Source organism: Heterodontus francisci, chromosome 23, assembly GCF_036365525.1.
Source record: "Heterodontus francisci isolate sHetFra1 chromosome 23, sHetFra1.hap1, whole genome shotgun sequence".
Taxonomy (NCBI): domain Eukaryota; kingdom Metazoa; phylum Chordata; class Chondrichthyes; order Heterodontiformes; family Heterodontidae; genus Heterodontus; species Heterodontus francisci.
Genome location: NC_090393.1, coordinates 55,935,130 through 56,079,308, shown reverse-complemented (window position 1 = coordinate 56,079,308; position 144,179 = coordinate 55,935,130). Strand labels below are relative to the sequence as shown.

Here is a 144,179-nt window from a genome sequence, read left to right as displayed (position 1 = left end):
GAGAAATCTCTCCATAGGGATCCTTGTGGGAGAGTGTCAGGGATGCAAAGTACATGCTTTCTTGTTGAAGATGATTTCATTTTTCTATGAACGATTTAACTAATTAAGAACTCTGTGATTTCCCTAGTATTATTTCCCTAGTACACCTTCTCTAAAATAATTTAATGCAGGCCATTCTGATGTAACTATTCAAATAGAAATAAAGAAATGCTTTTGGACACTTGTTTTCAATCGCTGTGCACAGGACACTCCCCTGCTCCACCCCATATCAGGAATGTGAATTGTGGGTCTTCTTGTTGAAGATGGCTGGGTTATAGTTGGTAAAGGCTAAAAATTGCAAAATAAGAAAACAATTTTGTGACCTCTAGAGCTTTAGTCCATAGTAAACACTCTATAAATATACGATAAAAACGTATCTATTACTGCCTTTCAAAGGTTGCCATGCAGTGGTATTGAAGGGGTTGACAAAAGTTTTTTTTGTCTATATTGTGAATCAAGTTAAATGCAGGTGTGCTGTTGGAGAGTCCACTTGCAGTTAATATAAGTGTGATGTTGTTTCACTGCAAACTTCTAATAAAATATTTTAAACTCCATCGCCATTTGCATTAGTTTTCCATTAGTTTACTTCACATTCTACACTGATTTCAGTTATTAATAAACCTCATCAGTATCTCTTTTGAATAAAGGTACACCTGTAGGGTTTAGATCACACCAAAGAACCATGACTAGATCCAACTGTGGGTAAACGGGTCACTAAGTGAATATTCACCAGGGTGGTATACAATATTTTTTCATGATGTGATATTTAGACGAATGTTTCCAGGTCAGCTTCAGCAATAATTTCGGACATAAAATCATTAAAATTATTACATATTGACTAGTTTACCGGTTGAAATATTCAGATTTCTTCAAATCCATCTAGGTGACATATCTATAAACTCCCGCCTGCTCTGAGTTAGGTGACAGAAGCCTAATTAATACTTAAATTAACTTAACAGTATTACTCTTCCTGTAGTGACTGCAAGGGAAAGGAAATACAATTATCCTTTAATTTAAGCTCCTGGATTGTATTCTAAATGTTATTTCATTGGTCTTTAAATTTCACTGCCATTTTAGCATACAAACCCTTAATTGAAGAGTTACCAGTTAAATAAATGGGTTAAGAATTCTTAAAACAGCTGAAAGAGGAATTTCAAATGGATATATTAAGCAATCCTACACTTACTGCACAGCGCAAATTCATAGCTATTTTAATTATGTCAACAATGGCAATAACAGTTTGTCAGGGAGATTTATAACGATATAGTGCATTATTGACAGAAGGCACACCATCCATTGTTTGAATGCTTCATTCCAAACAAAAGCTTTTTGCACAGGATGCAATAAATATATTTTGCTTTATCTCTTGGAAATGCGCTGATAAAATACTTTTACTGTCACTATCTCTGCATCGCCTGCATGTTTGATGGTGACTGCAGGGCATCTTCTCCAGATACTTTGGCTTTCGTTACCATCAGTAACAGTATTGCCTACTGTAAGACTGTTAAACAGGGGGTCTCACTTTCCCTCTAAGGTCCTGACCCCATACTGAGTATCAATGGCACAAAATAAACTTTGGATACAATTTCCACTTTATGTGGAACACCTTTATTAACTCACCAAGCAATGGTATATACTTACAACACCAGTTGTTCAGCAGTTCCATGTACAGAAGCTCATTGCCGGGTAGTCAGATCCGCTGAATGAATTCTTCTGCACAACTTCTTTTTTCCCCCAAAAATACACTTTATTCCCCCAAGTCACACTTCCCGGCTGCAGCAACAATGCCCTCAGAACTGGGGCTTTATATCCCTTTCTGACCCTGGTCCCTCGACATATAAGGTAATGTCTCGAATTGGGTCATCCAACTGGGTTTCAGTGCCTTATCAATCCCACGATGGCTAGGCAAGACCACCTGCAATGTGGTCATATCCTGCTCTCAGCAGGGGGAGTCTTAGGTGCATACCACCCATGGATGTGATATCTGCATCTTGATAAGGCAAGAAGGGAACCATTCACACATATGTCAAAAAGACATTGTCTATGAGAGTGATAGTAGATATGCTGTCTGATGTTCTAACAGTCCAGGCTTTCACATCAGGGGCATGTCCTGACTTGTCTGTCTGTGTGTGTATATCTGTGGGGGGTGGGGGGGGGGGGGTCCTTCTTCAATTAGACAGTCTTTTGCTTTTAAAAAAGTCCAATATGAACCTTGTCTTTTGTCAGAATTCTCCTCCCTCGTCCTGATGTCCTTCACCTCCATGTTTTTACCAGCCAGTGAGCCCCACACACTGGTCCACACCACAACTGGTTGCATTTTACTTAAGAACAGAAATGCAAGAGATATCCAAATGCCATACAAGAAGGAGCCTTGGCGAGTTGCTGCAGTACATCTTGTAGATACTTCACACTGCTGCCAATGTGTGCTGGTGGTAAAGGGAGTGAAGGCTTAAGGTGGTAGATGGGTACTGATCAAGCAGGCTGCTTTGTCTTGGATAGTATCGAGTTTTGTGAGTTTGTTCAGTTTGTTTCTACTGTGCCTACCCACTGTGTTTTTTTTCATGTTTGTGCTTGTGGCTGTTCAGTTTTCAGTCCATTAACACCCTATCTGCACTAATGCTTTGTCTTTCAGCACACCATTAACATATTGTTTGCCTTTGCTCCATGATCTTCTGGTCAGCTATTCTGTGACCTTGTGCTATTAACACCTTCTCTTTTGTTATCTCTTGCCCCACCCCCGCTTTACTTGCTTAAAATCTTTTACATTTCTTATATCTGCCAGTTATGATGAAGGGTCACTGACCTGAAACGTTAACACTGCTTCTCTCTCCAGAGATGCTGCCAGACCTGCTGAGTATTTTCAGCATTTCTTGTTTTTCTTTCGAGTTTTGTGAGTGTTGATGCAGCTGCACTCCTCGAGGCAAGTGGAGAGTATTCCATCACACTCCTGACTTGTGCCTTGTAGATGGTGGACAGGCTTTGGGGAGTCAGGAGATGAGTTATAGAATTAGAGCCCATGGGATCCAGGGCAATTTGCCAAATTGGATCTAAAATTGGCTTAGTGGTAGGAAACAGAGGGTGATGGTCGAGGGTTGTTATTGTGAGTGGAAGCCTGTGACCAGTGGTGTACCACAGGGATCGGCGTTGGGACCCTTGTTGTTTGGAGTGTACATTAATGATTTAGAGGTGAATACAGGAGGTATGATCAGTAAGTTCGCAGATGACATGAAAATTGGTGGTGTCGTAAATAGTGAGGAGGAAAGCCTTAGATTACAGGATGATATAGATGGGCTGGTAAGATGGACAGAGCTGTGGCAAATGGAATTTAATCCTGAGAAGTGTGAGGTGATGCCTTTTGGGAGGACTAACAAGGCAAGGGAATATACAATGGATGGTAGGACCTTAGGACGTACAAAGGGTCAGAGGGACCTTGGTGTACTTGTCCATTGATCACAGAAGGCAGCAGCACAGGTAGATAAGGTGGTTAGGAAGGCATATGGGATACTTGCCTTTATTAGCTGAGGCATAGAATATAAGAGCAGGGAGGTTATGATGGAGCTGTATAAAACACTAGTTAGGCCACAGGTGGAGTACTGTGTACAGTTCTGGGCACCACACTATAGGAAGGATGTGATTGCCCTGGAGAAGGTGCAGAGGCGATTCACCAGGATGTTGCCTCGATTGGAGAATTTCAGCTATGAAGAGAGACTGTAAAGGCTAGGGTTGTTTTCCTTAGAGCAGAGAATGCTGAAGGGGGACATGATTGAGGTATACATGATTGATAGGTTAGATAGGAAGAAACTTTTTCGCTTAGCAGAGGGGTCAATAACCAGGGAGCAACAATTTAAGGTAAGGGGCAGGAGGTTTAGAGGGGATTTGAGGACAACCTTTTTCACTCAGAGGGTGGTTGGAATCTGGAACGCACTGCCTGAAGAGGTGGTAGAGGCAGGAACCCTCACAACATTTAAGAAGTATTTAGATGAGCACTTGAAATGCCATAGCATACAAGGCTAGGGGCCAAGTGCTGGAAAATGGGATTAGAATAGTTAGATGCTTGATGGTCGGCACAGACACGATGGGCTGAAGGGTTGTTTCTGTGCTGTATAACTCTATGACTCTAATTCCCAGCCTCTGACCTGCTCTTGTAGCCACAGTATTTATATGGCTGGTCCAGTTAAGTTTCTGGTGAATGGTAACCTCCAGGATGTTGATGGTGGGGTATTCAGCGATGGTAATGCCATGGAATGTCAAGAGGCGACAGCGAGAGTCTCTCTTGTTTGAGATGGCCATTGCTTGGCACTTGTGTGGCACAAATCTCACTTACCACTTATCAGCACATGCCTGAATGTTGTCCAGGTCTTGCTGCATGTGGGCATGGACCGCTTCATTATCTGAAGAGTTGCGAATGGTACTGAACACTATCTAATCATAGGCGAACATCCCCACTTCTGACCTTATGTTGGAGGGAAGGCCATTGATGAAGCAGCTGAAGATGGTTGGGCCTGGGCCATTACTCAAAGGAACTCTTAGGCATTGCATACGAATTAGGGGCAGGAGTAGGCCACTCGACCCCTCGAGCCTGCGCCGCCATTCAATATGTTCATGGCTGAACTGATTACTCCACCTTACCATCTACCCTGATAACCTTTCACCCCCTTGCTTAGCAAGAATCTCTCTACCTCTGCCTTAAAAATATTCACAGACTCTCTTCTGCTGCCTTTTGAGGAAGAGAATTCCAATTCAAATTGCATGTGGCAGAGTGAGAGGAAGCATTTGATGGAAAGGAAGTGGTCACCCAGTCATGGGCATTGGGGGAAGGGCAGCAGGACATGCTGCCCAACACTTGACTGCATCTTGGTGAGAGGTGAACGTCAGTCATTGTTTACTCCCACAAGGTCCTTCGAAAGGGGTCACATGCAGGCGGCATATATGTGCCCCCATCATGAACTGCTGGACTATCATTATAGATGAGGAAGTTGAAGGCTGGGTTAGCAAGTTTGCTGATGACACGAAGGTTGCTGGAGTTGTGGATAGTGTGGAAGGCTGTTGTAGGTTGCAACGGGACATTGACAGGATGCAGAGCTGGGCTGAGATGTGGCAGATGGAGTTCAACCTGGAAAAGTGTGTTTAGAGATACAGCATTGAAACAGGCCCTTCGGCCCACCGAGTCTGTGCCGACCATCAACCACCCATTTATACTAATCCTACACTAATCCCATATTCCTACCACATCCCCACCTGTCCCTATATTTCCCTACCACCTACCTATACTAGGGGCAATTTATAATGGCCAATTCATTTTGGAAGGTCGAATTTGAGTGCGGAATACAGGCTTAAAGACAGGATTCTTGGTAGTGTGGAGGAACAGAGGGATCTTCGGGTCCATGTCCATAGATCGCTCAAAGTTGCCACCCAAGTTGATAGGGTTGTTAAGAAGGCGTATGGTGTGTTGGCTTTCATTAACAGGGGGATTGAGTTTAAGAGCCACGAGGTTATGCTGCAGCTCTATAAGGCCCTGGTTCGACCACACTTGGAATATTGTGTTCAGTTCTGGTCGCCTCATTATAGGAAGGATGTGGAAGCTTTAGAGAGGGTGCAGAGGAGATTTACCAGGATGCTGCCTGGACTGGAGGGCATGTCTTACGAAGAAAGGTTGAGGGAGCTAGGGCTTTTCTCATTGGAGCGAAGAAGGATGAGAGGTGACTTGATAGAGGGGTACAAGATGATGAGAGGCATAGATAGAGTGGATAGCCAGAGACTTTTTCCCAGGGTGGAGAGGGCTATCACCAGGGGGCATAATTTTAAGGTGATTGGAGGAAGGTTTCGGGGAGATGTCAGAGGTAGGTTCTTTACACAGAGAGTGGTGGGTGCGTGGAATGCGCTGCCAGCGGTGGTAGTAGAAGCAGATACATTAAGGGCATTTAAGCGACTCTTGGATAGGTACATGGATGATAGTAGAATGAAGGGTAGGTAGTTAGTTTGATCTTAGAGTAGGTTAAAGGTTCGGCACAACATCATGGGCCGAAGGGCCTGTACTGTGCTGTACTGTTCTATGTTCCATGTTCCATAGATGTTGGTCCTGTCCCCACTGGGAGACTAACATTGTTCATCTTTGTGTCTGCAGGAGAAGGCAGCCACAATCAGAAAGAACATGTCAAGACCAAGGTTGCGGAGTGCCTTATCTCCATGTCTTGTGCTTGATGGAGGAGGAGGCCATGAAACAGGCAGTACAGCCAGGCAGCCACTCCATAGCAGATGGTGAGACAGGTGCTCCTACCCAAGAAAGTGAGTAAGCATCTCCTGGGGTATCTGCTAGAGGCAAGCTCTGCTGCTTATGTGTTAACCACTGCATAAATGGAGCTGCACAGGAGGGGAGGGTGCAATGTTGTGCTGGGCAGCGCTTAACCCTTCAATGTCTCTGTTCTGTCATGCAGGTCAAGATAAACAACAAGATAAAAGAGTTAGGAAAACTGCGGGACAGACAGCTGCCTCTGAGGAGGAGGGGGGAACCTCAGAAGGTGCATTGTCATGTCATACCCCTGCACCCTCCACCAGTGCAGATACTCCCACGTTGGTGGGTATCCAGTTGCAGTTAGACTTGGGCACACAACCTGGTGAGAACTTTACAGATGTGCCTGAACAGCTGACAGAAGCTGTGACAGCCAAAGCCATTGGCAGTCAGAGAGCGGCTGGAGACCAGGCCCATGTTCAGCCCCAAGCTGATGATGTGCTTCTGGAGTCACCTGCAACATGGGAAATGCTGCAGCTGCAGAGAGAGGTAAAGCGACATCTGGCAGAAATGCCAGAGGTTTTGCATACCCAAGTGCAGATGATGGAGGAGTCCATCCAGGCCTTGCATGCTGCCATGTCTCTGATGGGTGCACATTTAGCTTCCTCCATTGAGAGATTGGTGAGTCTCATGGAGAAGCAGATCCAGCAGACCAATCAGTGGTTGCTAGAAATGCACACAGACCTGCACACCATCGCATTATCCATTAGCTCGAAGCAAAGTGGCAAGGCGAGTCTCTGTCAGGTCCTTGTCCTTCTCAGGTCAGTAGGGAGGTATAAGTGTGCTTTATAAGGGAGGAGTTGCAGCTGCCTCTTGCATCTGGGCACTCCTCTCAGGGTGCTCCTGGTGTAGGCAGTAGCTCCAAAGCCCCTCTGCCAGTAATGCCAGCACCCCCATCATTCCCGATGTCAGATGAGGTTCCTGCACTTATGCAGGAGGCTCTCAGTTTGCCGGAGCTCTCCAGGCCTCAGGCAGCCAGAGGACAATGGCCAAGGTCATCCAAGCCATGGGGTAGCAAGGTCAGTAGCTTGTCTCCACCTCAGCTGATAGTGCAGTGGAAGCACCACGTAGTAGCACCTGGAAAACATTTGGGGATCATGGATGAATGTTTATTCTATGTGGAAAGGGTTGCATTTGGTGTCACATGGAATAAAGAAGTATTGTCATGTCACAACATCTCCCTCCTTTCATTAATGCCTTTTGGTATGTCATTTAAACCCTGCCTCTCTGGAAGTGGGGGACCAAGCCCTGAGTGCTCAACGCTTCAGCCTTGTCACAGTGCAATGTGAACCTGGCCACAGGCACACATAGTGTGAAATGAATGAAGGTGACACCAGGGCTGCATAAAGTCAAGGCTTTATTGTAGCAGCTACCAAAGGTAGTAAGCATCATAAGAAACATGAATAGATAAGGTTATCCCTAGCTCCTTTGTGCATAACTCATGGCACCTTTCCTGCTTTTCCTGTGGGCCTTCACCTGGCACTAACTGGGCAGTATCCTCCTCAGCATCCTTATTGTCGGAGGAGGCATTACGATCCACAATATCCTCACTGGCCAACGCATCCCCTGTCTTTAGTGCCAGGATGCACAGTGCACAGCAGACCACCACAATATGCAAGACCCTCACTGGGGCATACTGAAGGGCTCCACTGGATCGATCCAGGCACTGGAATATCATATTCAGGAGACCATTGGCCTGCTCAATGGTCGTTTGGGTAGTCTCGTGGCAGGTGTTGTACCTCTCCTCTGCGTCCGTGTGTTGGTTCCTCACAGGCATAAGTAGCCATGTCCTCAGTGTGTAGCCCTCGTCTCCTCATCTCCATCCCTGAAGGCATGCGGTGGAGGGGTGGGGACAGAGAAGCTCTGGCTGAGACTGCCATCGTGGTTGCTTCCTGGGAGACATGCACAGACCTGCATGATCCATTTGCGGTTGTCACAGAGCAGTTGTACATTGAGCGGGTGGAAGCACTTCCTGTTGATGAAGGCTGCTGGCTGGTCTGTGAGAGCCTTAATGGCCACATGCATGCAGTCAGTCACACCCTGCACCTGGGGGAATCCAGCAATGGCCCCGAACTCAATGGACCTCTCAGTTTGACTGTTTGGATTGGTGCAGTAGCACACATAGTCACCTGCCCTCTTGAAAAGGGCATTGGTGACCTCCTTAATGCACTGAAGACTGTAAGACACACATTTATCTCCAGTGGATCCATGGAAAAATCTGGAGGCATAGAAGTTTAGTGCAATGGTGACATTCTGCGCCACTGGCATTGGGTGTCCAGCAGGTCCCATGGGGCTCAGGCCATCCAGCATCATCGCACACAGATCAGTGATGGCCTTCCTGGAGAGGCAAAGTCTTCTTAGACACTGGCGCTTGGACATCTGCAGGTAATTGAGCCTCAGTTGGTACAGTCTTTCTGCAGGATAAATTCTTCTGCATGCAGAAGGCTGTTGGCATGCTCCACAGCACCCTTGTCTGGCATCCCGACCCCGAGCTGGCCCTCCTGTGGATCGAACATGAACATACGAGGATACTGATGTCCTGTTCCTAATGGCTGGACCTCCCTCCCTCTCAGCTGCTCCTCCTCCTCCTCAGCAGGGGTCCCAAAGCCAGGGTGAATGAAGCCCATTGCAGGTTGCTTCTCTCAGTGTACAAGGCTTTCACAACCAATGACCCCCTTCTTCCCCTCAATTGTGCCCTCAAAGGAGATGGCACTTGCCCAATGGGACCTTGGTATGCCTCCCCCACAGTGCTGGCACCTTTGCCCCCAGTCCTCAGGCTGATTCCCAATGCTCTCCCTCCCCCACCCTCACTGGCAATTGATGCTGCCTCACCTCATGACTTGCAGCTAGAACTGATGTCCCACTTCCTTGTCACCTCCTTTAAGCAGGTGTCAAGAAAACCCCATATGCCAAATGAGGAATTTTTAATTCATCAGTGGAAAACTTACAATAAACTTTTAATGGGAAAACCACTGCAGTTAACTTAAAAAAAAAACTGGCAGCCCAGATGGTCACTACAATTTGCATGTGAAATACCTTTTCATATTCAAACGGTCTACCAGAGGTTTGAGCAGCATGGACCCAGGATAATGGCTTGTTCTAAGAGATTGAATTACCTAAAATTGCTTCATTAGCTTGGCAGTCAAGGCAATCCTAACATCTTGACTTTGAAAGACCAAGCCCTCTGCAAGTGTAAATTGGCATCCTGAGGCCTGTGAAGCCAACTCCTTAGCTTGAATTTCATTAGAAGTTTCCAGAAAACCTGAAGCAGCCATGTGACCACCTGCCCATCCTGAGGGAAGCTGTTTTTTTTTCTTTGGACAAAGAGACAAGTAGCAACTCAGACTGTACAGCAGGAAAAGGCTGAGTCCCCCCTTTCTCTCTCTCTCTCCCTCCAGATAACACAAGTTTGAAAACCATCTGTGACTGTGAATCCCTTCAAGCCTACAGATAGCTACAGACAGAGACCAGGGGAAGAGAACCACAGGTCTCCTCCAAGAAAGCTCTAAGCCTAGCGGGCCAACCACAAAGTGCACTTTGAACAGCCGAGAACTTCAAGAATACAGCTTCAGCTGGAAGACTACTGAATCATCCACTTTGCAGACTGTGCATTTAAGTTCCATTTATTCTGGACTGTAATCGAACCAACAAATCTATTTTTCCCTCTGTAACCTATTTGTGTCCATGTGTGATTGTCATGTGAATGCATGTGTGAATGTGTGGCATATTTTAAAAAAATCATTTTTAGATCAGTTTCAGATTGTTAAGTATAATAAACTCACTGCTTTCTTGTTTAAACTCAAGAAAACCTGTCCGATTGGTTCTTTCACAATCACATTAAAGGTTAAAGGTAAAAGGTAAAACATTCACTGAGCTGGTAAGCACAACCACAGATTTTAAAAAGGGAATAAACCCTGTTGTGTCAAAAGAGGAAGGACAAGAGGGAGCCTGAGACCCCTTCCTCACCTAGTCATAACAGAAATCTGGGAGCTATAGTCCAGGATCATAACCTAACGACAAACAAGAAATTGGAAGTGGGAAACCAAATTGATCCCTATCAAAATTTTAAAAACCTCAATACAGGTTTTCTTGTAGTTTTTGCTGCCAGAGTACTAGCATGTCCATATTCGACGGCAGCACCTTCCTAAGTCAGAGTGAAGTCACTCGGGACAGGTTAAATGCCCTATCTATTGAAGAGTTGAGGAATGTAGCTGGGCAGTTAGGGATCACTATCCATTCAAAACCTAGGAAATCCAAAATCCTAAGACTTGTGGCCAACCATTTTTCACTTGAACCTGAAGATTCAGAAACAGGGTCAGAGTCAGAAGCAGACAGGGTGATGTTAGCAAAAATACAATTAGAACAGAGGAGACTCAAATTAGAATTCCAGAGAGAGAGAGAATCAAAAAAGGGAAAAAGGGAAAAAGGGAAGAAAGGGAAAAAGAGCTTTCAAAGGGTCTTAAGGCAGCTAGAACTAACTAAGGGGTGACTCAATACCCTCAGTGAAAGCATGGCTAGTGAGGGAACTACCCTTAGCTCAGGGCCGTATGCTGAGCTCTTAAAATTCTCCCAGTTGATTCTAAAGTTCTATGAGGAGGATAAGGTAGCATTTCTTGTCACTTTTGAAAAGCTTGCAAGACAACTGAAATGGCCAGCTGAGAGCTGGACCCTGTTGTTACAAAGCAAGCTAACAGGAAAAGCCCATGAGGTTTATTCACTGTTGTCAGATGGAAGGTCATCAGATTATGAGATGACTAAAAATGCTATCCTGGGGGCATATGAGCTAGTACCAGGAAGCATACCACCAGAAATTCCGAACCCTCCAGAAGCAGCCTGATCAAACTTACGTTGAGTTTGAAAGCGTTAAGCAGCTTGATTTTGGCCAGTGGATAAGGGTACTTAAGGTACAGCTCACATATGAAAACCTCAGAGAAGTGATACTTCTCGAGGAATTTAAAAACTCACTTCCCCTTTCTATTAAAACCCATGTAGAGGAACAAAAGCTTCAAAGAGCCAGGCAAGCCGCAACTCTGGCTGATGAATTTACCCTTGTACACAAGTCCTTATCCCAAGGGAAACCTTTCCGTAGTCACCCCCACAAAGCCAAAAAGGATAAAAGGTGATAAGAGCCTGAACAGCTATGGGTGAGAAGGGAAAGCTGGACACACAGGGGGCCCTCCTCAGGCCAAAAAGGACAGCGCTGAGAGCAGGAATGAGACCCAGAAACCTGTGTGTTTCCACTGTAACAAGGCAGGTCACCTCTGAGCTGACTGCTGGAAATTACGGGGAAAATCTGTAGGACTAATCAGGGCACACCAGACCAGTGCAGGAGAAGGGGCCCTGAAAGCACAGCAGATCAGGCTTTGGTTTAATTGCAGCAATAGGACCCAGTAAACTTACTGCTGTGAGTGCGGGAAGATTTAACAAAATCCCTGAAAGTTGCCAGGATTTTGTTTCCCAAGGAAAAGTGACCCCATACCCCTCAAGTGGGGCAAGAAAACCCATAGTCATACTCAAGGACACCGGGGCCACCCAATCCCTTCTGTTGAGAAAAGGCATGACCTTTCCCCCAGAGGGTGCATTGAATCCTAGAGTGCTAGTGAATGGGATTGGAGGGCAGTATATGTCCATACTTTTATATGGTGCACCTGGAGTGCGACCTAGTTTTGGGACTGGTGACTGTGGTGATTGTCCCTAGTTTGCCTGTGAACGGGGTAGACCTGTTCCTGGGTAATGTTCTGGCAGGGATGAAGGTGGTAACTTCCCCGGTGGTTTTAGAGAGACTGAAAGAGGTCAGGGAGACAGAGTGGTTGCAGGAGAAGGTCCCTGGCATTTTCCCTGATTGTGAGGCAACTCGGTCCATGGCCAAACAAGCTCCATCAGAGGAGGCACAACTGGCAATGCAAACAGATGACTCTACTGTCTGTTTATCTGAAACCTTTTTTGGGAAGTTAGAGGACCGAAAGGATGGGTTAAACAGATCTTCCCTAGCTGTGGCTCAGCAACTCGGTCCAGTATTAAAGAAGTTAGCACAGACTGCCCAAAGCAAAACTGAAGCAGAGGGAATCCCAGAGTGCTACTATTTAAAGAATGAGATGCTGATGAGGAAGTGGAGACCTCCTCACAGACTTGTGGATGAAGAGTGGACAGTGGTTCACCAGATAGTAGTGCCGCCGAGGTACTGCAAAGAAATACTAAGAATGGCCCACGACCTTCCAATGGCTGGACGTGTCGGTACATGAAAAACCCAAGCCCGCATATGACAGCATTTTGATTGGCCAAAACTCCACAAAGATGTGGTGGAGTTCTGCAGAACTTGCCACAAATGCCAGAATGTGGCGAAGCCCCAACCTGCAATAAAACCTGCACCCCTAATTCCCATACCGGCTTTTGGGGAACCCCTCAGCAGAGTGCTGGTGAATTGTGTGGGACCTCTGCCGAAAACAACAGGGGACAGAAAGCCTAGGTCTGTCACACAGACAGGCAGGAAGGAGACAAAAAGGAATTGAGGAGAGGGTAGAGGAGGACCGGGGGATTTTCAACTGGAAACCCCCCTATTGTCTGGTTAGCCAACCCTGAAATATTGGGCTATGTAAATGCAGGCCGAATAGGCACCCTACAAAGGCTGCTAACAGCATTTACAGAAACCTGCAGGGAGAAGGTAAGCTCCCAAAAAGGAAAAGCAACAGTGAGGAGGCTGCTTCACCCAGTTGAAGTTTCGCAGGGGTGTGCAGCGAAAGTTGGACAGACACCTGCGAGCAGGAATGTCCCAGAGGACATGGGGCAGATACGTAAGGAGAACCTTCCACAGTAAAGAGAAAAGGGAAACAAAAATGCCCTAAAGTAAACAGCACTTGTGTGACTCACCAGAAAACTAAAAGTGAGGTCAGTGTGGATCTATCCACTGAAGAACCCAATGATCTTATCCCAAACCCCAAGCTAATCAAATCCAACAATTTCAATTCAGAATTCAGCAAGAACAAGGGCGCAGAGGAAATCTCAGAATCCTCACAGGGGTTAAAAAACAATTTATTACCCACCACCACTAAAGGGAGAAAAATTATCAAGTTACTGGAACCTGAATGGTTAAAGCCACGTGTTGCAAAAACAGCAGTTAAAGAGGGGTTAAAGCTTGTACATACAGGAGAACTTGCCTTCAACAATAATGGATATTTGCAGACCCCAAGCTTCACCAGCAACCAGATGTTTATTGAGATGCACATCCCCAGGGCATTACAAATTGATACTAGAGAAACTTTAACCCTATTTGACAACAGAAAACTCCAGAAATTATTAAATCAATATAGCTGTTGCAGATGAAGCCTGTTACAGCCAATCTAAGATTAATGAATGAATTTGAGGAGTGAGTAAGAATGAATGTGTGTTTTCTTCTTTTTCTTTTCCACCCCTTTAAATGAAATGTTCCTATCATCATATTTCATTCCACAGGGTATGGAGGTGTCAAGAAAACCTGATATGTCAAATGAGGAATTTTTAATTCATAAGAACAAAAGAACTAGGAGCAGGAGTAGGCAATTCAGCCCCTCGAGCCTGCTCCGCCATTCAATACGATCATGGCTGATCTCATCTCAGCCTCAACTCCACTTTCCTGCCTGTTCTCCATAACCCTTCAACCCATTACTAATTAAAAATCTGTCTATCTCCTCCTTAAATTTACTCAATGTCCCGGCATCCCCAGTACTCTGGAGTAGTGAATTCCACTGACTCACGACCCTTTGAGTGAAGTAATTTCTCCTCATCTCTGTTTTAAATCTGCTACCCCTTATCCTAAAACTATGACCTCTTGTTCTACATTGCCCCACCGGAGGAAACATCCTCTCTACGTCTACTTTGCCAATCCCCTTAATCATCTTAAATACCTCAATTAGTTCTCCTCTCATACTTCTAAACTCTAGACAGTAAAGGTCTAAACTGCTCAATCTCTCTTCATTAGACAAACCCCTCATCTCTGGAATCGATCTAGTGAACATCCTCTGAACTGCCTCCAAAGCAACTTCATCCCTCCTCAAGTAAGGGGATCAAAACTGTACACAACACTCCAGGTGCAGCCTCACTAATGCCTTGTACAGTTGCAGCAACACTTCCATACTTTTATACTCCATTCCTTTAGCAATAAATGCCAAAATTCCATTTGCCTTCCTTATTACCTACTGTACCTGCATACTAGTTTTCTGTGATTCATGCACGAGGACACCCAGATCCCTCTGCACCGAAGCACTCTGAAGTTTCTCTCCATTTAGATAATAATTTGCCTTTCTATTCTTCCGACCAAAATGGATAACCTCACGCCTATCCACGTTAAACTCCATTTGCCAAATGTTGGCCCATTCGCCTAACCTAACTATATCCATTTGTAAATGTCTTATTTCTTTATTGCAACTTACTATCCCACCTATTTTAGTGTCATCTCAAATTTGTCTGTAGTACCTTCTATTCCTGCATCCAAGTCATTAATATAGATTGTAAATAGTTGGGGCCCGAGGACTGAACCCTGTGGCACCCCACTAGTTACATTCTGCCAACCAGAAAAGGGCCCATTTATCCCGACTCTCTGTTTTCTGTTGGTTAGCTAATCCTCTATCCAAGCTAACAAATTGCCCCTAACCCCATGTGATCTTACCTTGTGTATTAACCTTTTGTGTGGCACCTTATCAAATGCCTTCTGGAAGTCCAAATAAACCACATCTACAGGATCCCCATTATTCACTTTACTTGTTTCATCTTCGAAGAACTCTAGCAAAACAGTCAGCCATGATATACCCTTCATAAAACCATGCTGACTCTGATGGATTGTGTTTTGACTTTCTAAATATCCTGTTATTACTTCCTTAATAATGGATTCTAACAATTTCCCAATGACAGATGTTAAACTAACTGGTCTATAGTTTCCTACTTTCTGCCTCCCCCCTTTTTTGAATAAGGTCGTTATATTAGCATTTTTCCAATCCACTGGAACTTTTCCCGCATCCAGGGAATTTTGGAATTTTATAACCAATGGATCCACTATCTCCGCTGCCAATTCATCAGTTGAAAACTTACATTAAACTTTTAATGGGAAAACAAAGTGATTCTTGACAATGCAGTCAAGAGCTGATGTCATCAGACTGCGCCAATCTGCACACATGCGCAGACAGGCTCCTGCTTTCTGTGCATGAGCTGCGTTCCGCATTGCCAGGACTGGTTGGCACATGCGCAGATGATATCATTGTGTAACATAGCGAGAGAGCGGGGGGTGGGGGAAGCGGGGAGAGAGCGGGGGTGGGGGAAGTGGGGCCAGGCCGGCCGAAGACCTTAGTGGTGGTGGGTGCGGTCTCCTCCTTCGCCTCCCCCCCCCGCACTCTCTCCCTCCCCGGTCCGTTCACTCTGTCCCTCCCCGGCCCACTCACTCCCTCCCTCCGCTGTCTGCTCGCTCCCTGTTTCCCCGCCCGCTCACGCTGTCCTTCCCCGGCCCTCTGGCTATTGTGTGCTGCCATGTGTTTACCTTGACTTTGTGTGATTATTTGAGCAGCGTCATCTTTACTCCTGGCAGCTGCCTGAACGTCACAGACTATGACGTTTTAGTGGCTCAGGCTGCATTTGCGCATGTGCCACTGCAGCGCCACCCAGTGGTTGCGGTGTCAGCAAATGCAGCCAACGTTAGTCTCTCTCCCTCTCTATTTCGATTTGGAAACAACACAACTTCCTCTGAGCGTGCTATTTCTTAATTATTCCCGCCATTTTACTACACAAACAATTTCATGCTGAATAATTATTCAGCAATTAATCCTGAATTGGGGGGTGGGCAAAAGGTGTATCACATGACTGCCTTACTCATTTCCGGATTCAACAGTGAACTTTTAATGTTTTGCTTGATATTTACATGTTTGCTACATTAAGTGAGTAAGAACTTAAGAAGATTGGAGCGTAGAAAAGACAATTGTGGAAACTGATAGCGTATTTTTACACCCGATTTTAACTCACTCATGTTCATCTACGCAGAGTTAAAATCGGACCCACTGTACAGAGTGTTGAGAGAGTTTGCGGGTAGCTGGCAGGGTAGAGAACGTGTTCAGCGAGGGGGTTAGAGTGAGAAAACTTGGTGAGACAAAGGGCTGAATTTTATGGGAAGGTTGGGGATGGGAACGTAGGCAGGTGGGGGGAGGGCATAAAATTGGGACAGAAGAGTGAGTTAAAATCGGGTGTAAAAATACGCTATCAGTTTCCACATTTGTCTTTTCTACGCTCCAATCTTCTCAAGTTCTTACTCACTTAATGTAGCAAACATGTAAATATCAAGCAAAACATTAAAAGTTCACTGTTGAATCCGGAAATGAGTAAGGCAGTCATGTGATACACCTTTTGCCCACCCACCCCCAATTCAGGATTAATTGCTGAATAATTATTCAGTGTGAAATTGTTTGTGTAGTAAAATGGCGGGAATAATTAAGAAATAGCACGCAAGTTGTGTTGTTTCCAAATCGAAATAGAGAGGGAGAGAGACTAACGTTTGGACGGTCCCTGGTAATCCTCTATGACGAGACATTGGCGGGGTCTGTGAGCTGACCATGCTCTTACTCTCTCCGCCCAGTCGGTCAAGCCAGACAGAAAGTGAGTGGCCAGTAATGAAAGTATATAAAGAATGTTTATTTAAAAAAATAAAAGAGAGAATTTACCCAGATATATCTCAATATAATAAAAAACATAAATATTACTGGTGTTAGTTGTGGGGATATTGTATTAAATAAGAATTTACAAGAAAATCTGAGCAACTTTGTAGTCTTTTAGTGGTATGATATACATTTGCCAGCTGCAGAAATAAGTGATGTAAATGGAAGTATATCATGGCTTTTTCACAGACACACTCTTAGGTGCCTCAACATACATTCGTTTAGACACAGTCGGAATGGATTGTGAATACAATCATTTATTCGGAATTAGCATTGTTACACTGAAATATCCATTTTAACACGGAATTGTGACTATAAATTGTTTATAGGTTCAATAGCAGTACACGTCGGACATATTTACCAACAGAACCATGAATATAGAAGTATATTTAGATCAGCATTGTTAAATGTATGCAGTTAAATGCGGAACTGAGAATAGGGCCTGATTCAGATTTCGCATTGCTACAATGCAGAGCATTTACACAACAGGTGGGCAAGAGTAATTTGCAACAAAGTTCCGGAGATAATGCAAGTAGAAAACTCTTGTTCAGGACTGTAATGTGCAGGGAAGACCATGAAATGGAGCGGAGCAGAATTCCCGCCGGGCAGACAATACTTTACAAGGGAAAATCGAATCGATTTACCTCCAACTTTCGAAAAACTTACAATATGCAAGGCACAGATGACATACTGTGTACATACTGATATATAAAAATACATACATGCAAAGCACACCCTTCAAAAAGATGCAAACAGTCCTCAATAAGAAGACTACGCACAACACACCACTGACATTCCTTTATAAAAGAATAGCTCGGGTCGCACCGGCTACATATTACGATAGCAGCACAACCACCGAGTTAGCTGTCAGTTTAGGTATGACATTAGTCACCTACAAATATTGCAGAATACGCCATACACTGGACGTCATAATTTAAAATCGAATAATTAATATATTAAAAGAATGCCCATCTACTTCAACGAAGAGTTATTAATGACATTTCTTCCATTGTGGAATACTATTTCACACCAGAGCACAGCCCCAGCGTTTAATGCCGTGTAACTTTCTCTTCCTTGCTTCTAGCAAAGGTCCACAGGTGGTTCAGCTCTACCAGGGTCTCCAGAGTGCTGTGAGGCTGGTTTTAACTTCTTGCTTGGTGCCTGGTTGACAGGTGGGATGGTGCATAGGAGCAACAGAGTAACACAGGCTCTTGGGGGGCTCCTGAGCTCTGTGCAAATGGTTCACCAGTTTATTCTGAACGTCGGTCTTGCTTTCCGGGGCGAACGTGAAATGCTGAATCTCCTGCAGACAGCGCGAATATCCTTCCTTAAAATTTTGAGTGAGGCTCTTACTGTAGGTCACTGCAGATGGAAACAAACAGGGTGGTTTAGATGGACATTATTGAAGAATGACAATAACTGTCAGAATACTCCGTTTATCGACAGTCAAACGAACATAAAGGCAAATACCTGTGAACATGCGCTGACTATGAAGTCTCAGGTAATTCACGGTCATCTCCAAGATGTCAGCTTTCTCCATTTTCATGTTAGGCTCTTGATTCTGAAACTCTTCCCTCAGTAAAGCTTTGAGTTGGCCAATGCTGCTGTTTATGCGGTCTCGGCGCTTTTTCTCTATAATTGGCTTCATCAACTGAAAAAAAAGGAAAAAATAACAATTTTAATATACAGAGCGCAGAAATTCACTAATTCAGAAACTCGAAGCCTTCTTTTTAAAAAGCGAAGTGACTTACTTTGTATTTTTCCTTTCGTGTGATTTTTTCCTTAGAATATTCCTTTGAGATAACGCCAGAGGTTTTAGAAGCCATTCTTTCGGACTATACTGCCAGGAACGCCGCAGGTAGTCGTGGGACTCGATCCGGCTGGAGCGATTCTGCTGAGGGAAGCGGGACCTGCTCTTCTATTTATACATCCTCTTGTCCAGAAGAGAGCGTGTGCCTGTTTTTCTTGATGTTTCCCACACTCGGCAGCCAATCATAACCGACAGATCGACAACAGCAGAAGCTTTTCTTTCTAAATGCTGAATTAAGGGCTGTTTTCAACCTTTTGTCTATGACCGTCTCTGAGGACCATCTGGACGGCACGTATGACACAGTAAGTCAGAGGAAATTACTCTCATCTGAGGTTATAGGACCCTGGGAAAGATCCTCCCGTCATTGTTACACAGGGAATTCTATGACAGAAAGTATGCCTGTTCCTACACCGCTGCTTCATTTTAAAATAATCTCTCCCCTTTTACTTTGAAGAAAAAGGACCTGTGTGATCACAGATGTTGTCATGCAGAGGAGTGTCCACTTCAGTCGTACTGACTCATACAGTTAATCGCTCATTTCTAATCATCGACCTGTGTAATTATATTCTTCTTCAAGAAACGAGGTTTCAGGTGAATGTGATTTAAATGAGTACATTTTCCCATTCAAATATAAACATATTCCTAGCATTTACAGCTCCCCCTTCTTATTGCAATTATTATCCTGCATCATAATGTGTCGCAATGGCTCAGAAATACAATCAGTGTGCATGCTTGCTTAGGTCCACCATACATTATTATTAACACTAGGCCAACTATGACTTACTCAATTTATTATTTTCAAAGTTAATGTTAATGGACAGCTTGAATAGCCTCTGAACATTTCAGAATGAAAGAAATTGTGTCGTGTAGTCGTTTTTTTTTCTGAACGCAAAAGTGGCGGAATAATTTTTAAAAGAATTTCTTGGGGGTAAGATTGATAACCGGATCACAGCCAAACACGGCGAATCATTGTACCGTGTGTCGTTTCGTTACTGCTTTGTTTGTTATTATAGTTGGAATTTATTTTTTTGCAGTTTTATATTGATGGAGGTGAAGAACATTATTGTTTTAATGTCAGGTATGAACTGTCAGCATCATGCACTCATGGATCAGCTACAGCAGAGTAAAGATTCCTCACTGTGATACAATCTAAACCTCAGAATAGCGCCGCTTCTGCACCAGTAAGACATTTTTCGTTTCCCAATACACCCACCTGTAGCACCATCAAGTAGCATTGTCAATATAGTGCAGAGTTCGAGGCAGTCGCCCATGCCCACTGTTAACTCAATTGAGACTGGACAAATACATACTTTAAAAAATCAAAACAAAAAGATAAAGGAGGTGATCATGCCATGAGCTGTATTGTCACCCAATTTCCAAAAATGCTAGACCAGAGTCTAAGGCATTGCCCGTAGTCCCTCATTGCTGCACTTTAGAAACAGGTTGTAACAACATAACTGTATGGAGATAACATTGATTTGAAATGTCCAACTATGTACAAATATTTCAATATTGTGCTATATTGTTAGAGTTCATGCATTACAGTATCTATATATTGAATCAGAGGGAAACATTTAAGTGAAAACGCTGTACCTAATAGCTAATATTTACTTAATCTATGTGTGTGTGTGTGTGTATAAATGTATATGTATATCTGTGAATGTATGCGTTTGTGTGTGTACAAATGTATATGCGTGTGTGTGACAGCTATAGAAAGATAGATGTTCTATTTAAACGTGCGATTCTGTAGGTGCAACATTCTGTTAGTGTTTCAGATCCATTTCACCAACTGTTCGGTGTTTAATGCCCGAATAAATGAAGTGAGCCAAGTCTCTGCTGAAAAGCACCAGCTGCACGCGTCCTCTTTGTTTCTTAACACGTGGGAAAGAGGCAATTCCAACTATCTCAGCGCTGCCCAAAATATCAGGGATTAGATCAATCCACTGTGCGCTCAGCCTGTTCGTCTCACTCAGTACATAGAAACCACCTGCACAACTCAAAGTTTATGTGCAAGTTAAAAACTGACGTCAGTTATTTACCTGCATTAAAATCCGAATTTTGCGTAAATTACGTACCAGCGCTGATCATATTTTTGATGTACCTAAGGCATTGGGAACTATAACACAGTAAATTCTCGAAGTTATAGTTACGTGGCTGCATTTTCTCATGAGGATCACCACGCCAGTACGTGTGGGTGGAGACTTCTCACTTATTTCAGTATCCCGTTTCTTCCCTTAGTTTCTTGAATTAAATGAATAAATGAGAAGAAGCTCTAATGAAAGGCCATCGACCTAAAACGTTAAATCTGTTTCTCTCTGCACAGATACTGCCTGACCCGCCGAGCATTTCCAGCATTTTCTGTTTTTATTTCAGATTTCCAGCACCCGCAGTGTTTTCCTTTTGTAAATGAAAAGATTGTTGTGATAATCCGACGCTGCTGGGATTGGACAAAAAAATGATACTCGAGGGACAGCTGCTGAATGTAGCAGGTGGAATTCTCAAAACATCAGGGAAGTGGACACAACATCGGTTTCTGGCAGGGAAGAGTAAAAGGGCTAGAATCAGAATCGATCCTTTGACTGACACTTAATCTTTGCAGAAGAATACAGCGAGTTGTTGCAAAGAATTCTGATCTCCAGTCCTGGATATTGACAGAATTAGCTAATTGAAATCTGCATGAGTCCAGGCACAGAGATCCAAACTGCAGCCAAGAGCTTATAATTATGTCTTTAAATTAGCAGCTAATAAATGTATGGCAAGAAGGCTAGACGCGCTACCTCGGGTAATAAAAGTCAAAGTGCCAGAAATATCACTAATATTAGACGGTCGCTGCTTTAATATTTCTGTTCTAAATGCTGACTGGCGTGACATATGCTCATGCATGTTATTTTGAACAGAATGAAGGAATCGAAGGCGCATGCGCTGCGTTGCAGGCCAATTAGTCCATTTGCTTTGTGGTAGGTCAGGCTAGTGACCGCTACTAAACTCTCCTTTCTTCTGGACACGTGGGAAACTTCAGCAACCTCTGCATGCATTCTGGAGCCTAAGCTTGCTTCTCAAACAGCGTTAGATAATAGCATCCCCAACACCCTCCCTGTTTACTGGTATCACACGCTTTAATAAGCATTAGCCAGTACATTCAGAGAGCTGCTGGGCATGTAAAATTGCAGTTCAATGGAGACTTTGATTTTATTTCAGGGACCAAAGCAATTCAGGTTATGAAGCCTTATGTCCCAGTGATATACACGCAGGTGGTGTGGGACAGCGAACAGGCAGCGGTTCTAGAAAATAGATTTTGTTTTAGCAGATTTGGGCAATTTTCTAAAATAATCTACGAAAAGGTTTGGCATATTTATATTCGGCCGTACAGAGGTTTCAATATAAGTTCATATTTATACAAGGCTATAAATAAGCAGGGGCTTTCTATATATTACATATATACGTTTTATACAGATACAATGCTTTGTAACTTAAAGTTTTATCCATATGTAATTCCATAAATATACCGGGTTTACAAATATGATTTTTTATGTATGCAAGTTTTACACAACATACACACACGCATATAGTTTAGTCATATGTTCGTTTTAAAATGTGCAGTTTATACAAATATGTAAGTTTGATGTTTTATAATATATAAGTTTTATATATATACAGATTTTATGTATATGCAGATTTTATATGTTTAATGAAGTACTTGTCTTATTTATATGTAGATTTTATACATGTGAGGTATTGTCCAAAAAGAGATTTACACAAGTACAGGCTTCGTACTTATGCAAGTTTCATCAACTTATTAGTTTTATACATATCCCAACTTCAATGTGGCTTTTCACAGATACGAGTTCCATATATAAAATGGTTCCATTTCTCGAATGCATTATAAATATACTGCTTGGAAAATATGCAACTTTTACATATGTTAATATTTCATGTATAAAATGTTTTTTTTTTATAATCATCTTAAGCAACTGTAGGTTTTACACATATCCACGTCTTGGGTATAATCTCATGCCGTTTTATTAAAGTTTATAAATATTCAGATTTCCGAAGTAGATTGGTTTTATACAAATGAAAGATTTAGCCATATACAGGTTTGTACATATACGGTGTTTTTAAAAAAAAATATAGATTTTACACATCCTCTCCAGCTGGAGGGTACAGAATCTACGCAGACACTCCAGTGTAGAGTAGAGGGAGGGCAATGTTATTGACAGTGCCCTCGTTGGAACAAGACATTAAAACTAAGCTCCGCCTATTTGTTCTGGTGATTTATAACAATCCTCTGACACCATTCAAAGTAGATTATGGGAATTCCTCCGTGTTCCGGCCAGCATTTATACCTCACACAACACCAGCTAAACAGATTATGTGAACATTCATCTCATTTGCTCGTCGTTGAAATGTTCTCTGGGCAATTGACTGGGGCTTTTATATGAAAACTGTAGCTGCACTCCAAAAGTAACTAATTGGTTGTAAAATGCACTGGGACGCCTTGAACACATGAAAGGCGCTATATGAATATACACTATGTTATATGCAGGTGTTGTAGATACATGGGTGTTATACCCAGGGATCGGCACCAACTTGTTGCACCACGGACATTTGACAAAGTTACTGGACTCAGTCTCAGACATCGGGGCAATTAATCTGTATGTAAAGTGTGTAGCCAACTCAATGCCACCAGAACACAGTACGATTTAAAACACATTTCTCCCTATAAATAAAGTAGCTAAGCATAAAAACATTAATGGAGAGCAGCACAACTGTATTAGCTAGCTAGCAAGCAAAGCAATATGCAATGCAAATGCGAATTACTTTGTTGACAGAATAGAGCGAGCTACACCATGTGCCTACTGTTGCATTAGCATGTAGCCAGCGAGCTAAACTATTACACAATAGAAGCCAGGACTGAGAAGTAACTTTATGCCATTCAACCAGTAAAATAGCAAATAATCTTCCACACAGGAAAAAGTGAATAGCTAGCCATCCTAGTTAGCTAGCAAACTAATAATAATAAATTCAACTCACTTTAATGTTTCGAATGTACCTCACCTCCATAACTACATCAAACTCCTTTGTGCTCATTGTTGCAGACAAGCATCAACTCAACAGTTCTCACGGCAATTTCTTGTGGATGTTATAACTATGTTTAAGTGGCTGAATCCATGTTTGGAGTAATATGCATCATGGCTCAGTGTCAGTGAAAGAAGTGATAGCCTTGCCAGTGTAGGGCATGAGCCTGCGGAGTCTCACTTAGGTTCGGAGCCGTACTCTAGACATAACAAGAATGAGTGACTCAACACCAAATAATGTGTTAAAATAGTAATTTTATTGAGTAATAATTAAGTAATTATTAAACAATTATTAATGATAAAAAGGAAAGAAAGATAACTTTATTAAAAAGAAAGGAAGGAAAAGAGTATGGAAAGACAAAAAAACTTATAGCACACTGCTATAATCCCAAATTAGTCTGTTCATGACAGCTCCCTAAAATGGTAGCATTCCCCTTTGGTACATACATCACCAAGTCTCCGGAGAACCTTGCATGGGGGTGGATTCTCCGATTAGTCACTCTGTCAATGTCTCTTCCTCCGTCGTCTTCACTGGATGACTAGTCCACTCCGGCTGCAACTCCGAATATTGGATGCTGTGCCCCTTTAAGTCCAACTTCGGGACAAAATGATTACTGACAACGCAGCCGGCAGCTTATGTCATCCGACTGTGCCAATCTGTGCACACGCGCTGCGTTCCACAGTGCCAGGTCTGGTTGGCGCATGCGCAGATGATGTCATCGCGTAATGCGGGCAGATGGTGGGGGGATCTGGGCCGGAGAGAGCAGGGGTGGGGGGAGGGGGGAGAGGGGAGCAGGGGTGGGGGGAGAGAGCAAGGGTCGTGGTGGGGGGAGTGGGGGCTGGGGAGCGGGTAGAGAGCAGGTGTGGGGAGAGCCCGGCCGAAGATCATGCTGGTGGTGGCTGTGCTCTTCTCCTTCCCCCCGCCGCCCGCTCCCGAACCCCACCACCAGCCTGCTCTCTCACCCCCCCCCCCCCCTCGACCCGCTCACAACCCCCCGCTCGCTTGCCACACCCCAGACCGCTGGCTCACCTGCTCGCTCACTCCTCTCCCCGGCCCGCTTGTTCCCTCCCCTCCCTGGCCCCTCCCCAGCCCGCTCGCTCCCTCCCCTTCCTCCCCTCCCCTCCCCTCCCTCCCCCTCCTCCCCAGCCCACTCACTTCCTCTCCTCCGGCCATTGTGTGCTGCCATGTGTTTAGGTTGCCATTGTGTGATTATTTGAGCAGCGCCATCTTTAATCCTGGCAGCTGCCTGACATCACAGATTGCGACGTTTTCATGGCACAGGCTGCATTTGCACATGCACCATAGCAGCGCCACCGAATGGTGGCATTGTCAGCAAACGCAGCCTAAAAACAGCGCAGGAACTCGAGGTGTGACATCACAGAAAAGTCATAAGTTGATTGGCTGGTGAGGATTTTGCTATTTTGCTCATTTATCTTTCAAAACTCAGGTAACTTATCAGTAATTGAAAGGTTTTATTAGTAAAGTTTACTAGTCGTAATAAAGCATATTGGAAGTAGTAGGGTTTATTAATGATAAGTTAATTAAGTAAAAAATAAATTAATTATCACATAATAAAAAGGCAGGTGATGTGTTGCGACTGCATGATGTGGGAGCTCCTAGACGTCAGTGAGACCTAGGGCAAACACATCTGCAATAAGTGCCTGTACTGCAGGAACTTCAACGCAGAGTTTATGAGCTGGAGGCCATGCTGCAGACACTGTGACACATCAGGGAGGGGAATGTTACCTGGACACTTTGTACCAGGAGGCAGTCACATCCTTTAGATGAGGATCTTCTGATTTGGCCCATGGTCAGGGACAGGAGGGTGTGACTGTAAGTGAGGCAGGTATGGGGACCCAAAATGTAGAAGTGGAGGAGCCACAGCCTTTGCAATTGTCTAACAAGTTTGAGGTTCTTGCGACTTGTATGGAAGAAAGTGGGGGCTGCAAGGTGGATGAGCGAACTGACCATGGAATCATGGTACAGGAAGCCATTCAAGTGGGGAAGTTAATAGGAATGTAGAGGTAGTAGGTGATAGCATAGACATGGGGATAGACACAGTTTACTGCAGTGAAGAACGAGAGTCTGGACAGCTGTGCTGCCTGCCCGGTTCAAGGGTTTGGTGCATCTTCTGTGGGCTGGTGAGGAACTTGCAGTGGGTGGGGGAGGATCCAGTGGTCGTGATCCATGTAGGTACCAATGACATGGGTCGAACTAGGAAAGATTTTCTGCTGAGGGCATCTGAGCAGCTAGAGTCTAAATTAAAAAGCAGAACCTCAAAGGTAATAATCTCTGGATTATTGCCTGAGCCACAAGCAAATTGGCATAGGGTAAATAAAATTAGAGAGTTAGGCACATGGCTCAAAGGTTGGTGTGGAAATCAGGTTTTCATTCATGGGGCACTGGCACCAGTACTGGGGAAAGTGGGAGCTACAGTGTTAGAATGGTATTCACCTGAAATGTGCTGGGACCAGTGTTCTGGCAGGTCATATAACGTGAGCGGTAGAAAGGGCTTTAAGCTAAATAGTTGGGGTGAGGGATCATGATTGAGAAGATGTGATAATTAATGACAGCAGGCAAGACAAGAGAGCAGGGTATCAGGCTATCAACATCCGAGGGGCTACCATTGACCAGAAACTGAACTAGAGTATCCAAATAAATACCGTGGCTACAAGAGCAGGTCAGAGGCTAGGAATCCTGCAGCGAGTAACTAATCTCCTGACTCCCCAAAGCCTGTCCGCCATCTACAAGGCACAAGTCAGGAGTCTGATGGAATACTCTCCACTTGCCTGGATGGGTGCAGCTCCAACAACACTCAAGAAGCTCAACGCCATCCAGGACAAAGCAGCCCGCTTGATTGGCACCCCATCTACAAACATTCACTCCCTCCACCACCGATGCACAGTGGCAGCAGTGTGTACCATCTACAAGATGCACTGCAGCAACGCCCCAACGCTCCTTAGACAGCACCTTCCAAACCCACGACCTCTACCAACTAGAAGGACAAGGGCAGCAAATACATGGGAACACCACCACCTGAAAGTTCCCCTCCAAGTCACACACCATCCTGACTTGGAACTATATCACCATTCCTTCACTGTCGCTGGGTCAAAATCCTGGAACTCCCTTCCTAACAGCACTGTGGGTGTACCTACCTCACATGGACTGCAGCCGTTCAAGAAGGCAGCTCACCACCACCTTCTCAAGGGCAATTAGGGATAGGCAATAAATGCTGGCCTGGCCAGCGATGCCCACATCCCATGCATGAATTAAAACAAAAGGGAAATGATGATCAGAGTGTGACAGGAAAGGATAGAGTGTACAAATGTAAGAGTTGTTTCAGTCGCTGTGAGGCAACTATGGAGTGACCTCTCCATGGCGCATGCCTGGGCGAATTTATGGAGGTTGAGAGTTGCCCAGTCGTCAAAACCCCCCTCTCGGCCTTTCTGGTGGGGTCCAAAGGAGTGCAGAGCACGACGTTTGGCACCGGTATGGCTGCAGGAACTGCCGGAAACATGCCAAAGGTGACACATGACCGCCTACGGGGTTCCGCTCCGGATTATCTGTTAGGGTTTACTCCCTTAGCCTTGGTCTCTCTCGAGACGCCCGCAAGGCAGTGGGGTTGTTAGGGTCCCTACACAGGTGTAGGATGATGCCGGTGGGAGGAGGGGATGCGAGGGGGAGGGGTGGAGGGAGGGGGGTGCGAGGGGGAGCTGGGAAGGGGGCTGTAAGGGGGTGGGGGGGTGCAGGGGAATGGGGTGCGGGGGGAAGATGGTGTGAGGGGGGTGTTGGGATGCAGTTGTGAAGGGGTGAGGAGAGGGTGGAGCAGGGTTAGGGGACGGGGTGGGGGGTGGGGAAGGGGGGGAAGGGGGGGGAAAGCGGGTGCAGGTAATAAGCCTCAGTGCCCACCATCGACGTCCGGAAAGCGCATCCACGTCCTTCGGGAGGTGAAGCATCTTTTGGCAGACTTACAAAGGTGATTATATACGTTAAGGGTTTTTTAATGTGGTTTATATAAAGGCATACCGCATTGCCCACAGTACGCTGCAGATGCTCTCCGAGCCATCTCCTGCGGGCGCTTTGAAGTTGCAGCCGAGGAGCAGTTCGTGGATTTTGTGGGTGTTCGGGGCACCTTTTCTCAAACATAAGAGTACACCATTGGATAAGAGTACAGATTACAAAAATAGTAAAAAGACAGAACTGAAGGCTCTGTATCTGAGTGCACGTAGCATTTGTAACAAAGCATATAAATTGACAGTGCAAATATTGATAAATACGTGTGATCTGATAGCCACTACAGAGATATGGCTGCAAGATGTTAAAGACTGGGACCTGAATATTGAAGGGTACATGACATTTAGGAAGAACAGGAAGCTAGGAAAAGGTGGAGGGGTAGCTCTGTTAATTAAGGATGACATTGGTATGATAGAAAGAGATGACCTTAGTTCAGGAGATCAAGATGTAGAATCAGTTTGGGTAGAAATGAGAAATAGTAAAGATAAGAAGTCAGTTGTGGGAGTGGTTTATAGACCTCCAGCAGTAACCATGCTGTAGGATGGGGTATACAGGATGAAATAATGGAGGCTTGTGAGAAAGGTACAATGATAATCATGGGTGATTTTAACCTACAAATAGATTGGATGAATCAGATGTGCAAAGATAGCCTGGATGATGAGTTCATAGAGTGTTTTTGGGACAGTTTCTTGGAGCAGCACATTCTAGAGACAACCAGAGAGCAGGCTATACTAGATCTGGTACTGTGCAATGAAACAGGATTAATTAATGACCTCATAGTGAAGGTGCCCCTAGGTAACAGTGATTATAATATGATCAAATTTCACATTCAGTTTGAGGGAGAGAAGGGAAAATCTAATACTAGTGTTTTAAACTTAAATAAGGGCAATTATGAAGGCAGAGCTGGTTAAAGTAAATTGGCAATTTAGGTTAAGGGATAAGTCAGTAAAGATGCAGTGGCAGACATTTAAGGAGATATTTCAGAATATTCAGAAAAGATACATTCCAGAGAGAAGGAAAGACTCTAAGGGAAGGATGCTCCATTCGTAGCTAACTAAGGAAGTTAAAGATAGTATCAAATTGAAAGAGAAAGCATATAATTCTGTGAAGATGAGTGGCAGTCAGAAGACTGGGCAGCATATAGAGAACAGCAAAGAATGACTAAAAGGTTAATAAGGAGGGAAAAATTGGAGTATGAGAGAAAGATGGCTAGAAATATAAAAATAGGTAGAGTTTCTACAGGTATTTCAAAAGGAAAAGAATAAGTAAAGTGATTGTTGGTCCTCTGGAGAGTGAGTCTAGGGAATAAATAAGGAAAAACAAGGAGACGGCAGATGAATTGAACAGATATTCTGCATCGGTCTTCATTGTAGAGGATACAAATAACATCTCAGAAATAATTGTGAATCAGGAGGTGAGAGAGGGAGGAACTTAAAACAATTACAATCACCAGGGAAAGGGTACTGAAAAAGCTATTAGAACTAAAAGCTGACAAGTCCCCAGGTCCTGGTGGATGTCATCCTAGGGTCTTAAAAGAAGTGGCTGCTGAGATAGTAGATGTAAACATTTTAATTTTCCAAAATTCCTTAGATTCTGGAAAGGTCCCATCAGGTTAGAAGGTAGCAAATGTGGCACCTCTATTCAAGAGGAGGGAGACAGAAAACAGGAAAAGACAGGCTAGTTAGCTTAACATCTGTCATAGGAAAATGCTAGAATCTATTATTAAGGAGGTTATAGCAGGGCACCGCTATGTAATCAGGCAGAGTCAACATGGTTTTATCAAAGGGAAATCATATTTGATTCATTTATTGGAATTCTTTGAGGAAGTAACAAACAACGTGGATAAAGGGGGAACCTGTGGATGTGCTATACTTAGATTTCCAGAAGGCATTTGACAAAGTGCCACATCAAAGATTTCTAAGCAAAATAAGAGCTCATGGCATTGGGGGTAACATGTTAGCATGAATAGAGAATTGATTAGCTAACAGAAACAAAGTGTAGGCATAAATGGGTCATTTTCGGGTTGGCAAGATGTAATGAGTGGAGTGCCACAGGGATCAGTGCTGGGGCCTCAACTATTTACAATTTTTATCAATGACGTGGATGAAGAGGCCAAATGTATGGTTGCTAAATTTGCTGATGAAACAAAGATAGGTAGGAAAGTAAGTTGTGAAGAGGACATAAGGAGTCTGCAAAGGGATATAGATAGGTTAAGTGAGTGGGCAAAAATTTGGCAAATGAGTATAATGTGGGAAAATGTGAACATATCCACCTTGGCAGGAAGAATAGTAATGCAGTATATTATTTAAATGGAGAGATATTGCAGAACTCTGAGGTACAGAGGGATCTGGGTTTCCTGTTACATTAATCACAAAGGGTTGATATGCAGATACAGCAAGTGATTAGGAGGGCAAATGGAATGTTGTTGTTTATTGCAAGGGGAATGGAATATAAAAGTAGGGATGTTTTGCAATAGTTGTACAGGGTATTGGTGAGAGCACATCTGGAGTGCTGTGTGCAATTTTGGTCTCCTTTAAGAAAGGATATAAATGTGTTAGAGGCAATTCAGAGAAGGTTCACTCGACTGATATCTGGATGGGGGCGGGGGAAGGTGGGGGGAGACGGCATTCTCTTATGAAGAAAGGTTGGACAGGTTGGGTCCGTATCCATTGGAGTTTAGAAGAATGAGAGATATTGAAACATGTAAGATCCTGAGGGGACTTGACAGGGTGGATGTGGAAAGGATGTTTCCCCTTGTGGCAGAGATTAGAACTAAGGGTAGGCACACAGTTTAAAAATATGGGGTTGCCCATTTAAATGAGATGAGGAGAAACTTTTTCTCTCAGAGGTTTGCGAGTCTTCAGAACTCTCTTCCCTGGAGAGGGTGGAGGCAGGGTCGTTGAATATTTTTAAGGCAGAGTTAGATAAATTCTTGAATAACAAGGATGTCAAAGGGTATTGGGGGTAGGCGGGAAAGTGGAGTTGAGGCCGCAATCAGATCAGCCATGATCTTACTAAATGGTAGGGAAGGGTCGAAGGGGTCGAATGGCCTACTCCTGCTCCTAATTCGTATCTTCATATGTCTTCCACACAGATAGGTATGACTGGTTCAGCATCTTTAGCCACAAGGCTTGGCAATGTCTCACACAGTGCTGGACGAATAAATTTCCATAACGATCTTTCTAGCATGTTGAAACGTGGGCTAGCATTACAGATGCCCCGTCTGATGTAAATCCCACAAATCCCTCTAGGGTCCTTGTTTTGGTCATTTTTCAAAGAACCAAAGAGGGCTGCACTCAGATTTCCTGCATTCCAACGTACAGCTATTTCAATTACACTCAAAAGCTTGGAGTGAATTCCCCCTTTGTCTACATTCACAAAATGATGGTAAATAATAAGCTGACTCTTGTCACCGTGGTCAGTGCCCTCATCATACATTAAGTTTACAACGGGAGCATCTACTGCTGCTTGAACTGTTTCACTGTAAAGGTTGCCACCAAAATCTTCAGTGTTTCTTGCCACAGTTCTTGCACTGCAGTGCAGTCTTTGAAAAGGAGCAGAGTTTGGATCAATTTTTTTTTAGTGATTTCACTGAAGACAACATCTGCTGAAAATGACAGTTTGGCTTTTGATAAACTGTAGGCAGGCAAAGATCATTCTGTGCATCTTTGAGATCCTTGGTTATACCTGTAGTGGTTTTAATGTGCTGGAATTGTCTCTCTAATTCTGTCTTTCTGGGTTCCCAAACTCTTCTCAGCACTTGGGGCTTTTGACCTAAACAAAGAGTGATATAGAAACCCAAACTGTTATTTTACTTGTTTTTTTTAAATCAAACCTCCCATTATTCCTAAAGTGAGGATTTAGCTTGTCTATACAGCACAGTAAAAAAGAAATTACCCTTCTCGTAGCCCCAATACTTATTAATTCTGATTATATGTTCATGTTATTTTGCCCACCTTGACTGAATCATGAGAAGATACTTAAATGGAGCAGCCTAAATAGCACAGACCGTTTCTTATAAATATTGCTCATGTTGCTGGCATTATCTTCTGATACTTGTCGTAGATCCCTGGGTAATTGTGCTCTCCAGGCTTAATTCCTCATCTGAAGGATCATCTTGCTGACGTTGCAGATTCTTTGTGGGCTCTAACTTTTCTGGTTGCTGTTAAGTGGATATATAACTTCAGATATAACCAGTGGCTGGATCAAATAATGAACAATGGAAACAGATGTGAGAACTAGTGCAATTGGCGGATGAACCGGATAGAGTGAAGAGGGATGCTTGATGCTTTTAATAGTGCAACAGAATGCATGTAATAGAACAGGTATTACAATGGAAACTCGGCACAGAATACACCATAGAACTTCATTCAATGATAGATAAGAGCATATATCTGAGAATAGTAGAATTGGTATGTTGATTCATATTCAACCAAATGCATGTGTTCTACATAGAATATACAACATAAGAACAGGCCATTCTGCCCAACTCGAGCCTCCTCTCATCCTTCCTCATCTAACTCATTTAATCATGATAACCCTCTGTTCCCTTCTCCCTCATATGGTTATCTAGCTTCCTCTTAAATGCATCTATACTATTCTCCTCGACCACTCCCTGTAGGAGTGAGTTCCACAATTTCAAGAAGTTCCTCTTGAATTCACTATTTATTTATTTTTGGTGACAATCATATTTATAGCCTCAGTTCTGTGTCTATCAAAAAGTTCATAATTATAAAGGCCTCTATTTTTGTAAGAGAAATGAGACCCAGGCTGATCATTCCTTTCAAAAAACATACTTTATTCATAAAAATTGTGGAAGTACATTACTTAAAAGTTCAAATTTGACATTACATAAAGTGCAATACCGATCAGTTTCTTCCAGTACAGTACGAGATACACTTCCCATTACAGGTTGCACTGACGATGTACATTCCATGTCAAACATTCTCTGATGCATAGAGCCTGAGGGGTTTTACACGGGTTCCAGCCCCTTGGTATACTATGGTGGGAGGGCCTTACAGAGTGGCCTATCCCCATTGAGCCTTTGCAATGCTTGCCCCTAGCTTTAGTGCGACCAGCAAGGTTTGGGCAGGTCAAAGAGTGCCTTTCACTGAGTTGATTGTCCTCCAATGCAAGTGCTGTCTGGCATGGACTTGATGGGTTGAATTAACTCCTTTTAGAGATACAACACTACAGAAACAGGCCCTTTGGCCCACCGAGTCTATGCCGACCAACAACCACCCATTTATACTAATCCTACTTTAACCCCATATTCCCTACCACATCCCTACCTTTCTCCTACCACCTACCTACACTAGGGGCAATTTACAATGGTCAATTTACCGATCAACCTGCAAGACTTTGGCTGTGGGAGGAAACCAGAGCACCCGGCGGAAACCCACGGGAGAACTTGCAAACTCCGCACAGGCAGTACCTAGAATTGAACCTGGGTCGCTGGAGCTGTGAGGCTGTGTTGCTAACCACTGCGCCACTGTGCCGCCCAAGTGCCGTTACAACTCATTTGATGTTTATCTCAGTGTGCGTCCCTGAGAACAGCCCATAGAACACTGAGTCCTGTGTTGCCGAGCTGCTCAGGATGAACCTCGACAAAATCCACTGCATCTCTTTCCAAACCTGCTTTGCAAAGACACATTCCAAAAGAAGGTGGGTGACGGTCTCTTCCTCACCGCAGCTGCTTTGAGAGCAGCATGCAAAGCGGGTGTGACTCCTGGTGTGCAGGAAGGATCTGGCAGGGAGGGCTCTTCTCAACACCAGCCAAGCTACCTCTTGGAAGTTCCGGTGATGAGGCGTTCTTCCAAATGTGTTTCACAGTCTGCTCAGGGAACCATCTGACAGGATCCATCATCTTCTTTTCCTGCAGGGCCTTGAGGACGATACGTGTGGACCACTGCCCAATGGACTTGTTGTCGAAGGTATTTTTTCACACAAACCTTTCCATGAGGGGCAGGTAATACGGCATGGTCCAACCGAAGGAGCATTCCCCAGCATCATGGCCAGACCCATCCTTCGTAACACTGGGACTGATAGAACGTCAACATGTAGTGACATTCAGTGTTTGTGTACCGAGGGTCTACGCACAGCTTGATGCAGCCGGCTGCATATAAATGAGGGTAACATTGAGTATGATTTTTCCCCATTCATCTAGAGGTTTGAACATCGTGTCCCTTCGGGCACGGTCCATTTTCAATCTCCAGATAAAGCAGATGATGCCTCGGGCGAGTCCCAGGGCACAGGAGTGGGGTATGGGTCAGACTTGTGCCATGTAGAGCAACACTGAGAGTGTCTCGCATCTGATGACTAGGTTCTTACCCGCAGTGGAGAGGGAGCGCTGCTCCCACGTGCCCAGTTTATGTTTCAACATGGCTGCTTGCTCCTTTCAGTTTTTGGTACACTCCCTGGCCGCACCGAACCATATCCCCAGCACCTTCAAGTAGTCTGACCTGATGGTGAAGGGGACAAAGGGTCGGTTGGCCCAGTTCCCAAAGAACATGGTTTTTCACTTGCCAAGATTTACTTTGGCTCCCAAGGCTTGTTTGAACTGGTTGCAGATGCTCATCAGCCTGCAAACTGACAGAAAATCCCAGCAGAAGCAACGTCATTCATGTACAGGGAGACTTTGACCTGAGTGCCTTAGCTGCCTGGGATTGTCAACCCTCTTATGCCCGCATACTTCCTAATGGACACGGCAGCAGCTTCAATACAGCAAAAAAACAAGACAGGGGAAAAAGGACAGCCCTGCCTGACTCCAGATTTGATCAGAAAACTTTCCGATCCCACCAATTCACTGAAACTGCATGACTGATGTTTGTGTAGAGCAGTTTGATCCAATTGAAGATTCCCTCCCCAAACTCCATCTTGGAGAGCACCTCCATCATGTAGGTGTGCGATATTCTGTCAAAGGCTTTCTCCTGGTCCAAGCTGATGAGGCAGGTTTTCACCCTCCTGTCCCATACAAAGGAAATCATATCCCTGAGTAGCACAAGGCTATCAGAGATCTTCCGGCCGGGTACAATGCAGGTCTGATTGGGGTGAATCACTAACTCCAAAGTAGACTTGACCAGATTGGTGATGAACTTGGACTGAATTTTGTAGTCCACATTAAGCAGTGAAATGGGTTACCAATTTTTGATTTCCTCACTCTCCCCCTCCTGTTTATAGATAAGGGTGATGATGCCTTTCCTCATGGATTCTGACTTGCTGCCCGCCTGAAGCATACTCTCATACACTTCCAGCAGGTCTGGGCCGATCCAGTCCCACAGAGCCGAATAAAACTCGGCCGGTGAGCCGTCACGTCTGGGAGTTTTACTCGTCTCGAGGGACCTGACGGCCTTTGTCAGCTCATCCAGAGTTAGCAGTTTATCCAGACTCTCCTGTGTTCTGTTATCTAAGACCTCCGTGATAGAGGACAGGAAGAACTGGGAGGCCGTGCTCTCTGTGGGCTTCGTGTCGTACAGCCGGCATAAAAGGATTTGCTGATGCTTAATATGTCAGACTGTGATGACGTTACCAAACAGTATTCGTCCTTCAGGCTGCTGATCACAGAGCTCTCTCTTTGTACCTTTTGGAAGAAGAAACGCGAGCACATCTCATCCTGCTCCACAAAGCGGACTCTGGACTGGAAGATGATCTTGGAGGCCTCTGCATCAAAGAGTGAGGCCTGCTGGCTCTTCACTTCTTGGAGACCCTCCTTGACATCAACTCCCATCGACTGCAGCAGGAGCAGATTCTGCATGCTTTTCTGGAGTCGGGATGTTTTCCCCTGTCTGTCACCCTCTGAACACCTTTGAGGATGAAGAACCTCTTGATGCTCGCCTTGATCGCTTCCCACTGGTCTGTCGGGGAGTCAAGGTGGGGTTTCACTGTTCTCCAACCTCTGCAATCCCTTATGAGTTCCTCAATGTTTTCTAGGGTCTGCTGTTTCACATTCAACTTCCATGTTCCCCTGCCAACCCTCTGGTCATCCTGTAAGTGACAGTGGGCCAGTAGTAGGCAGCGGTCAGAGAAGAACATGGGTTTGATGTCAGTGGATCTGACTGTGAGCGTTTGGGACACAAACAGAAAGACAATCCTGGAATGGACGGACCCATCTGGTCTTGGTTGGCCAACTGTATCTATGCTGCGCACCATCTGCAGGATTGCTGAAGGCGTCGTGTAGCTTGGCGACTATCACCGTTTCCATCAGGAATCTGGACGTGGCGTCCATTTGACTGTTGACCCTGCTGGATCGTCCAGCCGCATCAATTATGTAGTTGAATTCACCGCCTAGAATGATCCGCCGGATGTTGCCAGCAGCAGTGGGAGCTGCTGGAGGATGGTCAGCCGCTCACTGTTTTGAGCAGGGGTGTACAGATTGATTAACTGGAGCGGATCATTTTTGTACATTACGTCTGCTACGAGGAGGTGACTGCCCACCACCTCCTTAACTTCGGAGATTGTGACGTTGCCTCCCCACAGTAGAATACCAAGGCCAGAGAAACAGGAATCCTTTTGCCCTGACCAGATTGATGGCCCGTGGGACCACCATTGCGAACATTGCCTGTGAGTGCTGAGGTGTGATATCCTGCACTCCTGCAGAAACAGCAGGTCGGCTTTGATCTTGGCATGGTGGAGGGAAGGTAGCTGGTCTCCTTACCAGCAGCCACGTTCACCGTTCCTTCCTCGTGCCCTTCCTTGATTCTCGCTGCCTGTGTGTAACTGAGGCAGTGTTTCAGACAGGTCTTGTAGAGGTCGCCTGTCCCACCACATAGGTTGCAGCACTAACTCTGCTTGCACTCCTTTGTCTGGTGGCCTTCCTGCTTGCAGTTCCTGCACAGCACTGTGCTGCAGTTGGCCACCACATGACCACATTTGCCACAGGTGCGACAAACTCTGGACAGTCCCACATAGACCGAGTAGCCTGGTCTTCCACAGATAGCGAAGCTGGAGGGAACATAGAGGATGGCTCGTTGGTATCCACCTTCATGGAGTCATAGAGTCATTTACAACACAGGAGGTCATTCGGCCCATCGAGTCAATGCTGGCAAGGTCACCTTGACCTGCCGTTTGCTGTTCCAAATCACGAACGAGTCCTTGACCTCAGTGTTGTTCCTGGCCACCTCGACATTACCTGGTGAGGAAAGTGAGCAATGCACCACAGGAATATGGGTGTTGTAGAGATGGATGATCGCCACCCAGTTCTGTTGCGGTGGCAGTATAAACAGCGGCTCCACCATGAGGATTGACAACGGCACCTGGTTTCCCTCTTTCCTTGAATGTCTTCAGGAATTCCATGCGTCCCACCACATTCTCAAACATCACATCAAAATACCCGCTGCTGGAGAAATCCTGCAGATGGAAGGTGCCCGCAGATTCAAATCCACAGCATTCAAAAAGGACTCGTTCAATGAAGAAAGTCACTGGTGCACCTTCATCACTGTTTTTTTACTATCACCCTAACATTGTTACACATCCCTTTTTCCTGGAACTTTTGTGTTTTTTTTTAACCACTGCTTAAAGTCTTCACAGGACAGCACTAAGGCCTGAGCCAGCAAGAAAACTATCACCACCATAGGAGAGCTCCAACACCAACAGAGTGAAAGGCCGAAGTCAACGCTGAAAACCCCCAGGCTGTCCATTTTTTTCCAAAAAATATATTCATAAAATAAAAAAAAAATACAATTCAAAACAATTCAAATTGGACATTTCAGAAAGTGCAATAGAGATCAGATTCATTCAATACAGAACATGAGGTGCCTCACAACCCTTGACATTCCATTTTATACATAATATACATTGGCAAAAAACATTCTCTGGTGTATACAGCCCGAGGGGTTTCACACGGGTTCCAGCCCCTTGGTTCACTATGGCAGGAGGACCTTACACAGTGGCCTCTCCCCATTGAGCCTTTGCGGCGGCTGCCCCAAGCATTAGTGCGTCCCTCAGCACATAGTCCTGGGCCTTGGAATGTGCCAGTCTGCAACATTGGTCGTGGACAACTCTTTGCACTGGAAGACCAGCAAGTTTCAGGCAGTCCAAAGAGCATTTTTCACCGAGTTGATGGTCCTCCAGCAGCGGTTGATGTTTATCTTGTTGTGAGTCCCTGGGAACAGCCTGTAGAACAGGTTCCTATGTTACCAAGCTGCTTGGGATGAACCTTGGCAAAAACCATTGCATCTCTTTCCAGACCTGCTTTGCAAAGGCATATGCCAGAAGGAGGTGAGCGACAGTCTCTTCTCCACTGCAGCCACCTCCAGGGCAGCGTGTGGAGGTGGTGAGACTCCAGGCACGCAGGAAGGATCTGATGGGGAGGCCCTTCTCACCACCAGTCAAGCTACGTCTTGGTTCTTGTTTGAAAGTTCTGGTGATGAGGCATTCTGCTTGGGGAACCATCCAACAGGATCCACCATCTACTTTCCCCGCAGGGCCTCAAAGACTTTATGTGTGGACTACTGCCTGATGGACTTGTGGTCAAAGGAGATTTTCTGCATAAACTTTTCATGAGGGACAGGTGAAATGGAACAGTCCAACTGAATGGAGCATTCCACAACAAAGTGACCAGACCCATCCTTCGCAACACCAGGGACAGATAGAACCTCAGCACATAGTGACACATGGCGTTTACATACTGGGGTTCTATGCACAGCTTGATGCAGCTGCTCACAAAAGTGGCCATCAGGATGAGGGCGATGTTGGGGATGTTTTTCCCCCTTTGTCTAGACCCCAGGCTGTTCGTCCTTTCCTGCTAGGTATGACCCTGCAGTTCTGGTATTATCCTTGTGATTTTTTTTGCATGCTCTCCAGTGCCTCTATATGCTTTTCATAATGTGGTGACCAGAATTGTACTGAGTACTCCAAGCGTGGTCTAACCAAGGAACAATAGAAATTTAGCATAACTCCTCGAATTATCAATTCTATCCCTCAAGAAATAAACCCTAGGAGCTGAATTTTATTCGCTGGCGGCGCCCTTTCAACTCAGCATGGCGCCCGCATTTAGCGCAGTATTACGTGAGGGGGCTCATTAGAATCATGGTGCCGAGCCGCCCACCCCACACTACGTGGTGAGAGGCAGGACATTTGGCGCAGTGAGAGAGTTTTTGACAGTTGTTCAGCAGGTGTTGGGGCCCTACTTTAAGCGCCCAGCACCTGCTTCCTGACAGCTGACAAAGAAATACTTACCTGACTGCTGAATCGTGGGGTTACTGTCAATCTGGCAGCAAAGCAGAAAGTGCTGCAGAAATCCAGCAGGTCAGGCAGCATCTGTGGAGAACGAAGCAGAGTTAACTTGTCCAAGTTCACAGACATGAAAGTTAACTCTGCTTCTCTCTCCACAGATGCTGCCTGACTTGCTGTGTTACCCCAGCACTTTCCGCTTTGCTGCCACATACTAACCCTGCTGTGTCCCAGTGTCCTGTGGAGTTGCGATCCTCTTCTCCCACTCAAATGTAACACTCCTTCTTGTAGGTGTGCTGCACCTGGGTGAATAATCTTAATTTTGCACATTCCAGGACGTGAGACTTAAATAGATCATAAAAGGTATTACAGAGGTTTACAGGGAACACACTGTCCCAAATGGGATTGCACAGGTGTCACAGCAATGTAAATATGCCTTTCACAAATGTTCCTCACAAACATGTGTGTCCTTTTCACTGTGTGAATGATGTGTGCCAGCATGTAGCGCCAATGTCACATCCCTTTTCACCGTTGGCCTTTCAGAAGAGCCAATGTATGCAATAACATCATTGCCATGCCACCATTACACATGAGCATCTCCATGGATGCAGTGACAGCGACATTGGCTCAGTCAGCTGCTGCCTCTAATGGTTTACACAGGAATGCTGCAGATGTGGACTGGTGCACAGCAGGTGAGCGAGGGTGATGTGTGGCTTGCAGAGCTCATGTCGGTTCCTATGGAGCAGACAGCCTTTGTCTGATACGCCACTGCCGTACATCCCGACCTCACTGCTAGCCCTGCGTGCAGAGCCTGGGTGCCATCTGCCCTCCCATGTGTCTTTCATGTTGTAGGTCCGCAGTGTCCTCATAGTCTGAGGAGAAATCCTGTTGACATCTCTCCTCATCATGCCAGGTCTGGTCCCTATTCGCTGTTGAGTTGTGCAGAGCAGCAAAGAAAGGAGCTGGCCTTTTTGGCCCGTAGTACAGGGCATCACTCTATCCATACAGGCATTGGAGGCGCTCTTTCAGCATGCCGATCTCCTGCTCAATGGTGGCTCTTGTAGCTCAGTGGCTGGCGTCGTATCTCTCCTCTGCAGCAATGGTGGGGTCTCTCAATGGTGTCGTGAGCCATGTCTGCAAAGGATAGCCCTTATCTCCAAGAAGCCGCCTCTCCAACTGAGCCAGTTTAGTGAACAGTGGTGGCAGTTGGTACTGGTGCAAGACCCAGGTGTATTGGCAACTGCCTGAGAAGCTGTCACACATTTGAAACAAGCATCTGCGGTGATCACATACCAGCTTCACCTAGATTGAGAGGGCTCCTTTAATGTGACGTCTGCAGGTAGTAGCCTGGCAGGAGGCCCGATGGCAACATGAGTGCAATCTATAAACATTACAACCTATGGTTCTCAAAGCGGACATACTCACAGGTCATCCGGTGCAGGGTATTGGTGGCTTCCCTGATGCAGCGGTGCACTGCTGACTGTGTGAGCCCACAAAGGTCTCTGGTGGGCCCCTAAAAAGATGCAGAGGCATCAGGCTTGAGAACCACTGCCACTATGAGGAACAAAGGCATGGAATGTCTACCAGAGCCCATGGACTGCAGGTCGTCCTTGAGCAGGGCACAGAGACATGTAACCACCCTCTCCACATGCGCAATTGCCTCTGACACTGGTGCTCTGACATCTGATGGCATGTCATGTGGGGCATGTAGATGCATGGCAAATGTAATGGCGAGCTCCCCGACTGCTCACGACTGGGGACCTCTACGTGGATCACACCTGCCTGTTGGTATTGCCTCTGGCGCATACAGATCCTCACATGCAGAGGAGCACACAATGTAGGATGAGCCATACCTATTTCCATGTGATAAATAAAGTTGAACCCTTCATGTATTCAAAAGTTCCTAACAGGGCATGGACTGGTGTTGATGGGTACATCAGTTGCTTTCCTGGATCAACTAGGTGGCTTGCCATGGCATTACCCATCTTGGCCAACACTCAGAGTGGCACAGCATGACCACATCAAGATCCTACCAGCTGAATCAATTGCCCCCACCATCCATATAAGCTTAATGCTCCTGCCCTTTCTGGCACCCTCCCCGCATACAGGGTGCCTAGAGTGCCATTTCCCCCTCACAAACACAGAACGTACACTGTTAATGGAGGGATGGTACACGATACCTCCCTTCATGCCAGAACAGCTTTCCCTCCAGTAATCCCAGACCCCCTCCTTTTTAGAATGCAGAGTGAGATCCCTGTGTATCCCCTCTTTCCCTCATCCCTTTAGGAATGCAGAGTTAGACCCCTGAATATCCTCCCTCCCTCCTCCTTTCCGTAATGCAGAGTGAGACGCCTGAATAACATAACTTACCTTCGCTGGCGACAACTTCTGCCTCTGAGGACCCGCTGGCTTTGCAAATCGTGAACGGGACGGCATGTGATGGCCGCCTGTTCAGTGAAAAATACGGAAATGTCAGTGGAGAGGCTGAATAATCAGCAACGGTAAGTACTCTTTACTATATGCTAATTGTGGTGCCGTTGCCGTGTGGCGGCGGGGGGGGCGGGGGGGGGGGATGCTGTACCGAGGTCCTGCTGCTGCCGGTAATATGCGGTGGGCCCGTCTCGACATTGTGGGTCGTGGCGGGCCTCTCCCTGTCGCATTTTACCGGCCCCCATGCCGCGGCGAAGAGGGGCCGATAAAATTCAGCCGCTTGTGCTTTGTTTGTCTCTTTATGACTTTATTCACCCATGTCACAAATTTTACCAATTTGTCTATTTGTATTTACAGATCCTTTTGACAGTTCTGTGACTGAATTAGTTTTAGAAACGAATTTAAAATAACAATGTAGTTTATAATCTGAACTGGGGATTGAACGAAAATCTTGACCAGTACCACACAGCAGAGATCATCATTACTGGGCTATTTGCACTGATCTAGTTGTAGCTACTCCACAAAGGAAAGAATGAGAGTCCAGAAGGTTGTGTTTCCTTCTCAATGCCAGGGTTCAGGACATCTGCTCAGGGCTGGAGAGGGGGAGGATCCAGTCGTCATGGTCCATGTCGATACCAATGACATAGGCAGGACAAGGAAGGAGGTTCTGCATAGTCAGTATGAGTAGTTAGGCACCAAATTAAGATGCAGAATCTCAAAGATAATAATCTCTGGATTATTACCTGAGCCACATGCAAATTGGCATAGGGCAAATAAGATTAGAGAAATGAATGCATGGCTCAAAGACTGGTGTGGTAGAAGTGGATTCCAGTTTGTGGGATGCTGGCACCAGTATTGGGGAAAGTGGGGGCTGTACCATTGGGATGGTCAACACCTGATCCATGCTGGCACTGGTGTTTTAGTGAGCTGCATAACTAGGGAAGTAGAGAGAGTTTGAAACTAAATAGTGGGGGCAAGGGATCAAATTTGGGAAGATGTGGTAAATCAAAGGGTAGAGACAAATCAAGAGAGAAAGGTAATAATCTGGGAAATGATAAGCAGACCCTGACAGGAAGGGATAGAGAGTACAAATCTTAGAGTAAATCAGCAGTCAAGGCTAGATGTTGCAAAAATAATAAAAGGACAAAACTAAAGGCTCTGTATCTGAATGCACGTAACATTCAAAACAAACAGATGAACTGATAGTGCAAATAGAAATAAATAAGTATGATTTGATAGCCATGACAAAGATATGATTGCAAAGGATCTGGGTGTCCAAGTGCATGAATCGGAAAAGGATTGTATGCAGATTCAGCAAGTAATTAGGAAAGCTGATAGAATGTTATTATTTATTGTGAGGGGAATTGAAGACAAAAGTAGAGAGATTATGCTTCAGTTATACAGGGCATTGATGAGATCACACTTGGAGTACTGCGTACAGTATTGGTCACCTTATTTAAGGAGGTAAATGCGTTGGAAGCAGTTCAGAGAAGGTTTACTAGAATAATAGCTGGAAAGGGTGGGTTGTTTTATGAGAAAAGGTTGGACAGGCTAGGCTTGTATCTGCTGGAGTTTAGAAGAGTCATAGAGAAATACAGCATGGAAACAGGCCCTTTGGCCCACCGGGTCTGTGCCGACCAACAACCACCCATTTATACTAATCCTACCTTAATCCCGTATTCCTTACCCACCATTCTCCTACCATCTACCTACACTAGGGGCAATTTACAATGGCCAATTTACCTATCAACCTGCAAGTCTTTGGCTGTGGGAGGAAACCAGAGCACCCGGCAGAAACCCACACGGTCACAGGGTTAACTTGCAAACTCCACACAGGCAGTACCCAGAACCAAATCCGGACCACTGGAGCTGTGGGGCTGTGGTGCTAACCACTGCGCCACTGTGTAAGAGGGGACTTGATTGAAACAATAGGATCCTTAACAGTCTTGACAGGGTGGATGTAGAAAAGATGTTTCCCCTTGTGGGAGAATCTAGAACTAATGGTCACTGTTTAAAAATAAGGAGTCGCCCATTTAAGACAGAATTTTTTTCTCTCAGAGGGTGGTAAGTCCTCAAAAAACAGTGGAAGCAGAGTCTTTAAATATTTTAAAGGCAGAGGTAGATAAATTCTTGATAAACAAGGGGGTGAAAGGTTATTAGGGGTGGGCAGGAATGTGGAATCGAGGTTACAATCAGATCAGCCATGTTGAATGGCGGAGCAGACTTGAGGAGCTGAGTGACCTACTCCTGCTCTTAATTCGTATATTCATACTTAACAGAAATTTGACAGCAAACTTCATAGCCTTACATTAGCGCTTGTCCTCAAACTCATGGATAGAAAATATCTTGCTCTGTGGGAAAACCTATTAACAATCTTCACTCCCAAGAATTTTAATATAATCAACAAGTAGAATCTCAGCTCAAAACCTAAAATGTATTTGCTGTTCACTGAAAGTTCTAGCTTACTTTGTGCCAGAAATGTATTTTGATATCCTAAAATTATTTTCACTGTGATTGTTTATAACCCCTACATACTCCATACTATTACGCTATTAAAGACTTCACGGGCTTACGTAGGCTTCTGTCATAAAGTGAAGATTTTTTCTCTGTTAACTGCATGTGACTGGAAGCCTTCTCCCCCTTACATCGTACCCTAGCTCTTAGAAAACATATAACTAAGCGGAGAGCACCATCCGGTGGCCAGCTAATGCAAAGACTTGCGAAAATAATTAATGAAAACAGCAAGTGCTGGAAATATACAGTCGGTCTGCAGCATCTGTAGAGAGAGAAACAAAGTTAACGTTTCAGGTTTGTGACCTTTCATCACAACCAATTACAAAAGAAAAAAGCTCACAAACGTCCTTCCCTTACACTTGAATCCAGTTTCAATGCCATGTGAAGTGTCCTAGTACGTTTCTCAATTGGAAATTTGAAATGGGCTTTGCCGGGACATCACGACAGCAACTGAATAATCAATACAATAACGCGTTGCGCAATGACAAATATATTCCTGTTTGATTTTCTCTATCATAATTTAAGAAACAGAACTTACATTAAAAATGTAAACGAGAACTTGCTTTCACATAATTTATTTATTGATACAGCACTGAAACAGGCCCTTCGACCCACCGAGTCTGTGCCAACCAACAACCACCCATTTATACTAACCCTACAGTAATCTTATATTCCCTACCACCTACCTACACCAGGGGCAATTTACAATGGCCAATTTACCTATCAACCTGCAAGTCTTTGGCTGTGGGAGGAAACCGGAGCACCCGGCGAAAACCCACGCGGTCACAGGGAGAACTTGCAAACTCTGCACAGGCAGTACCCAGAATCGAGGCTGCGGTGCTAACCACTGCGCCACTGTGCTGCACAATTCTGATAAAGGGTCATGGACCTGAAACATTTGCCTGGATTTTACGACCGCCTCCACGTGCCACCGGCCAATCAGTGGGCTGGCAGCTCTCAGTCCCAGGAGCACCACTTGGAACAGTGGTCACTGCTGGGACTGCACCCAGCCACAGCAGCAAGAGGGACACTGGCCCCTGAACAAAGGTAGGTTTGTGGGTCCTTGCTGGGGACAATAGACCAGGACCTGGTGAGTCAAGGGGGGATCAGTTGGGGGGGGGGCAGGGGGACTTTATTTCAGTGAGGGCAGTTGGGCCATCGGGGGGCCCTCCGTGGGGTACAGGGCTGCCGATCAGGAGGGCACCCCCAGCCAGCCAGCCTCCTGGGGGATCTGAGGTGCCCAGCGGCCACTGGTAAAATACCAGTGGCAGCAGAAGGAAGCCCTTAAGTGGCAGTTAATTGGCCACTTAAGGGCCTTGATTAGCCTGGGGCAGGCAGGCCCGTTTCTCGCCACTGCCAGCCCTTGCAAAATTGCTGCAGGGGCAGGAAGGCATCGGGAACGTCAACCCCCCCACCCTCACCACCACCCGCCTCCAACTCCTGCGGGAGGGGGTGTAAAACCTCAGCCAATAACTTTCTTTCTCTTTTCACAAATGCTGCCAGACCTGCTGAGCATTTCCAGTACTTCCTGTTTTTATTTCAGATTTCCAGTATCGCCAATATCTTGCTCTTGCATGATTATTTATACTTGCTGGAGATAGTCACTTGAAATTTCCATGTGCATGTCCCCCATCTGCCATTATCAGGCACCAATGTTTTGACAGAAGATCTGAAGATCCTCCATGGAACCTCTATAATCCAGACTGACAGTTCAGTGAAGTGCTGAGGAGGACATTTGTAATGGGATCTTATACCCAGGCACCCTCTACCTGGGGATGAGGTTGAAGGATCTTCTATGGAAAATGATTAGGGAATTCTGTGCTGTCTAGACCATCATTCATTCCTAAGTAAACACTGTCAGAGCAGAGGAACTGATCATTCATCTCTGGAAGATATATGAACTAGGAAACTGCCTGGAGGGTGAGTATATTGGATATAAATAAACAGTGTTTCATGTGGAAATTCTCAACAGCTTTCTTTGTTATTTTCTCACAATGTTTGTGTTGGTTCTTCCCTCTTTCAGATCTTGAGACACACATAGAATTATAAAATTTACAGCATGGAAGGTTAGTCCAATAGGCCCATCATATCTGCGCCAACTGACAAGCAGCCATCCAGCCTAATCCCACTTTCCAGCTCTTGGTCCATAACCTTCAAGTGTATATCCGAGTACTTCTTAAATGTTATGAGGGTTTTTGTTTCTACCACACTTGCAGGCAGTGAGTTCCAGATCCCCGCCTCCCTCTGTGTGAAAACAATTCTCGTCAAACCCCCTCTATACCTCATAACTTTTACCCTAAATCTATGCCTCCTGGTCATGGACCCCTCAACCAAGGGGAAAAGGGCCTTCCTATCTATTCTATCTAGACCCCTCATAATTTGATACACTTCAATTAGGTCTCCCCTCAGCCTTTTCAGTTCCAAGGAAATTAACCCTAGCCTATCAAATTTTTCTTCATAACTTAAATTATCCAGTCCTGGCAACATCCTCATAAATATCCTCTGTACCCTCTCTAGTGCAATCACATCTTTCCTATAGTGCAGTGACCAGAACTGCATGCAGTACTCTGGCTGTGGCCTAACTCGTGTTTTGTACAGTTCCAGCATATCCTCCCAGCTCTTATAGTTTTTGCCTTGGCCAATAAAGGCATATATCCCCTATGCCTTCTTGACCACCTTATCTACCTGTCCAGCCACCTTCAGGGCTCTGTGGATATGCAATCCAAGTTTTCTCTGTTCCTCTACACTTCATCCGTATCCTATCATTTATTGTATATTCCTTTGCCTTGTTAGCCTTTCCCAAATGTATTACCTCACACTTTGCCAGATTGCACTCCATTTGCCACTGTTCCACCCACCTGACTAGTTCAAATATATCTTCCTGCAGTCTACAGATTTCATCTTCAGTATCAACCATGCTGAAGGCCTGCTTGGGTCTGCAAAAAAAAAAACCCGACCCGAGCCCGACATAACCATGATAAGGTCCCGCATGGGAGATTGGTTAAGAAGGTAAGAGTCCATAGGATCCAGGGTAGTTTGGCAAATTGGATCCTAAATTGGCTTAGTGGAAGGAGGCAGAGGGTAATGGTCGAGGGCTGTTTTTGCGAATGGAGGCCTGTGATCAGTGGGGCACCGCAGGGATCAGTGCTGGGATCCTTACTGTTTGTAGAGTACATTAATGATTTAGATGTGAATATAGGGGGTATGATCAGTAAGTTTGCAGACGACACAAAAATTGGTGGTTTCATAAATAGTGAGGAGGAAAACCTTAGATTACAGGACGATATAGTTGGGCTGGTAAGATGGATGGAGCAGTGGCAGATGGAGTTTAATCCTGAGAAGTGTGAGGTGATGCACTTTGGGAGGACTAACAAGGCAAGGGAATATACAATGGATGGTAGGACCCTAGGAAGTATAGAGGGTCAGAGGGACCTTGGGGTGCTTGTCCATTGATCACTGAAGGCAGCAGCACCGGTAGATAAGGTGGTTAGGAAGGCATATGGGATACTTGCCTTTATTAGGCAAGGCATAGAATATAAGAGAAGGGAGGTTATGTTAGAGCTGTATAAAATGCTAGTTAGACCACAGCTGGAGTACTGTATCTCCACACTATAGAAAGGATGTGATTGCACTGTGGAGGGTGCAGAGGAGATTCACCAGGATGTTGCCTGGGCTGGAGCATTTCAGCTATGAAGAGAGACTGGATAGGCTAGGGTTGTTTTCCTTGGAGCAGAGAAGGCTGAGGGGGGACCTGATTGTGGTATACAAAATTATGAGGGGCATAGATAGGGTAGATAGGAAGAAACCTTTTCCCTTAGCAGAGGGATCAATAACCAGGGGGCATAGATTTAGGGTAAGGGGCAGGAGGTTTAGAGGAGAGTTGAGGAAAAACTTTTTCACCCAGAGGGCGGTTGGAATCTGAAACACACTGCCTGAAGGGGTGGTAGAGGCAGGAACCCTCACAACATTTAAGAAGTATTTAGATGAGCACTTGAGACGCCATTGCACACAAGTGCGGGAAAAAGGGATTAGATTGGATGGGTGCTTAATGGTTGGCGCAGGCACATTGGGCTGAAGGGCCTGTTTCTGTGCTGTTAAATGCTATGACTCTATAACTCTATGACTCTAACCACATCTGACCTGAGCCCAACCTGGCCCCGAGTCCTTCCATTTTTTCCTGCGCCCAACCCGACCCGACCCGACCCGACCATCAGTTAACTTACCTTCCGTTTTTCACTTTGTTGCTGATCTGCACAAGCTTAAAATAACTGTAACAAAACCACGTTTCCAATCCAAAAAATAAATTAACAGTGGAGCCACTTAGAGCGTGTCTGACCTGGCCTGACCCGAGCCCGAATCCCGGACCCGGAAGTGCAACCCGACCCGACCCGAACCCAACACATGTCATTGGTTCCCGTTGGGTTCAGGTCGGATAGCCGGCTTTTAAACCACGCAGCCAATTTTGTCTGGAAACTTTTTAATCATATCCCCCTACATTCAAGTCTAAATTGTTGATATATGCCATTAAAAGCAAGAGACCTGGTACTGAGCCCTGGAGAACCCCACTGGGAACAGCCTTCCAGTCACGAAAACACTCATCAACCATTACCCTTTGCTTCCTACCAATTTTGGATTCAACTTTGCCTTGGATCCCATGGGCTTTTACTTTCGTGACCAGTCTGCCATGTGGAACCTTATCAAAAGCTGTGCTAAGATCCATATAGACGACATCAAATGCACAACCCTCATCGACCTTCCTTGTTAACTCCTCAAAAATTCAATCATATTAGATTAACTCGACCTTCCCTTAACAATTCTGTGCTGAATGTTTTTGATTAATCTGTGCCTTTCGAAATGAAGATTGATCCTGTCCCTCAGAATTTTTTCAATAATTTTCTCACGACCAAGGTTAGGCTGACTGGCATGTAATTACTCAATCTATCACTTCTCCCTTTTTAAACAATAGTACAATGTTAGCTGTCCTCCAGTCCTCTGGCACCACACCTGTAGCCAGAGAGGATTGGAAAATGATGGTCAGAGCCTCCGCTGTTTCTTTTCTTGCTTCCTTTAAAAGCCTAGGATACATTCCATCCGGGCCTGGGGATTTATCCACTTTCAAAAATGTTAAACCCCTTAATACTTTCTCTCTCACTATGTTACTTTTGTCTAATATTTCACACACCTCCTCCCTGATTGCAATGTCTGTATCATCCATCTCTTTTGTGAAAACAGGCACAAAGTATTCATTAAGAACCATACCAACATCCTCCGCCTCCACACACAAATTACCCTTATGGTCCCTAATAGGCCCTACTCTTTCTTTTGTTATCCTCTTGCTGTTTATGTATTTATAAAAAATCTTTGGGTTTTCCTTGATTTTACTTGCCAATATTTTCTCTTTGATTTCCTAATTTCCTTTTTAATTTCACCCCCACACTTATTATACTCCTGTAGGTTTTCTGCAGTTTTGTGCCCTTGATATCTATGATACCTTCCTTTTTTTCTTTATCCTTTCCTTTAAGCCCCTGACATCCAGGGGACTCTGGATTTGTTAGTTCCATCCATTTCTTTAAGGGATAAAACCTGCTCAGAACCTTCACTATCTCTTCCTTGAATGCCTCCAACTGATCTAGCAACCCCTTTCAAAACTAGTTGAAACCCTCCCCGATGGCACCAGCAAAACCCCCTGTAAGGATATTGGTCGCAGTCCTGTTTAGGTCCAAACTGTCCAGCTTGTACAGCTCCCATCTCCCGCAGAAATGGTCCCAATGCCTCAGGAATCTAAAGCCCTCCCTGCTGCACCATCGCTTCAGCCATCAGCTATTTTTCTATTTCTGTACTCACTAGCATGTGGCATCGGGAGAAATCCAGAGATTGCTACCTTTGAGGATCTGCTTTTCAATTTCTCTCCTAGCTCCCTAAACTCTGCCTTCTCTGTTTACAAATCCAAGGGTCCAGTATGCTTTTGTAATCAACTCCTCAACTTGTCTTGCAACCTTCAAAGATTTGTGTATGTACAACCCCAGGTTTCTCTGTTCCAGTACCCTCTTTAAAACTGTACCATTTAGTTTATATTTCTTTTCCTCATTATTCCTACCAAAATGCATCAGTTCACACTTCCCTGTGTTAAATTTCATATACCATATATCTGGCCATTTCACTAGTCTGTCTCTATCCTCCTGAAGTCCGTTATTATCGTCCTCACTTTTTACTACATTTTCCAGTTTTGTGCCATCTGTAGTCTTTGAAATTATGGCACGTGTACCCAAATACATTAATATAGATTAAAAAGAGCAGCGGTCCTAATAGCAACTCCTGCAAGATGCCATTATATACTTCCCTCTGGTCTGAAAAGCAACTGGTATCCACTATTCACTACTTTCTGTCTTTTAGCCATTTTGTATCAATTATGCCACTGTCCCTTTTATCCCATTGGCTTCAATTTTACTAACATGTCTATTATGTGGCGCTTTATCAAACACCTTGTGAAAGTCCAAATACACATCAAAGCACTATCCTCATCTAACCTTCCATTATTTCATTGCATTTAGTTCTTGCATTCTGAATGCAGAGATGTCCCACCTGCTTTGTTCAACACTGCATACAGTTTCTCATGATAAGAAGAATGAGATGTTCTCCAATATTGTTTGAGTACTGGCTGTGCACAAACGTTTCACAAAACAAACTGTTCTGGAATTATATGTGGTCCTCTCTTCAAGAAAAAGCTGCATGAAATATCCAGGGGAACACTAATCATTGGTGGCATTGGGAAATTGAGGCCAATACATAGCTATCTGATTCACAATAATGCATTGCCCCATATCGGTTCTTCCATTTAAAGGCCATTAACTGTCCAAAATATAAAAGGTGCAGTGATCCACCTATCTATGTAATGATATATTTTGGTGTAGTACCTGTTTCTGTTGGAGTGCTTACTCCTTCATAGCTTAAAACTATGGAGTGATGATTGTTGCACTCACAGTTTCAGAAACTTCCCTTTATAGGACCGGAACCAGGTTCTTGTGAGAATTTCTGCCTGCAATTCTCAACTGTCCTCTTCTTCCTTTCACCCTTCCTTCATAGGGACGTTGAATTGTTATAGGAAAAAAGTCCAAGGCCCATCTAGTTTGTTTTGCACCATCTGTAAGAATATGGGTTTTTTGAGAGTATTTTGAGGGAGTTGAAGTTGAATGAGTTGAATGACCCTGAGCTTTTCTCTAAAGCAGACTGTCTTGGATTTTCTGTTGACTGCAGAGCAAGTACAGCATCAGAAGTAGCCTTGTTATTGCAAAAACACCCTTATTTTTCAAAAAAAAGGAGAGAAATAAAAGGAGTCGCAGAGCTGACCACAGTTTTATTTCATCTCTTTTTTGTCTGTGGGAATGTGCAATCTTTTGTGAGCCATTGAAACATAACCAAATATAAATCCTCTTTACTAATTTTCAGTGTTAAGCTTTGCTAGGTTGCAGCTTAATATAAAGATGCTAGTTTATAATTTTATTAATTTAACCCATTTAGCTTTTGTTGAAATTAGTGAAACGTGTGTTGAAATCTAGATTTTAATTACAGTTAGAATGTACTGATCTCAAGGTCCTGGGCTGTGTTATCACCATGGAAACAAGCACAGAAAATATTTGTGCTCAGGCTGAACATCAGCTAAGAAAGACCCAAGACCTGTGCCTGGACACAGAACTTGCTATGCCTATGATTGGATGCCTTTCTCCACAGGTCTGGTTTTTGGGGTATATCCTAGTGGGTTTGGGCAATTCTCAGTGTAGAAGGGACAGGATGGACAGCAATCTGGATGGTTGCAGACATATATGTGAGTAGGAAGAATGAGGAATGGGCCACACTCTCGATACAAATGACAATGTACAGGGTGTTGGTGAGGCCACACCTGGAGTACTACATACGGTTTTGGTCCCTGTATTTAAGGAAAGATATACTAGCATTGGAGGCAGATCAGAAAAGATTCACTAGGCTGATTCCTGGGATGAAGGAGTTGTCTTATCAAGAACGGCTAAACCGGTTAGGCCTTTATTCATTGGAGTTTAGAAGAATGAGAGGTGATCTTATTGAAACATATAAGATTTTAAGGGGGCTTGACAGGTTAGATGTTGAGAATATGTTTCCACTGGTGGGGGAATCTCGAACTAGGGGACATAGTTACAGAATAAGGGGGTACACATTTAAAACTGAGATGTGAATGAATTTCTTCTCTCAGAGGGTGGTGAATCTCTGGAAGTCTCTACCTCAGAGAGTTGTGGAGGCTAGGTCATTAAATGTATTTAAGGAGGAGGTAGATAGATTTTTGAAATCTCGGGGTGTCGAGGGTTATGCGGAGCAGGCCCGAAAGAGGAGTTGAGGCCTGGGACAGATCAGTCATGATCTTATTGAATGGTTGGGCAGGCTTGAGGGGCTGAATGGCCAACTCCTGCTCCTATTTCTTATGTTCTTATGTAATAACATAATTCTCGATCGTACTTTGTAAACTGCTGCTCAAATACTGAGTGTATTAAGTCTTACTTATGCTTAAATAAAATCATAACTGTTACCAATATGGAGTCAGCTTCGAACTATTGAACAGTCAGACTAAAGGGACTTGAAACTTTTTCTTACATGTCATGGTAGTTGCATGATACAACAATTATGGAGTTGGTGACTCGTTATGGCAATCCCTATCAGTTAGTCTATAACACACCCAGGTGTCCGGCAAGGAAAACTATCAGTAGCAGAAAGCTTTGGGGATTATTGACCCAAAGTCATGTATTTTTTCCAAGCATGTTACATTTGCCAAGTCTCAAATTACTCATATACTGTCTTAAAGGAGAAGAGGGAGATGGCTAAGAGGAAGACATTAGGTGATGAATTTCAGAATGTGGGGCTTTGTAACTGAAGCCATTGCCACCAATCAGTGAGTTGGGGAGGGGTGATACAACACAATATGCCAGAGGCAGAGGAATGAAGGAACGAAAAAGTTGGGGATGAATGTAGAAGTTAGGGGGGCGGTGGGGTTGGTGGGGGAAGAGTGGTGAGCCCAAGAAAGATTTAAATATAAGGGCAATAATTTTAAATATAGGACATTGGAAGTTGTAGAGCCAATGTTGGTCAGCAAGGACAGAAGCAGCAGAGTTTTGATTGAGTTGGAGTTTACAGCGGTGGGATAATATGAGCCTGTTAAGAAAGCATTGAAATAGTTGAGTATAGAAATGCCAAAAGCATGAATGAAGGTTTCAATGGCAAGCAGATGAGGTGGGCAGAAGTAGACGATGTTAAAGGGATAAAAGTTTGCAGTGTTCATGTGGATGGAATTTGAGTTGGAAGTTGAGCTCAATGTCAAATAAGCTGGGAGATTGTGAACAGTCTAGTTCTGACTGAGACAGTGGGTGGGAGGGAGATGGATACGGTGACAGGGATATGGAGTTTGTGATGGCGGTGATGGCAGCAGCTTCAGTTCTACCAATGTTTAACTGGAGGTTATTGCAGCTCACCAAAGACTCAGAAAGCAGTCTGACAATACCTAGGCAGTGGAGGGGGTTCAGAGACATCTTGAGAGGTAGAGGTGTATGTCATCAGAACATGTGATACATTCAAACGTGAACTAGTGCAAGGTTAATAGGATTAACTATATTTGATACATTTAAAGGGAAGCTAGATCATGGAGCGGCTGCATGACATCCTTCTGGGGGAGGGTGAACAGCCAGAGGTTGTGGTCCACTTTAGTACTGTCAGGCAAGTCTCCCACCTGTCAAGAATGAAGAAAATTTATTTTGCCACATGAACATTGATTTTAAATTGCTGATAGTGAAGAAGGAACTTGCTTTAAAAACAATTTGAGAGTTTGGCTGGAGAGAGACATTAGCATATCAACAGACAAGTACTTCAAAGGACAAAGGAGCTATTCCCTGCTCCAATTTAATCCACAATGGACTTTTGATTACCAGACGTTGCAGCATTCCAGGTTAACTACCAAGATGTCCAAATACACAAACAGACATGGTAGGGCCAGTTTGGTCACATGATTGCCTGATGGAGTTTTTTGAATTTGAACTTCCAACAGGGATTTTAAACTCAGAAGGCTGTTAGCTCCTGGATTGAGAACACCTCTCTCCTGTCTGCTCTCATCTCACTCTCACCAGCATTGGAAACCATTGAAGACATATGAACACCAAGAGAGAAAAGTCTCCTATAGTGAACAAGGTTTAAAAAGAATACAGGGCCCCAATGAAAAGCAAGAACTGTCTACAATCAAGGACTCTACGACGAGCTGGAAACAAAGAAACAGTAACAAGAAACACCCTTTAGAGACTGCCTCAAACCTGTCCATTTTATTTTTCTTCTGCTCTTTTCTGTCCCTATTTGCATGTGTGTATCGCATGTGCATGCTAGCGTGGGTGGGTTGTATATCCGTAGGCACTAACCATATTAGAGATTACGTTTGAGGTTTAATACATTTCACTTTTCTTCTTTAAACCTAAAGATAACCTGGTGTGCTCATTTCTTTGCCTTATAATTGGAAAGCTGTGAACAAGGATTCACAAAGGGGGAGCTCAAAACACAGTGTGTTTAAAAATTAAACCCTATTACAAGAAGAACAGGTGAAGACAGTAAATGACCCCTAGACACCTTTCTCACCTGGTTGTAACAGTCCCAATGACATAGGTAGGAAGAGGGATGAGGTCCTGAAAGCAGATTTTAGGGAGTTAGGAAGGACATTAAAAAGCAGGACCTCCAAAGCAGTAATCTCAGGATTACTCCCAGTGCAGCATGCTAGTGACAGTAGGAATAGGAGGATTGATTGGTTGAACACGTGACTGGAGAACTGATGTAGGAGGGAGTGCATCAGATTTCTGATGCATTGGGACCAGTTGTGGGGCAGGTGGGACCTGTACAAGATAATTGGGTTACATCTTAACAGGACCGGAACTAATATCCTCGCAGGGAGATTTGCTGGTGCTGTTGGGGAGGGTTTAAACTAGCATGTCGGGGGAATGGGAGCCTGAGGGTAGCTCAAATTGGAAGGAAGTAAAGCTGGTAACAGGAGATAGAAAAGTAGCAAGTGACATTAGAAGGCAGGCGAAACAAAGGCGAGCATCAACTAGGCTTAGAATGCAGAATGTCAAGAAGACAAGGATAAGGGTAGTCTACCTGAATGTACGTAGCATTGACAACAAGGTAGATGATTTAAAGGCCCAAATAGAGGTAAATGGGTACGATCTAATTGCCATAATGGAAACGTGGCTACAGGCTGACCAAAACTGGGAACTGAATATTCAAGGATTTTCGACATTTAGGAAGGACAGGCAAAAAGGAAAACAAGGTGGTGTTGCACTGATAATAAGGGATGGGATCAGTACATTAGTAAGGGAGGATCTCAGATCGGAAGAACAAAATGTGGACTCTGTTTGGGTGAAGTTAAGAAACAGCAAGGGGCAGCAAACATTGGTAGGAGTTGTTTATAGACCACCAAACAGTGGTGGTAGTGTGGGGCATGGTATTAATCAGGAGATTAGAGAAGCATGTAGCATGGGTAATACAGTAATCATGGGTGACTTCAATCTGCATAAAGACTGGGTAAACCTAATGAGCACTAATTCTGTGGAGGATGAGTTTCTGGAGTGTGTTCGAGATGGTTTTCTAGAGCAGTATTTTGAGGAACCGACTAGAGAACAGTCTATTTTAGATCTAGTATTATGTAATGAGAAAGGGCTAATTAATAATCTTATTCTAAAAGAACCTTTAGGGACAAGTGACCACGATAAGTTAGAATTTTACATTATGTTTGAAAATGAGGTAGTTCAATCTGAAGCCAGTGTGTTAAATTTGAACAATGGAACTTATGAAGGTATGAGGGGAAAATTGGCTGAGGTGGATTGGGAAAATACATTAAAAGGTATGACGGTACATAGGCAATGAATAGTCTTTAAAGAAATATTACATAGTTTACAGCAACTATACATTCCTTCAAGGCACAAAAACCCCAAAAGTAAACGCAGTCAACTGTGGATAGCAAAGGAAGGTAAGGATTGTATAAGATTCAAAGAAAAGGCCTATAAAGTTTCCAGAAATAGTAGTAAACCTGAGGACTGGGAGGATTTTAGAATACAGCAAAGGAGGATGAGGAAACTGATAAAAAAAATGGACAATAGAATATGAATGTAAGCTCGCAAAAAATATAAAAACGGACTGTAAAACGTTTTACAGGTACGTAAAAAGGAACCATTTGACTAAGACAAATGTGGGTCCATTACAGGCAGAGTCAGAAGAATTTAGAATGGGGAATAGAGAAATGGCAGAGAGGCTAAATGATTACTTTGTGTCTGTTTTCACTGAGGAAGATACAAAAAATCTCCCAGAATTAGAGATCCAAGGGATTAGGGGGAATGAGGAATTGAAGGAAATTAGTATTAATAAGAACATTGTATTGGAGAAATTATGGTCAATAAGTCCCCAGGAGCTGATATTCTGCATCCCAGACTGTTGAAAGAGTTAGCTATGGAGATAGGCGATGCATTGATGATCATCTTCCAAAATTCTACAGATTCTGCAGTGGTTCCTGCAGATTGGAAGGTTGCAAATGTCACCCCACTATTTAAGAAGGGAGGGAGAGAGAAAACAGTAAATTAAAGACCTGCTAGCCTTACATTAGTCATTGGGAAAATGCTAGAATCTATTCTAAAGGATGTGATAAATGGACACTTGGATAATAATGATCTGATTGGGCATAGTCAACATGGATTTATGAATGGGAAATCATGTTTGACAAACCTGTTGGAGTTTTTTGAGGAAGTTACTATCAGAATTGATAAAGGGGAGTTGGTGGGCATGGTATACTTGGATTTTCAGAAGGCTTTTGATAAAGTCCCCCACAGGAGGTTGGTTAGAAAATTAAAGCATCTGGGATAGGAGGTAATATACTGGCATGGATTAAGGATTGGTTAACAGGCAGAAAGCAGAGAGTAGGAATAAATGGTCATTCTCACATTGGCAGGCTGTGATGTTTGGAGGGATCAGTGCTTTGGCCCCAGCTGTTCACAACATCTAACAATTATTTGGATGTCGGGACCAAATGTAGAATCTCTAAGTTTGCGGATGACACAAAACTAGGTGGGAATGTGTGTTGTGAAGAAGATGCAAAGCGGCTTCAAGGGGATTCTGACAGTGGGTGGGCAAGATGGAATATAATGTGGAAAAATGAGATGTTATCCACTTTGGTAGGAGGAATTGATGTGCAGAGTATTTCTTAAATGGTAAGAGATTAGACACTGACACGGAACACAAAAGTCCGAGTGTTTCAAGCCTGTGTCCTCAGTATCTTGCTCTATGGCAGTGAGGCCTGGACAATGTATATCAGCCAAGAGCGACGTCTCAACTCATTTCATCTTCGCTGCCTCCGGAGAATCCTTGGCATCGGGTGGCAGGACAGTATCTTCAACGCAGAAGTCCTCGAGGCAGCCAACATACCCTACTGAGCCAGTGGCGCTTGAGATGGCTTGGCCATGTGAGCCGCATGGAAGATGGCAGGATCCCCAAAGACACATTGTACAGCGATCTTGTCACTGGTATCAGACCCACCGGCCGTCTATGTCTCCGCTTTAAAGATATCTACAAACGCGACATGAAGTCCTGTGACATTGACCACAAGTTGTGGGAGTCAGTTGCCAGTGATTATCAGAGCTGGCCATAAAGGCGGGGCTAAAGAGTGGTGAGTCGAAGAGACTTAGCAGTTGGCAGGAAAAAAGACAGAAGTGCAAGGAGAGAGCCAACTATGTAACAGCCCTGACAACCAATTTTATCTGCAGCACCTGTGGAAGAGTCTGTCACTCTAGAATTGGCCTTTATAGCCACTCCAGGCGCTGCTCCACAAACCACTGACCACATCTAGACACTTACCCATTGTCTCTCGAGACAAGGAGGCCAAAGAAGAAGAGATTAGAAAGTGTAAATGTACAAAAGTACCTGGGTGTCCTTGTCCATGAGTCACTGAAAGTTAACATGCAGGTGCAGCAAGCAATTAGGAAGGCTAATGGTATGTTAGTCTTTTTTGCAAGAGGATTTGAGCACAGGAGCAGTGAAGTCTTGCTTCAATTATATAGAATATTAGCTAGACCGCACTTGGAGTACTGTGTGCAGTTTTGATCCCCTTACCTTAGGAAGGATATTATTGCCGTAGAGGGAGTGCAACAAAGGTTCACTAGACTTGTTCCTGGGATGGCAGGACTGTCCTATGAAGAGACATTGGGAAAACTGAGCCTGTATTCTCTAGAGTTTCAAAGAATGAGCGGTGATCTCATTGAGACCTACTAAATAGTTAAAGGGATAGACAGGGTAGATGCAGCTAAGATGTTTCCCCTGGTTGGGTAGTCCAGAACCAGGGGACACAATTTCAAAATAAGGGGGAAACCACTTAGGACAGAGATGAGAAGAAATTTCTTTACTCAGAGGGTTGTGAACCTTTGGAATTCTCTACCCCAGAGGGCTGTGAAAGCTCAGTCATTGAGTATGTTTAAAGCAGAGATTGACAGATTTCTAAATTCGAATGACTTAAGGGGATATGAGGATAGTGTGGGAAAAAGGCATTGAAGTGGATGATCAGCCATGATCATATTGAATGGTGGGGCAGACTCGATGGGCTGAATGGCCTACTCCTGTTCCTATGTTCCTATAAACACATGAGGGTGAAACGAATAAAAGGATATGTTGATGGGGTTAGCAAGGCAAATATTATGGCTCAGATTTTGTCGTCAGCAGTGAAAGACTGGTGCATATTGCTGACCTTGAAGAAAACTGCCCACAAATATTTAATAGTATCAATGTCCCATGTTCCGACATTACTTTCTTTCTGGCACAATCTGTTCAGGAACAGTGAAGTCACCAAGCAGGCTGAGCAGCCAATCAGATTGAAGAATTCTCACAGACAAGGGACCAGTAAGTATAAAACACTGATTATCATTAACATTTTAATCATTTTACCATTTTACAGAGAGTGAAATAACAATTGAGACATACACATGGGATAAAGGTAGAAACTGAAATGTCATAAACTTTTAAACATATTATTTTAAAGATCTATGGAATTTTAATCATGGAGGGAATGATAGAATTATTAAATTAGTTTTTCAGTGCTAAAGAGTTTGGTCAGTGGTAATTATGACTTTGTACACCACTAAAACTCAGTTACACTTCATTAAACAAGGTTTAACTTTTTCAATTGTGTTCTAAGCTACAATAGTGCATAAAAAGTTGAATTTCACCTCAAAGCAGTGATTTCTAATAATTGTATCTGTGAGGACTGCAACACCGCATTCTGTGGAGGGGCGGGGTATCACTGACAGCAACCTCCAGATGCTAGAAGTTGCTGTTAGTTTTGCACAGAAATGATGGCCAGTGCTGACATTTTCACTGCATTACAATTGCAAATTCTGGGCCTATGCCATTGTTTAAGAAGGATGAATCAGTAAAATATGGACCAATCTTGGGTAAACGTCAAAGGTAGATTTTCAATGGCATTGGGGTACAAGTTACTTGTCAAAACCTCCTGATTTTCATTTCCATTAATTTCAATGGCAATGAACATTGGAGAGTTTCACACATTAATCATGTACCCCAGCGACAAGTTGAAAATCTACCCCTAGAGTTCTTAATAGAGAATGAAAGTAAGTGGACACAGAGTTGTATAGACTAATCAGAGGCATTCAGCATGGATTCATCAAAGAGGGGACGTGTTTCTCTAAATGAAGAGAATTTTCTGAGGAAATCACAGGATATATGGCTAAAAAGTATGGGGTGGATGTAGTATAAAATGGATTTTGAAAGATCTTAATTAAGGTAAATAAATTGTTAACCTTATTACAATTACACTGCTCAATATCATTTTGAAATATCTTAGAGAAATATTATATACAATGACTTCAATGTGAGTTAGTTACTTAAAGTAATCTTGATAAATTGTTGATTAAATATATATCAGGATGTGTTTATTGTATATAAAATGGCAACGAATGGCTTCCTACTCTCAGTTTCCCATTTATAATAGATTACAATATTAAGCAAGATACAATTCAGTGAAAGAAAATATGGCACTGTTTTCAAACAAGTGCTGTTTGGCTAGATGTGTGCATGGAACATACAGGCACGACCAAATCGTTTGATTCAAAGCATGTTTCGGAGACCATGATTATTGGGTTAATTGCCACACTATAAGCAATCGAACATTTTATGTTTAGTACTCAGTCGAGGCTTTGTTTTGCAAATTCCTTTGACTGCTCATCTTCATGGTGTTTTCTCACAAATATATTTATACTCCCTGGTGCAATAATTATCGTTCCATTGGCCTTTAGCGATAAGATGAGCGCAATGTTCACCTTTCTGATGATTATCTGGCTGACCAGGTTTCCAGAAGCTAAAGACAAAAACAAAATAGATACACAGAACATAGGTATAATCTAACAATTGGAAGCAGGCATCCAAAAAAACCCCCAATAGATCTGGGTGCATTTGTCAGCATGGAAAATCTTACCAAAATACTGCTTAAACAATTTTTCCTACTTAGAGGTAGAATTTCCATGGAGCCAGTCCCATTTTCCACCATAATTCCATCATGCCACTAAATATTCAATGAGGTTGCTGTGTAGAGAGCCTCAGTTTGAAACAGGCTGGAGCTTCATGAATATGCTCAAATGGCCCCAGAAGAGTTCGTGATTGCACCATTTCCAGATCTTTGCGTCCATCACGTCTTGTACCCCTAACTCCACTCCTCCTACAAATGCTCTGTAGACATTGGGCCAAGTAGCTGATCACAAGTATTGTATTTAAGTAGGTTTTAGGATTTATTGCAAATGTCTGCTATTGTGTGATCCCCCTCCCCTCCGCCCCATATAAAGGGGATTTAGTCACATGATTTTCTATCTATAGTTTTAATTGGAACCCTAGTCTATTGCAACATGGGAGTTCTTTTTGGATTCCCAGTTTATTTGGTTGAGGAGGCTGTCAGCTTACTGGTTGTGTTACTGGACTAGTAAACCAGCGACTTAAACTAATAATCTAGACATAAAAACAGAAAATGCTGGAAACACTCAGCAGTTCTGACAGCATCTCATTAAAATCACAGACCTGAAATAATAACTGTTTTTCTCTCTCCACACAGAGATGTCACTAGACTAGTAATCCAGATCCCAGGCTAATGCTTTGGGGGCATGGGTTCGAATTCCACCATGGCAGATGGTGAAATTTGAATTCAAATAATAAATCTGGAATTAAAATCTAGTCTAATGGTGACCATGAAACCATTGTCAATTGTAAAAATCCATCTGGTTCACTAATGTCCTTTAGAGAAGGAAATCTGCTGTCCTTACCTGGTCTGGCCTACATGTGACTCCAGACCCACAGCAATGTGGTTGACTCTTAAATGCCCTCTGAAACGGCGTGGCAAGCAATTCAGTTCAAGGGCAATTAGGGATGGGCAATAAATGCTGGCCTAGTCAGCGATGCCCACATCCCACAAACAAATAAAAAATAGATGTTGCCAGACCTGCTGTGTTTTCCAGCATCTTCTGTTTTTATTTCAGATTTCCTGCATCCACAGTATTTTGCTTTTGTAAGAATCCAGAGATGTGAGTTGAAATCCCAGCATGGCAGTTTCTGAAGTTTCATTCAGTTAATTTAGAATAAATAGCTAATATCAGTATTTGTGACTATGAAGCTACCAATTTGTTGTAAAAACTCCACTGGTTCATTAATGTCCTTTAGGGAAGGAAATCTGTCATCCTTACCGGTCTGGCCTATGTGTAACTCTAGTCTCACAGCAATGGGGTTGACTCTTAACTGCCCTCTGAAATGCCTAGCAAGCCACAAAGTTGCATCAAATCGCAACAATAAAGTAGGATAAGAACATAACTGGACAGGTCACCTAGCATCAACCTAGGCATCAGATTCAGACGTGACAAATGTGCACCTAGGCCAGTCAGCCCTGCTGAATCCTCCTCACTAACTGCGTTGCACCAACATTTTCAGTACACATTCAGGTGCTAGAGTCTCCGAGATGGCCAAGATCAGGTATAGAGCTGAAAGGCTGGTTCAACCCACGTTTAGCACAAAACATAATGTTGGTAAAGAAGTTGAAGCCTGTGCTAGGAACTGTCACCCGGTGGCTAACTAAGGAGCTGATTGTCACTCAAAATACCTGCTAAGCCCTCATTAAAGAAGCTGCATGGCATTTGATGGCTAGTGTTTGTCCTAACGCCCTCTCCTAAAAGTGACTTGGGAGTAAACATGGGCATTTATGTGGATTTCAGCCACCAATTAAAGGGATACTTACCTTTCATGTTTATTTGCTGTTGGATCTGAAAAGAGAACTTTGAAACACATTGGGAGACTTTCTGGAGCAGTTTACCAGGACTCCACAAAGACCTAAGCAACATTTATTCTGACATTTTTTGAGGACTTCTCCCAAAAAGTGTAGGTGCAGTGTTAATCCATCTTAGAGTCATAGAGTCATAGAATTGTACAGCACGGAAACAGGCCATTCAGCCCACCGTGTCCGTGTGGCCATCAAGCACCTATCTGTTCTAATCCCATTTTCCAGCACTTGGCCCATAGGCTTGTATGCAATGGCATTTCAAGTGGTCATCTAGATACTTCTGAAATGTTGTGAGGGTTCTTGTCTCTACCACTCCTTCAGGCAGTGTGTTCCAGATTCCAACCACCCTCTGGGTGAAAAATGTTTTCCTCAAATCCTCTCTAAACCTCCTGCCCTTTACCTTAAATCTATGCCCCCTGGTTATTGACACCTCTGCGAAGGGAAAAAGTTTCTTCCTATCTACCCTATCTAAGCCCCTCATAATTTTGTATACCTCTATCAGGTTCCCCCTCAGCCTTCTCTGCTCTAAGGAAAACAACCCTAGCCTATCCTCTTCATAGCTGAAATGCTCCAGCCCAGACAACATCCTGGTGAATCTCTTCTGCACCCTCTTCAGTGCAATCACATCTTTCCTATAGTGTGGCAACCAGAACTGTACACAGTACTCCAGCTCTGGCCTCACTAGCATTTTATACAGCTCCATCATGACCTCCCTGCTCTTATATTCTATGCCTTGGCTAATAAAGGCAAGTATCCCACATTTCTTCCTAACCACCTTATCTACCAGTGCTGCTGCCTTCAGTGATCAATGGACAAGTACCCCAAGGTCCCTCTGACCCTCTGTACTTCCTAGGCTCCTACCACCCATTATATATTCCCTTGCCTTGTTTCTTTTGGGCCTCCTTATCTCGAGAGACAATGGATATGCGCCTGGAGGTGGTCAGTGGTTTGTGAAGCAGCGCCTGGAGTGGCTATAAAGGCCAATTCTGGAGTGACAGGCTCTTCCACAGGTGCTGCAGAGAAATTTGTTTGTCGGGGCTGTTGCACAGTTGGCTCTCCCCTTGCGCCTCTGTCTTTTTTCCTGCCAACTACTAAGTCTCTTCGACTCGCCACAATTTAGCCCTGTCTTTATGGCTGCCCGCCAGCTCTGGCGAATGCTGGCAACTGACTCCCACGACTTGTGATCAATGTCACACGATTTCATGTCGCGTTTGCAGACGTCTTTATAACGGAGACATGGACGGCCGGTGGGTCTGATACCAGTGGCGAGCTCGCTGTACAATGTGTCTTTGGGGATCCTGCCATCTTCCATGCGGCTCACATGGCCAAGCCATCTCAAGCGCCGCTGACTCAGTAGTGTGTATAAGCTGGGGGTGTTGGCCGCTTCAAGGACTTCTGTGTTGGAGATATAGTCCTGCCACCTGATGCCAAGTATTCTCCGAAGGCAGCGAAGATGGAATGAATTGAGACGTCGCTCTTGGCTGGCATACGTTGTCCAGGCCTCGCTGCCGTAGAGCAAGGTACTGAGGACACAGGCCTGATACACTCGGACTTTTGTGTTCCGTGTCAGTGCGCCATTTTCCCACACTCTCTTGGCCAGTCTGGACATAGCAGTGGAAGCCTTACCCATGCGCTTGTTGATTTCTGCATCTAGAGACAGGTTACTGGTGATAGTTGAGCCTAGGTAGGTGAACTCTTGAACCACTTCCAGAGCGTGGTCGCCAATATTGATGGATGGAGCATTTCTGACATCCTGCCCCATGATGTTCGTTTTCTTGAGGCTGATGGTTAGGCCAAATTCATTGCAGGCAGACGCAAACCTGTCGATGAGACTCTGCAGGCATTCTTCAGTGTGAGATGTTAAAGCAGCATCGTCAGCAAAGAGGAGTTCTCTGATGAGGACTTTCCGTACTTTGGACTTCGCTCTTAGACGGGCAAGGTTGAACAACCTGCCCCCTGATCTTGTGTGGAGGAAAATTCCTTCTTCAGAGGATTTGAACGCATGTGAAAGCAGCAGGGAGAAGAAAATCCCAAAAAGTGTGGGTGCGAGAACACAGCCCTGTTTCACACCACTCAGGATAGGAAAGGGCTCTGTTGCCTTGTTAGTCCTCCCAAAATACATCACCTCACACTTCTCAGGATTAAATTCCATTTGCCACTGCTCCGCCCATCTATATCATCCTGTAATCTAAGGCTTTCCTGCTCACTATTTACAACACCACAAATGTTCGTGTCATTGGACATCTTATAGGAATCACAAGGAGAAAGGGAATGCTTGGTCCTGGGCATCTTACTAGGCATCTCCCTTGGTCTGGATGAGGATTGGGAGGAAGTCATGAGGCCAGGCAGAGCAGCTGCTGCAGGAAAGAGGGGGAGGAGGGCAAGGAGGGGGAGGAAGGTGAGGAGGGTGACTTGGTGCTCTTGCCCCTTATGGATACAGGACATCCTTCCTCTGCACCTCCATTACCAGGACCTCCAGTGCCACGTCTGAAAACCTGTGTGGTCTCTCCCTCAGTTTGTGAGCCATCCTGAAACCTGCTGCTGTGTGCTAACAAGCATACTGCACATCTGCAGTGGGAGTGGGTTCAAGGAATCCAGATAAACTGCTCCATGAAAATTGGGACTAGGAAGCACTTGAGTGCCAAACCTACACATGTATGGTTTGGCACCCTAGGCAAGTTCAAATTATGGTACTCAATAATTTAGGGCTAAAATTGTGTACAAAGGCCAAACTTTCAAACAGGTGTGTCTGAAAGCACAGTATCCATTGAGCACCAGTTTTCACCCTTTGGCTAAAATAAATCCCTGGTGCTGTCTAGACCATAATTTTCTTGTCCATTAAACTGAATGAGAGGAAATCACAGGCTATCAAGCACACTAGTCGCACCCCCTGACCATTTGTCCAAAAGTTAATAACTCGTTAAAAGTGGAGCAGTCTGTTGTGGGCAGGATGTATTTACTTACCTTGTAGAGCTTGAATAGCTTGTATCATCAACCCAACACCACTCGCCTTCTTTGATCAAGTCAGTGAGTCCAATCCAATAAAACTGGGATTCTGCTCGATTAGCAAGGAAATCCTGTGATGTAATTGGATGTATGTTTGATTACAACGTGTACAAGATTACCCAATAAAGAATGACAATAAATGAAAGGTAGAGATTTGTTTTCGGTGGGAGCACAAAAGGGGCAGTATCACATCAGCTGGTTATATGCCCTTATCTTCAGTTCCATTGACTTGCATTGACTAAATATTTTATTAAATATGAATCATGGTAAATGGTGATAACCCAAATGCAGCTGCACCTTATGTGCTATTGTCAAATAATGTCAAAAGGTTGATTGTTTTAGCCAGAGATTAAATGAATCCTTAGTGCTTCCTTTGTTTTTGTGTCCAATTTTCTTCCTTTCTTACTTAAAGAATTGATGTTTTCTGTGGCTCACGGGTCCACTACTTTTCAGTACTAGACCTAATTGACCCTTCAATATGAGAACTTATAGGGTCAATGCTGGCAGTCAACACAGACCAAACCCCTCCTATTTCACCCATGCATCCACAGATGCATATTCCGACAAGAATTATTTCCACTAGTCTAATGTGAAATAGGACAAAGGCAGGGATGCAAAACAGACAGAATCACATTTTCCACCTATTATACCACACGCCTGATGTTCAGCTCTATTGAAGTCAATGAGAAACAACAGGGGAGATGTTGGGCAGTGTAGAACCCATTTATTTTGCACTATATGACTTACTAATGCTCAAAATTGAGGTCCAACATGCATGTGTACATATGCTGATGGGAATTGCCCTGGACAGCATCTTGGTAAAAGGGGTTACGCACATGCTGTTTATGACCACTGGTGGCATGCAGAGCTGGCAGATTATGATGACAGTATGTATGAATGCTGATTTGATGCCAGTACTGCCATGTTCGAATGTCATGGCCCACCCTATATTACCTTCACATCAAACACCCTCCCCAGCAAACTCCACCTGTCTGTTTTTAAAATTCTCAATAACACTGAATAAATGTTTTGAAATTATCCGTTCAGTTGTCATACAAAATTATTTGAAAAAAATCTAAACAGTACCTACCAGCAGTGAAATTCAACAGTTCAGCTCATTAAATAGTATTGACACATCTTGGTAAATTGGGTGCACTGCACAAACACACTGCATTCCGCCAACAGAGGCACAGCTCTGGGAGAAGGCGTCCAGTGCATTGATATAGCTCTGGCCTTCAAGGAACCACTTCAATGAAGGCATTAAGATACTATTCTTATTAACGTGGGCATGTTCACCGCTATTGAGGGTCGCAACAACACTGCAACTTCCGCCAATTCTTGTGCCAAAAACTAGAGTTTGTGGTGTGCCTCAATGGACTCTGGAGGAGCGTACGCTGATAGTCCCATTGGGCTGCTCTGTAAAGCAGCAGGAACGTGCAATTTGACTATTTGGGCTGATTGTCCACAAGTTACCCTGATTTTCATGCAGATTGATTTGGAACTGGTGTCAGCAAGCACCGAGCCTGCTTGGGACCCCATCCACATCTGGAAGCGCCATTGAATCACAGAATCACAGAAGTAGAAGGAGACCATTCGGCCCATCATGTCTGCACTGGCTCTCCTAATGAGCATTTCACCTAGTGCCACTCCCCCACCTTCTCCCCAAAACCCTGCACATTCTTCCTTTTCATATAACTGTCTAATTCCCTCTTGAATGCTTCAATTGAACCTGCCTCCACCACACTCTCAGGCAGTGCATTCCAGACCTCAACCACTCTCTGCATGAAAAAGTTTTTCCTCATGTCACTTTTGCTTCTTTTACCAATTGCTTTAAATCTGTGCCCTCTCATTCTCGATCCTTTCACGAGTGGGAACAGTTTCTCTCCATCTACTCTGTCCAGAGCCCTCAGGATTTTGAATATCTCTATCAAATCTCCTCCTCTTCTCCAACAAAAGCAGTCCCAGCTTCTCCAATCTATCTTCATAACTGGAGTTCCTCATCCCTGGAACCATTCTGGTGAATCTTTTCTGCACTCTATAACGCTTTCATATCCTTCCTAAAGTGACTGGATGCAATACACCAGCTGAGGCCGAACTAGCGTCTTATACAAGTTCAACATAATCTCCTTGCTCTAGTACTCTATGCCCCTATTAATAAGCCCATGATACTGTATGCTTTATTAACCATTATTAAAGGAACATAGCACTTCTATTTAACTTTTACTTGCCGCCTTTGCTTGATTCCAGCTTTCAAAATGCCAACACAACATTTAAAAAATCCTTCAAAACAAAATAGAAATGGGTAATGTTTGGGTATGAGAGAAAGATACTGGCTAATAAAATCAGAGGGAAATTCAGTGATGTTTGGGAGTGGGAGATAGGAAGAATCTGAAATTATTTTGGCAATCTTGAACGAGTGATACTGCCTTTTAAATCTGGATAAAGGTGCTCTTGGAACAATCCCTATGACCTTAAATTTCCATGGAGAAATTAAACATTTACCAACCAGTCTCGAAAAAGCCAGAGCCGCTATGATTGATGACGTTTTACTTCCCTGCCTTCCAGCAAAGCTATTAGAATAATTGCTGACTGGACGACAAAGCGCTTTACATCCACGCAGATGTGTTTGTTCGAAATTCAAAGTTCTAGCGTGTTGTGGTACCTCAGCAGCCAAATACTTGAAACATACAATACAAATTATGAAAATGATGCCTGGAAGTTACTGAAAACTGGTGGATAGGAAATTACCGCAGGGTCCAATTATTATAAGTAAACATAATTTCGAAACAACTTGTTTGTTGCTTGGTAACAATTCTGTTGTTTGGCCTTATAGTGAAGAAGTTATTGTTGTCCCATTTCGACTGAATCTGCTCTGGTCTGATTGCCGTAATTTTGTTAAGAGTCTTGCACTAAATCGCGATTATTAATCATTTGCTCAAATCCAATACTGCGCCATTCGTCTCATCTATTTTCATATTGAGGTGTTAAAGTCTGCCAGCAGTAATTGCGGCAGCGCTTCTTTTTAAAATAAAGGGCTTATTAGAACCATCAATAAACCCTCCACTGCAACAGCTAGTGCCATACCATAACCAATTTACCCATCTTTTAATGTACCTATAAAGCAACATTTTAAACTTCTACAAAAAAGCCATGCATAATCGCACTGCAAGAATCTGCAGCAGGTTCGAAGATGGTTTTCTGTAACGAATTAAATTTTATTGCTACAAATATCACACTTCTCCAGGTTATTAGAAAACTGTTTAAAAGTATTTAAAAGATAATAAGTGTTCAAAAGTATTTAAAATCATAAAACACTCACCTGCTTTTGAGCTGAAGAATGACCTCAAGGGGCATGTCTTCAACTCGTGACATCATTAAGGGGCAGAGCTTCACCAACATTGCACCACACTGCCACACCTGACAGATCATAGAATCATAGAAAGTTTAAGGCACAGAAAGAGGCCACTTGGCCCATCGTGTCTGTGCCGGCCGAAAAATAATCCACCTATTCTAATCCCACCTTCCAGCATTTGGTCCATAGCCCTGCAGTTTACAGCACTTGAGGTACATATTCAGACTCCTTTTGAATGAGTTGAGGGCCTCTACCTCAACTACCCTTTCAGGCAGTGAGTTCCAGACCATCACCATCCTCTCCCCTCTAATTTTTCTACCAATCACTTTAAATCTATGCCCCCTGCTCACTGACCTCTCTGGTAAGGTGAATAGACCCTTAATCTCCACTCTATCCAGGCCCCTCAACATTTTGTACATTTCAATCAGATCTCCCCTCAGCCTTCTCTGTTCCAAGCAGAACAACCCCAGCCTATCCAATCTTTCCTCATAGCTGCATTTTTCCAGTCCTGGCAACATCCTCGTAAATCTCCTTTGTACCCTCTCTCGTGCAATTACACCCTTTCTGGAATGAGGTGACCAGAACTGCATACAGTACACAAGTTGTGGCCTAACCAATGAGTTATACAGTTTGTAGGGGGAAAATTGTGGCTGATGCAGCTAAATAGATATACACATACATACAAGATGAAAGTATAGCCACATATTGTTACAAAATGGAGCATTTACCTAATTCACTGTGGGATCAATTAAAGAATGGTACTGCTAGCCTAACCAAGGAGAGCCCCTCATATCAGTGCATAAGACACCTCATTCCTGTCTAATTGCGAACTGCACTAAGCAATTACGAATGCAGGCCTGATAAAGGTAGAAGACTCAAGGATAGTTGATAAGGGGGTCTGGTAAACATCCTGAGATGGTCAGGGGCATACCCACAACCACATGATGCATAATTAGAAATTTTATTGGTAATGAATATAATGTAGGTAATCAATAACTGTTATGATTGGATTGTGTCCAGCAGCGATGGGCTGAGTAACTGTATATCTGTTGTGGATTTTCCTTTGCTCAGTGGAGAGGCGCATGGTGAGCCCAGCGTCTTGCTCCCCACTGCTGTAAACCGATAAACCATTTGATGATTGGAACAGACCTGAGAATTGAGTGGTTCATTTAGTTATCCCACTCTAACATAGTTCCAGCATAACCTCCCTGCTCTTGTATTCTACACCTCGACTAATAAAGGAAATGATTCCATTTGCCTTCCTATCCACCGTATCGACCTGTTCTTTCCACAATTGGCCCCTGCTGCAGCGGGAAGTGGAATTTCTCGCTGCAGCCAATGAACCAGTATTTCTCTGTGCAGTCAACACGCCACCGCCGCTTCGCCACTGACTTCAAAATCTGGGCCGTTGTGAAATATATTTTTATTACATTTTGTTTCAAATCATAGTTGGACAATAGAAATTTTAGTTACCAAGAACAAATGGCTGCCAAAACGCTTTCGCAGAAAACAATTTAAGCGTTTTTTGCAGAACATACAAAACAGCACAGTCTAGTGGCATAGTACGTCATCGTAACAGCTCAGAGTTGACGGGCTGAATTTTATCCGGGTGTCACACTCCACAGCGGCGCCCTTTGAACTCGGTGGGCTGCAGCAGAGATCCATTTAAATAGCGTGTAGGGGCGGCATCTGCATCCCGGCATCCGGTGCCACCGTGTAGGCACTGGCGCCATTTTTAAAGGGCTTTAAGCCCTGATAATTGCTTTAAATTTTTAAACAGGCAGCAGTATTACATTTTTAATAAACAATGAGACATATGTGGATGGCCCTTCCCTAACTCCCTAATGGTCATTTAAATGCTCGAAATGACCAACACATTCCCTTTTCCCTACCCAAACTTTACCCCTAAATGTATAAACATTTGGCCTATAACCCCTGGCCATCATCCCCACATCCAATAAAAATTGATTTCCCCACTCCTTCATTTATTTATATATATATTTCTTCAAATGTTCAACTTTGCAATTAATATATGGAAAATAAAATCACCTTAGAATAATATTTAAGTTTTCAAAATATTTAAAACGTAACTTACTTTATAACAGGAGCATATTTAGTTCCTGCTGTGAGATCTGGGTGCAGATGTGAGTTTTAAGTCCCTTCCAAATTTGCTCTTCAGGCAAGAAAGCCCTGTTATTTGAGGTGAATATCACTATCAAGCTTTCAAGGCCAACTCAAATAAAGACTACATACTGAAGGAAGAGAAGAGAGACGAACAGGGCTACCATGGTGCGAAGGAGGGGAACTAATGTGGAGGGGGATGAATGTATTTTTCGGTATGGGGTATTTTGTGTATTTGCCTTTTCCTTATGGAGGAATATGAATTTGATCATATGTGAGGTCTGGCATTTTTATGTCGGGACGCGTCTCCTATTTTTGTCCGAGGAGAGGTTACATTTCTGTGTAATCTTGTGCAGTCCACTCATTAGAGTCATAGTAATTATAGCACAGAAAGAGGCCATTTGGGCCTTCAAGTCCATGTCAGCTTTCTATAGAGCAATCCAGTCAGTGCCATTCCCCTGCTCGATCCCCATAGCCCTGAAAGCTTATTTCCCTCAATTGGTCATCCAATTTTCTTTTGAAATCGTTCATCATCTCTGCTTCCACCACCCTCTTAGGCAGCAAGATTCAGGTTATCACCACTCGCTGAGTAAAAAAAGTTCTTCTTTACATCTCCTTTGCATCTTTTGCCCAAAAACTTAAATCTCAGTCCCTTAGTCCTTGTATCATCAGCTAATGGGAACAGCTTTTTCTTTGTCTATCTGTCAGACTCTTGTATCTATCAAATCTCCCCACAATCTCCTTTGCTGTAAGGAGAACAACCATACTGTCTCCAACCTAACCTTGTAGCTAAAATACCTCATCCCTGGAACCATTCTGGTAAATCTCCTCTGACCTTCTCAAGTACCCTCAAATCCTTCCTAAAGTATGGTGACCAGAATTGGATGCAATACTCCTGTTGGGGCCTAACCAGAGCTTTATAAAGAATCAACATAACTTTCCTGCTTTTGTGCTCAGTGCCTCTATTTATGAAACCCAAGATCCCAAATGCTTTGCTAACTACTCTCTCAATATATCTTACCATCTTCAAAGATCTATGCGCATGAACGCCAAGCCTCCTCTATCCTTCCACACGCTTTCGAAATGTACCATTTAGTATATATTGCCTCTCCCTATCCCTTTTGCCAAAATGCATCACTTCACAATTCTCTGTATTAAGTTCCATCTGCCACATGTCTGCCCACTCTGCTAGCTTATCCATGTCCTGTTGCAGTTGTTACGACTGAGGCAGGAGGAGTGCACTGTCTTTCTCTAGTTCCACTTCTCCAGTTCCACTTCTCCACAAGTCACAACATATACTTAAATGTTTACCCAGTTACTGATACGGACAATTATAGGCTATTTTTATTTCAGAATAAAATACTCCAACCAGGTTTAGAGTCATAGAGAGATACAACACTGAAGCAGGCCCTTCGGCCCACCAAGTCTGTGCTGACCAACAACCACCCCTTTGTACTAATCCTACATTAATCCAATATTCCCTACCACATCCCCACCCTTCTCCTACCACCTACCTACACTAGCGGCAATTTACAATGGCCAATTTACCTATCAACCTGAAAGTCTTTGGCTGTGGGAGGAAACTAGAGCACCCAGCAGAAACCCACACGGTCACAGGGAGAACTTGCAAACTCTGCACAGGCAGTACCCAGAACTGAACCCGGGTCGCTGGAGCTGTGAGGCTGCAGTGCTAACCACTGCGCCACCCTAGTTTCTTTAAGAAACAACAAAATTATCAGTTTATTATAAACAATACGTATTCAGCAAAGATACAAAGCATTAAGACACAGATTGAAATATAAAAGTTCCCTTCTAACTTAGCCCAACACACACACACACACACACACACACACACACACACACACACACACACACACACACACACACACACACACACACACACACACACACACACACACACACACACACACACACACACACACACACACACACCCTGACTGGTTAAAGAATAAAAAAGAGGTTTTCTCTGCAGATATCGCTTTACAAAAAAGGACAAAGAACCTTTGGCCAAATACGTGTTAATTCTTTAAGGAAAAGAAGATATGGAATGATATCAGTTGCCCCTTTATTTTGGCATTCCAAATACACATAGATGACTGTCACAGGGATCTTTTTGGAGCAGTTCTCTTTCAGGACACTTTGAGGGTTAGTCTGGCAGGCTTTCCAGGAGGAATGTGTCATCAGTGGTTTCAGCTATCACACTGGGTTTACATGGTTTCTCAGCGAGTTGGAGAAAAGATGAACTGGTGTCTTCTCCCTTAGCAGGCTGACCCCCAAATGACACAACAATATCCAAATCAAAACCAACTCTTGACCACCATAAATCTTGACTTGCCACTTCTCTAACAACTCCCCCTAGTCACTAAGGCTCCTGTTATTTATTTAACTGAAGACATGTGACTTCTAGTAAGTGTTTAAACCAAGTCCCAAAATCCTTCCAGTGACTTTAAAAAAAAACAAAGTCCAACATCAACGGAATCTCTTCAGTCCTACAAATGAATCTATTTCCACAATTCTAAAACACGAGTCCTCAAAAAATATTTTTAAAATGGAAGCACTTTCATAACACAGTCGATTTGTACCATCCTTAATGTCTGCCACATCTCCAAGTTTGGTATTATCAGCAAAGTTTGAAATTTTACTCTGTATTCCAAAATCCTAGAAAAACAGTGAAACTAGCACTGAACCTTGGGGAACACCACTGTATATCATCCTCCCGTCTGAAAACTAATTTACTGCCACTCACTGTTTTCTGTCCATAAGCCATTTTTAAAAAATCCAAGCTTACACTGGCGCTCCTATTCTATGAGCTCAAACTGTTAACCAGCCTTTTACATGTTACTTTGTCAAACGCTTTCTTAAAATCCATATAATGAATGGCCATTGATTTCCCTTCATCAGCCTTCTCTCTTACATCATCAAAAAATTCAATTAGATTAGTTAAGCATGATCTGTCTTTTACAAATCTGTGCTGGCTCTCCTTGATTAACTCAAACCTGTCTAAGTGCCTGTTGATTTTTTGTGTCGAATTATTGTTTCTAAAACTTTGTCCACCACTCATGTTAAACTGACCAGCCTGTTGTTACTAGGAATGTCCTTATATTCTTTCTTAAATAAGGGTGTCACATTTGCGACTCTCCAATCCTCTGGCACCCCCCCTATATCTCAGAAAGATTAGAAGATTATGGCAAGCCCTTCTGCTATCTTTGCCCCCACTTCCTTTAGCACCCTGGGATGCAAGCCATCTGGACGAGGCAACCTATCCACTCAAGCATAGCCAGCCTTTCCAGTACATCCTGCCCATCAATTTTCATCCTATCCATTACCTTTACTATCTCTGCTTCCACTGATATACTACTTTAGTTTGTTCCTTGCTCTTCTCCACAATTAATCTAAACCTGATGATATGATGATCAGTCTTACCCAAGTGTTCCCCCACTGACACTTTGTCCACTTGGCCCACCTCATTCCCCAGCATCAGATCCAGCAATGCCTCCTTCCTAGTTGGACTGAGAACATACTGGCCAAGGAAGGTCCCCTGAAGACATTTCAGAAATCCATCCCTCTTTACCCTTTACTTTCACATTTTCTCAATCAATATTTGGGTAATTAAAGTCCCCCAATATCACCTGTAGTTCTTGCACATCTCTGTGATTTCCCTGCAGATTTGCTAGTCTATCTCTCTCTCTCATGATTTGGAGGCCTGTAGAATACCCCTAGTAGTGTGATCATCCCTGTTTGCTTCTCAACTCTAACCAAATAGATTCTGTCTTTGCCCCCTCAAGGACATCCTCTCTTTCAATACTACAATGTCTTCCCTAATCAGTACTGCCATCCCACCTCCCTTTTTTCCTTAATACAAAAGCAAAATACTGTTGATGTTGGATATCTGAAATAAAAACAGAAAAGTGCTGGGAATACTCAGCAGGTCTGGCAGCATTTGTGGAGAAAGAAACAGTAAATATTTCAGGTCAATAACCTCTCATCAGAACTATGAAAAGTTAAAAATGTAATAGGGCTTAAGCAAGTGAAAGGGCGGGGGGGGTGGTGGGTGGGCGGGGTAAGAGAGAGTGGGAAGAAGGACATAAGGGAATGTCTGTGGTAGGGTGGAGGGCAGAGAGCTTAAATGACAAAACGTTTCATAGTGAAAAGCGAAATGGAATGGTAATGGTTCAAGCAGAGAAACAAAAAGGTGTCCATAGGAGGTGCAAATGGCAATGTAGGGGAGACCATATAGTGAGCAGTATATATAATATACTAAATTGAAAGAAATACAAGTAAATCTCTGTTTCACCTGGAGGGTTTGGGGCCCCAGACAGTGGAAAGGGAGGAGGTAAATGGACTGCTGTTGCATCTATTAGCTGTGTGGGGATATTATGGTTAGAAGATGCAACACCTACCCATTTACCTCTTCCTTTCTCACCGTCTGAGACCCTAAACACTCCTTCCAAGTATAACAGCGATTTACTTGTATTTGCTGCTCACTATGTGGTCTCCTCTATATTAGGGAGACCAAACACTGACTGGGTGACTGCTTTGTGGAACACCTCTGTTCAGTCTGTAAGCGTGACCCCGATCTCCCAGACGCCTGCCATTATAATTTTCTATCTTGCTCCCACTCTGACCTTTTCTGTCCTTGGCCTGCTGCAGTGTTCTGAATGCAAGCTCAAGGAACAACGCCTCATCATTCAACTGGATACTTTACAGCCTGCTGGACGTAACAGTGAATTCAGCAATTGTAGATCACAACCTCTGCTCCCATTTTGTTTTGTGTTTTTTTTTGCTGGTTTGGTTTTTGCTCTTGTTCCTTTCTTAATTCCTTAGTATGGCTGCAATCCTGCCATTCCCACCTCAAGACATATCTTTCGTTTCTTTACTTGTCCCATTACCACTCCCTTTGGCTTTTCACCATGAAACCTTTTGTCATTTAATCTCTTCTCATATCACAGACCTCACTTTTGCTCTTCTTCCCACCATCCCCCCTTTCACTTGCTCAAACCCCATTACATTTCTAGCTTTACTCAGTTCTGATGAAAGGTTATCGATCTGAAACATTAACTTTGTTTCTCTCACCACAGATGCTGCTAGGCCTATTGACTATTTCCTGCATTTTCTATTTCTATTCCTTTTTATCCTTCCCTATCTTTTCTGAACACTTTGCATCCTTGACTATTAAGTGCCAAGTCCTCACCATTTTTAAGTCACATTTCCCTTCTTGCCACTACATCATATTCCCACAGGACTATTTGTGCTTGTAGCTCACCAACCTTACCGCTACCTTTGATGTGTGAAACCATCCTTCTGCTTGTACAAACTGGGGATCTTTGACACTCAATAGCAAAACAGACCTATGACTGCACTGTTGGTGTTCTTTGTGTAACTAATTTCTGCAGTACAATTTACTCATAGAAGCACATGTTTTGGCTTCCTAAATAACTATTAGAATTACAAAGATGTATTTCTCTCTGGAATTATGAGAATATATTATTTCAAGATATTTGAATGTAGCATTTATTTACTTTGATCAGAGAAAATGACTAAATACTCAAAATATATGCGTAATAAAGCAACTAAGAACAATTATCCCATCAAAGAATTTGAAGTTCACAAATATAGTTCCAAGAGCATTCTCAAAACCAGAAGCGAAAAACTTCTCCCCAGCAGAATGATAGGTAAAACGTTAAGTGAAAATCTCTGTAGAATTATGTTCAGATGGTACATGGAAATAGTATTAAGGAGAATACGTAGCATACCTGTTCAATTCTATTGTTAATCACAACGAGATTCGATTGGTTTGATTGGCAAGCTCGTCTTGCATTTTCAAAGTTGACCTTAACCAGCGAAAAAAAATAGCATTTCCCAGCAAATATCATCCAGTTTTCCGGGCAGTGATTCCCAGCTGTAAAACCAATCATTACATTTGTTAATATTAATAATAATCCTCGATGATTTTATTGGAAACTGGGATTAGATTGTAAGGGTACTTGATGGTCGGCGCAGGCGCGTTGGGCCGAAGGGCCTGTTTCTGTGCTGTAAAACTCTGACTAATTAGTTTTAGTTTAGTTTAGAGATACAGCACTGAAACAGGCCCTTCGGCCCACCGAGTCTGTGCCGACCATCAACCACCCATTTATACTAATCCTACACTAATCCTATAACCCTACCACATCCCCACCTGTCCCTATATTCTCCTACCACCTACCTATACTTGGGGCAATTTATAATGGCCCATTTACCTATCAACCTGCAAGTCTTTTGGCTGTGGGAGGAAACCGGAGCACCCGGCGAAAACCCACGCAGATACAGGGAGAACTTGCAAACTCCACACAGGCAGTACCCAGAATGGAACCTGGGTGGCTGGAGCTGTGAGGCTGCGGTGCTAACCACTGATCCACTGTGCTGCCCACCATAATAATGTTGTGCTTTATTCTGTTAATTTCATCCTCTTTAATCTCCTACACAGGCAATTTTATTGCGATTTATACTTTCATATACCTCTTTCATTTGATAACTATATATTCTATTCCAATAGGCATCTCTGTATTCTTATTATATTTGCCTCTTTCATACAGTTCTGAATCTCGCTTAGCAAACTTTAGAACCAGCTGACCAGGACTTCTCCTCTGCATATATTTCATGTGGTACTTTCCAAGTAACTGAGGAAGAAAGAGCTTCATCTCCTGGGCAGAAAAATTCTACTTGCTGCTCAAATTTAGGCACTGGGGAATTATTCTGATAGGCTGTATACTGCAGGAGGTAGGAACAAGAAGTCGGTGCATCAATGAGTGCGGATAAATGATAAGGAACCTCATCAAGATTTCCTCTGGTCGGTACTGCTAGAAAATTCACGAGTGTCTTCTATTCAGAACACTTAAGTTTACTGAGATATACAAGCTAGAGGAATTCCTGATGAACACATTTACTAAATTGTTTCAGATTACGATTTTTATGGAGAGCATCTCTTCCCCCCAGTTCCTTCATTGTGAAATTTCTTAAATTTCCAACTAAGCCCCACACCATTCTCTGAAAGTTTGAGTAAGCAGGGAAAATATTAACAATCTTATCGTGGATTATGTTCGTCGAGTTGAGTTTCGTTTGCACTTAAATTCCCAGAATTATCGAGACTTCATCGGAAACCTCGGAGAAACGGCATAAACAACTAAAAACGTCAGCTTATGCCGCTTTTCCAGAGTTTCTGGTGAAGTTGATGTGAGGCATCAGAAATAGGCCACATACGGGGCTGAATGTTTTAAAGGTTGCGGGAGCAGGTGCGAGCTCGATTTGCAGATGATTTCTCGAAGGTCGACTTTGAGTCCCGTCGCCTCTGGAACACAAAGCCATTTTTAAAGGGATGCTGGGAGATCGGAAAGGGCAACCCCACACGCCTCCAATTAAGTGCCTGTTGAGCTCATTGTGGAGCTCATAAATAGACTTGTCAGCAGCTGTTTGGGATTTTTAAAGGTAGGGAACAGGAAGCCCGCCATGTGTGAAACTGGGCTGACTAAAATAATGCTGAAGAACAAAATGAAGCTCAGCTGCCCTAGAAGTGCAACAGAGCTGCCATTGCTGCAGCTGTGACATTTGCTTTTCTTAGTGATGAGTGGCAGGAATCTGGAGAGGGGCACGAGTCTGCTGGCATCAGTTGAGCACCTGGGGTTGGCAGGACAGCTCTGGTGAATGAACAATGCCCAACTGATCGAGTTCAGTTGGGAACAGGCTACTCTGACATTGGACAGAGCAGCCAGGATGAGCTTCAGCAGATGGGATCTCCTGGACAACAGGAGGCCAGAGGAGCACAGCAAGGGGCTGCAAGGGGAAGAAGGCACTAGCAAAGACATCAAGCCTACTGCCCAGCAGTCAGCCACCTGCAAATGATGGAGCACCAGTGCTGTAGGAGACTGCACCTATCAAGGCATATGGTCTTGGACCTTTGTGATCTGATCCACAATGAACCGAGGCCTCGCAACCCCATGGCAGTCCTTTACCTGCAGCCATCACCCTGAATCTCTATGCAACTAGGTCATTCCAGGGATCAGCTGCAGACCTAGGTGGCATCTCACAGTCAGCAGCTCGGTACACCATCAGGCAGGTCATGGATGGCATGTTCTAGAGGGCAGGGGATTACATCTACTTTGATACAGATGGGCCTGTGCAGGCACAGAGGAAACTGGGTTTCACCTCCATCGTTGGATCCCTCCAAGTGCAGGGCATCATCGATTGAGCCCATGTGGCTATCAAGGCACCCTGTGACCAGCCAGTGAGCTCCATCAACAGGAAGGGCTTCCACTCCCTCAACGTGCAACTAGTCTGCAACCACAACAAGAGCTTCCTCAATGTTTGTGCTCACTTTCCTGGCAGCTGCCATAACCCCTTCTTCCTCTGCCAGTCCATGATGCCTCGAAGCTTCACTCCATCCCCCACAGTGTGTTGGGGAACAAAGGAAATTCCTTGAAGAGATGTTAACTTACCCCTCTATGAGAGCCCCGGACAGAGGCACAGAGGAAAAACAACCAATGCCACCTGCTCAGCAGGCCAGCCATTGAGGAGGCCAGCCATTGAGGAGGCCATCAGGTTTGTGAAGGTGCAATTCTGGTGCTTAGATCAGTCGGATGGTGCCCTCCAGTACCTTCCTGCAATGGTCTCGATCATTGTGATGGTCTGCTGTGCTCTCCATTACATGGCCCTCCAGAGAAGTGTGCACCTTGAGTACAGTGAGGCCCTGGAAGGAGACAGCTCATTGGGGGAGGAGTAGGAGATAAGAGAGGAGTAGGAAAAGGGGGCAGTGGTGGTAACACTGAACAGAGAGTTGTTCCTGCTGTATGACAATGTAGTCTCCTTTTGCCACCCTCTGGGAAGAGGACCTTCCTCCTCTCTCTCACGGCCTCCAGCATTAGATTCAGGTCAGCATCGATGAAGTGAGGATCCGCCCTGCCCCAAGTGCCAGTCCTGCAGTTCCCCCATGACATCTCACTTCCCTCTGGTGCTGTGGAAGGCAGATCACTCCCTCAGGACAACAAGCAGTCTCAGTGATGGCTGCCGTGGAAGTCCAGATGAGTCCCACCCTTGATCTGAGTCACCTGTGTGCCCAACCCCACTGGATCTAAGTGGACAGGCATTCCATCTCCATCAATTAAGGCCTCACGCACTTGAAAATCTCAATCTGAATCAGTTTCCCACCAGAGGCAGGTTTCTGACCCAGAACCAGACTCATCTTGTTTCCCTCCTCTGTAACAAAAACCCAGCCCAAGTTCTTTTGAATCAACATGACGGTAATGATAGATTCCATATTTTCCTCAATAATTCACAAATGACTATTCCCTATACAAAACCAGATCCCATTCGCTATCTTGGTGAAAAGTCATGCCTCAATGATAGAAAATGCTCAATTCATAACTTACTACGTGTAAGCAGCTTTGCTCTTTGGATCTGTGCTCACAATTCGGTTAAGGTACCAAGTTAAATTCACCTTGTCGCTTCACATTTTTGTACTTTGATGATTGGAAACTATATTTTCATCTTATCATATAGATTTGATTTTATTTTCAAAATAGCCAAACCATTGACGATTGGAGTAGGATTCTCAGAGTGATGTCAATCAATAGCAGTTTGTGCCACGTTGTGGTTGGATCACTTTCACAAGGATCATTCATACTATGGCATCAAGTAAAGGGTAATGATGAAGTAAAAATAGTCACACATCACATTATGCTAAGAAGCTGTTATTCAAATGCATTCTTTCCTTTCTTTTATCTTTTAACACTGAAAAATACTCAATTTTGATAAGGCCTTCATGTTTGACCCTTGTGAGTGTAGCAACAAATGTTTTATGCATAATTTAAATATGTCATGTCATTTAACAGTTTATACAAATATATCAACGTGATTGCCAGGGCTAAAGTGGTCAAGTGTTAATACAGAAACCCTGAAACAATCGTGTGTAATATTAAAGCGTAAATCACCACCTGAAATTCGTCCCTCCCTTAATTCAGCAAAGATGATAGGAGAGAAATTGGGCTATGTCACGCCCATTTATGAGGAATCATGCAGCTTCCTATTCTTGAAAATGGGGTAGCAAATGTGCGCGCACACTTCCAACAGAAAGTGTACCAGACACCATCTTAGTAAATGGGCTTGTGTGAGCACAACTAGTGAGAGCAAGCAGAGAAAGAAAATCATGGCGTCAGTGTGCAATTCTGATTTGACACCAGCACTGCCATTTTCAAATGTTATGTTCCAACTACGCCCCGTCTTTAACCTCGGACAGCTAATGATAATGTTAAATACCACGCTCCTCCCACAGTATTTAAAGGGACCATGAACTACTTACAGAATAGTTGCTGGATAATTTCTTCTGGCTTCTGCTGTAATTGCATGTGTTTTTAGAGTTTCCAACACTTGCTTAAACGTTGATTAGTCTCCAGGGAGTGGTCTGTCTGGTGTTGAAGTACTTTTTAAATTTAAAACTTGTGCTGAAACAAGGTGCTTCCAGAAATGGGTGACCTGGTAGGCCTTCCTCTTGGAATTGAGCATGACAAGGAGAATGAAGAAAGGTCACGCAGAGCAGGATGAAGGGAGGAGGGCTCACAAGTTGTGGTCATATATGCCAAGGGTCTTTAGGGAACTTACCTCAACTCCCATGATGAACTTTATCACTTCACAAAACAGGTCATCACTGAAATGTGCCAACTTCTGTAGCAACGACTATAATCTCAAAATAGGGCACGGATGCATTGCCTGTGGTTGTCAAGGTGATTGTGGCACTAAACCTTTATGCATCTGGCTTCTTCCAGGCTGCTGCTGAAGATACAAGCTACATCTCGCAGTTTGCAGTACACTGCTGCATAAGGGAGGCCACTGGTTCGCTCTATAAAACAAGAACAGTTTCACCTCATTCTCTCGTCATAGAGACAAGCAGTTGCAGAGTTCACAAGGGCTTGCTTGAATTGCAGGCTTCCCCATGGTGCACGATGCTATTGATGGCATGCACATTGCCTGCTTTGCCCTTCATGTGAACTCAGCATTTTCATAATCCAAAATGGTTTCCTTCCTCAATGTGTAGCTGGTGTGCAACCAAATGCTATCCACTGATGACATGGCTCATGACTCCAGTCTGGAACTCAGGCATGGGCATGGCTCCAATGACAGCCATGTTGACATAAGGAACATCATAGAGCATACCATTGACATTTTCAAGCAATGCTTCTGCAGCGTGGACCACACTGGAGGACCCCAGTACTCAGCTGTATAGTTATCAAGATTTGTGGTGGTATGCTGCATAGCACAACCTGGCCATTATAAGTAAACAGCCACTGCCACCACATATCAGGATAGAAGCCGGAGAGGAAGAGGAAGACGAGGAGAAAGTGAAGGAGGAGGTAGAGGAGGAGGAATTATAACAGAGAGTGGAAGAACAGGAAGGGTGGCTAAAACATATCTGGGATCTAAGTGATCAAATAATTAATGAGCAAACCAGTAACCTCAACCACACCTCCCCATTCACCAACAGCTCCATGCTTCTTACCTTTCCTCTGTCAGTGACCAGCACATCATCCTCTTTCTGACAACACATAAATAAAGACCATCAGAAATACACATTCCTATCCAAATTTATAAATTCAATATGGACATAATGCATACAAAAATAAATTAATCCCCATTATACATTCTCTTGGTGTCTGTCTTCCATGTGTTGTTGCCTTTCCTTTTGCTCCTACCAGGTGCTACCAGGTGGAAGGCTGCTGACCTACAATTGAGGAGATTGCAGATGGACTTGGAAGCCCACCTCGAGCAGCTTTTGATCTAGAAGACCCAGCTTCAGACTGCAGCATCTCAGCCTGGGCTGCATCAGTCTGAGCTGGCTGGCTGACAGCAAGGGCAGAGTGGCAATTGTGGCAGCTGGAATGCTGTTATGCTAAGAGAAGAAAGCAGCTTTGTGCTCCCTGAAGCCACTACCACGCTCTCGGAGTGGCACCTTATCAATTCTGCTGATCTGTTGCGGAACAGATTGCTAGACTGCTGTGATACCCCGAAAGCCCCTTTGAGTAGTGGCATACGGAGCCATGATGGCACTGTTTGAGCTTGCAAGACAACAGCCTTCCAGTACAGCACTCAGACCGTCTGTGCTGCAATGGAATTTGTGACATTAGCTTTCAGCTGCTACATCATGGCAGGTTTCACAGATGTGCTGATGGAGGTGACCACCTATTCCAGCTGGGAAAGCAGGGGCACCAAGCTCCGTACATAAGCTTATACCATGTTTGTGCTGCACTCTTCCATGCTCCTTGACATTGAGTGTAGGCTTTCTGACAGCTTTACCAGTGCACCAAGCATTTGGTTATGTATACCCATCGACCTTCTTCTGTAGCCTGGCCCATTGAAATCCTGATCTGACTCCGCTGCTGAAGAACTAGTGTGTGGCCTTGCCCTCCAGTGAGCTGGTATCTGCTTTATTGTTCTCCTGCCCCCTACCACCTCACCACCAGCTCCTGCACACTTGTGCCCAGTGTCTCACCGTGTGCAAATTCCTTTTCTATTTCAGCCTCTAAAAGTTACAGAATGCCAGTCTATAAGACAGTAGGTACGAGTGTAAGATTGAGTCAAGGTGTCTCTTCCTCTTCACTGTCTTCTCCCTCTTCCTTCACTGACGAGGAAGGCTCTAGTTATTGGGAATCTGAAATAATAAATGAACATGGGGTGGGTTGTGGTGAGGGAAGAGGAGAAAATAAGAAGTGTATGCTTACACCATCTGTAGCTTCTAAGTCAGAAAGATTGAGGGATGAGGGAGAATTGGGAAGAGAGAAGGAGGATTAGATGTGCAGATACCCTCATCATTAATTGCTTCAGTACCTCTCGTGGCCATGGCTTCAGCTATGCCCCTCCCCATGACAGACAATACTGTCTCCTGCATGGGGTTTAAGATATACAGGCATGCTTATCCTCCTCGATTTCTTTGCTGCTGTCTGCTGTTATGCATTGCCTTCTCCTGCAATAAAGAAGGAAATGTATCAGTGAGTCTACTGCAATATGTTTGGTTGATGTGGCTGTCATGGTTGAATAGTGTGTCTAATTTGTGATTTGTGGTTGTGAGGTAAAATGGTACAAAGCATGTGAGGGTGAAGTAAAGACATATGAATTGCACAGGGTGCAGATTCAGCTTTCAATGACTATCACCACTTCATGCAGTCACAGTGTATCTCCCCTTTAAGAAGTACAGATTGCCTTTAAGGATTGCCAGCACTCTCGATATTGTGCCGACTGCTGCCGCGTGCAGCCGATGAACACCACTGCTAGTGCTGGCTGCAAGAAGCAGTCAATGGGTACGGCTTAGTTGCGTAGTGCATTCATTACTTACGTCCGTTTTGCAGGGTTAGCCAGCTCCCCTTTTAACTCCAATACATTGGAGAAATTAAACATGACCGGGATGCAAAACAGGTCGAATCTCTTCTGGCACCCGTTACACAAGACGACTGTATTTTGTCCTACTGAACTCAATTAAACTGAATACCCGACTGTCAGTATTACAGCCGACTAATGCGGCACTCCCCGCACCGCCACCTTTGATACCGGACCCTTGCCAAATTTCAATATTGGAAATGTGTTCAAATATATATGGTGCTTTCGGCAGTACCTGTTTATTACCAACAAACAGGCATAAAAACTAAAGTTCACTTTTGTCCATTGTTTCAGCCTGAAAAAACCCAAATCCTTTCACTTCAAAGGACACAGCCTTGGGCCTGGAAACAGACCGGCACTTCTATGGAGAACAGACTGAATATATTCACAGAATAATTGGATTAACATCTTTGCTGCCACAGTAGCGGGTGAGGAGGGCGAATTTCAGCTGACGGCGTTAACGTTGGCGTGCTGGTATCCCACAGTGTACTTTCAGGCCCAGTTTTGTGAGTAGGCAATAAACTACTGTTGCCTTACCTTGTTTCTGCAAAGTCTGCCTGAGCCTTGAAAGTGATTCTTCCAGCTTCTGAACTTCGTCAGATATTGTTGTGACTAAATACAAAGAAACATTAATGCGCTGTCAATAGTTGGATAATATGATACAAATTTCTCCTTTAGAAGGATGTAAATTTTTGCCGATGACAATTGACCCATGTCTTTCTATTTATTTCCTGCACAGGTTCTAGCAAACTAGCCGGCAGGGCAACGTTTAAACTGACCGGCATCATCAAATGACACATTCCGGCACACGTGGAACATGAAGGAAAGTAGTTGAGTTGACGTTGCCTCCTTTTGGATAAAAAAGTAACACTTCTATTAATCTGAAATAAGTCAACATCAACATATTGAGCAAATGTAACGGTATATAAAGCTCAAATTCACGTCACGAGGTGATGGTCTGCAATCGAGAACAGTGCATGCTATTATTGATGGTGCCGCTTCAGAATAGTTGCTATTTTCCTGTTACCTTCCCGCAGCATCCCATAAATGTCAATTGAAGATCATTAATGTTTAGTCTAGTTTTTATTCTTTGAATGCAACACCACAACTGTCTCAGTGATCTGCAAGAACGCATGTGCCGGAAGAAAAAAGTTATGCAGATTTCAGGCAATCTTGCTGCACATTTCCTAGTTAATTTGCTCATGCTCATCAATTTGCTTCTCGAAAGAAATCTGTCTTATATAATTACAAATATTATATCGACATGTATGTATTACTTATGAGTTCCCTATTTAAAAGTTTTCTTCACTGGGTAATAGTAAAATTGGTGCTTCAGACGTGTTCGGTGGCAAGACTTTAGGGCAATGTTCTGTAGTACTATCAAGTTCCGTTGGATATACATCCAATATGAAGTCATAAAAATGCGACAAAGCTTCCGTACCTAGGTATCACAGGAAGAGAACGCTCGATGACACTTAGGCGAAATGGAGGTCTGCACAAATCTCTGTTCTCAGACTGCCCTTTGAAAGCTGTTTTAAACCGAGGATGTATTCCGAAAAAAACACCACTAAATAATTAGTCACACAGCCACGGTTAAGTCACCTAAATTTTTGAGCATAATGTGGTAATTTAAATTAATACAAATCCCCGTTAATATTGATATGTGGCTCCATTTTCAACTATATGACTTAATTCTCCCTTATACGCAACACATTTGAAGATACAAAATTCATTAATTAATTCTTTCCAAAATAGAAGAACAGTTTGATCAGCAGTGATACTTCCTCATTATTAAGTCAACACAATTATTTTGCGTCTTTCATGTTTAATTGTTGATATAGTTATTCCTGTTCCGGTTAGCACGGTCCATAAGAAAGTTAAAGGTCGCCTCTTTTACCTAAAGCAGCTTACACACCAATTTTGTTTCTTACCATTTTGTTTCACGCTCTGGAGTTCGGATAAAAGAGAAGCTTTGAGATCCTTTACGGAATCAGCGTTTTGTTTCTGGAAGTTAGTAATCTGGGAATCTAGAAATAAAGAATATTTGACGAAAACGTATCACAACACTTTCATTGCTTAGATTAAAGCAGCGAACATCGCCTCCAGATGTTTGATCATTGGTACAGAACGGAGAGAATTCCCCTCTGTCATTCTGATTCAGGACATTGTACTTCTAAGTATCATTGTTTTTTTACTGTTCCGCCTGCGCAGGGCAATATTGAGAGGGAAATTCAGGCCAATGCAACTGGAATTTCCTTAAAGTTCTCCCGAACTTCTGCCACAACCTCAACGGAACATCAACGAACCTTCACAGAAAGGGGAAAATGGCTAAAAAGCGGAGGGGCAGATTTTACATCGGTAGAGAGCTGAAAGCAACAGAACGTATCGGGAGGAACAGAGCGGCAAACACTAGACAAAGGGAAACATCTCAAATAGTGACGCCATGGTCAGCTAAGAGTGCGCAGAGGCTCAGGTAAGTTACAGGTAAGTATTTCGTTTATTTGTCCGGGTTTTTAGCTGTTAGTGTAATTATTTAATGTATTGGTCACTGCTTTTTGATGGTTAATGTAACCATTTAATTTATTGGCTCGTGTTTGCCGTGATTTTTTAGTGCTTTGAGTTTTAGGGTCTTAGTCTTAGCTTAATAGTGAAACAGGCATAGGCACCATGTTGCACCAGGACATTTGACAACATTATTGACTCAGAGACGGACATGGGGGCAATTAAGCTGGAGATAAAGTGTATAGCCAACTTAATGCCATAAAAACACAGTCCGATTTAAAAAACATTTCTTTCGATAAATAAAGTAGCTAAGCATACAAACATGAATGGAGAGCAGCACGACTGTATTAGCTAGCGAGCAAACAAAATAGTATGCAATGCCAATGTGAATTACTTTTGCTGACAGAATACAGCTAGATACACCACGCCACAGGGTTGTAGATGGACCTTATCGGATGATCTCAATGGATTCACATTGTGTCAGGATTGAAAATTCACCCAATAAACTATAAAACTCAAGGCGAGGATTGTTAATGTCGTCATTGAGGTGAGGCAGTAGGAAAGTCAGCAATAGGAAGACCATTTCTGACACTTCTGTTGACATCTTGTGATGGTCTCTGTTTGTGCAACGTCTCCACCTGCTTGTAATATGAATCTGAAGACAGAGCAACAACAAAAGGGAAGTGATCTCCAAATCAGGAGAATTTTATAGGGTGAAGCAGACGATACTTCAGAACAGTACTGTAAAACAGATAAGCAGAGTGGAACAGGAAGGGACAGAGAGATTAACAGCAGGTAGCCAAGACTAGTTTATTCATCTCGACAGACTGTGAAGCCAGGTCCTGTATTCTGAAATACAGAAACAACAGCATCTTCATGGACAAAATGTCATTTGCTCACCAAAGCGAGTAATAAAATTAAATAAACACAATTCCAAATAAACAGCGCCCTTCAGTTCCTCCAATAAAGTGATTCTATGAAATTCACTCATGTCTATATCTCAGTCTATCACTATTGATTCTGATTCAGCTCTGGCAAGATAATTATAAACAAAAATCTTTTCTGCAAAAGGTTGAGTGATTGTTATTACATGTATTATTCAGTTACAAAATGTTTAATCACTATCTGTAAGGTTGTACTCCAGACTAACCAATTTATGTCCAAGCCAAATCTATTACCTGTTAACAAAAGTGCACTTTTTAAAGCAATGTAATTATATGCTACAGACAATTTTCAAGTGACATTGGCCACTCAGGTTATCTGCCCTCAAACTGGATAGTAAATAATGCACATTGCAGTTACCGATCTTTGACATACTTAGAAAACTCGTCCTTTAATTCAAATCGCAGCCAAAAAAAAGTTAAGGGTCATTGAAATATAATACATTTTTACTATGTCTTCCCTGACATTTTTTGAACCTGCAAATACAGCATAGATTTCGTTAAGGAATCGTAGACAGTTCATCACAGATTAAGGTTTATAAAAACTATCCATTATACTGTATTTACTAACTATTTTATATGGGTCAGCAGTATCCTCCTTTTGCTAATATCACTCAGCCTCATACACCGTACTGTTGTATTCATGAGGAACTAATAGTGCCAACTTTTGGAGATTCCTTAGATTTTCCTGCCCGTTTTCCCCTCAATAACAAGTTCTGTAACAATGTGATTCCTCCCACAGCCAAAAGACTTGCAGGTTGATAGGTGAATTGGCCATTATAAATTGCCACTAGTATAGGTAGGTGGTAGGGGAATATAGGGACAGGTGAGGATGTGGTAGGAATATGGGATTAGTGTAGGATTAGTATAATATGGGTGGTTAATGGTCGGCACAGACTCGGTGGGCCGAAGGGCCTGTTTCAGTGCTGTATCTCTAAATCAAATCAAATCAAATGGATAGTAGCAGAATTGCGACATTTAAATAGAGGTGAAAGTCCAGCAACCGTCGACATGTCACTGGGCTTGTGCTCCAAGTGAAAGTAATGTGTGCCAGAGCACAGAAATCGAGACATTCCCTAAGTGACATGTGCCATTTTAAAATGGGTTTACATAACACAAACCTTTAAAGGCTTGAAGTAGGGGTGTCCAGCCTTTTCACGTGGGGGCTACATTACAATTTTTGTCTTAAATAGGGGGCCAGTAAAACAATTTTGAAAAGATAATGGCATTAACATTTGTTTTATTAATCAAAACAACAACATATGTGCATTTTTGTGAAGAAAATGCTGGAAATGACTCATTTGGGCAGCTTTCTTCGAGTGAAGGGACTGAAGGCTCAATCCGCCATCAAGTGAGAAAGCGGTCCACGGTCACGGCAGGAGTCAGGTTGCTCGTGGTCATGGAGTGAGGGGCTGAGCAGGTGGAGTGGCTAGCTGACCACGCCAGATTGGGTGTGGCCATCTGAGTAAGATGATTTTAATACACTTCCTCCAAAGATGCACCAGTTTCTGAGCTGTACATCCGTCTCTCCCTTTTCATGTTCCTCTTCTTGCTACTCTTCATTTCGCACTGTTGCAAATGGCCTTTATGATCCTCTGACGACATAGCTCTTCCTGCATATTGTTAAATTATGTAGAATACAGTGGTTCTAAAGGAGGAAGAGCTACAGCTGCAAGCGGCTGCAGGATGGAGGCAGCAGCACATAAAGGGCTGTTGCTCCTTTCAATTATCGGTGATTGTGCTGTCTGGTTGCTGGAAAGAACGTGATGTGTCGCTAAATACCAAGCGCTAGAATTGCTCCCTGTGATGAAATGCTGAATATGTTGCTGACAGAGCTGCAACAGTGGAACGTGTATATTTTGAGGGTAAAGAGGATCTCTGCTCTCGGAGGCAACGTGAAGCAAGCAAGAAAGGGATAGTAAAGGGACCACTTGTGGTCTCTAGCGGTAGGTCATGATGGTAAACAATGACTTTATTCTGTAGCCAATAAAACACTGCACAGTATGTTTGACCACAGTTGGACAACTGACATAATACCCTTGTACACATGCTCAGTGAAAGACCTGTGAGTCAGCGATTTCTCTACCAGTTTCTAAGCTGTGCATCCGTCTCTCCCTTTTCATGTTCCTCTTCTTGCTACTTTTCATTTCGCACTGTTGCAAATGGCCTTTATGATCCTCTGACGAAATAGTTCTTCCTGCATATTGTTAAATTATGTAGAATACAGTGGTTCTAATTGTTATCAACATTGTTGGATTCTAGAATAGTTTCTCACTTGCTTCAAAAATGGTATATGGGAAGTTTGCAAACTAGCATGTGCTTACACCTTCCTGGCTCCATAGCATAAGATGAATAACGTTCTTCCACTTTTTTTCATTTTAACACCTTGTGTGATGTCCGAAGTATAGCCACAGAGCACTAGGAGCAAATCATATACTTCTTTGACCATTTCCACAAAAGTGTTTAGTTAATTCATGGATAAGTGATGGCTGTCTCCACCCGCCTCCCTATCTCCCTGATCTCCATTCCCCAATCTCCCTCTCTTCTTCTGAACCTTATCCCGCGTCACCCATCCATTCTTTTCCACCCCATTCACCGAACCCCCACCCCTCAACCCCCCCCCCCCCACCCCCGTCTCCCTCTCTCGCCTATCCCTCGACGTTCTGTGTCACCTTATGCACCCATCCCTTGAACAACAGTCTCCATCTCTCCCCAACCCCGCATCCTCAATTCACAGCTCCGCAATCTCGCGCTTCCTACCGGATTGCAAAACCCTTTCTCCACATCCCCTATAAATGATAACATTCTCGTAGCTTTCTTAATTACTTGCTGTACCTGCATACTAATCTTTTTGCGATTCAGGCACTAGGATACCCATATCCCGCTGCATCTCAGAGTTTTGCAATCTCTGACCAAATAGATAATATGTGTATTTTTTATTCTTGCTGACAAAATGGACAATTTCACATTTTCCCACATTATACTCTATTTGACAGATCTTTGCGCATTTACTTAACCTATCTATATCCCTTTGTAGCCTTCTTATGTCCTCCTCACAGCTTACTTTCCTACCTATCTTTGTATCGTCAGCAAATTTAGCAACCATACCTTCGGTCCCTTCATCCAAGTCATTTCTAGTTCTCTGATCATTATTCATTTATTAATTGTAAAAGGTTGAGGCCCCAGCATTGATCCTTGAGGCACACAACTCATTACATCATGCAAACCAGGACATGACCCCCCCCCCCCCCCCCCCCCGCCATGTTAGTTTAAACCCTCTCCAGTAGCACCAACAAATCACCCTGCAAACACATTGATCTCGGTTTTGTTCAGGTGCAACTCCTCTGGCTTGTATAGCTCCCATCTCCCCCAGATCTGGTCCCAATGTCCCATTAATCTAAATCTCTCCCTCCTGCTCCATCTTTTCAGCAATGTATTCATCTTCTCTGTCCTCTGATTTCTATGCTCACTCATGCGTGGCTCATGGAATAATCCGGAGATTAAAACCTTTGAATTTGCTAGCTAGTTTCTCTCCTAGCTCCCTGAAATCTGCCTGCAGGACCTCATCCCTCTTTCTACCTCTGTAGTTGGCACTGATACAGACCACGACAGCTGACTGTTCACCACCCCCCACCCCCCTCAGTGTCCTCTGCAGCTGCTCAGTGACATCCTTGATCTTGGCACCAGGGAGGTAACATCCTATCCTCAATTCACGTCTGCAGCCGCAGAAACGCTTGTCTATGCACCTAACCATAGAATCTCCTATCACTATTGCTTTCCCAATCTTCCTGCTGCTGCTCTGTACAGCTGAGCCAGCGTGGTGCCTTGGGCTTGGTTGAGGCTGCACTCCCCAGAGGAACCATCATTCTCACCAATATTTAGATACTGGATACAAACTTGACTGAGGGATAGAAAGCAGACAGCAGTGGTGAATGGTTGTTTTTCAGGCTGGAGGGATGTATACAGTGTTCTATCCCAGGGGTCAGTATTATCACCATTAATCTTTCTGATAGATAATGATGACCTGTAGATGACACAAAACTCCAAAATGTAGTAAACAATGAGGAGGATAGTATTAGACCTCAGGAAGAAATTGGCAGAGTAGTGAAATGGGATGACACATGGCAAATGAGATTTAGTACAGAGGAATGTGAAGTGATGCGTTTTGGTATAAAGAATGAGGAGAGGCAATATAAACTAAATAATACAATTTTAACGGGGTGCAGGAAAAGAAAAACCTAGGGTTTGTGTATACAAATCTTGAAGGTGACAATTCAAGTCCAAAATGCTACTGAAAAAGCTTATGGGGTCGTTGGACTTATTATTACTGGCATGGCGAAGAAAAGCAAAAAGGTTGTATTAAAACTCAGCTGATGTATTGTCAAGGGTGCAGATGAGATTTACTGGAATGGTGCCACGGATGAGTGACTTCAGTTATGTGGAGAGACTGGAGAAGCTGAGTTTTTCTCCTTGGAATCGAAAAGTTTAAGAGGGGATTTGATAGAGGTGATCAAAATCATGAACAGTTTTGATGGAATAAATAAGGACAAACTATTTGTAGTGACAGAAGGATGGGTAACCAGGGGACACAGAGCTAAGGCAATTAGCAAAAGAACCAGGTGACTTGCAGAAACATTTTATTACTTAACGAGTTGCTGTGACCTGGAATATATTGCTTGAAAGTGTGGCGGAAGCAAATTCAGTCATAACTTTCAACAGGTTATTGGATATTTCAACAGAAAAATGCAGGGCTATAGAGAATGAATGGGAGTGGGAGGGTGGGGGTGGGGGGGGCGGTGGTGGAAGTGGCGGGTTGCGTGAGACTAGTGGTCTAGTTGCACCAGTGCGCCGACAGAGGCACGATGAGTCGATTGGACCTCGTTCTCTGCTATATCATTTTAGAAAGCTAAAATTCCATGTTACGTGCTGCATTACATAGAACATTTACAAAATATCCATTGACAACTTCAATGTGAAGAAATAGTTTCAAAATGTTTATATGGGAATTGAAATGAAAATTCCGTGCAGTTGAGAACCACCTTCTAATTCGTTAATTTAGCCGTAAACTGTGTCATGCAAGCCCCCACCTGCCAAGCATGAGACACATTAATTTCGCCCGATGGACATTAAACTTCAAATAGTTGGTGGGAAGAAAAGATGGCCTATTACAAGGAATTGCCAGGCCTCTGGCCGGAAAGACATTTTTGCATACCAAGCAGACAGTGTTGGAACAAAGGAACCAGTCCCTGCTCCCATTCAATACACAGAAGGGATGTGCTCAGACCAGTTTAGTCACATGACTAACTGGCTGTTGCAGAGTTTTGAACTGAGAGGTTTAAATGAAGAAAACAGCATTTGAAGTCAGAAAGCGCCTGGCTCCTGGATTGAAGACATCTCTCTCCTGTCTGCCCCCATCTCTTTCTCATCAGCTTTGGAATCCATTGAAGACACATGAACCCCAACAGAGAAAAGTGTCATACAGTGAACAAGGTTTAAGAAGAATACTGGGCCCAATGAAAAGTAAGAATTACCTACAAGCAAGGACTCTACAGTGAGCTCGAAGAACCATAATAAGTTCTTCAGATATTGCCTCAAGCCTCTCCACTTTATCGTTCTTCTGCTCTTTTCTATCTCTATTTTCATGTGTGTATCACATATGCATGCTGACTTGGGAGAGCATCGTGTATCCGTAGGCGTCAACCGAATTAGAGTTTAAGTTTAAGTTTTAATAAATTTCACCTTTCTTCTTTAAACCGAAGAAAACCTGTTTGTGCTCATTTATTTACCTTATAATTGGAAAGCAGTGAATAAGGCTTCACCAAGGGGGAGTTCAAAACACAGTGTGTTTAAAAATAAAACCCTGTTAGAGTAAGACCAGGCGAAGACTGAAAGGGACCCCTAGACACCTTTCTGACGTGGTTGTAATACTTGAAAGAGTAACACAAAGTAGACTTCTTGTTCTATTCACTGTGTGATTTAAATGACAGTTTGCACGAGAAAAGTCTTTTGAAGTTATTCATTCCAAGTGGAAACACAACAAAATCAATTTATGATTAGTGAAGCGATGTTAAAGAATATATAAATATTAGCTTCTTAATCCTCACAAAAATAATTTTAAGAACGAAAGACGGATCAACAACATAACGATTTTCGAGACTTTCTGGTGCCTTCTGTTCAACTGGAGTAAAATGCATTGAATTTCCTTGAGATTTGAAACTCCAAGTGTAGTATCTGGAAAATAACTGTTCTGCTCTTTATACTATGGTGGCTGTTTTCTTACCAGAATTCGGAAATTTGCCAGTTCCAATGTTGTTTCCGACTGAATCCCGTTGTTCTTTAATATGAACGGATACCTTTACGTCTGCGAATTAAATTGAATTTTCAAAATTAATAAACAAAACCTGCTCAAAGCATTCCGAATGAATAGACAATTGATTGCCATGTGTTCTATACACAGGATAGACTGTAGCAGAGTGGAAGGTGGGAGCTGGAATACTGTCATCCTGAGAGAAAATAGTAGGTTGTTCTTCCACGGAACCCGGAATGATGCACTGCAGCAACACATAAAGACATCCAAATCCCTGACCTCTGCCATCAACATGGACAAGGATAGCAGATATATGGGGGCAACATCACTTCCAAGTCACACACTACTCCTGGCTTTGAAATATTTCACTTTCTTTCATCCTTGCTGGGATATAATCCTGGTACTTCCTACCTAACAGCACGGTTGGTGTACCATCACCACACCACCTCTAGTGGTTCAAAAAGACAGCTAACCACCATCTTCTCAAGGGCATTTAGGTTTGGGCAATAAATGCTGGATTTGCCAGTGATGCGCGCATGCCATGAATAAAGAAAGCTCAAACTGCTGCCATCATAGCTTTGGATACCACCGTTCTAAGTGACTTCAGGGTATCACTGCAGTCCATCAATCTGCTCTCTAATGGATCAGTAGGATTGCAGAGGCACCACTCCGGGCTCCATTGAAGAACAACCTACTATTTTCTGTCAGGATGACAGCATTCCTGCTCCCACCTTCCACTCTGCTAGTACCTTTGGTGTATTTAGTGTTATCTGCCAGCCAGCCCGCCCAGACTGTTGCAGCCCATGTCGAGATGGGACAGTCTGAGGCCAGAACAGCTCGAAGTCATCCACAAGGCTATCTGCAGTCTTCTATGCTCAGGTTCTACAACTTTCCATCAGCCATGCTGCAGTGAGTGGGAAACACTTCGTAGGAGCACGAGGATAAGCAAAGGCACATGGGAGACAGATGCTAAGGAAATAGACAGGGTGATTAGTTTATTTCATACATCATATTTTGTACATTATGATTGAAAGTATAAAATTAGATTGGAATGTGTATTTTTGGTGTTTTTTTATTTCTGTGTTGCCAGAAAGAGGGTGATGTGATGGCTATAGGAATAGTGATATAGGAAAGGTGGGAGTGGGAGACTGTTGGTGATCAGGAGATCCGGTGAAGGTTACTGGTATCACCCAGTAGCCAGCCTTTGCCGTGCCATGGTGGGCCAAATATGGTGGTACTGTGGACTGCTGCAGAATGAAAGAATCATGAAGGCTGCTGGATAACAAGAGTTCACCTGCACGATGCCCTTCCTAAGGTCAGATACCAACTATGCACTGAAGAAGAGAAAGATCTTTCAATTATTCTCAGGATCTTAGAAGAAGTGGCTGCCGAGATAGTAGAAGCTTTGGTTACAAAATTCCTTAGATTTTGAAGGATCCCAGCAGATTGGAAAATAGCAAATGTAACACCTTTATTCAAGAAAGGAGGAAGCCAGAAAGGAAGAAACTGTAGGCCAGGTGGCCTAACATCTGTCATAGAGAAATTACTAGAATCTATTGTTAAGGAGGTTATAGCAGGATACTTAGATACTTAGATACTAATGTGATCAGACGGCGTCAACATGGTTTTCTGATAGGGAAATCATGTTAAACTAATTTATTAGGGCTCTTTTAGAATTAACAAGCAAAGTGGATAAAGGGGAACCTGTAGATGTGGTGTACTTAGATTTCCAAAAGACATTTGATAGGGTGACACATCAAAGTTTACTACATCAGATAAGAGCACATGGTGTAGGGGGTAACATGAATAAAGGACTGGTTAGCTAACAGGAAGCAGAGAGTAGGGATAAATGGGTCATTTTTGGGTTGGCAAGCTGTAACTAGTGGAGTGCCACAGGCATAAGTGCTGGGGCCTCATCTATTCACAATTTTTATCTATGACTTGGATGCAGGATATGATCGCTAAATTTGCTGATGACACCAAGATAGGAAGGAAAGTAAGTTGTCAAGGAGAGATAAAGAGTCTACAAAGGGATATAGATAAGTTAAGTGAGTGAGTAAAAATTTGGGAGATGGAATATAATGTGGGAAAATGTGAACTTGTCTACTTTGGCAGGAAGAATAGAACGTCTGCACACTATTTAAATAGAGAGATTGCAGAACTGGGTGGTACAGTGGGATCAGGGCGTACTGGGTACATGAATCACAAAATATTAGTATGTAGCTACAACAAGTGATTAGGAAGGCAAATGAAATGTTGGCATTTATTGCAAGGGGAATCGAGTATAAAAGTAGAAAATAAAAGCAAAACACTGCAGATTCTGGAAACCTGAAATAAAAACAAAAAATGCTGGAAATACTCAGCAGGTCTGGCAGCATCTATGGAGAGAGAAGCGGAGTTAACGTTTCAGATCTGTGGCCTTTCATTAGTTCTGATGTGAAGTCGCAGACCTGAATCGTTAACTCTGTTTCATTCCACATATGCTGCCAGACCTGCTGAGTATTTCCAGCAATTTTTGTTTTTATTATAAAAGTAGGGACGTTTTAGTCTCCTTATTTGAAAAAAAGTTTATAATTACGTTAGAAGTCGTTGAGAAGGCTCACTCGACTAATTCCGGGGATGAAGGGCTTATCTTATGAAGAAAGGTTGAACAGGTTGGGCCTATACTCATTGAAATTGTTGAGTTCACATGAGTCATATGCAAGTTAATGTGTATGCTGCCAATGGCACCATGCACCATGGGGAGGCCTGTGGTCCATCCAAGCCTTGTACTCGCTCTGCCTGCCTGTCTCAGGAAAGAGGGAATGTGATTAAGCTGATTCTCTGTGGATAGAATGCCTCAGTAATGCCCCTTGCCTTACAGTGCTAAATGTGAGATGTTGCAGGTATCTCCAGCAACAGATTGGATGGAGCCAGATGCATAAAAGTTAAGATCTAGTCACCTTGACAGGCACAGGTGCCAGACTTCAGCCAATTCAATTCACTTCACGTGATATCAAGAAACGACTGAAGGCACTGGACACTGGAAAGGCTATGGGCCCTGACAATATTCCAACAATAGAACTGAAGACCTGCGCTCCAGAACTTGCTGCGCTCCTAGCCAAGCTGTGCCAGTACAGCTACAACACTGACATCTACCCTGCAATGTGGAAAATTGCCCAGGTATGTCCTGTACACAAAAAGCAGGACAAGTCCAACCTGGCCAATTACCACCCCATCTGCCTACTATCAATCATCAGTAAAGTAATGGAAGGTGTCATCAACAGTGCTATCAAGCGGCACTTGCTTAGCAATAACCTGCTCAGTGACTCTCAATTTGGGTTCTGCCACTCAGCTCCTTACCTCATTACAGCCTTGGTTCAAACATGGTAAAAGAGCTGAACTCAAGAGGTGAGGTGAGATGCCCTTGACATCAAGGCAGCATTTGATCGAGTATGGCATCAAGGAGCCCTAAAAAAACTGAAGTTAATGGGAGTCGGGGGAAAACTCTCCGCTGGTTGGAGTCATACCTAACACAAAGGAAGATGGTTGTGGTTGTTGGCGGTCAATCATCTGAGTTACTGTTTTTCCTGCCAAGCTTTGATTCCAATTTATCTGGGTGAGATCCATTCTTACCCCATTGAAGTTGGCTTCCCCAAGTTAATTATTCTTGCTCTTGATTGTTCCTTGTTCTTTTATACAGCCAACCTAAACCTCATGATACAATGATCACTGTCCCATAAATGTTCCCCTACTGATACTGAATCCAGCTGGCCCACATAATTCCCAAGAACCAGGTCTAGCAGTGCTTCCTTTTTCGCTGGACTGGAAACATACTGCTGTCGAAAATTCGCCTTAACACACTCTAGCAACTTCTGCCCCCCCACCCCCCTGCCCTTTTCTCTACTACTATCCCAGTCTATATTCAGATAATTAAAGTCCTCCATTATAACGTCTTTATAATTCCTGCGCCTCTCTGTATTTCCTTGCAAATTTGACCCTCTACATCTTTCCCACTAGTTGCCTATAGACAACACCGAGTAATGTATTTGCAACTTTTTGTTCCTCATGATTCCTTTAATTAATGCTAGTGTGAAGTCCTTCATTTCTTTTTGCATTCCTGAATTTTGCGGTTGGGGGGTGGGGGGTGGGGTGGTGGTGGTGGGGGGTTGGTGAGGGATGGTGTTGCGGGGAGAGCAGTAGAAAACTGTCGGTATTCACCATCATTACTTTCTGAAACTGACCGCATCTTCGGCATACACAGATTAGGAGGGAAATCTTGAGGTTGTGGTCAGCCACATGGTGCTTCACCACCTGCTGCGCTGTGGATACCCCCTCCTGCCAACACACACAGATCAGGCAATCATTGAAATCAGTAAGAATGTCGACTTTCCTGCTCCAACCGTCGGGTTCGGGTCGGGTAGCAGGCCTTTACTGTCAACAACTCCTTCCATCACTTTGCTGATGATCGAGAATAGACTGATAGGGCGGTAATTGGCCAGGTTGGATTTGCCCTGCTTTTAGATGACAGCATTGTAGCTATACTGAAACTAGTTGTAGCACAAGTCTTCAGCACTGTTGCCGGAATGTTGTCAGGGCCCATAGCCTTTGCAGTATCTAGTGGCTTCAGCCATTTCTTGATATCACGTGGAGTGACTCGGATTGGCTGAAGACTGACATCTATGATGCTGGGGTCCTCAGGAGCAGGCCACGATGGATCATCCACTCAGCACTTCTGGCTGAAGATGATTGCAAGTGCTTCAGTCTTGTCTTGTGCACTGATATTCTGGGTTCCCCCATTATTGAGGATGGAGCTATTTGTGGAGCCTCCTCCTCCTTTTAGTTGTTTAATTGTCCACCACCATTCACGCCTGGATAGTGACAGGACTGCAGATCTTAGATGTGATCTGTTGGTTGTGGGATCATTTTGTGCTGCCTATCGCATGCTGCTTCCACTGTTTATCATGCAATTAGTCCTGTGTTGTCGCATCACCAGACTGGCATCTCATTTTTAGGTATACCTGGTGCTACCCCTGGCATACTCTCCTGCACACTTCATTGAACCTGAGATCTATATAGATCTATAAATGCACAGTCATGTAAAGTTGAAACCTTGTTGACCAGGAGACAGAACAACAGAGTCTTTGATCGACAAAGCGTTTATTGTTGCCTGTCAGCAACCGTGCCTACCATCTAAGAAGGGCTGCAACTGGGCATAGGTTATTTTAGAAATAAGAGTGCAACTCCACTGTAAGGATTTCACTCATTGTAGAAGACATTTCTTTTGTCGGTAGGTACATTTGTGGAATCCATGAAATGACAGCTAACCAAGGCAAGATTTTGGAACTCATGCCAGCAGTCTGTTCTTGATACCATATGCATTTCTTCTAGTAACTGCTTGTAAGACAGAATGCCCTTCATAATGAGTGTTGGATGAATTATATATCCTAAAATTCCACGAATAAGAAGTGACACAAATCAAGTAGCAATTCTCCATACAGCAATCTGACATTTCCGTGACCAGAAGGGAAGAACAGAGCGAATGATCACAGACACACACTTAATGGGTGTGATTAAGAACACCATTGCAAGTGGAGGGAGACACATATATAGATCATGCAATGAATGCATAAAATGTGTGTCATATATGTATATATTGTTCCATTATCTGTAAAGAGTTATGAACTAAATAGCTAGGAACTAGTTGTTATGTGTAAGTGTTCCAGTAGAGGGCCACATTCACAGCTGCACTGGGGAGTCATGTTATATGTAACAGGTTCTACAGCACAAAGCATGGTGTTGAAATAAACAGACTGACTCCAGCCTTTTCCTGATCTGAATGGTTGTGTGAATTTTTTTCTCTGGGAACTGTCACATCCAGACATTTCATGCAATTCTATGGTTCCTATGTCTAACATGTTTTCAAACCCATCGCTATCTTCCAGGGTATGGATGTTTTGGTTTCTTTCACTATTCCTTCACCCTGTTATTCTGCCTCTGATGATTCATCTACCACCTTCTTGCCTTGTTCTACACATCTTTTCCCAGTGATTGGTCTTTCCGCAAACTCTGCAGATTGATCCGTATGCGAGACATTTCCTTCTATTTATCAATTCTTGTGGTTGTCCACAGCTCCTGCACGTCTTTCTCTCTGTTTGGTGTACATTTTTTAGCTGTTGTTTCACTGAATCGACCTTGCTGCCTGTCTCTTGGCTTAACTGAAGGCTAGCCATTTGGGAGGTCAGAGTCTTCATTTGTCTGCTCATGGCTTCATGTGCTCTGGCACGGTCTACAGCCTGCGATATTGTGAGTTTTTCCTGTCCGATTAGAGCTTTCTGTACTTCAGGATATGCAGAACCCCAAATGAGCTGATCTATCAGCTGTTCATCTGTGTCCTTAAATTTACATTTTCTGGCTGCATTTTTCAATCACTGCAAAATTGTCAATAGGCCCACCTAGTTCCTGTTTGAGGCCTTGAAATTCATATTGGTATATCCGATTATTTGATTTTGGCTGGAGATGGGTGTTGAATCTTTCAAAAATGTTGTCTGGGTTTCTGCTATCCTCTTCGCTTAGGTCACAGCTGTTAAATAAATTTAATCCTTTATCTCCAGCCCACAGAAGGATATAGCTGACCCTCTCCTCTTCACTAGTGCCTTTTAGAAAACTATTGAATGCCAAATTGCACTTTTGTTTAAACTTCTCAAATGCCTGTACGACATCATCAGCTCCCCAATTTGTGATGGACTGTAGCAGTGCATTCATTCCTGTCCTGTATGACATTTTGATCTTTTTTTTAGAGTTTTCACATGAGTCACTCAGTTTTTCTGTCTCTCTCTCTCTCTCTGTCTCTGGCACTAATTTGGGTCACTTTTCTCAATCTGATGCTTTTAAAAATGTTGTAGGTTTACTCACAATCGCTGCCACCATGTTTTGTCTTTATTTTGTTTCTGGTTCCCAGATGTTGGAAAGAATCGCAGTTTAATTTTGGAAAAGGCTGGAGTCAGTCCGTTTATTTCAACCATCATGCTTTGTGCTGTAGAACCTGATTCTTGTGTTACATATAACATGACTCCCCAGTGCAGCGTGAATGTGGCCCCCTACTGGAACACTTACACCTAACAACTAGTTCTTAGCTAATTAGTTCCTAACACTTTACAGATAGCATAACAATACAATCATATATAACAATTTGTTAACATTTCTGGCACAAACGCGATGGACCGAATGGCCTCCTGTGCGGGAAATGTCCCATGTTTCTATACCTCTTTTACCTGCATAATCTTTCCACACGTCTTTCTGAACAGAAATAGAACAATACATTTCGATTATGGGGACAATGACGAAGTTACAAAAGAAGCAGCGCACGCTTGACTAAGGCCGGAATATATCGTATCCTGTAACCAGAAAGGTGAACAAACATAAGACGATTTTTAAAAATGGACGGTCCATTGTTCTCAACAGTGAATGGGCGGACGTGGTATGAATAAGTTCTCAAACTGGGGATCCGTATAGACTTCCCAGGGAGTCCATGAAATAATGTGAACGCGACGATATGCTGTGATGTCGTGGGTTGGGTGCACGCTGTTGGCCGTCCTAGTTGCTGACGGTGTCTCGACAGCGTGTCAGCGATATTCTGGTGCAGACCGACCGGTAACTAGCAGCAGGAGAGGAATAAACCCTGAAACACCCAGCAACTGTGCAGTGAGTAGGCGGGCGGTGGAGGTTTCCACCTGAAACACTGTCAGTTTTTCCAACAGGAATCATAAACCTAATCCCAATCCAGGAAGAGTCAGGAGGTGTCGTGCGGTGAAACATTCAACAGGCATCTAGCTGAACCTATAAAGTTTCCTTTCAGCTAAAAGGAAGGTGACATTCTTCACATCACCGAACAAAATTTTATTCAAGTCCCCTGAACTGATGACCTTTCCATTCAGAAATGTAAATGTGCACGATGTCTACGTTTATGATTTAGATGGCAGGTCCGTGCTTAACCTACCGCGCCACCCCACCTCCACCCGCCCCCCCCACCCCACCACCACCCCATCCCCCCCCCCCCCACCCCCCGCCCCCCAAAAAAAGTTTGAGGACCAAAAGAGACATAGTTTATTTTGGATTCGGAGATTCACTGATCTGACAATTGTTGTGAAGTGATTTTCACCAACCTCACATTCTTTACACTCCGTAACATGCGATGGCAGCCGGTCATAGGCAGACTTCACTTCTGCTTTGCTTTTCGGCTCCTTAAACCTAATTTCCAGCCAAATTTCTGCATATCGGGTCCGCAAGTCACTTTCTGTAACCAGAATTTGCAACGTGGAGAAGCCGACTGGCACCTGGATAATCTCTGTGTAAAAATAGTCCAGTGGGCAGAATTTTGTAAATGGGTGCGTCAAGCGGGAAGGGACGGGATATAAGGAAACCTTCGATTATGGCTTGATGCTAACTAGGGTTGCGGAGATTCACTCTAGAGATAATGTAAGAGTTTTTTCAGATAACACTTTGTGACTCGTCTGCAGGTATTCAACAACGAGTGTCTTTCTGCCTGCATTTACGATGCCTCAAAATTCACACTTGCTTAAAAATTATGTTATTCAGATGTAAAAACATCACAGTGCTTTCAACTGTTAAGCCATTCAATCCCTCATGTTACCTGAAACTTGTCCTTTCTCCTAGGTCATGCGCAGTTTTGCACAGCATCTTTCCTTAATGCTCTCTGGACTGACAAAAAGTGTTGAGAATTTACACTTACTTCTGTCCTGACGGCACCTTTGTAAGGCTCCCACACTCATGCCAGAACTAAGGTATTATCCAAACACATCTAAAGTACAATGGTGCATTTCGCAAAGGTACTAGTGGTAGGGTGAAGCACCTATGAATGCAGCAATAAAATATAAAAATAAAACAATCATAAGACCCCCCCCCCCCCGCCCCCCCGCCCCCCACCGTCAATCCCGCCACCCCCAACATCTATCCAGTCCTGAGGTGAACAAACGTTGGGGCATTTATCTCACAATTTACTAAAAGGTGCGGACACAGTTTGGACTCACGCGTAAAAGAAGTGATTACGTGCGCAAGCGGTTGTTGGGGCTGTTGAATTGTACAACAGTATTGGTTGTCATGCTGGGCCCCCACCTGCCAAGAATGAGGCGCACTAATTTTCTCATAAGCATTGGTTTTAAACTAAAAGCAAAATACTGCAGATGCTGTAAATCTGAAATAAAAACAAAAAATTGCTGGAAATACTCAGCAGGTCTGGCAGCATCTGTGGGGAGAAGCAGAGTTAACGTTTCAGGTCATTTCAGAAAGGTTCTGATGAAAGGTCACTGACCTGAAACGTTAACATTGATTTTAAACTGTTACTGGAGTAAGAAAAGACTTGTTAAACAGATCACCGTGGCTGGAAAAGATATTTTCATATTAACAGCTAGTAATTGGAAGGACATTACCTGACACATTCAACCCACAGGTTGATTACCAGGTATTGTGTGTAAGAGGAGCATTCCAGGCCTTGCTAAGATGATACAATCCACAGAGCCAAGACATGGTCAGACCAGTTAGTCACATGGCCAACCTGCTTGGCAACCTAAGATTTTCTGATTTGTACAAATAGTTTGAACTGAGAAGATATGTTTGCTCCTAGACTGAGAAGATCTGTCCTTACTGCTCCCATAAACCTCTGAATCCACTGAAGACACATGAACCCCAAGAGTGAAAAGTCTCCTGCAGCGAACAGGTTTGAAGAAGAATACTGGGCCCCAACAAAAAGCAAAATCTACCTATAATCAAGGACTCTACAGTGAGCTTGAAGAACCGTAACAAAAACTATTCAGATATTGCCTCAAACTTTTCCACTTTATTTTTCTTCTGCTCTTTTCTGTCTCTATTTGCATGTGTGCATCACGTATGCAAGCTAGCATGGGTGCATCTTATATCTTAAGTGTCAACCGAATTAGAGTTTAAGTTCAAGTTTAATAAATTTCAACTTTTCTTCTTTGAACCTAAGAAAGCCTGTTTGTTCTGGTTTATTTGCCTCATAATTGGAAAAGGGTGCACAGGGATTCACCAAATGGGAGCTAAAAACACGATGTGTCTAAAATTAAACCCTGTTCAGTAAGACCAGGTGAAGGCTGAAAGGGATCCCTAGACCTTTTTCTCACCAGGTCGTAACGAGGTAGAAATTGGTCTGGTGTTGTAGCGCCAAACGGGCGGTATGGTAACGGCCGCCTGTCATACATGTTCTATTTGCGTGAAAGGAACTGAATATTGGGTGGGGAGCCTAATAGTTAACTTATCTTTAAGGTAATCATAAATTAATTAAAAAAAAAGAAAATATGGTGATCTGAAGCTATTGTGATCCAAATGAAGGTCTAATTTGAAAGACAACTGTAGTAGGTACAATTGGTGCACAGGCATGAGTCACACCGAGGAATTTCTATCGGTTCAGCTAAGGTCTACAGAGATGTTCTGAAGATCCAGTAATGTAACAGCACATATATGTATCGGAGTATCAATACTTACATGTAACAATGACCATTCCTGTCACAAATCCTAAGCAACAAAGGCACAACGTAAGAACAATCCAAATATTTTTGTCCCTTTTCCTTGGTTTTGTCAATCGAGCCCAGTTGAACCCTGTTAGAATATATAAATGACAATAGAAAAAGCGAACTTGAACAATGAAAGACTAAAGCAACATAGCAGTGTTTCCAAACTTAAAAATCCGTACAGCACGTTTTAATAGTGTTAGTTACCTTCGTCGACCATTACAGAGTCCTCATTATCAGATATGTTTAAACTGTGAAAGGTGTTTGTATGAGCTCTTGTGCCCTTGGTACTTGATTGATTCATGTTCGCAACTGGAACGGCTGAACCTGCCTATTTTCAATGAGGTGAAATCAACTGTTCTGTGTAAGTATATCTTTTGTTTGCTGTCTTAGCGATTTTCACGCGGCGATTTTGCTGAGTGTTGAGTCTCGTGATTTACAGTTGCTTTGAAGGGGGGTGGGGAAGCAACCTTTACAATATGACACTGAATGGATCTGAAACTGTGTGAGTGTAACCAATACAAGTGCACTTAAAAAGACCAAAGCTACTGACCCGAATTAACGGTCTGCGGACCTCGCACTACCACTGTGGGCAAGGTCATGACTGAGTTCTAGGCGCCGTCGCGCTGGAAACCACTTCTGTTTTTTTTTCAGTAACCCGAGGCAAATCTGACGACTCACTGACCTTATTTACATTGTCCCTGATGCAGCGTTGGGTATGCCCTACATTGGGAAGTTAACACGGCGCGGAGACATGCCAGTAATTCGGTTTTGCAAAAGCTTAGTTTATAACGGTTTTCAAAATCAGATTCAGATACATCCAAAGTATTAAAACATGTACATTGCACTCTCACCTCAGCCCCACTCCTAATGGCACAAGGTTGAGTTGATTACAACTTGCTCCGCTCACTTGCAGTACAAGGCCAAGGATTGCTTTCGATTTTCAACGTTTATGATTTCCAAGATTTTCTCATTGAGAATAATGTTGTGAAAGATTGCTCAACATTAAACCATATACAGCCATTTCAGCATGACACCCCCACATTTAGCGGGACAGTTTTTAACGACTCCTTGCGCCATGACACATTGTTGGGATGAAGTAGAGGGAGTTGTGTGTTCCTCCTGACTGTCCTTGATGGTGACTTGTGGCGACAGCGTCTAAATGAACGACTTCACGCCCAATATTGACATCTTGTAGTATGCTGATTAAAATATTTAATTCTTCGACCCCCACTCAAAGCAGCCCATTATGAAATATTCTACATATTTTAGCATGCTGCTGCAGTAGGTTTTGGTGGAAAATTAGCTTTGCAAAATAACAAAAAAATAAACTAGGTTTTGCAGCTTGAAATATAGCGGGAGGTTATTGTCAGCAAGATAAACTTAGCGCTTATTTTGAGCTTTCAAATGACTTGTAATTCGAATATTATAATTGTTCCCACATATAGTGGCACATGGGTGGCACAGTGGCGCAGTGGTTAGCACCGCAGTCTCACAGCTCCAGCGACCCGGGTTCAATTCTGGGTACTGCCTGTGTGGAGTTTGCAAGTTCTCCCTGTTCTTCCTCCGGGTGCTCCGGTTTCCTCTCACAAGCCAAAAAGACTTGGTAGGTAAATTGGCTATTATAAATTGACCCTAGTATAGGTAGGTGGTAGGGAAATATAGGGATAGGTGGGGATGTGGTAGGAATATGGGATTCGTGTAGGATTAGTATAAATGGGTTGTTGATGGTCGGCACAGACTCGGTGGGCCGAAGGGCCTGTTTCAGTGCTGTATCTCTAAACTAAACTAAAATATAGTAAACGATATAGTATTAAAAGATGGCATCGAACTCATTGGGCTATTTCGGCTTGCGTTGAACTAGTTCTCACAGCGAAGTATTGCCAGAAACTTAAAGCGGAGTATTGCCAGAAAAGGCGTCTTTAACCAAAAAGTGTCCGCTGTCTTACATTTGCACAATGCCAGTTTCTCCCGTGAGTTCACTGTCATCCTAAATAGTTAATTTAAACATGGTGCTCAGTCTACTTGCGTCTCACTGTAACTAACCTTACAAAAATAGTTCTACTGAAAATGGCTAACAAGGTTAAACCAGAAATAAATCAATCGTCAACACACCCCAACCCACCAAATCCCGCCTCCCGCCTCTGCCTGCGGAGCAAACTTCTTCACTTTACTCTTATCTGCTCTCACACTCATTTGTTCACTTGCGGAATATGTGTTCCTGTTTGAGCTCACTTAATGCACAGTTGGTGGTGGATACTCAACTACATGCTCACTGCAGTGGGTTGATTCACATCCTGATTCAACTGCCTGTTAGGTAGCCTCCTCTGGCTTATAGATAACACGTTAGGAACATTAGGAGTAGGAGTAGGCCATTCGGCTCCTCGAGGCTGCTCCACCATTCAACTAGATCATGGCTGATCTTCTACCTCAACGCCATTTTCCCGCACTATCTCCACATGTCTTGATATCTTTAGTATCTATAAATCTATCGATCTCCGCCTTGAATATACTCAACGACTTTGCACCTACTTTTCCTTAAATACAACGTTTCTACTTACTACAATGCTGTATTATTTACTGCAATACTATTGTACACTGAATGAAACTTATACTTGAACGGCTGGTAAAGGAAGTTGCCTGAACTCAAGTGTGTTAGGAAAATGGGAATAGCCGTAGGCAATTCAGCTGCTCAAGCCTGGTCTGTCGTTCAATGAGGTTATGGCTGATCTGCATCCTAACCCCATTTACCCACTTTAACTCCATATCCTTAATACCTTATTATATCATCAAATTATAACATTGCCACGACCATCTGCCATACCAGTAACTCATAGCACCATTGGTACATAAGAAGAGGAGTCGACCATTTAGGCCCTGAAGCCTGTCTGCCGTTCAAAAAGATCATGTCTGATCTGTGACCTAACTCCACATACCTGCCTTTCTCTCGCATCCCTTCATACCTTTGTTTAACAAAAATCTATCAATCTCAGTTTTAAAATAACAATTAATCTAGCATCAGTTGTTATTTGTGGAAGAGAATTCCAAACTTCTACATCCCTTTGCATTTAGAGGTGTTTCTTAATTTAACTCCTGCAAGATCTGGCTCTAATTTTTAGTTTATGCCCCTTAGTCCTAGACTTTCAAACCAGTGTAAATAGTTTCTCTCTATCGACCCTATCTCTTCACCTTAATATCTTTAAAACTTTGATCAAATCACCTGATAACCATCTAAATTCCAGGGAATACAACCCTAGTTTGTTTAATCTCTTGTAGCTTAAACCCTTGGACTCTAGGTATCATGATGATGGTGATGATGTAGCTTAAACTCTTGGAGCTCAGGTATCATTCTAGTCAATCTACGCTGCACACTGTCTAAGGCCAATATATCCTTCCTAAGGTGTGGCGTCCTGAACTGCTGACAGTACTCCAGGTGTGTCTAACCAGGGCTTTGTAAAGTTGAAGCATTACTTTTACTTCTTGTATCCTATTTAACTAGATACAAAGTGCAGCATTCTACTAGTCGTTTCGATAATTTTACATGCCTGTTCATGACATTTTAATGATCTATGTACCTGCTCCCCAAAGCATCTTTGAGTCTCTAATGTTTCTAGTTTTCCTGCGTTACAACGGTCATGTAAAAACTACTTCATTGGCTCTAAAAGGCTTTGGGGCCTGGGGGCAATGGGGGGGAGGGGGAGGGACGGTGGGGGCGGTTGCACTCATGTTTTCATGAAAGGTACTGTATAAATGTAAGGCTTTTTCTTTTCACCATTTAGAAAGTTCCCTGTTGTATCCTTTATAGGTCCAAAATGGATGACCTAACATTTGCTTGCACTGAAATTCATTTGCCATTTTTTGCCCATTCACTTAATCTAAGAATACCTGTTTATAATTTTATGCTGTCATTTACATTGCTTACCACCTATCTTTGTGTCATCAGCAAATTTGGATATACGGCTACCTAAGTCATTAATAAATATGGTGAATAGTTGAGGCCCCAAGACAGATACACAGATCCTTGCAGGACACCACATCTCCCAGTCTGCCAATTAGCGAACCTGCTCATTGTCCCTGCTCTCTGACAAATATTAAAAAACAAAGAAGTTGCATCAAACTTACATAGAACCCTGGTTCGACCACACTTGGAGTACTGGGAACAGTTTTGATCTACATATTATAAAAAGGAAATAGCGGCACTGGAGAAGGTACACAAATTCAGATGAATGGCACAGATGGATGCAAGGGGAAAATAGATAAGCACATGAGGGAGAAAGGAATAGAAAAAAATATTGATGGCTCAAGTGCAGCATAAACATAACATAGACCTGTTGGGCTTTTTGGGCAGAATAGCCTATTTCTGTTCTTTAAATATGTTGTAATAATTTGTCATAGACATGCTACGCTTAGAGCAATACCTATAGCATAATGATACCACCAAATATTTAACTCTGGTTTGACACCTCTGTGCAGCTAGTTGAGTTAATATCGCAATAATTAATTAAGCATTGATTTTGAAAATGGTGCTTTATGTTTTAGAACTAACGATTCGATTTATTATGTGGAAAACACAGAAGGAAATGCATGTTAAAAGAATGATTGGAAATGATGGCGGTATTCTGCAGTGTTAGCCTAGTGGCCATGTGAGCCGCATGGAAGATGGCAGGATCCCCAAGGACGTATTGTACAGTAAGCTTGTCACTGGTATCAGACCCTACGGCCCTCCATGTCTCTGCTTTAAAGACGTTTGCAAACGCAGCATGAAGTCTTGCGACATTGACCACAAGTCGTGGGAGCCAATTGCCAGCGATCGCCAGAGCTGGCAGACAGCGAAAATGTCGGGGCTGAAGAGAGGCGAGTCGAAGAGACTCCGTAGTTGTCAGGAAAAGAGACAGCAGTGTAAAGAGAGAGTCAAATGTGTAACAGCCCCGACGCCCAACTATACCTGCAGCGCCCGTGGAAGAATCTGTCACTCTAGAATTGGCTTTTCTAGCCACTCCAGGCACTGCACCACAGACCACTGGGCGTTTACCCATGGTGTCTCAGACAAGGAGGCCAAAAGGAAGGAAAGGAAGAAAGGAAGGAATTCTGCAGTGACCGCAAACAGAAATTGTTGTTATATTTCTTTTCCAGAAGGTGGCGCTGATACACAGTGAAATAAGGTACTGAGGCGCTAATACCACAAAAATTTCTTCCGATGCATAATAACCCATTTAAAATTTACAACGTTGACAGATTGGTCTACAAGAAGAAACGCATCATTACATTTAAAAGCAAGAGATGATATTTTCTGCCAGCAGCAAGATCCTGTAAAATACATCTCACTGAGAAAGTATAGCGAAGATGGAGGTAATAAATGGGGGGAGATTTTGAAAGAACTTTTCACTGTTGCATCAACTTTTCCACATATACTCGCTAGTTGAATTGTACATCAGAGATCGCATTACAAGCAAATGTGCTGGTCAGTACAAAATGCTTGCAACTCTTAAAAACAATGGCAAAATCACCCAGCTAATTTTTATGAGATTTTAATAAATTTGTCCTCTCAAAAGCATCGTTAACACATGATTTTCCACCGCATATTAAACACTGTTCTACGCCCAAAGAGAAACACAATCAAGACCTGGCTAAAATAATTTTGGAATTTTGGGCACAAATGAGTTTTCTTTTATTCATTCGTAGGCTGTGAGCATCACTGGTGCAGCCAGCATTTATTTTCCACCCATAATTGCTCTTTAGAATGCAGTGTTCGATGGATCAGGGTTTGATCGTATCAGTCTGCTCACTCACTGTTTTCACTGTGTTTGATTGCTTAAGCCTCTTGATGGAGCTGCAGTGTGAAAGTGAAACTAAGACAGAGACTGCTAGAAGCTTCCATAGAGTACTGTCTGCCTCAAGACAAGTACTGAAATCCTTTTAACTTTTAAGTTAATGTGTTGTACATAATCCAGTTGGTTATTTAACACCAGTGTGATATCTGCATTGCTCTGAGTTAAACCAGATATTACAAACAAAATTCAGTAACCCAGTGGAAACATAACATAAAGGTGGTGCTGAAGATGACTCAACAAAATCTAATGTTACCAGTTCCAGAATTTTTCCTTCTGACACCAGGAAATCCTTCTTTGTGCTGGGAAGCAATGGATTTCGGGGCTCAAGATGTACTTGCTCTCTACGGGGATGGACAGTCCAGATATAGCAGTAAATCATAAGAAAGCAATACTCGTACATTGTTTTGGAGCAGAAGGCCAGTGTGTCTTCGAGCAGCTCACAGAAGATATGTCTACATTTGATACGGCAGTGAGTGCTCTCAGAAAATATTTCAGGCCAAAGAAAATGTGATGATAGAGCAATATGCATTCCGCCAGAGATCCCAGGGACATGACGAGTCCATTAAACAATATGTGACAGCATTGCAGCAATTGGCATCTGCATGCAAATTTGGCACATTAACCAATGAACTAATTCATGACCAATTAATTGAAAAGACTTCAATTCCACGAATTAGGGAACGTCTTCTCATGGAAGATAATGATTTAACCTTGGAAAAATCCATAACCTTAGCAGTCCAGATCGAATTTGCCATGTTACATTCGAAGAGGTTACACACACATGCACCCTTAGACTCAAGGTTGCAGACAAAGCTTGCCCAACCAGTTTCCGTGCAAGGGTTGAGGACAGGAAATCTTCAGCAACCTCATCAAAATGTGCCCCATCATGGTCTGTTAACTGCAAAACTGCCCAAATTGTGGAAATCCTCATCAAGTCACAATGCCATGTCCCGGTTGAGGAAAAAAATCTAACTCATGTTCAAAGTGAAACTAGGTTGTCAAAGGAAAAGACTTCATCAGTTTAACACGTAGGGGAGTCTCTTCCTGAGAATGAGGTGCAACACATATATTCCAGCGCAGAAAGTAAAGCACCAGGTCACTTTAAGGAGTGCTCAGTCGAGATCGCAGGCATCTCAGTGACACTTCTGATTGATGTTGGCATGAAAGTATCTATTTTGAGTGACAAACTCTACCATAAGTATTTTTCACAATTCTCTCTCACTCCTGCAACAGACTCTCTTCAAGCTTATCACTATCATTCCAGTTTCAGGGATGATCACAGTTCCAGTACGCTTCAAAAACGTCACCCTAGACAGCTTCACTTTTTATGTAATTAAGACCAAAGATTTATTGGGGTAAATCTTTTCGATACACTTGGATTCAAGCTTGAAGACCCACAGGAGCGCACATTAATGGGATTGACAATGCAGAGTATGCATGCCAGTATCCTTCCTTATTTACTGGATTTGGGGAGATCAAAGGGTACTGTTATGCTCCTCGCGTTGATACATCAATTCGACCAGTTGCACAAAGTTTGAGATGGCTGCCATTTGCAATCCGTGCTGAAGTGTCACAGGGACTGAAATGACTAGAAGCAGATGGCATCATTGAATGAATCGACTCATCGCCGTGGATATCAAATCTATTCATTGCGCGACAAAAAAATGGTGAACTTCGGCGATGCATTGACCTAAAGGCAGTCAACAAAGCTATCATACCAGACAAGTGACCACTTCCTACAATTCAAGAACTGTCAACATCATTTCATGATTCTACAGTCTTCACAAAGCTTGATATGCGACAGAGTTATCTCCAGATACCACTAGCAGAACAAAACCGATATCTTACCGCCTTTGTTACTCATGAAGGTGTGTTTCAGTACTGAAGAATGCCATATGGACTAAATTCAGCACCTAGCGCATTCCAAGAGATAGTTTCTTCAGTCTTGTCGGATGTTGAAAGGATGCTCAACCTACTTGAGGATGTCGTTGTCCAAGGTCGGGACAAAGCTGAACATGATCAACAAACATAAAAGCAAAATACTGCAGATGCTGGAAATCTGAAATAAAAACAAGAAATGCCGGAAATACTCAGCAGGTCTGGCAGCATCTGTGGAAAGAGAAGCAGAGTTAACGTTTCAGGTCAGTAACCCTTCATCAGAACTGGCAGAGGCCAGAAATGCAATAGGGTTTAAGCAAATAAAGCGGGGTTGGGGCAAGACGTAACAAAGGAGAAGGTGTTGCTAGGACAAGGTCACAGAGAATAACTGACCAGAAGACCATGGAGCAAAGGCAAACAGTATGTTAATGGTGTGGTGAAAGACAAAGTGTTAGTACAGAGAGGGTGTTAATTGACAGAAAACTGAACAGCCTGGCCACAAGCACAAACATGAAAAAAACAGTGGGTAGGCACAGTAGAAACAAACAAAACAAACTAAAATAAAATAAACACATAATAAAAGAAAAAAGAAAAAATAACTCAAAATAAAAATAAAAAGGGTGGCCCATCATGCTCTGAAATTATTGAACTCAATGTTCGGTCTGGCAGGCTGTAGTGTGCCTAATCAGTAAATGAGTTGCTGTTCCTCGAGCTTGCATTGATGTTCACTGAAACACTGCAGCAATCCCAGGACAGAGATGTGGGCATGAGAGCAGGGGGGAGTGTTGAAATGGCCAGCAACCGAAGCTCAGGGTCATGCTTTTGGACTGAGTGGAGGTGTTCCGCAAAGTGGTCACCTAATCTGTGTTTGGTCTCCCCAATGTAGAGGAGACCACATTGCGAGCAGCAAATATAGTATACTACATTGAAAGTACAAGTAAATCGCTGCTTCACCTGAAAGGAGTGTTTGGGGCCTTGGATAGCGAGGAGAGAGGAGGTAAATGGGCAGGTATTACACCTCCTGCTATTGCAGAGGAAGGTGCTGTGGGAAGGGGACGAGGTGGTGGGGGTACTGGAGGGTGTTGTGGAGGAAATGATCCCTTCGGACTGCAACAATTATCAGCAGTGCTCACTCAGCTTGTAAAACACAATTTGATTCTCAAGGACAAATGCATATTTGCGGCACCTGAGATTGACTTTCTATGTTACAGAGTGACAGCAGCTTGAGTAAAGCCTACACACAAAGTCAAAGTCCTTCATGCACTTCCAACACCGTCTAATGTGAAGGAATTGGCATTGTTTCTAGGTACTACCAACTTCTATCATAAATTCTTTCCTAATTATGCAAAGATTGCGTAGCCTCTTCGGAAGCTACTTCATAAAGAGGTTCAATGGGAATGCACTGTCACACAGCAATCAACATTTGAAATGTTAAAGGCAAAGATAGCATCTCCACCAGTCCTCATGCATTTCTGCCCACATGCAGAAATGTATGTCATGACAGATGCGTTGGGAACTGCAACTGGCGCTGTAGTCTCACAGTCCATTGATGGATGTGAATGACCAATAGCTTATGCATCACGCCAATTACCAGACACTGAATGTAAACATTCTACTGGACAGCAGGAAGCACTAGCCTGTCTCTGTGCATGTGAATATTGGCAAATATATCGTTTCGGTAGAAAGTTTACTCTTTGCATTGATCACCAAGCGTTGACTACATTGTTAGCTACGTCAGGATCAGATCATCGACCTCTACGCATCTACAGATGGTCAGGTCATCTGCGGTGGAGTACCTTGGGGTTCATGCAACTGAGCAGCGAATATGCTTAGCCATAATACTGTCGCAGATAGTGTTAGCGACAGCAAAGCAACTTGTGATATTAAAGACTACATGATCACAGTGATTTCGTGCGTGACCACGATTCTGGTCACACGAGAGGAGTCGGAGACAGTCAGCAGCAGGTGATGTACTGCAGCAAGTAAGTCAATACCTCAAATCTGAGTGGCCTCGTGACAAAGGGGAAGAACGGATCCTGTTTTACAGAGTACACAATGGACTCGCATTATTTGGCAATAACTGCATTGCACGTGGCACTCGGGTAGTTATCCCAAAGGCACTACAGCAACATGTATTGCACCTTGCCCATGAGGGACATTCAGGTGTTAAGATGAAACAATGATCTCGTGAAGCAGTCTGGTGGCCAGGAAAACATCGCTGTATAGGAGAGTTCATTAGGAATTGCATAGCTTGTGCACTCAGTGAAAAATCTGTTCAACCATGTCCTGCGCCTGTAAAACCGACCCCATGGCCAACAAAACCATGGTAACAGTATCAAGTTGATATTTTTGGAGAAGTGCAAGCAGCCCCAAGGAATCGACAATTTTTGCTTGTTGTTCACGATTTCCAAAGCAAATGGCCGGAAATTGCGACAAGTTCCATTGCAATCATGTCAGTCATCGACATTCTGGACAAGTTAATAACAAAATGGGGTTTGCCGGAGACTATCAGTACAGACGATGGACCACAGCTTGTTGCAAGTCAATTCACGGAATTCCTAGCCAGTTACAGAATCAATCACCAGCTGATGTCATACTACAACCCACAGTCGAATGGGTGGCATTGAACAGCTCAACAGGGTGATAAAGGAGAGTCTGAAATCTAGTATGTCAGAGGGGTGAACATTCAAACAGTCCATTCACGTCATCTTACTCTGCACATACCGATCCACCCCACACTCTCTGACCGGCAAGACACCAGCAGAACCTATGATAGGTTGTAACTTTCGCATGCCACTGACCATTCTTAAGTCACCACTACCAGTTAACAAGGATGTCAGAGCGAAAGCAGATGGAATCGCAAAGCCACAAGATAAAACAAAAGCATATTTTGACAAATGTACAGGCGCAAGGGAACCACAACTTAAAGTTGGAGATTGTGTTTGAATCAAACGGCCGAATCGCGACCACGAAATTGCTTCATCAGTATCAGGTCCAAAGCAGATGAAATGTCTGTTAGGTACCAATGCTTATCTGTTGGATGACAACAGCAAGTGGAATGCGAGACGTTTGATAGGGAGCAGACCAGAATATATTGAGGACAGTTGTCATGAGGATACATTTCATTTTCCTATGAATGATGTTGATAATCTGCCTCACCAAGCTGATCAAACAGATCCACAACCTCAAATTCGTAGATCTAATTGAAGACCAAAGAGACCTTCCTATCTCAAAGACTATTTCTGTACTTGGAGAAAACAGACAAGTTGAACACTAAGAAATAACTTGATGTATAGATGTTTGTTGTTTAGAATACTTTAATTTAAAATAATGTCTTTAGTCAAAAAGAGGGAAAATGTAGTGTTTGATGGATCAGGGTTTGATCATATCAGTCTGCCCACTAACTGTGTTCACTGTGTTTGATTGATTAAGCCTCTGGTGGAGCAGCAGTGTGAAAGTGAAACTAAGACAGAGACTGCTAGAAGCTTCCATAGAATACTGTCTGCCTCAAGACATGTACTGAAATCCTGTAAGAACTTTTAACTCAATGTGTTGTAAATAAACCAGTTGGTTATTTAACACCATTGTGATATCTGCATTGCTCAGAGTTAAATCAGATATTACAAACTAAACCCAGTAACCCAGCGTAAACATAACAGAGAAAGTGGTGGTGAACCATCCCATTGAACTGCTGCAGTCTTTGTCATATAGGTACATCCACAGTGCTGTTAGAGAGGGAGTTCCAGGATTTTGACCAAGTGACAGTGAAGGAACAGCGATATTGTTCCCAGTCAGGATGGCGTGTGACTTGGAGGGGAATTTGCAGGTGGTGGTGCTCCTATACACCTGCTGCCCTTGTTCTTGTAGGTTGTAGCGGTCACGGATTTGGAGGTGCTACTGAAGGAGCCTTTGTGAGTTGTTGCGGTGCACCTTGTAGATAATGCGCACTGCTGCGGCTGTGTACATGTGGTGGAGGGAGTGAACGTTTAAGGTCGTGGATGGGGTACTAATCAACTAGGATGCTTTGTCCTGGTTTTGTCAAGCTTCTTGAGTGTTGTTGGAGCTGCACACATCCAGGCAAGTGGGGAGCATTCCAGCACACTCTTACTTGTACCTTGTCGCTGGTGCACAGGCTTTGGTGAGTCAGGGGGCGAGTTACTCGCCACAGCACTCCCAGCCTTTGATCTGCTCTTTTAGCCACAGTATCTATATGGCCTGTCCAGTTAGTTTTTGGTCAATGGTAAACTCCAGGATGTTGTTCGTGGGGGATTCAGCGATGATAATGCAATTGAATGTCAAGGGAGATGGTTAGACTCTCTCTTGTTGGAGATGGTTATTTCCTGGCACTTGTGTGGCACAAATGCTACTACCACTTATCAACTCAAGCCAGTATGTTGCCAAAGGTCTTGCTCCATGTGGGCATGGACTGCTTCATTATCTGAGGGATTACCAATGGGACTGAACACTGTGCAATCATCAGTGAGCATCCTTACTTTTGACCTTATGACGGAAGGAAGATCATTGATGAAGGAGCTGAATATGCTTGGCACTAGACCGACGCGCGTTGGTACCACTTGCTCAAATGTTCTTCATTTGTCGTGGCCATACCGGTCCCTTTGTCCGAACGGATCGCTGCCCATAATAATGGCGCCGTCCACAGTTACGGTGAGAGTTTCTTGCAATTCCTTATGACGGGAAAATCTCTTCAAATTTCTACCAGATTTTCAGCTTTGCAGACAGCAGTAGTCATCTGAAACAGGCACAAATCAGCGCCTCCAGGAAACATTGAACACGTTCTCACTTTTTGTTACCAAAGAATGCCATTTTAAACTCGTTTGTAGAAATAGAAGTGGCTCTTTAGCTGTTATAATGGAGGAATTAGAAGTGGACAAGAGAAGGGCGGGGTGGAGAATGAAGTAACACAAGCCGAGACAACACCCCACAAGCAAGCACGTCGCCTAGAGAGCGTACAGGCCTCGACTGACACTCCAGGAGCTGCCTGAGGAGTTGACTGTGCGACGGCTGCACTTTACAAAGGAGGCCATCGGCTGACTGCGTTACTTGCTTTGAGATGACTTAAAGTTCCAGTTCGCATACAGTTACAGCGGAGCCTTCAATCTAGAAAGGAAGGTGACCATGGTCTTCAACTATTAGGGGTCTCGATCCTTCCAGTAATCCATGGGGATCCCGTGAAGAATTAGTGCATGTATCAGGTAACAGATACCCTGTTCTGTAGGGCTCGGAGGATCATATAATTTGGAATGTTTCCAGTGCAGCAAAGGCTGAGGTTACAAAGTTTCTACAGGAGTGTTGGGTATGACCAACGGCCAGGTGCTCTGTGATGCCCGGCTGCACATCTTGCATGTGAACGCGTACCATGCGGATTCCTGTTACCATGTATTCATTGTGTGCAACTCGGTCATAAGAACTTAAGAATATAAGAAATAGGAGCAGGAATAGACTGCATGACTGGGCGAGCTAGCTCCGCCATTCAATACAATGATAGCTGTTCTTCAGATTCAACTCCATTTTCTTGCCCTGTCCCCATATTCCTCCGTGATTCCTTGAGATACCAAAAATCTGTTCAACTCAGTCTTGAATATACTCAAAAATAGAACATTCACAACTCTCTGGAGTAGACAATACCAAAAATTCACAACACTCTGGGTGAAGAAATGTCTCTTTATCTCAATCCTAAAGGATCACTTCTTATCCTGAGGCTGTGCCCCGGTGTTCTAGTTTCCACAACCAGGGAAAACAACCTTTCAGCATTTACCCTGTCAGGCCCCTTCAGAATCGTGTCCGTTTCAAAGCGATCGCCTCTCATTCTTCTAAACTCAGGAGTATAGGCCCAATTAACTTAGCCCCTCATCATAGGACAACCCTCTCATCCTAGGAACCAATCTAGTCCATTTTGGCTGTACCACCTCCGATGCAAGTACATCCTTGGTTAAATATGGAGAGCAAAATTGTGCATAGTACTCCAGATGTGATCTTACCAAAGCCCTGTACAATTGTGGCAAGACTTCCTTATTCTTTTACTGCAATCCCCTTGCAATAAAGGCAGCATGCCATTTGTCTTCCTAATTTCTTGCTGTATGGTAACTTTTTGTGTTCCTTGTATGAGCACACCAAGTCTCTCTGAACACCAACATTTAGAAATTCCATGCCTTTAAAAAATATTCTGCTCCTCTATACTTCCTACCAAAGTGAATAACCTCCCACTTCCCTACATTATATTCCATCTGACACCTTGTTACCTAATCATTTAACCTGTCTATATCTGTCTGCACCCTCTTTACATCCTCCTCACAGCTTACATTCCTACCTAGCTTTGTATCGTCAATAATGTTGAATACATTACTCTCGATCTCCTCGTCTAATTCATTAATTTGGATTGTAAAGAGCTAAGGCCCCAGCATTGATTCTTGCAGTACTCCGCTAGTTACATCATATGAGTGCTTAGGGATGGTTGCCTAGTGGAAGGATGGGTGAATGGTGACAAGGTTTATCCCCTGCTGCCATGGCTGCTGATGCCTTTTTGCAACCCACAGACTGAAGCAGAAGACAGCTTCAATCAGATCCATGTATCCATCAGGCAGATCGTTGAGAGGACCAACAGAGTGCTGAAAAGCCACTTCCGGTGCTTGGACAGGTTTGAGGGTGTCCTCCAATACTCCCCAGAGCGTGTAGCTAAGATAATTGTCATGTGCCACAGCCTTCAACTTTGCCATGGTTGAAGGCCTGGAGCTTGATAAGCAGAGGAAGTAGAAGATCCTGTGCTGTGAGCCGGAGCCAAGATTACGTAGCGGCAATTCAGAAGGCATTGTTTCGAGAGTGCAGGAAGTTCAGAGCTCATCTTGTGGGTGCAGCACTTTACCCAATGAACATCCCACAGAAGCCACAACCAGAAGAGTCAGACACTATTTTAGTGCAAAAATGTTTCATAACTTTAAATGAAAATTGTTACAAATAAATACAAATGTCTGAAAAAAATAAACTGCACCCAGAAATTTCACACAAATTGACATAAAAGACCACGAGAAATATATTATAATTACAACATTATTGCAATGTGGAAGCCTCTTCAGAAATTTGAATAACTATAAGAGTAAAGCTCTAATCAATAATAATAAGCTTTACAAACCATTGGAATCTTAGGCTCAATCAACTTAAACTTTAGAATAAAAGTAGAAAATGCTGGAAATACTCAGCAAGTCTGGCACCATTTGTGGAGGGAGAAACAGAGGTAATGTTTCAGGTCGATGCTCTTTTATCAGAAACTTTAGAAATGCTTTACAACTTTTGTCAACTTCCACCCAAGAGCGGAGGTGTATGTCTTTGGATTTCTATCAATCATTCATCTAGCAGAAGGATGGATGCAACCTGCCTGGGAAAACCAGTGTCTGATTTTTCCATCTCTTTCAGAAGCTGTTCCTCCTCTATCACCCTCACCCTTACCCTGAAAGGATAGCGAAGATGATTCTCGACGGGCGAGAGTAACAGGGTAGTTGTTATGGGGGACTTTAACTTTCCAAATATCGACTGGAAATACTATAGTTCGGGTACTTTAGATGGGTCAGTTTTTGTCCAGTGTGTGCAGGAGGGTTTTCTGACACAGTATGTAGACAGGCCAACCAGGGGCGATGCCACATTGGATTTGGTACTGGGAAATGAACCCGGCCAGGTGTTAGATTTAGATGTAGGTGAGCACTTTGGTGATAGTGATCACAATTCGGTTAGGTTTACCTTAGCGATGGGCAGGGACAGGTATATACCGCAGGGCAAAAATTATAGCTGGGGGAAAGGAAATTATGATGCGATTAGGCAAGATTTAGGATGCGTAGGATGGGAACAATCGAAATGTGGAGCTTATTCAAGGAGCAGCTACTGCGTGTCCTTGATAAGTATGTACCTGTGAGGCAGGGAGGAAGTTGTCGAGCGAGGGAGCCGTGGTTTACTAAAGAAGTTGAAGCGCTTGTCAAGAGGAAGAAGAAGGCTTATGTTAGAATGAGACGTAAAGGCTCAGTTAGGGCACTTGAGAGTTACAAGCTAGCCAGGAAGGATCTAAAGGGAGAGCTAAGAAGAGCAAGGAGAGGACACGAGAAGTCATTGGCGGATAGGATCAGGGAAAACCCTAAGGCTTTCTATAGGTATATCAGGAATAAAAGAATGACTAGAGTTAGATTAGGGCCAATCAAGGATAGTAGTGGGAAGTTGTGTGTGGAATCAGAGGAGATAGGGGAAGTGTTAAATGAATATTTTGCGTCAGTATTTACAGTAGAGAAAGAAAATGTTGTTGAGGAGAATACTGAGATTCAGGCTACTAGGCTAGATGGGATTGAGGTTCACAAGGAGGAGGTGTTATCAATTTTGGAAAGTGTGAAAATAGATAAGTCCCCTGGGCCGGATGGGATTTACCCTAGGATTCTCTGGGAAGCTAGGGAGGAGATTGCAGAGCCGTTGTCCTTGATCTTTATGTCATCATTGTCGACAGGAATAGTGCCGGAAGACTGGAGGATAGCAAATGTTGTCCCCTTGTTCAAGAAGGGGAGTAGAGACAGCCCTGGTAATTATAGACCTGTGAGCCTTACTTCGGATGTGGGTAAAATGTTGGAAAAGTTATAAGAGACAGGATTTATAACCATCTTGAAAAGAATAAGTTCATTAGCGATAGTCAGCACGGTTTTGTGACGGGTAGGTCGTGCCTCACAAACCTTATTGAGTTTTTCGAGAAGGTGACCAAACAGGTGGATGAGGGTAAAGCAGTGGATGTGGTGTATATGGATTTCAGTAAGGCGTTTGATAAGGTTCCGCATGGTAGGCTATTGCAGAAAATACGGAAGTATGGGGTTGAAGGTGATTTAGAGCTTTGGATCAGAAATTGGCTAGCTGAAAGAAGACAGAGGGTGGTGGTTGATGGTAAATGTTCATCCTGGAGTTTAGTTACTAGTGGTGTACCGCAAGGATCTGTTTTGGGGCCACTGCTGTTTGTCATTTTTATAAATGACCTGGAAGAGGGTGTAGAAGGGTGGGTTAGTAAATTTTCAGATGACACTGAGGTTGGTGGAGTTGTGGATAGTGCCGAAGGATGTTGTAGGGTACAGAGGGACATAGATAGGCTGCAGAGCTGGGCTGAGAGGTGGCAAATGGAGTTTAATGCGGAAAAGTGCGAGGTGATTCACTTTGGAAGGAGTAACAGGAATGCAGAGTACTGGGCTAATGGGAAGATTCTTGGTAGTGTAGATGAACAGAGAGATCTTGGTGTCCAGGTGCATAAATCCCTGAAGGTTGCTACCCAGGTTAATAGGGCTGTTAAGAAGGCATATGGTGTGTTAACTTTTATTAGTAGGGGGATCGAGTTTCGGAGACACGAGGTCATGCTGCAGCTGTACAAAACTCTGGTGAGACCGCACCTGGAGTATTGCGTGCAGTTCTGGTCACCGCATTATAGGAAGGATGTGGAAGCTATGGAAATGGTGCAGAGGAGATTTACTAGGATGTTGCCTGGTATGGAGGGAAGGTCTTACGAGGAAAGGCTGAGGGACTTGAGGTTGTTTTCGTTGGAGAGAAGGAGGAGGAGAGGTGACTTAATAGAGACATATAAGATAATCAGAGGGTTAGATAGGGTGGATAGTGAGCGTCTTTTTCCTCAGATGGTGATGGTAAACACGAGGGGACATAGCTTCAAGTTGAGGGGTGATAGATATAGGACAGATGTGAGAGGTAGTTTCTTTACTCAGAGAGTAGTAAGGGCGTGGAACGCCCTGCCTGCAGCAGTAGTAGATTCGCCAACTTTAAGGGCATTTAAGTGGTCATTGGATAGACATATGGATGAAAATGGAATAGTGTAGGTCAGATGGTTTCACAGGTCGGCGCAACATCGAGGGCCGAAGGGCCTGTACTGCGCTGTAATGTTCTAATTCTACTTCTAATTCTTACTCCTTCTTCATCTCCTAATTGCCCCACTGCTTCTTAAGGACTGCATTCTAGCGTCTTGGCCGACCTGTGCGGAGAAATTAAGTTTTAGAATAGTTGTCCTTCCCATTTCTGAAAGACCGCAATTGTTGACAACGCGATCGGTAGGTTGCGCTGTTTTGGCACATGCGCAAATACAGCATGTGCCACGAAAACGTCACAGCTTGGGACTGTAGCAGCTGCCAGGACTAAAGATGGCGCTGCTCAAAGAATCACAGAGATGAAACCTGACAAACACGTGGCAGAATACAATGGCCGGAGTGAGAGAGTGGAGCGGGCCGGGGAGATCAGCGCGGGGGCCGGGGAGATCAGCGCGGGGGCCGGGGAGAGCAGCGCGGGGGCCGGGGAGATCAGCGCGGGGGCCGGGGAGAGCAGCGCGGGGGCCGGGGGCAGCAGCGCGGGGGCCGGGGAGAGCAGCGTGGGGAGACCAGCGGTAGCGGTGCCGGGGGGCGAGGGGGGGGAAGGGAGAGGGGGGAGAAAGAGGGAGAGGGGGAGGGGGAGAGAAAGAGGGAGAGGGGGAGAGAAAGAGGGAGAGGGGGAGAGAAAGAGGGAGAGGGAGGGGTAAGGAAGGGGGAGGGAGAGAGCTGGGGGAGAGGGAGGAAGGGGAGGGAGTGGGGGGGGGGGGGGGGGGGGTGAGCAGCGGAACGGAAGAGGAGCGCCTTTTTCTGTGCATGCGCCATAAACACAGCAAAAGACTTACTGGCCAGTCCCTGGACCCGGTGACACCAAGGTCTTCGCACGCTCGCTCCCCGCGGCTCTCTCCGGCCTCTCGCTTCCAGGCAATGCTCATCATTAGTTTCTGTTAGGTATGTAAGTTTACTCTTCCACTTTTTCCCGCCTACTCAAGAGTAAGTTCCATTCGCTCATAGATACCTCGCCCATGTAGCCACGATTGAAGTGAGGCACATGTTGGCGGGTCAGTTGAATCGCAGTGAGCCTCACAGCCCAGCCGTTTCCTCAAAACACTTGCATTGGCATTGCAGAAGGAAATTCCAGATGTCGACCAGGAACGTGGGAACTTGGACAAACCCTAGAAAACCCAATTGAAGACCTGCCTCAGTTCCTACTGAGAACAGCCAACTCAACAAAAATAGGGAATGAACCTCTGAGATTGTTGTTCACTGTCTACAGTCTTCTAGCCATCAAAATAGCCTCCATGTATCTTTGTACAATGGTCAATGTCATGCTCAGTAAAGACATGTCCTATTCATAACTTTAAACATGGACTATATTCAACATAGTATCTTCTGGAACTGAATTTTTCTTTTGTTTTATAAGAACCACAATGGACATTAAAAGTGGACATGGGCTGCAAAGATAGTCACCGAAGGTCAGCGGACCGTCGGCCGGTATGTTCAAAAAACTGACTCACTGTCTTGAATGTACTAAGAGGTGTCATCAATGCCCATCTTGAAACCATCAGGCGTGTTCCTGAATTGAATGGGTTTCTCCTGAAACAAAGAAGGTGATTGTCTTAACCCTCCTTAGACCGATGAGCAGTATGGGACTAATGAACCTAGACCCCCACCATATTTATAAAAAGAACTGTGAGAAGTCACATGGGTGAGGAAGCCGTGTTGGTATCCTTTTAAAAAATCTTTTAAAATACAGACTGCAGAAAAAAGCAGCAAGCAGACAAGGCAGTACCATTGTGCTTTAAAAGAACAGAAGACTAACATCTTAAGATCTCCAAGCCTGTTCTTTTTCATGTCCACCAGTACAGAAAACCAACCTCCCTAGTAATAAGACTACCATCAACTAACTTTCTGACCTGCTGAAAATCCACCTCTTCGAGAGAAACCTGCCAAGACTTTGATATACGTCTCCGGCTATTGAAGTCACCGAACTACACTTGAGGAGTGAAAATGCCTTCTTCACTGGACCCACAATGCATGCCTTTTCCCCAAGACGAGCCAAACCATGTAGCTTAAGAACAATTCCTTTGTTCGAAATTTGTAAAAGTATACTATCCTTTTAACAGCTTTCTTTCTCGAATGTGTGTGTGAGTGGTGCATGAGCGACATAGCATTCGACTTTTGGGTTGAACGTGTGAATAAAAATCATCCTTTTTATTTAAACCCACAAAAGGCATGCCGTTGGTTATTCAAGTTGGCCATACACTCAGGGGTTAAGAAACACACACATCTTCCTTGTCAAAAACACACTGATTACTGACAGTAAAGGGAAAACAACTGGGGTCTCAGATCTGTCCGTCACATCATACAATTGTGTATTTGGCAATTCATCAATGAAGACGACCAATAGAATTGAATGGAGCATGATTCGTTCTTCATATACCTCACTACTGATGTTACGATTAATACCAGCAGCCGATTACATGTTTATTGTTTAACGAAATGGCCGAATGTCCAATAATTTGCACTGGTAGCTTCACTTCATTATTTTAACATTGCCCGAAATGACCTGTACTCCCTTTCATCTGAAGCAGTGGTTCATACTTTCAATGGTAATGCCCCTGATAGCAGATTGAGGAGCAAGCGGGTACATGAGAATACAATATCTAATGGCTGTGTGCGCCTCAGCCATGACAAAGCATGCAATTAATGCAACGCATGCGAGTTGCTCGGAGTTTTCTGGAAAAATAACTCCCAATAAGGACAGCCATTGGATCTCGTTGACGCTTTCGCAACATTCAGAAGCACCAACGCAAAGGCGGCATGGACCAGAGCTAGTTATGAATTAAAGTTAAAAGAAAATAGTTATTGCATTAAATCAAAATATAAATGTAATGCCCTCCATCTCTAACATAAGGTATGAAGGAGGCCATAAATCAGACCGAAGCGGACGGAGAGATATGCGATTGGGAGCGGGGTGCAAGGGAAGCAGAGGCGACAGAGATAAAAACGGGATAGAGAGATGGGATGAAGAAATGGGAGAACAGTGGGAACAAAACAACGGCGGCATCAAGGACAGAGAGAGCGTCATGTAGGAGAAATAAAAGAAAGACTGGCATTACCGGCATGGATCTCACGAGTAGCAATGACCGTAATGTCTGGTTAATCCGTTTTGATGAAATTTTGAGAAGGTAAGTCTTAGCTTAGATACCTGAAAAGCTTTCTGGTCCTTGTCAAAAATGAAATCTCTCAGGTTTACGGGAAGAGGCAGTTTGACTTTGTTATACGTCGGATAATTTATCAGTCCATCAATACTACACAGAAATAATTATCTAGATGAAGTGATCAAGTCCTGGAGTGGGGCTTGGACCCCACAATCTTTAACGGAGAAGCGGAGCGATCAAGGAACATAAAAAGCAATAAAGCTGGAGATAGAAAAGTGAGAGGAACAACATGGAGGAGACACGAAGATCGGCGTGGCAGAGTATTCATGATGCATTAGACTTCTGGAGATCTATCAGCAATTATTGAAAGTTTCTTTTGGGCCTCCTTATCTCGAGAGACAATGGATACGCGCCTGGAGGTGGTCAGTGGTTTGTGAAGCAGCGCCTGGAGTGGCTATAAAGGCCAATTCTGGAGTGACAGGCTCTTCCACAGGTGCTGCAGAGAAATTTGTTTGTTGGGGCTGTTGCACAGTTGGCTCTCCCCTTGCGCCTCTGTCTTTTTTCCTGCCAACTACTAAGTCTCTTCGACTCGCCACAATTTAGCCCTGTCTTTATGGCTGCCCGCCAGCTCTGGCGAATGCTGGCAACTGACTCCCACGACTTGTGATCAATGTCACACGATTTCATGTCGCGTTTGCAGACGTCTTTATAACGGAGACATGGACGGCCGGTGGGTCTGATACCAGTGGCGAGCTCGCTGTACAATGTGTCTTTGGGGATCCTGCCATCTTCCATGCGGCTCACATGGCCAAGCCATCTCAAGCGCCGCTGACTCAGTAGTGTGTATAAGCTGGGGATGTTGGCCGCTTCAAGGACTTCTGTGTTGGAGATATAGTCCTGCCACCTGATGCCAAGTATTCTCCGAAGGCAGCGAAGATGGAATGAATTGAGACGTCGCTCTTGGCTGGCATACGTTGTCCAGGCCTCGCTGCCGTAGAGCAAGGTACTGAGGACACAGGCCTGATACACTCGGACTTTTGTGTTCCGTGTCAGTGCGCCATTTTCCCACACTCTCTTGGCCAGTCTGAACATAGCAGTGGAAGCCTTACCCATGCGCTTGTTGATTTCTGCATCTAGAGACAGGTTACTGGTGATAGTTGAGCCTAGGTAGGTGAACTCTTGAACCACTTCCAGAGCGTGGTCGCCAATATTGATGGATGGAGCATTTCTGACATCCTGCCCCATGATGTTCGTTTTCTTGAGGCTGATGGTTAGGCCAAATTCATTGCAGGCAGACGCAAACCTGTCGATGAGACTCTGCAGGCATTCTTCAGTGTGAGATGTTAAAGCAGCATCGTCAGCAAAGAGGAGTTCTCTGATGAGGACTTTCCGTACTTTGGACTTCGCTCTTAGACGGGCAAGGTTGAACAACCTGCCCCCTGATCTTGTGTGGAGGAAAATTCCTTCTTCAGAGGATTTGAACGCATGTGAAAGCAGCAGGGAGAAGAAAATCCCAAAAAGTGTGGGTGCGAGAACACAGCCCTGTTTCACACCACTCAGGATAGGAAAGGGCTCTGATGAGGAGCCACCATGTTGAATTGTGCCTTTCATATTGTCATGGAATGAGGTGATGATACTTAGTAGCTTTGGTGGACATCCGATCTTTTCTAGTAGTCTGAAGAGACCACGTCTGCTGACGAGGTCAAAGGCTTTGGTGAGATCAATGAAAGCAATGTAGAGGGGCATCTGTTGTTCACGGCATTTCTCCTGTATCTGACGAAGGGAGAACAGCATGTCAATAGTCGATCTCTCTGCACGAAAGCCACACTGTGCCTCAGGGTAGACGCGCTCGGCCAGCTTCTGGAGCCTGTTCAGAGCGACTCGAGCAAAGACTTTCCCCACTATGCTGAGCAGGGAGATTCCACGGTAGTTGTTGCAGTCACCGCGGTCACCTTTGTTTTTATAGAGGGTGATGATGTTGGCATCGCGCATGTCCTGGGGTACTGCTCCCTCGTCCCAGCACAGGCATAGCAGTTCATGTAGTGCTGAGAGTATAGCAGGCTTGGCACTCTTGATTATTTCAGGGGTAATGCTGTCCTTCCCAGGGGCTTTTCCGCTGGCTAGGGAATCAATGGCATCACTGAGTTCCGATTTGGTTGGCTGTATGTCCAGCTCATCCATGACTGGTAGAGGCTGGGCTGCATTGAGGGCAGTCTCAGTGACAGCATTCTCCCTGGAGTACAGTTCTAGGTAGTGCTCAACCCAGCGGTCCATCTGTTTGCGTTGGTCAGTGATTATGTCCCCCGATTTAGATTTGAGGGGGGTGATCTTCTTGATGGTTGGCCCAAGAGCTCTCTTCATGCCATCATACATTCCTCTGATGTTTCCGGTGTCTGAGGCCAGCTGAATATGACTGCATAGGTGTTGCCAGTAGTCGTTTGCGCAACGCCTAGCTGTTCTTTGTGCAGTACTTCTGGCTGCTTTAAGTGCTGCGGATGTTAAATCGCTGGGGGCTTTCTTGTAGTTCAAAAGTGCAATGCGCTTAGCGGCTATGACAGGTTCCAGCTCTTCATTATGAGATTGAAACCAGTCTGCATTTCTCTTCGCACTTTTGCCGTAGGTGGTCAAAGCTGACTCATAGATGGCGTCTCTGATGTGGGCCCACTTGGTCTCAGCATCCCCTGTGGGAGTGTTTTGAAGGGCTGTTACAAGTGAATTTAGAAATTTTTGTAACAGCTGTGGGTGAGAAATTCTGCTCGTGTTGATGCGCGGGTGGCCCTTCTGCTTGGAATGATGCAACTTCTTTGGTCTGAGTCTAACCTTGCTGCACACCAGGGAGTGGTCGGTGTCGCAGTCCGCACTGTGGAAGCTGCGTGTGATTTGAACACTGTTTAAGGCGGCTCGCCTTGTGACAATGAGGTCTAGTAATAAGTAGTAATAAGGCGATAATGCGGTGGAATCAGACTCAATTACAACTTTCAAAAGGGGATTCGATATATACTTGAAAAGGAACGCATTGCAGGGGTTTGGGGAAAGGAGGGGGAGGACCGAATTGGATATATCTTTTGAAGAAAAGAAAGACTCGCATTGCCCGCACAGGCACGGTGAGCTAAATGGCCTCCTTTTATGTTGTACGTTTCTATGATTCAAATCTCAGTTACCAGATAAATGACTTCTAAGCATTTATAAAATCTGCCCCGCTAGAGTACTAACATTTGTATCAACAGAAATATTACCTTGTATTTTCCCATTGCCGAAAAGAATTTGAGATAGTCGTTGAATTTCAGAGAATCTGATTGGTTGGGATAAAAAAATCTAATTTGCATCCCAGCACAGGGAAACGCCTTCTTGGTGACAGGGTTTATTTAAAGAGTTGGAGATTGAGACAGTTAACCCATCTTGTCAAATAACTGTCAGTACTTTGGAGCCTCGTTAAACTCCTCGCCATGTCTGACTGGGCCCCTGTTATAATTGCGTTAATTCTTTGCGTGGCATGTGAGTATTTTAAAACGTATATTTACTGCAAAGGAGCCTTTGTGAAGAATATTTGGGTGATATTTCAAGTGAGTTAAAATTCAATACGTTTCAATAATTGATCAGAGTACCATTAAAGTAATATTTTTATGCCGTTTTATTTTAGATTCGAATGCGGAGGTTACAATAAATCAGCCGCCTTCGAAATCGATTACTCTGGGAGGAACCGTCCAAATAAGTTGTACCTTGTCTGGTGCCACCTTAGGAAGCAACGACATATATTGGTACCAGCAGAAATATGGAAATGTTCATCGATATTTGTTTTATCATTATGCTGGAAGCAGCATCAGCAGACCCTCGGGTGTGCCAGACCGGTTTTCTGGGTCGGTATCCGGCAACACGGGAACATTAAGTATCAGTAAAGTTGAATTGGAGGACGCCGCGGACTATTACTGTGCTTTATGGAACAACAGGCACCACAGCGTAACAGTCACTGCTGGAACTGATACAAAACTACTTCCTCATTGACTATTTCTGGATTCTATAGATAAACTAACAATGAATTGAGATCGTGTTGCACATTGGAGCATTAGTGATGTTCAGAGATTTTTTCATGATTTTTATAACTGCCTAAACCAGATTAGCGACTTACAATTCAGCTGATAAGTATGACTTTACTAAAGGTTTTCCCTCTGCCACGTTTGTATGACTCAGGATTATACGTCCGTTTTTTGGAATTTTCAGGTCTGAAGAGTTTTTGTACGGCTCTGTAACACCGTGGCTTTGTGTTCGGTAAAGGGACCAAGCTGAGTGTTGGCAGTAAGTAAAACCATTTGCATTATCTCGTTCAAAACCTTATTCAGGTTAGGAGCAAACTACTGTAACTGTTCAGGTATTTTGAAACAATTACAATGTACTTTTAACAATAGAACTATCAATTCAATTTAAATGATACAGGCTATCTTGCTCCCCAGTGAGGAACTGAACCTTCCAGTTCTAGAAGGTTTTCAAGACTATGAGTTCAGGGTGGAAGTTTTGGTCTGTATTGAGCTACCTTACCATAACCACAAAACAACTGGCCTCGGAATCTTTGCGCCATAGAACGGAAAAAGCAGTAAGAAACTCTAATCCTAACTGCGATCGAGTGACCTCGCAGGGAAACACACAGTGTGAACCTCCGGTAGTGACTAAATCGAGCTCGGTGGTTTTTGTATCCCTTTTCCTTAAATACCTGATCGAAAATCTGTCTATTAGCACAAGTGAACGATGATCACTTGCGCAAGTACCGAAAGAATGGATATCGCGTAAAATAGGCCCACCTGAATTCGCCTTTCAGAACACGAGAAGCAATGAAAGGTCAAAATTGTCTGGTAAATCTCGCCTCCAATGTTTTGAGTTCTCAGCTCCCTGTTGGTATTTTGGCTGTAATTAATATAACGGCTCCGAATTACAACGAATTCTGTGCAAATGCCGATTTAAGCTGAGAGCAAATGAAGAATGGCAATGCAATGAGAAAATCATTCATTACACATTAGCTAATTGTGGCGCACGCAATGAAAAGGAACGAGTTAACAAGGCTACCCAGAAATAAGGCATGCATACTTCATATCTGTTGAAGCGTATGCGGGCTCGTAATTAAAATTGCGTATTACTCCCTGGTCTTTTCTGCAATAAACAAAACATGGCCAAGTTTGAACTCAGCGCAGTCTTTTGAAAACTAAAATAAAAGCAAAATACTGCAGATGCTGGAAATCTGAAATAAAAACAAGAAATGCTGGAAAACTCAGCAGGTCTGGCAGCGTCTGTGGAGAGAGAAGCAGAATTAACGTTTCAGGTCAGTGACCCTTCTTCAGAACTGGACTTGTTTTTATTTCTTTTAAAAACTAATGTATGTACAAACATGAGATTAGCGGCGCTATTAACTCATTTTTATTGTGTTTGAACCATTCACACGGTCAGATTGTCCTGTGTATAAAACATGCGCCCTACAGACAGAAGTCTCCTGTTGGTTCTCCTGTTGTAATCTGATGAGTCGTTGGTTATTTTGATGCGCAGGCCAGTGATCACAATTCGACTCAAAGTAACGATTCCGTTGCATTAGAAGTATTTGAGCATATTAAATCGATTTTAATGCTGGAACTAAACTCGCTTATTACCTTTTAGTGCTAACCCTTGCTTGAGAGTAAATATAAATATAAATCTTCCATACGAGCAGTGTCAGCGCGCATTGACTTCATTTATAGTGTAAAACGGCTGATACTGAGTAGGCAGCCGATTTTACATTTCTCCCGATTTCTTTTTCCCTTGACTTCAATGTAAAATGGTCGGCCCCTTTAACACCCGTTTCTCACTAATGCACAAAGTCAAGATTTCCCCTATTCTCTCCTATTACAAGCCGCACAACATTAAAGGACAAAAATCAAAGACATAACTAGTTGTATTTATTTCGCGGCTTGTATCGGAAACATACCAGAGCTCTTGCAGAATGTTTTTTTTTGTTGATGAGCCCCGCAGCCATCTGTGCCACCTACTCCCACAGACAGCAATGCGGCGAAACACTGGTTAATCTGCTTTCACACGAGGGCTGTCGGTCGGGACTTCCTCCAATATTTTAATAGAATATTTTAGGTTCATCTGACACGGATCTCGGTTTAAATCTGATCCAAAAGCTGTCACATCGGCTCGCTGAAGTGTCAGTTTAGATTGCGCGCTCAACTCCCTCTGTGGGGTTTAAAGCGCTCGACCACGGAAGGGAGAATCCCACCGAATGGAAATAACTCAGCAAGTGCACCTGCACTGTTCTGGGTTATAAAAACATAAGTTCATCAGTAAATCCCGACTGCATGACTTGTTGTAAAGCAGATGAGCGTTCCACCACATCTTGACGCATTAGAACACATTTAATATATGTTGAGTATTTCTAATTCAAATTATTGTCAGCAGAGCTGCAGCTCAATGTTGACACGTAGTAGCGACATAATGCCGTGTTTTAGTCGGCAATATATACAGCAAGGATGTATTGTTATATCGTTCAGGGGCGACATTACGAAGTATAATGTACTGAATTGTTCTATTTTCTGTAAAATTGGACTGACCCAATGTGCCAACTCCACTCAGCCATTTAAATTAAACTTCATATTTTCAGATTCAAAAGTTCCATCGGTCTCCCTCCTTCACTCTTCCTCGGATGAAATAGTATTTTGAAATATGTATAAAACAAGGGGGTGTATTTATGATATTCAATGAATGGCAGAATTCGAATTATATTATTTTGGAAAAAAAATCTCATGCTTCAACCAAAGCAATACCCCGACACTATTAAAGCTTTTTTATTTAAAAAAAAACAGATCCGCAGGAACCATCGGTGTCCGTCCTTCCGCCTTCATCGGATCAAATCACAACAAAGAACACGGCGACCCTGGTGTGTTTGGTGAGCGGGTTTAACCCGGGAGTCGTGGAGATTGAGTGGACTGTAGATGACAGTGTGAGAGCGAATGGTGTTGAGACCAGTCGGATCCAGCAGGAGACGGACAACACGTTCAGTGTGAGCAGTTATCTGACTCTGCCAGCCTCAGAGTGGAACTCACACGAGCTTTACACCTGTGTGGTTAAACACGAGACTCAAGCAAATCCGCTTAAAACAAGTATTGCTAGGTCCAACTGTATGTGATTTCGTACTTGTACGTGAAACCGTACTTGACCCAGCTGAGAAAGTTTGTTTATCCCCTATTCGTTTCTTTCTTGCGGCAAAAAATGTAGAAATGTATTGCATTTCGGAGGTTTAAGAAAATAGCCATTGAGGTTGGAACTTCGTCTTTTAAGAATTTTTAATTTTAAATGCTCTTCCATCGAAGGATTGTCGGTGTTAATTGAAAATTCAATATTAATTAATCTAGGTTATGTGCGTCCAATAAAGTTAATTCGAAAGGCAAAAATATGGTTATTGCATCCTAAGTAAATGCTTCCTGTTAATCTATTCCAATGCAGCTGCTCAATAAAGCTGTTGATCTAACCTCAAATGCAATACGGTTTTCCGTGTCTCTTATTTCTAATGCAAAATAAGTCAAATCCATAGTCTTTTGGTATTGTTAAAGCTCACGCAATAAAGAGTGCGCTAAGTTATCTGAAAACAAAGCCCACTATGACTGTGCAGTTTGGTTATTATTTTTATTATTTTCCTCCCCTTCGTCTAAAGTGCTGTTTGGGGCACTTCTGCTCGTCCTGGCCCCACCGCAAATGTGTAAGATAACATTAGATCAAAGGAAATGGTTTATAATGTTGCCAAAAAGAGTAGTAATCCTGAGGATTGGGAGGATTTTAGAATTCAGCTAAAATGGACCAAGAAATTGACAAGGAAAGAGGAAAGAGAATATGGGAGTAGACTAACCAGAGACATAAAAACAGATTGTAAACGTTTCTAAAGATATGTAAATGGCAAGTGATTAATGAAAGTAAACGTGGGCAGATTAGGGGAAGAGACAGGTGAAACTATAATGGACATTAAGGAAATGGCAGAGACATCAAACAAATACTTTGTATCTGTCTGCACGGTAGAAGACACAAAACTCAATCCGGAAATAATTAGGAACCAAGGGTCGAGCGAGAATGAGGAACTTAAAGAAATCGGCATAAGCGAAGAAATGGTACAGGAGAAATTAATGGGACTAGGTTGTGACAAATCTCTTGGACGTGACGACTTGCATCGTAGGGTTTTACGAGAGGAAGCTGCAGAGATAGTGGCTGCATTGGTTTTAATCTTCCAGAATTCTTTAGATTCGCGAAGAGTTTCCAAGGATTGGAAGGTCATAGAGTCATAGAGTTGTACAGCACATAAACAGGCCCTTTGGCCCATCGTTTCTGTGCCAGCCATCAAGCACCTATCTATTCTCATCCCATTTTCCAGCACTTGGCCCGTAGCCTTGCATGTTATGGCGTTTCAAGTGCTCATCTAAATACTTCTTAAATGTTGCGAGGGTTCTTGCCTCTACCACCTCTTCAGGCAGTGTGTTCCAGATTCCAACCACCCTCTGGGTGAAAAAGATTTTCCTCAAATCCCGTCTAAACCTCTTGCCCTTACCTTAAATCTATACCGCCTGGTTACTGACCCCTCCGCTAAGGGAAAAAAGTTTCTTCCTATCTACCCTATCTTTGCCCCTCATGATTCTGTATACCTCAATCACATCCCCCCTCAGCCTTCTCTGCTCGAAGAAAAACAACCCTAGCCTATCCAGTCTCTCTTCAAAGTTGAAATACTCCAACCCAGGCAACATCCTGGTGAATCTCTTCTGAACCCTCTCTAGTGCAATCACATTCTTCCTAAAGTGTGACAACCAAAACTGTACACAGTACTCCAGCTGTGGCCTAACTAGCGTTTTCTACAGCTCTATCATAACTTCCCTGCTCTTATATTCTATGCCTCAGCTAATAAAGGCAAGTATTCCATATGCCTTCCTAACCACCTTATCTACCTGTGCTGCTGCTTTCAGTGATCTAAGGAAAAGTACACCAAGGTCTCTCTGACCCTCTGTACTTCCTAGAGTCCTACCACCCATTGCATATTCCCTTGCCTTGTTAGTCCTCCCAAAAGGCATCATCTCACACTTCTCAGGCTTAAATTCCATTTGCCACAGCTCTGTCCATTTTACCAGCCCATCTATATCATCCTGTAACCTAAGGCTTTCCTCCTCACTATTTACGACACCACCAATTTTCGTGTCATCTGTGAACTTACTGATCATACCTCCTATATTCACATCTAAATCATTAATGTACACTATAAATAGCAAAGGTCCCAGCACCGATCCTTGCAGTACACCAGTGGTCACAGGCTCCCAATTGCAAAAACAACCCTCGACCATTACCCTCTGCTCCTGCCACTAAGCCAATTTTGGATCCAAATTGCCAAATTGCACATTGTGTTGCCCACTCTGTCCATACAGTCCTTTAAATGAGAATTTGGGAAGGAGTCTGCCTTCTTTACTGCAGTGACTTTTCTATAGTCGATGCAAGTTTGAGCAAGTTTAGGTATCAAGACCATCTGCGAATTCCAGTTGTCCTGACTAGGTTCAACTAAGCTGCCCTTCATCATGCATTGTACCTCTGTTTCCACTTGGGCCTGTCTGTCTGGACCTAAGCAGAAAGAATGTTGTTTTAAAGGAATGATTCCCCCTATACCCACATCATGTGTGGCTAAAGTTGTACATCCCGGTTTATCCCTACAAACTCTTTGAAACATTGTGAAAGCCTGGTTAGGTTTTCACACTGTTCTGCCTCTAAGTGCAAAAGCATATAGTTTACTTTTCCTAGCCATTCTGTATTCACTAATGTGATAGTTGGAGGTTCAATCTGAGAATTTCCTAGGCCTGCTTCTGCCTCATACTCACTATCCTTTTCCTTCTCAACAGTCCTGATTACCTGACATACCTGTACTGGCTTATCCTCCTCCCTGTGATAATATTGTTTGAGCAAATTAATGTGACACAATTGGTTCTTCTTCCAGCGATCAGGGGTGTCAATCAAGTAATCTACCACTCTTTTGATCACTCTATATGGGCCACTGAACCGTGCTTTTAATGGTTCTTCCTGTATTGGCAACAACACTAATATTTCATCTACTGGTTTTATGGTAGGTTGTGGTTTTTCCACCATTTGGCAGATACAGCATGTCGTACAAAATTGCCTCTCATCCTTTGTAAGACCTGGCCAGTAATAATGTTGGCTTATGCATGATTTGGTCTTCTGAATTCCCCTATGTCCTACAAAAGGAATGTCGTGTGCTAACCTTAATAATCCTTGTCAATATTTAGGTGGTATATTTATCTGTTCAACAACTGTCCAGTCTTCATCAGCAGGTCTATGAGGCAGTCTCCATGTCCTCCTCAAAATCCCATTTGCTATATAATATCCTTCCAGAACACCTTTCACCTTAGCTTCTGACAGAGCCATCTGTGCTATTCGGTATATCTCTGGATCAGCTTGCTGTGCTGCAATGATAGACGATCTGTTAAACATCTCATTTCGATTATCTAAATCCCTAAATAAGGTTTCAGGTAATTGGCTATCTATTTGTGGTTCGCTTTTACCACCACCAATGGACTTAGCCATTGCTTGGGTGACTACACATGCAGGAAATATTCACATAACTTGTTCCTGTAATTGCTCCATTTCCTTAATTTCACTTGGTTCCGCTGTAATTATAGGAGAAACTGATACTTTTGATCAAGCCAAATCATTTCCTGGGAGTAGATTAATTCCCTTTACTGGCAAACTGTGGACAACACCTACAGTTACTATCCCAGATATTAAGTCACTCACTAGGCATATTTTATGCAAAGGTATGGGCATATACTCCCCGCCAATTCCATTATATCCAAGCTATATTAATGAGTTGGATGCAAGGCTAGAAGATACTATAGCCAAATTTGCAAATGACACTAAAATAGTTGGGATAGTAAGTTGCAATAAAGAAATAAGAAATTTACAAATAGATATGGATAGGTTAGGTGAATGGGTCAAAATTTGGCAGATGGAGTTTAACGTGGATAAGTCTGTGGTTATCCATTTTGGTCAGAAGAATAGAAAGGAAAATTATTATCTAAATGGAGAGAAACTTCAGAGTGCTTCGGTTCAGAGGGATCTGGGTGTCCTTGTGCATGAATTGCAGAAAACTAGTATGCAGGTGCAGCAGGTAATAAGGAAGGAAAATGGAATTTTGGCATTTATTGCTAAAGGAATAGAGTATAAAAGTAGGTAAGTGTTGCTGCAACTGTACAAGGCATTAGTGAGACTGCACCTGGAATGTTGTGTACAGTTTTGGTCCCCTTACTTCAGGAGGGATATAGTTGCATTGGAGGCAGCTCAGAGGAGGTTCACTAGATTGATTCTAGAGATGAGGGGTTTGTCCTATGAAGAGAGTTTGAGCAATTTAGGCCTTTACTCTCTGGAGTTTAGAAGAATAAGAGATCTAATTGAGGTATATAAGATGGTTAAGGGGATTGACAAATTAGACGTAGAGAGAATGTTTCCTCTTGTGGGGTGAGAGGTCATAGTTTTAGTATAAGGGGTAGCAGATTTAAAACAGAGATAAGGAGAAATTACTTCTCTCAAAGGGTCGTGAGTCTTTGGAATTCACTACCCCAGAGTGTGGTGAATGCCGGGACATTGAATAAATTTAAGGAGGAGATAGACAGATTTTTAATTAGTAATAGGGTGAAGGGTTATGGAGAACTGGCAGGAAAGTGGAGTTGAGGCCGAGATGAGATCAGCCATGATCATATTGAATGGCGGAGTAGGCTCGAGGGTCTGAATTGCCTACTCCTGCTCCTAGTCCTTATGTTCTTACATTATTAACTAAACCTTTAGCGTTCAAGGCTCTCTCTGGTGGTAACCCTATATCTTTCCCCAGCAAGAGTATTTGGGTTGCTTCTGTGTCCCTGAGTATAATGATAGGTTTTCCTGCCTCATTTACAGGATACAGAGTTACTCTCCCCTTTGACAAAAATTCATTTTACCTCTCAGATATTTTATTCGTAATCTTTACACTCCTTTTGGTTTTAGTATCCAGTTTCACATTCACAGCTGTTATTAAAGCTATAGTCTGGTCTGCAGTACTCTCAATCAGAGTCTTTTCCTCTGCTATGGGTTTACTTTGCAATTTCCAGCACTCTGAACGAAGATGACCCATTTTGTTGCAATGATAACACTTTGGCTTGTGAACCTCACTTCTACCTTCAGCACCTTCCTTTTTGACCTGAGGAGGTGATCCTGGGACATTCCCAGCTGTTCCTTCTTGTCCCCAGCTACTTGCCTTCCATTCACTCTCCCACTGTCTATCCTTCACAGGTTTATGGGGGTGATGGAAAAAATAGGTGTGCTCATTCATAAACTCAAAATCATCAGCAATTTCTACTGTTTGCCTAGCTATCAAAAGTTTCAGGTTATCTATATGAGTTCGCAATACTGAAGGAATGGAGTTTTTAAACCCTTCTAAGAGAACCAATTCTCGAAGGTTCTCATATGTGGTTTCTGTCTTCAATGCCCGTATCCAACAGTCAAAAGTAATTTGCTTCACCCTCTCACATTCTAAATATGTCTGCCCAGCCAATCTCCATAAGTTCTAAACATCTAACGGTAAGCTTCAGGGACTAACTCATACGAAATGAGAATAGCCTTTTTTGCCAGTTTATAATCTGCAAAAGCCTCTTCAGGAAGCATGGCATAAGCTTCATGAGCTCTGCCGACCAACCTGCCCTACATAAGCAGTCTCCAGCTTCCTTTCAGCCATTTCATCTGTTTGGCTACTTTATTCAAAAGATATAAAAAATGCATCTACGTCCCTTTTCTCAAACCTTGGAAGAGCCTGCATAAATTTACACAACTTCTCGCTGGCTTCCAGATTCAGATTCTTCCTGACCCGAATTTTTCCTGGATTCAAGACTACCCTTTTGCCTTAGTTCCATCTCTTTTAACTTAAATTCCCTCTCTTTCTCCCTTTCCTCTTTCTGGAATTCAAGCTTAAGTCTTTCTGATGTTATTCTTGTTTCATTCTCTTTTTCAAGTTTTCTTAATTCTTTTTCTGACTCAAGTTCTTTTGTTTCTAACTGAATCCTAGCCAATCCCACTGCATCATTCTTGGACCTATTACTTTCTTGTTCCTTCATCAGCATCATCATCTTCCTCTTCTACTACTAATTCCAGATGTTCAGCTATTATGTCAATTATCTCTGCTTTTTTGGCACCTAATTTCAATTCCAACCCCAATTTCACTGCCAATTCTTTTAATTGTTTTTAGTTAAAGTTACAAAGTCACTCAGGGGAACATTCTGCTTTCCCAAAAACTCTGCTTCAACCACTAATGCCATTACAATTGTATAGACTGTACCTTATTCTACAAGAGACCTGGTTCTTTTTTTTTTCTTTGCAATTGGCGTTAGATTTAGATATCAACAACTGATTTTCCAAAAGCTATGATCCCAGATGAGAGAGCAATTAAATCTGATGCCAAACACAGGGACCCAATTTAAATATGTTATCCCAGAGGCAAGTAATTAATATGAATCCAAATGTGAGCCCTCCAAATTAGTCTGGTTCTGATCCCAGAATCGAGCCACTTAATTAAAATATGATTCAATCACGAGTGAGCCCCCAATTAATATGTTACGACTGACCACTCAAGTCAAAGCCCCCAATCAAAATATATGATTCTGATTGCGTTGGGAGCAATGCACTGTCAAATCAGTCCTGCCGCTCCACAGATCATCTAACATATGACTTTAAACGTTCCAAATTAAATAAATCTACAGCTAAATGGAAGTGTCCATTACCACGCTACCCACCCACCCCCCTCCTCCAATCCCCAAATGAGGCGAACCAAACCAGGTGTCTTTAGATCAATAAGTTAACTGTTTATTAGAAAAAAACTAAACTCTTAAACACTACTAAGATAAAAACATCTAAAATAAAAAAGTGTCCTTTCAGGTTTACACTTCCCGATGAGTAATCCTCTGATTAACTTTCACTCACAGTCTTCCAGGGTTCGATAAGGGGAGAAGAATGTCCAACATCCGATCTTCAATTCCTCTTTCATCCAGCGATGACCACTGCAGATCAACAACTTGCAAACACTTTTCAATGAACCAATTTGGTTTTAGCATTTTTTTTGAGGAACAAAAGATTGTCACAGTCCACCTTCTCTTCCCTTCAGTTTAAATTAACAGAGATCTCTGTTCATTTCATGCTAGCCCAGCTGTCTGTCTGTTAGAACAGTCTATCTCAAATAAAAAGCTGTTCAAAATTCAATCTCAACATTGTATAATCGATTCTCAGTCTCTGAATGGTTGCGTCCAAGGCAACCAGGATGCACCTGCTGAAATTGGTCAGTTCCCTCTCTGTATGGTTGTATCCAATGGCAACCAGAATGCACCTTCTCAATAACTCCTGAGGCTTGCTTGTTCTTAAAGCAGTACTGATCCTTTGCTGACTTAAAGACACAGTGCAGATTCCCCCCCAAAAAGGTAACATGAAATGGAGCAGACAGGAAGACCAAATGGCGTACTCCTGCCCCTGTTTCTTATGTGCTTATATTCAGATGTTTTAGTGTCTTCTGGCATTGATTTCTAAAAGAGTTTTTTTGTTGTTGTTGTCAATTACCTTCCCCTGAAGTTCATACATTGTCGTGTAAATCAATCACAAGCTAAAGAAGTCTTCTCAAGCCAGATTAAAAATAGTCTGCACAAGTTTTCAACATATCAATGCAAGGATGAAATCTATCCTTTGCTTTCTGACGGATTGTGTGAGCAATGGATGATGAAAGCTTCATCACAGGTAAAACGATCTCCATATTGCGTGGTGCAGTATATTAGCCATTGAGCCATTTGACCAGGCACTGTTCTGTAATCTGCACATCTGCGATATCTCCTGAGGAACTCTCTGTAATGGTGCTAATGATGGCAGAGGAGCAGCTACAGGCATTTAACAATTACATTCAAGACTCGCACAGAGTTTGGACAAAGAAAAGGAAAACTGATATATCACCTAATATTTTCTGATCACTGAAACCAATTCGTAGCATTTCCACAATCCTTCAGTTATTTCATCTGGCTGACACTGTAGTGCAATACTGAGGGAGTGCTGCACTGTAGGAGGTGACATCTTTTCGATGATACATCAAACTCAGGCCTCAACTGTTCCCTTAAGTGGATGTAAAAATAATTTGAAGAAAAACAGGGGTTATCCCTGGTGTCGTGGACCAATCTTTAACCCTCAATGAACATCACTAGAAATAATGATCTTGTCATTATAACATTTCTGTGTGTGGCAGCTTGCTGTGTATAAATTTGCTGCCATGATCCCTACATTACAAAAGTAACGACACTTCAAACAGTAATTCATTGACTATGAAGTGCTTTAGGACAACCTGACATCATGAAAGCGTTATATAAATAAAAGGAGAAAAATGCAGGGATATGGAAAAAGATGGGGATCGTGGCATTAACTGGATTGTTCTTTGAAAGAAGTGTAGACTCGATAGGCGGAATGACCTCCCTCCTTCTGTTCTGTACCACTCTATGATGCTAAATAATAGCCCCAAAGGGCAGCATGAAAATATGAAAGAAGAACGGCCCAAAGTCAGGTACTTGGGGGACCCCACAGATAACACATGGTGATGAGAATCCATTGCTGGAGGCGTTCTGGTTCTGATTACACAAGTAACACTGGAAACCAGGGAACACAACCTCATCTAGGTAAACAACAGAGGAGAGCCATTGGAGGAGACTGGAGTGGTCAACCACGTCAAATACTGTAGAGTAGTCGAGAAGGACAAGGGGGAATTCTGAAACACGGCCACAGTCACAGAGGATGTGATTTGTTATTTTTGATTAGGGCTGTTATATTGTTGTGGCAGGAAACCTGATTGTAAAGATTCAAACCTGGAATTGCACTTAAGATGGGAATGGATGTGGGATGTGGCAAAATGTTCAAGGAATTTGGAGATGGGATGGTTGTTTGCAAGGGCAGAGGGTTAAGGGCATTTTTTTAAGGACAGGAGTGATCATAGCAGTTTTGACAGGGAGGAGGGAGGTACTGCTTGATGAGAGTCAACCACTTATAATATTAGCTAGTACGGGGCCAAGAAGGAAAGTGGGGTGGCCAGCAGTTTAGTGACTGTGCCAAGGAAGTAGGACGTGGGTCTCATGGATGAGAGGATCTTGTTAAGGAATGATGGGAAACGGGGGAGAAAATAGAAAAAATATATTTAGACCTAGGACAGGTAGAAGGTTGGGAGCAGTAGTGGCAGCTAAATGGACGGTCTAAATCTTACTGCAAATAAATCATTGCGCTCCTTATACTAGTCAAAAGCAAGTAAATAAAGGAATGCGTTTATTTCAACTAAATCACAGAAACCATCACTTCAAAATTGCCAGTGCAGTGTTAGGGAATAGACTCCACTCCAAGCAGTATAATGAGTTCTACCCAGATTTATTCCACTGCATGGGAATGCACAACATATATGACTTATCTTCAGCTGAGCCCAGATATTGCAGCCCATTTTATATTCCTTTTTTGTTAAAGGAAAAGCCTATCATATGAGAATAAATGGTGACCGAACAGCTATGCAAACATAATAGGGATGCATCTCTGGGGCCAGATAAGCTACATCCAAAACATCTTAAGGAAATAGGGAAGGAAATTTCAGGAACACTAACACAAATCTTCCAGAAATCGTTGAATACTGGAGAGGTGCCTGGGGATGGGAAGGAAGCAGATGTTTTTTTAAAAAGTAGCAAAAGTGATCCATGGACCCACAGATCATGAGTTTGTGTCCATTGTGGGGAAAATTATGCAAAGCTTTATTAAAGATAACATCATGGAGAATCCGTAAAGAAATAGGACAATAAAAGATAGCCAATATGGGTTTATGAAGGCGAGGGCGTTCCAATCTAGCTTATTGGTTTTCTTTGCCAAAGGAACTTAATAGCTTGAATGTCGTGCACTTGGATTTCAGCAAGGCGTTTTTAATATAAGTCCTCTGACAAGGTTGGTACTGAAAATAAAAGAATGCAATACTCATTGGAAATATTTTACAATTGATATGTAATTGGTAGATCGATAGAACTGAGAGGCTTGTGCCCCAGGTGCTGTCTGAATCATGGGAGAATGTTACCAGGGATGTCCAATAGTGCTCTGTTGGGGACGTATTTTGTTTAATCTTTTTTATGTCTGATCTGGAGCTAGGAGTCAAAGGCACAATGGTTAACTTTGCAACTGATAGCAAACAAATAAAAGTGGTAGACTAGAAAAGTGAACAGAATAACCTGGGGTAGGATTTGAATATACCTTAGAATTGGGTTGACATGTACTAAATTAATTTCAATGTAGAGAAATGCAAAGTGAGCAAAAGAATTCAGGAAAGGTCTATTATTTAAATAGCAAGAAAATAATGCACATAGAAAATGAAAGAGAGCTGAGGTTCTGATCGACAATGAATTGAAGCTTTCTCAATAATTCTTGGCGGCAGTGAATAAAGAAAATTAGACTTTGGGAGATATTAAAAGATCCATGTTGAGCAGAAATAGCGTGATAATCCTGCCACTTTATAAATCATTGGTTAAATTACACTTTAGAATGCTTTGTACAGTTCTGCTTGCCAGAGTACAAAAATATATTACAGCTATTGAAAGGAGACATAAGATAGTCACCAGAATGATTGAGGGGATGAAGAGATTGGATGGTGACCAGCAATTATGTAAATTGTGCATTGTCTCGCTGGAAATGAGAAGGCTGAGAGGCCATAGGGTTGCTGTTTTTAGGATTCTGCAGGAACTAATGGTGGTGAAACTGTCAACGTTTGATGTAATTACTCCTTTGAAACTGACAGCAATTCTTGGAGACCACGCATGCGAATGCGGCAATCCAGAAGTTGCTGTCAGTGATTCTACGCTTTTCCAGAGGGTGCGCTGTTGAGTTCCCTACAGAGTGTAATCATTTGGAAATTATTGAACCGACCAGAACTTCCCCAGTTATGCTAAAATAAAAGCAAAATACTGCGGATGCTGGAAATCTGAAACAAAAACAAGAAATGCTGGAAATATTCAGCAGGTCTGGCAGCATCTGTGGAGAAAGAAGCAGAGTTAACGTTTCAGGTCAGTGACCTTTCTTCAGGGGCGGTGGCGGTATTGGTTGAGGGAAAGGGATTTTGCCATCCTCAATTCTCAATGTCCAAATGCATCAGACACCAGCTGCTCTCTCGCTGCTCTGGTGGCTGCAACTGGGGCTTCCTCATGCATTCCTTGAGGCATGGCTGCATCAATATCCATGTTGGGGTACTACATTTCATCATTTCTGGTGCAATCTCATCTGCGGGGTAAAGGGTCAGTCTTTCCTGCAGGGCAAAGTTATGCACTGTGCAACAGACAATCACAATCTTCGACATGTTAACAGGAGATTAATGCAAAGTGGCCCTAACCTGTCCAGGTAACAGAAACGTGATTTCAGCACCCTGATTATTCCCTCCACCACTTGGCGCATTCACACATGTACAAGGTTGTATCTTTCCTGTGCTGCACTATTAGTTCTGGGGTTAAGTGTCAACAGCTACGTTTTAGCAGGTAACCCTTGCTGCCTAATAACCATTCTAATGTTCGAGGTAATGTACTCATGGACTTCCTTGACTTTCTGAGGATGAAGACACCATAAGAACTTCCCCAGTGATCTGCATTCACATGCAGGATCCCCAGTTGGGAATTACAAACGATCATGCCATTCAATAAGTGGAACCCCTTCCTACTAATTTATGAAACAGGCTCATTGTTCAGTGCCTTCAATGTAATATGCATCCCATTGATGGCCCTGAGCACTTTGGGAAAGCCAGCGGTCTTGTGAAATGCAACAGACCTTTCCCACACCTGTGCTGGAGACATGTCAAAGTCAATTAAACCAGAAGAACTATGGAAAATAACATTGGTT

The 144,179-nt window shown here is 43.4% G+C and overlaps 3 protein-coding genes across 4 annotated transcripts; 1 reads left to right on the top strand and 2 right to left on the bottom strand.

Moving 5' to 3' along the window:
* Positions 1-17,263: 17,263 nt before the first annotated feature.
* On the bottom strand, positions 17,264-18,870 carry LOC137383020 (transcription factor HES-5-like). Its single transcript, XM_068055610.1, has 3 exons — positions 18,747-18,870; positions 18,466-18,646; positions 17,264-18,357 (listed from the first exon to the last, which is right to left on the bottom strand). The coding sequence occupies exons 1-3, from the start codon at positions 18,819-18,821 to the stop codon at positions 18,104-18,106; spliced, it is 510 nt and encodes a 169-aa protein (XP_067911711.1). The 5' UTR covers positions 18,822-18,870; the 3' UTR covers positions 17,264-18,103.
* A 40,121-nt stretch (positions 18,871-58,991) lies between these two features.
* Positions 58,992-109,583, bottom strand: LOC137383019 (CD209 antigen-like protein E). 2 transcript variants are annotated; one of them, XM_068055609.1, is made up of 8 exons: positions 109,480-109,583; positions 104,509-104,622; positions 93,982-94,062; positions 86,190-86,285; positions 84,796-84,870; positions 76,620-76,765; positions 65,331-65,443; positions 58,992-60,410 (listed from the first exon to the last, which is right to left on the bottom strand). In XM_068055609.1, exons 1-8 carry the CDS (start codon positions 109,568-109,570, stop codon positions 60,281-60,283), a joined length of 846 nt encoding a protein of 281 aa, XP_067911710.1. In that variant the 5' UTR covers positions 109,571-109,583; the 3' UTR covers positions 58,992-60,280. The 2 variants fall into 2 exon arrangements, with proteins under 2 accessions (XP_067911710.1, XP_067911709.1); XM_068055608.1 differs by lacking the exon at positions 109,480-109,583 and adding an exon at positions 104,742-105,023 and having other exon boundaries at positions 58,994-60,410.
* Positions 109,584-128,649: 19,066 nt separating this feature from the next.
* On the top strand, positions 128,650-132,794 carry LOC137383018 (immunoglobulin lambda-1 light chain-like). The gene is made up of 4 exons (XM_068055607.1): positions 128,650-128,735; positions 128,881-129,191; positions 129,497-129,533; positions 132,062-132,794. Exons 1-4 carry the CDS (start codon positions 128,687-128,689, stop codon positions 132,382-132,384), a joined length of 720 nt encoding a protein of 239 aa, XP_067911708.1. The 5' UTR covers positions 128,650-128,686; the 3' UTR covers positions 132,385-132,794.
* The last annotated feature ends 11,385 nt before the right edge of the window (positions 132,795-144,179 follow it).

Bases quoted from the DNA above. Each gene is read 5' to 3' on its own strand.
- LOC137383018 (XM_068055607.1), top strand. From the start codon at position 128,687: ATGTCTGACTGGGCCCCTGTTATAATTGCGTTAATTCTTTGCGTGGCA. The intron at 128,736-128,880 runs GTGAGTATTTTA...GTTTTATTTTAG, and splicing joins GTTAATTCTTTGCGTGGCAT to ATTCGAATGCGGAGGTTACA. The intron at 129,192-129,496 runs CACAGCGTAACA...TAACACCGTGGC, and splicing joins CTTTATGGAACAACAGGCAC to TTTGTGTTCGGTAAAGGGAC.
- LOC137383020 (XM_068055610.1), bottom strand. From the start codon at position 18,821: ATGGCTTCTAAAACCTCTGGCGTTATCTCAAAGGAATATTCTAAGGAA. The intron at 18,647-18,746 runs GTAAGTCACTTC...CTTTTTTTTCAG, and splicing joins CACGAAAGGAAAAATACAAA to TTGATGAAGCCAATTATAGA. The intron at 18,358-18,465 runs GTATTTGCCTTT...TTCCATCTGCAG, and splicing joins TAGTCAGCGCATGTTCACAG to TGACCTACAGTAAGAGCCTC.
- LOC137383019 (XM_068055608.1), bottom strand. From the start codon at position 104,838: ATGAATCAATCAAGTACCAAGGGCACAAGAGCTCATACAAACACCTTT. The intron at 86,286-93,981 runs GTAAGAAAACAG...CTTTATTTCTAG, and splicing joins TGGCAAATTTCCGAATTCTG to ATTCCCAGATTACTAACTTC. The intron at 84,871-86,189 runs GTAAGAAACAAA...CTTTGTATTTAG, and splicing joins CCAGAGCGTGAAACAAAATG to TCACAACAATATCTGACGAA.